This window comes from Podarcis raffonei, chromosome 15, assembly GCF_027172205.1.
Source record: "Podarcis raffonei isolate rPodRaf1 chromosome 15, rPodRaf1.pri, whole genome shotgun sequence".
Lineage (NCBI taxonomy): Eukaryota > Metazoa > Chordata > Lepidosauria > Squamata > Lacertidae > Podarcis > Podarcis raffonei.
This window is the reverse complement of record NC_070616.1, coordinates 34,301,705-34,426,021: the sequence shown is the minus strand read 5'-3', so window position 1 is coordinate 34,426,021 and position 124,317 is coordinate 34,301,705. Positions and strand designations below refer to the sequence as shown.

General features: G+C 42.7%; 3 protein-coding genes and 1 non-coding gene across 4 annotated transcripts; 2 read left to right on the top strand and 2 right to left on the bottom strand.

The window, feature by feature from the left end:
• Positions 1 to 5,573: 5,573 nt before the first annotated feature.
• Positions 5,574 to 76,318, top strand: TCF7L1 (transcription factor 7 like 1). Its single transcript, XM_053366766.1, has 12 exons — positions 5,574 to 6,175; positions 6,340 to 6,403; positions 8,684 to 8,814; positions 59,012 to 59,095; positions 65,773 to 65,905; positions 66,186 to 66,288; positions 69,064 to 69,147; positions 70,105 to 70,248; positions 71,586 to 71,745; positions 72,811 to 72,918; positions 73,870 to 73,930; positions 75,209 to 76,318. Exons 1-12 carry the CDS (start codon positions 5,948 to 5,950, stop codon positions 75,646 to 75,648), a joined length of 1,740 nt encoding a protein of 579 aa, XP_053222741.1. The 5' UTR covers positions 5,574 to 5,947; the 3' UTR covers positions 75,649 to 76,318.
• Positions 26,694 to 26,764, bottom strand: TRNAG-CCC (transfer RNA glycine (anticodon CCC)). The gene has a single exon. It is a non-coding gene; the product is annotated as a tRNA-Gly (tRNA).
• A 17,832-nt stretch (positions 76,319 to 94,150) lies between the features above and the next one.
• TGOLN2 (trans-golgi network protein 2) lies at positions 94,151 to 102,825 on the top strand. The gene is made up of 4 exons (XM_053366776.1): positions 94,151 to 94,308; positions 95,479 to 96,491; positions 98,920 to 99,003; positions 100,667 to 102,825. The coding sequence occupies exons 1-4, from the start codon at positions 94,194 to 94,196 to the stop codon at positions 100,670 to 100,672; spliced, it is 1,218 nt and encodes a 405-aa protein (XP_053222751.1). The 5' UTR covers positions 94,151 to 94,193; the 3' UTR covers positions 100,673 to 102,825.
• Positions 102,826 to 112,773: 9,948 nt separating this feature from the next.
• LOC128402563 (caspase-3-like) lies at positions 112,774 to 121,561 on the bottom strand. The gene is made up of 4 exons (XM_053366780.1): positions 121,323 to 121,561; positions 118,641 to 118,813; positions 115,590 to 115,719; positions 112,774 to 113,219 (listed from the first exon to the last, which is right to left on the bottom strand). Exons 1-4 carry the CDS (start codon positions 121,522 to 121,524, stop codon positions 112,942 to 112,944), a joined length of 783 nt encoding a protein of 260 aa, XP_053222755.1. The 5' UTR covers positions 121,525 to 121,561; the 3' UTR covers positions 112,774 to 112,941.
• Between the last annotated feature and the right edge of the window lie 2,756 nt (positions 121,562 to 124,317).

The following is a 124,317-nucleotide window of genomic DNA, read 5'->3' as shown; positions in this document are numbered from 1 at the left end:
TAGGACCTGAGCACAACTGCACTCTTTCCACTTGTGATTTCCAGCAACTAGCATTGAGTGGCATTCTGCCTCTGACAGTAGAGGTAGAACATAGACATCCCCCTCCTTAGTTTGTCTTATCCTCTTTTAAAGCTACCCAAGTTTGCACCCATCACCACTTATTGCAGCTGCATTGAAAAGGTACTTTATTCTGTCTAGCCAGATTTTCAAACATAAAAATAAAGCAATTAAACATAATTTCATGAGCATAATTCCAAACATTTAGACGCAGTGCCCTGCCCAGAACCTATTTTCATTTGAGTTTATACCTCATGCCTTTTATGAATATCTGTCTATCTAGCCCAATATTGTCTCCAGAGATGCAAACATTCACATCACCTAGGACCGAAATATATATGTAAGAAATCGAACCTATTTGCATGCACTGCATGTGCTCTGTTAAGATGTGATACCTCCCCAGCTCTTAACAGGCTCTAAAAGCGTTGAGTACTTTTCACTTTACTCTCCAGGTGAAGACAGACATGACTTCCAGAGTGTTGTGGAAATGGTTTAAAGACACATCAGACACTATAGAAATAATGTTTCAAGTAGCAGTCCTTCTTCCATATAAAGTAAAAGTTAAAATATTCAGTCATGGCCTAAGAGCCTGTACAACCTTGGGTCTGAGTGGGCACTCCTCACCCCAAATATTTCAGAGATGGGTTGAAAAGGCAAGGCTAGAACAAGCCTACTGCCAAAATGAAGTAAATGCATAGTCAGCTAATTCCTGCCATCATTATTCAGCAAATTGTTACACCTGGAGCATGATAAGCTGGGATACCATGTTTGCTTTCTTTTGCCAGTTGGAAAACTGTTTCACTATTTGTCTTGGACACTGTGCTGCAATTTCACACGTGGCAAAAAAACCAATAAATCTTTGTGGCTTCAGTGTTCTTTGCGCGTAAAAGGCAAAAGAAGAAGAAGAAAAGAGATTATTGTGTAACAACAACCTGTTGACACACCAAAGTAAACCTGTGACAAACTAGAAAAACTCTGAAATGTAATCTGGAGGAGTAAATGCATACAATTTAGCTCTAAATAGCAGCGAGGCTCATCTTTAGGCCTGAATCTTCAGTGAGAGCCATTTAAATGAGGCGGCTCAGAGGACCTACATGGGAATGCAAACAGGAGCGAGTGAAACAGCACAGACAATAAAGAGCAATCGAATTCCAAGGGGCTGTGTGAGCCTGCTCACCTAAACAGAAATTAGTTTTGGAATGGAGTGAATCCATGTGTATTATAGCTGGCCACATCCTGAGCGGCTTTTCGCAGGCCACTGCATGTACCCTGACAGGGCTGTCTTAAGCATATGCAGCGCCGGGGTGCAAAGATCTGCCCGGCGCTGCTCCCCCAGGTTGCCCAGTCCCAGGCACACAGGAGAGTGGAGCCGGCTGACCGCCTCAGCATCTCGCTGGCTCAGTCGCCCCCGAACTCACAGCGCAGAGCCGCCTGCAGCAGAAGAGCCCGCTTTGGTGCTCAAACCGATGGGCAGGCTCTTCCCCAAACTCAACTCCTGGGCCCCGGACTCTCAGCCTGCTGCCCCTGAGAGCCCGCGCCCGGGTGCCCCACATCCCTAGCGCTTATGGGTAAGATGGCCCTGTAGCCCGATCACTGTTCAACATGTGCTTGTGTAAGTAGTTAATGTCCACGCACCTCGTCACCAAATTCTGACACCAAATTCACATGATAAAAGTGCTCGTGTTGCTGCTTGCATAGATGGCTATGACGCAGGCTTAGATTTCCTGTGTGCAGGGGTAAAATATTTTGCTTGCGTGAAGTCAGGCCTCCCAAGCAGGACACCAAATGTTACCAACACGTGCACAAATCCAGATGGGTAGCAGATAACATGTGGAATTCACCTACATGTTGTGGTACATTAACAGATTTAATAGTTTTTCAATACGACTGCTTTTCCAAGGGGTTTATCTCAATGTCTGGCTTTTGAAGAAAAATAAATAGAAAAATAAAATGAATCTACTGTACTAAGGCTATAAATCTTAGGGAACTCTTAGGGAAAAGCTTCAGAGAACTAATCATGCATAGGTTTGGGTGGTACATCTTTTCTAAACGGCACAATCCTCAGAAAGCTTCAGATGCCTAAACACACCATTCCTCAACTTTGATGATTAAGCTGGAAAAGAAAGCTGTGATATTTTTAGTAGCTCAGTACTACAACACTTAAAATACCTGCGATTTTTCAATGTCTGCTGGACTTGCATGTTTTCAAGGGCTGGAGTGGTAGGCTGTGTCCATGTACACCTTTTCAGACCCCTTGTTTGCTTTCTAACTACTGCTCCTGTGAAACCTTAATTTTAAAAAAACCTTGCTTCTACACTGCCCATAGAGAGCAACACTGTACAGTACCTTTAAAGCACATTTGACACACGTTCTTTTCCTTAAAGAATTCTGGAAACTTTAGTTTACCCCTCAGTTATAATTCCCAGAAACCATTAAACTACAGTGCCCAGGATTATTGGAGGGCTTTGGGGGTTTTTTATGTGCTTTGGGTGTGCTTTAAAGGTACAGCGTATTCACAGCCTCCAGTGCACTTTTTGCTGAGAGCAAAGTGGCTGTTCCATAACTCCTGTAGTAGTGCTGGCCCCAGGTTTTGGGTGGGGGTGTGTGCTTTGAGCAAGATGCCTCCACCAATGTATTATTTGTTAACACTGCTTTTTAATTGCTAGTACTGTTACACACTGTCTGTCAGTTATATAATTCTGAATATATGATTGCACTGGAGATGTGTATCACATCTGATTATGGTTTATTTTAACTAGCTGATATCAGCTGATATGCTTTAATGACTATTCATTTTACAATGCATTTAAAATGTTATTATCTGTATCATCAAAATGAATTATCTATTTGGATTGTCAACTTCAAGTTTCGAAATGAATTAGAATGTTATTGTAATTGGATAGATAGAGAGGAAGGAACAATAGTTCTCCCTCAAAAGAGAAATGTGTTTTCAGCTAGTTTGGGCACATTTATGTGGGAAAGTGGCATGTGTGCATCCACACACATATATATAAGCTGCCCTCTTTTGGGGCAGAGCCCTTTACTCCTTGCTGCTGTCCCTGCTGCCCATTCACTTGGGCTGCATGAACTGCATACATTTCAAACTTCCTCAAACAATTCTGGGAACTGTAGCTGGGAATTATAGTTCTATGAGGGGTAAACTAGTTTCCAGAATTATTGGAGGGGTGCTATAAATGTATGGTGCAACCGCAGCCTTGCTCTCTTACTGTGGGCCCAGTCTTTGGGGAAGGACCATAGTTCAGTGGTACATAATGTGCCTTGTATGTGCAGAAGGTCTCACTCTTTGGGACCTCCAGGTATGGCCAGGAAAAAACCATGGCTGAAATCCTGGAGAGCGGCTACCAGTTAGTCAGGAGTGCCAAATTGAATAAAATATGGGGGAGGGCCCAGGTAAGTCCCGCCCTGCACAATCAATCACATGACATGGTGCACACACACTGTTTGAATGGCAATGCCCATCAACTTGGGGGGGAGCCCCTCAAATATTTTATTGGTGGGGGGCCTGAAGGGACCTTGGCCCCTAGGAGTTGGCTCCTATGCAGTCAGTGCAGACAACCCTGAGCTAGATGGATTAATGGTCTGACTTACCATAAGGCTAATACACATGGCTGTCAAGAGACCAAGAGGAGAGTGTCCATTGGCCATGTGTGCTGAGGCTGATGGGAGTTGTAGTTTAGCAACATCATGAGGGCCACAGGTTCCCCTTAACCACTGTAACGGAAGCAAGAAAGCTGAGGAAATCTAATTAAAATCATAGGTAACGGTAAAGGGATCCCTGACCATTAGGTCCAGTCGTGACTGACTCTGGGGTTGCGGCACTCATTTCACTTTATTGGCCGATGGAGCCGGCGTTTGTCCACAGACAGCTTCCGGGTCATGTGGCCAGCATGACTAAGCCGCTTCTGGTGAACCAGAGCAGCGCACGGAAACGCCGTTTACCTTCCCGCCGGAGCGGTACCTATTTATCTACTTGCACTTTGACGGGCTTTCGAACTGCTAGGTTGGCAGGAGCAGAGACCGAGCAACGGGAACTCACCCCGTCATCGCGGGGATTCAAACCGCCAACCTTCTGATCGGCAAGTCCTAGGCTCTGTGGTTTAACCCACAGCGCCACCCGCCTCCCATAAAATCATAGGTACTGGAGGTTTAAAGTTGGGGCGCCTCTCAATAATCAATGCAGGTGTGGCAGGAGGCAGTTGCTTGCACCAAACACACAAGTAGCCTTTAAGAGTCTGAAGAGATAAATCAAAGCAAGGGAAGAGATTTAAAAACAAATTATGCGAGCAATTTGGAGAGCAAGGAGAGGGAGACAACACTTGTGCATGCTCTAGGAAGAATCTCATGTTCTTGTATCTGTCACCTGTAAAACTCTGCCTGTTTTGACTTTGGGGAATGTCTTTTAAAAATCTGGTTTCCAGCACATACCCTGCAGCAGAATTATTCTAGTTAGTTTCAGCCCACTCCCTCAAGTCTCTAGAAGTAAAAGGTTGGATATATTTTCTTGATTCTAATGCACATGCAAGATGCACAAATGCCAGCAGACTGTGTCCCTACCACCTTTCCCTGTGAAGTGAGTAACGTGTTGGGGAATGTGTTTGAGAGTTTCAGGTATAAGTACAGTACTGCCAGATACATTGCAGGATTATGTCTGCAATTCAGAGCACATGTACTTGGCAAGGAAGCCTCACATTGAGACTTCAAGTCTTGTAGAAACATGCAGATGATCAGGCTGCCAAGCACCTATCCTATGCAAACTTAGCTCGGAGTAAGTCCCACTGAAAGCCACTGTGGGACTTGCAGAACAAAAGCCCCTCCCTTTACTGGGAAGCAGAGCTGCAAGCTTAACCCTTAATGACAAGGGAGTAAAATCCCATTTAATTCCATAGCATTTACTTCCGAGTAAGCGCTGCAAACCTCTCTAAACTAAACGGGAGTAATGCGTGTTTAGAATTGCGCCTTACTTCTGAAACCAACCGAGCCCAGCATGGGGCTGCAAACATTTTTTTTCCTTTTTAACTAAAGTCTTATGGCTCATTTAAATACTCAGCGGAGAAGAGCCTTCATCATTTTATTTTTTTTTGTAAGGGGGCGGCTTTTTCGCCCTGCGGGAAGAGGGGCGTTTAGAAAAACACAGGGGGCTCCAATTCCCTCCCCCCTTTTTTTGGAACCCCACTTTATTTTGCACGTCCCCTGAAACCCCCCTATAGTAGTTCAAAAACAAATCAAATAAAATTTTTGAGGGAAGGGAAGAAGGACATGCTTTCGTAGGAGTGGGTCAGGGTAACCCGAGTGAAGCCGAGCTGGGCGGTCCCTGGGCGAAAGTGATCGCGCGGGGGCGTGTGAAGCGGGTGGGTGGGTGGACTTGCCGTCACTTTGGGGGGGGCGTAACCCTCCCCCTCCTCCACCGCTGGCTGGGGGGGGTGTCAATTTGCAGCGGGAGCTCCTCCTCCCTCCCTTCCCCTTCCCCTCCTCCTCCCTCCCGGCCCCTCGCTCTCGCATTCCCGACCCTCCCCGGGTGGGCTAGGCAGGGGACCCCGCCAGCGGCTGCCTCGGAGCAACTCTCGGGATCCTTTTCCTTCCTCTCCTCTCTCCCCCCACGCCGCCTCCGGGGTGCCGCCTCCCCCTCGACCTCCTCCTTTTCCCGCCTATCCCGTTCCCTCGACTCCGAAAGAAGGAGAGAAAGAAAGAGAGAGGGAGGAGGAGGAGGAGAAGAGGAGCTCTTCGGCGCCTTCCTCTCTTCCGGAGAGTGTCAAAACTTTGTTCGGGCGGCGGCGGCGGCGGCGGCGGGACGGGGCTGCGTCGAGAGGCCGGGCTGAGGCAGGCGGGGTGCGGGGAGCGGCCCCCCGCCGCACCGGGACCCCGCCGCACCATGCCTCAGCTGCAACCGGCCGGCGGAGGAGGTGGCGGCGGCGGAGGCGGCGACGACCTGGGCGCCCCGGACGAGCTCATCCCTTTCCAGGATGAAGGCGACGAGCAGGACAAGGGCTCCGGGGGCCGCGGCTCGGCGCACGGCGACTTGGACGAGCTCAAGTCGTCGCTCGTGCACGAGTCCGAGAACCGCGGCGGCGGCGGCAGCGCCTCCGGCTCCGATTCTGAGGTAAAAAGTTGATGGCGGAGGGGGGGGGCGACAAAAGAGAGCGAATGTGGGGAGGGGGGGGAGAGGCTGCTGTTTTGAGGCGGGGGGAACGGGAGAGCGGGGGGGGCCTTCGTCCCGGGCAAACGCCTCAACCCGCCCCCCTTTGTGCCTTTTTCCCCCCACAGGCGGAGAGGCCGCCTCAGCAGCCCCGGGAAAGTTTCCAGAAGCCGCGGGACTCTGCAGCCGAAGGTAGAGGAACCCTCTTTAAATATCTATCTCTATATTATATATATATTTGCGCCCCCCTCCCCAACCTCGAAATGAGGGGGGGGAGGCAGCGTTGTTGGGCGGCGGCGGGGGTCGGAGGAGAAGGGGAGATGGCGCTCTCTCCTCAGAAGACGGAGGACCCGCGGCGACGACTCCTCGTTTCCCCCCCGCCTCGCCTTCACTTTTCTGGAATGAGGAGGAGGAGGAGCTTCCCTTGGCCGCGCCGTCCCGTCTCCTCGCTGGCTTTTGTTGCTGCCCCCTTTTGGCCCTGATCCTGTGTTGACTCGAAAGAGGCCCTGAATCGCGAGTCGAGATTTGAAATCAGGGCGACGCGCTTTTGTATGTGTGTCGCTGCTTTTCTCTCTCTCTCTCCCCCCGCAACCCCCGCCGTCCTGAAGTTCTCTTGCTCGCAAGTTGAGCTGCCATAAAATTTAACGAGGCATTCTCGGCGGGCCTTTGCGTTTGAGTAAACACGCCTATCATCTGACTGCGGAGCTGCGATCCTGTTTACGGGGGGGAGAGATTTCCAGTTACCGGGATTTACTTTGGATTCCACAGATAACAGCCGCTGAGTTGTATGGAGATGAGTCCGTAAAGGAAGTAGGTGCAAGATTGCACCAAGGGATATTTGAATTAATGGGATTATATGGGCCTGATCGGGTTTGGCATGCTGGTGTTGGGGCCACTGTTAGCCAGCATTAAGTGGCAGAACTTCCCTGGAGTTAGACCTGTTGAAGTCCTTGCCTTTGGGGAAACACACAAATAAAAGGTCTTGTGGTACTTCTCAAGATTATTGTGACGTATGTTATACCACAGGAGGACTCCAGTCCTATCAATACTTGCTGGGAATAAGCCCCGTTTATGTACAGTGGGGCTTACTTCCGAATAAACATATAGGAGTGTGTAGTAAGTCTATCATTCTTTGAGCTTCCTATAACAGATTAGCCAAATCTGTTGCTTTACTTCTGAATAAACAGATTTAGGGTTAGTGTGAGGTACAGCAGAACTTTATGCATGTTTATGCAGAAGTGAGCCCTACAGAATTCAAGTAAACATGGGATTGCAGGTTTCCATAGAAGTAAGCCCCTTTGGGTTTAGGAGGATATACTTCCATATAGATACAGAAACTCGAAGTTTTATGAAAGGAAAAAAAAGATTGGAGATATTGGATTGGGGCAGTAGGAATTTGTACACCAATATTTGTACTTACCAAATAACATTTTGGTTACTCAGCCTTTTTTAATAGTCACAACCCATAGACAATTTAAGATTGCAATCCAAAGCATATTTTTTTGGAAGCGTTATTCCACTGAAAACAATGGTTCTTACTTCTGAATAAGAAAACATAGATTGGGTTTTGACCAAAATTAAAAACCCAACCTAAGCATCTTTATTCAGAAATAAGTCCCATTTAATTCAGTGGGAATTACTCCCTTGTTGATTGTTGCCTTAAATCATTTTTGTTATGCTTTATATTCTTTCAGCCACCCTTTTGGGATGTCATCTCTCTTTGCTTCTTCCACTTTAGTTTAATTGCATACCTGTGAGTGCAGTAGAAGTTTTAATCCACATTAGTGTTTGCTTGTATCTAAGAAAACAGTTATTCTTGAAAGATTTAACCTGTAATGCAGTGGTGTAATTTTATCTACTTGATTGTACAGATTTTAAAAAATATTAACATTGACACATATCTTCCTGATTTCATTGTGACTTAATAATGTAAGTCAGCTTTGCAATTGTCTTCTAGTAACCTTTCGTACGCAGCAGGTTTTCAGTGCCCTGCATTCCATTTTAGTATTTTATGACCTAAAAATAAAACAGCAACAACCACCCTATTACTTTTTGTAATGCTTCCTTGCTTGGTCATCTGGAGGTCATGTTTACTAACCACAGAAACCCAGCTGTTACCAAGTATGAAGTAGGTGCCTAATATCACATGCAGAAGTATATGTATACTTTTGTTCTTACTTGGGAGTTTTGTTTTGCCCCCAAGTAAAAACAAAACTGTACATCAGTTGCATGGGCATAAATTCAGTTGCAGGTAAAATACTGTCAATTCAAGTAAGACCTGAGTGCTATATTGACTGCAAAATAGAGCACATACACATAAGATGCCTTAGTTGGTTTGTAAATCTCACATCTTATTTCTTTCTGTTCTATAATTCTAGTTAACCCTACCTTCCTTAATCCCCAGGGCTGCATTTTGAAACACTGTGTTTGCAGCCTTTACTCTGAGTAGCTAAGTGTCTTTTTCTTCCCTAGTAATCAGAAGACAGCAAGATGGAGGCTTCTTTAAAGGGACTCACTATCCAGGTTATCCCTTCTTGATGATCCCAGAGCTAGGAAGCCCCTACCTGCCCAGTGGAGCCTTGTCCCCAGGTGGTGCTCGCACAGTAAGTGCTTTGTTTTGGTTTGAGACATTGGTGTGATTAAAGTTTTCCTTCCTCTTCTATAAAGGTGAATTGTTATAGATGGTGTTCCTTTATGCCCCTTTGCCCCACTGAAGAGTTCTGCATTACTGCTGATATCACAGAATAATAAACATCATTTGAGGGGAACTCTTGTTGCATGGAATGTTAAAGATATCTCTTTTCCAGTGAGGAAGTTTGGAGATAGGCAATCTCCTGAATAATTTCTGCTCATTTTCAACTTAATGATTTACAGTGCTGAAGAGTTTTCATCTGTTTGAGTTGAAGATAAATTTTGTTTTAATGGATTTTATCCTTTCTCTCCCTACCCCACCCAATTTCACTGTTTAAATGAGTGTGTAGGCTGTTGCTAGAGAGAGTTGATAGGCTCAAGAAATGTGCGAATTTCATCATCTTTCTTCAATTTTTCTGTGGAGTTCATTTATTTGTGATCAGAGTTCTGGGGAGGGAAAGGAGTGGGCGTGTGTCCATTTAGAATTCAGTTGAAAGGATTAGATCTAAGAGAAGTTACCTTTGGCATTGTTGAAGTAAATAATATCAGCGAATGACATTTAAAGTCTATTTAGGTACTGATAGGCTTAGAGAGGAAGTTTGTTATTATTGGAGTGCAAATATGAGATGCTAATTTTATCTGCCATGAAATCAGCTAACTTAGAAGCATTATTCTATAGCATTCATTTTCAAACTGCATTCCAAAGAAACCTTATTTAGTTTAGGCATGCCATCTTGGGGAACATGCTATCACTGTGCATCACACACATTATGCACCAACAGAGGAGTTTTGCGTATGTTTTGGGATGCACTCTCGGTTCTTGCATCCTAACAGTGATTCTCAACAGACGTGTGTAAAATATGTGTGTTTCTTAGAACAAGCCATCTAGAATCCCCTGCTGTGTATCCAGGTGTTCTAAACTGGATGCATGGAGGTTCTTGTTTAGACTAGTTCATGGTGGGTGGCCAAAGATGCTTAATGAATATGATCTGCTGAGGTAGTGTCTGGAAGTGAGTACCTGCACTTGTTATATGATCACATAAAAACATTGAATGGCATAAGAATCTCTGATTGCTTTGCTGTTTATGACAACTTGGTTGCACAAGGGTAAAGGGTTTTTCAACATGTTTATATTTATTTAACAAAAATTATAGCTACTTTCTTAGTGAAACAATCTCTAGTTGTGCTTATTGGAGGTAAAGTTTCTCCAACAGGATTTAAAGGTCTGCCTATTGGGAGAAGTTTAAGAAGTGCCTTGTATAATTAAGCTTCAGTTCTCCTAATATCAATCAATAACAACTGTTATAACTACAGATAATGATGAGCAGGGTATTCTAAGGCTTTATGCAGATATAACTCTGCTGATCATTGATAGACCAAGAGTGAGCTGGTTTGCAAGTTCTTTTTAAAGCTAATCCTAGTCATTGTTATTATTATTACATTTATTACACTCTGTTCACCAGAAGGTCCTAGGGCGGGATACAGCATTTAAAACAGTTTAAAACAAATTAACTACAGATGTAATGCTACATCATGGTACATTCTGATAGATGGAAAATAGGAATTTGTATGCAAGAAAGGAAGTGACTTTACTATGTTTAAGATTAACTGTAACATCAGCCTTTTCAATCTGGCATCCTCCAAATGTTTTGGATTAAACTCCCATCAACCCCAGTTATCATGGTGAGAGTGTTAGGGTGATAGGAATTGTAGACCAAAGCATCTGGAGGGCAGCAAGTGAACAACTATCTGATCAATACAAGAAACCAAACGCTTATCAATTTCAATGTAATATTACCAATTCAAAATAAACAATCAAAGCACCAAAATCTAAGTGCTGCTTGAAACATAGCAATAGTCACACAAAGAGTAACGGTCAGTGTTCCAGAGGACTGTTTGGTCACTTTTGAGTAATAACTTTGATGATAAATAACTTTGAAGCATGTAGGATATTTCCTTGAAAGAACAGAAGTGAAATATTGCACTGATAGCCTTTATCAATTTTAATTAAAGTTGCAAGTCATTGATTCTGTGAATTTCAAAAGCTGTTTTCATTCCTTATATTTGAGTTTTAGTTTTTATATCATGCATATTTCATGTAAGACAAAATGAATCAATATAAATGCTTCAGAAATAGAAAAAGAATGGGCTATATTGTTGTAGAGCTTTATCTAGAGCTGTTCAGCAGTAGAATAAACTCCCATGAGAGGTAGTGGACTCCCCATCCTTGGAGGTTTTTAATCAGACGTTGGGTGGTCACCTGTCATTTATGACCTAGTTGAGATTCCTGCATTGCAGGGGGTTGGATTAGATGACCCTCAGGGATCCCTTCCAGCTCTACAGTTCTATGATTCTGTGGGTCATAAACTCATTATTAATTCTTTCTTCCTCTAAAAGAAGCTACTTTCCTTAAAGCTTGTGTTGCACACAGTTATAACTACAGTGTTCCACTGACGTTGATTTATATAGCAAATTTGCATATTTTTTGAACTTGATGCAATTACTGTTTTATTTATGTCCTGTAGAAACTTGCTTAACAAAAGGCCAAAAAATGAAACCAAGAAGCCCCATCAAAACAGCTCTGTAAGCATATCTTACAGAATTTTGGTTTCTATGGAAGCCGCCCAGAGTGGCTGGGGAGGCCCAGCCAGATGGGCGGGGTATAAATAATAAATTATTATTATTATTATTATTATTATTATTATTATTATTATTATTATTATTATCTTTAACAAAAACAACAAATAATTTTGTGGCATCTTAAAGAATAGTAAATTTATTATAATACTTTATAAGAATATATTATAAAGAATTTTATCCTTATTAAAGTGCCACATGACTTGACTGTTTTTGCTAAAAGATTTATTTAGTGAGTGGTTAAAAGAGAAAATCTCTGCCATATTTTGAATTGTCCCCTCCCTACTTTTGGCGGGGTAGGGAAGTAAGTTTTGCAATGACAACATTTGACTGTAAATTTTGATTGGAAAGGAACAAACAAAAGGATTACTACACAGTGGCAAATTTAACTGCAACCTTTCTTTTCTTGTTTGCACTGCTTTTCTCATTTAAGCAGGAGACTTAAGACTTTTAAAAGCTGTTAATGGGCTGACATTGTGTGTCCTCACCAACATTAAAAGAAGTGATTAAGGAAATTGACCAAGCGGTAGACAGCAAATTGAATCCCCCTAAGCACAAACCCAAATGTCCCAACTCCAGTTCCAAACTCTGCAAATGCCATAACCCTCAGGAGCTCATTGTGTATTATGGCCATTGGGGATTCCCTGCCTGCGTCCTTAAACAAAAACCTATTATTATTCTGAATTGTGCAATGAACACCTTATCTGTAATATGTTCTCCCATCAAAGATCACCAGCCTTACTGCTTCATTCTGAAGAGTAAGAAATTCCCTTTAGACTAATCCATAAATCTTAAGATGTTACAAGTATCTGAAGAAGTGTGCATGCACACGAAAGCTCATACCAATAACAAACTTAGTTGGTCTTTAAGGTGCTACAAGAAGGATTTTTTAAATTTTTTATTTTGTTTCTTGAGATGTTGGTAGTGCCAGAAAGTTTTAAAATAATAAGCCTGTCACTCAATTAAAGAAACCTCAGTAACTTAATCACGAGTATTAGTTGAATAAACGAGTTAATCAATTTTATTTGCATACATTTCTTATGGGTAGAAGCAGTAGCTCTGGGGCAAAAAGTATAGTGCCTAAGCCCGCAACGTATGTGCATTTAACTAGTACACATTCAGCTGAACACACATGGCAAATTGAAAAGAAAGAAAGAAAAGGGATGGTGTCCAGGAAAAAGACTTTGGCAGTTCCATCTGCAACTGAACCCAATGTGTTTTGACGACATGCAGTTTTGGGTTTAGGCGTGATCACTGGAATGTGACCCCCATGTATGTATGCATGTATGTATACTGTACTTTTCTTTGTTTCAATAAGATGTAGGCATGTGTTATAGCAAGCAATAATCCCAGAAGCATGCCCCTGTGTGTAAGAAAAGGGGGAATGCTTTTAAGATGGTGGCAGGTATCCACAGATTTTAAGTACAGTACTCATATTGAATATAACTTTTCAAAATATGCCCAAGTCATCTAGGAATTTTTTAGCTGATCGATTTGTTATAACACCTAATCAATTGAACTTTGTATCCCTAATAATCAACAGATGCTGGAAATCTATAGTAATTTTGCCAGCTTTGTATGAGAATTAGTGGGAAGCACTGTGTTAATTGGTAGCACTGTACTGCATTTTTACATAATTGTTAACGGCTAAATGGCTTGGGAGCAGGCCTACTCCCACAAGAACTTGCCCATATATTAATATATTGTACTTGGCTCTTGCCTAGTATTCTCCTGCCTTTCAGAGATAAGGCGGGTAGCCAGAGTGATTTGGGTCTTTTCTGTGGTGGCATGGCAGCCAGACTTTAAACTTCTTCCCCAGTTTCATGCATCAGATGCTACCACTATTTTTGTTCTTTTGTTTGCTGGTAGTTGATCATGATTTTATTTGTATAGTTATTGTAATTGTTTTAATGGAAATGTGTTAGCCTCCTGAGAGACACATCTCCATGTAGAACAATGGGATAAAAATATAATAAATGTGATAGAAGCTTGAAGATCAGGATACTTAGCAGGGATAAAAAAAGCCTTAGGCTTTCTTCCCTGGATGTTCCATTTTTGTGGATAAATTAAGTTTCGTGCCATATTTTAATGGAGATATTGGTGAAAATATGCAGGCAGTCTTATTTGATTGCTTACTGGGAAGTTATAAAATATACAGTATGCGAAAATCATGTCTATTCAGAAGTGAGTCATGTTAAGTTGTCTGGGGCTCATATTAGTAGGAAAGTGTGGTTAGGATTGCCATTTACATCACTTAAATACAGGTAGCCTAGTGTGTTTAATTATTCTTGCTGTTTTATGGTGGTTCTGCACTTCCTTCGTACACTGCAATGCAAAATTTGTTGCTGCAGGTCCAATAATATAAGATCAATTCTCTACAATTTTGGTAGCTCATGTTGGAAAGAAGTACCTGCTTTATTAGTCAAACGTCAAAGAAACCACTCTTCAGTACTGTAAGGCTTTGTTCCTGCTGTACCATAAAGTCTCTAAACTACCAACCTACCTGATTTTCTTAGTTGAAAGTTGGAGGAGGTCTGGCTGCCTTGATTGCCATAATGGAGTATGTCTGGTTAGCCTTGCTGATACAGTAGAGGCAGCTTCTACTGTCACTAACATGAGTGAATCTGCTGCCTCATGAATGTCCTGGTACCAGCATGTACAACCATTATATTCCCTGCATTAAAGAAATAAAGAAAACATTCATACCAAAACTTAAAATTCTGGTTTCATCTAGAAAAGGAAATAAAGGCAGGAGCATTGATTTTGAAGGGAATGAAACCGAGCAAGTTGTTGGGCAGTCACATTTGTGATCTAGCAGTCTCTAAAGCAGTGGTTCTCAAACATTTTTCTCTGGGCCACTTTCAAAATAAAAAAAATGCTCATGTCACACTGAATTTTTTATTGATAAGAAATACATTGTAAAATGAAAAGAAAAAACTTCTCATTGCAGATCAAACACATAGGCTGAGGAACGTTTTCATCTCCTGTCTATGTGAACCTGAGACTCAGATAGCTATATTGTCTACAATATAGCATATATAGCATATTGTCTACAAACTTTATTTTTGGGAGGTTTGTGTGGGCCTGCTACTGGTGTCAAATTAAACAAGTCTTCAGCTCTCTGTTTGAACAGTGATTCTGGATCACAACCAGGATTGCTGTCAGTATCACTTGATGATTTTCATCTCATTCTGAAAAGATATTTATCCATAGTCTGCAAACAAAAGAAATCATTTTGATACTGTAGTTTACTAAAATATACTACACTGATTTTTTTAAATGTTTCTTTGATTGCCCTTAAATCTTCCTGTCACACTTGCCACCCTATCCTGGCACACCAGTGTGAGAACCACTGCATCTAGTATTAAAGAAATTTCATGAGATTGGTTCTGATTGTGTCCGTTAACATTTAGACTTTTGGTTCTGCAAGTATTTGAGCATTATATGCCTTATGGACAAAACAAACAAAACTGTTGTATATGTTATAAATATTAAGGCTGCAATTGTGTTCAGTATGTAAAATATGTTAAACATAGCTTCATTTTCATAAAATTTATAATAATTTGGCATAGATTAGAGCCAGAAGCACATGACAAAAGACACTGAAGATGTTGGCTAGGGGTTGGGGAGCTATCCCTCAGTAGTTGGAAACTGCTTGACTAAAATTCCAGCTATGTAGGGACAAAGCTTGACAATCAGCATGGATCCCTCTATTTGTTTTGCTCCTGCTCTCATCTATGAATAGAAGTTAATGCCCAAACTGAGTGATCACATGTTTATTTGATTTTGCAATGTCCCTTACCTTCAATTAGAAGAAGAAACCTACTTTAAAGAAAATTACATTAAGCATGTAAGAGCTTTACCCCTCTGGCCATTGGAAGTTCTGCAGAGCCTTCCTGTGAGTTGAAAATCAAAATACAAAGATTTATAGGAAGTGCAATTTCAGCTGATTTACTTTACAAAAAATACATAAATCCCCAATATCCATAAAACCATATCAATATAACTAAGACTGGAGAAAACTACTCAGCAGCATGATACAAACTCTCAGCACACATAACACACACTATTAAAACAACCAATGAGGTGCACATAGCCCCTTCACTGAAATCTTTTCAAAGCCAGGTAAAAACATATCTTTCCTCAAAGCTTGCATTGGGCTGGCAAAGCTTCTTGTAACTGCTGTGAGGTGGGATTTTGTATATATTTTTATGAATCACATGTGTGTTGTTATGAATGTATCAATATAATCATGTTTTAAAATATGTTGTAAGTCGCTTGGAGAACTCTGAAGCAGACTAACAAGTCTAATGAAGAATAATCACTTGCACAGTGTCACACTCATTGGTCATTTACACAACCGCTACAACATTCATTGTCTTCTACAATAACTCTACCAGCCAAGCATTCATAGCAAAACTAGCCACACTGAACAATATTACAACCACATATACTTAAACTCATATCCTTCCTATATAGGATCACTGCCAAGCATAGGAGCCAAATCCCAGGGAGATTTGAGGGGGCCAGGACCTCCCCCCAGTTGATGGCATTGCCATCCAGATGGTGTGCGTGCACCGTGTCATATGCAGGGCGGGGCTTACCTGAGCTCCCCAATATTTAATCAAGTTGGCACCCCTGCTGCGAAGCCTACAAGAGTAGCAAAATGTACACATCTCTGAAACTCTAATGGCCTCATATTCTGCATCCACTGACCTATCCATTCATCCTGTTACAGGGTGCATGGACAGCAGTTGCTTCTGTAGGATTGGAAGGGCAGAATTCTGAGGATTTTCTCCCCAAAGATATGGGATAATGTTACCTTCAAAGAAAAACTTTTAGGATAGATGTAATGATAGTATGATGTGTGGCACTGATACGTAGCTGGAGCCCACTAGAATGTCATTTGCAAATGACAAAGTTGGTTTTTTTTTTTAGCAACTGTAATAGAAGAACTTGGAATTGATCCATGTTTTAAGTCCCTTGCTGTGCTTTGAGGAGCTGATTTTGCTGGCTGCTTTATTTTAATTTATTCTGCTCTTTTGAGTGCCTCGCGTTGGGAAAGGGTTTAGAAGGTTAGATAGAAGCCTAAGTGCTTTGTCTCCGGGGAAGCCTTCTCTTTTTTCCTGGTAAAAAGTCTGTTTCTTATTTAGAGTTATTGTTTTGTTACATTCTTATTCTTTCTGTAACTGCTTCAGGCATTAGATAAACCCCAAGTTCTGCGTAGCATTAAAAAAAAATTTTTTTGGGATGAGTTGCAGCTGCTTTCTTACCTAATAAATGCAGAATGAGGGTGCTCTGGGAAAGTTTTTCTGTTGTAACTTAAAACTCTGATTTGGATGCATGGATGTCGGTTTGTGTGGAAGGAACCTCTACTTCTGGTAAAGCAGATAGTTTAACATTGTTTCTAACAACTTTCTAAAAGGGTTCTGTATCAGTACCATAATGCTGGCTTACTACTCTTTTCTTTATACATATTTATTTGCAGCATAGCAATGCAAATTGTGCAATCAAAGCTTTCCACAATAATGTGGGATTTTGTGCTTTAGTGTTCTGGTTTCCTTTACGTCAAATAAATAAACCAGGTGCTCAAATTGTGAGGTGTGCTGCTTTGCGGAGATGCATGCTCATGAAGTCAGCACTTTCCTCACTAGCCAAGTCAAGCATGGTGCTAATCTTCTCCTTCCACAGACCCAATAACTAAAATAGGCACTGTGAACAAACAGGGCTGTGCTATATTAGGCTTCCTGAATATCATCCAGGCCATGTACTTGCTTCCTGCCAGCTGGGAGTGAGAGACACTTAAGCCTTCCTAAAGGGGATGATTATTTCACGGTATCAGTTGTGGAAAGTTGTGAGGGGATGCTGTCTGAATAGACTAATGGGGAGAGAAGTTCAGTCTGGGAGGAGCAGGAGGTGAACTCAAAAGAACTGGACAGTGTGTTAACTTTCTGTAGTCAAGTTAGCTGGAGAGGTCAGTAGAAGTAAATGTAGAAAGGTGTGGGAGAAGTCTGTACCCAACGTATGGGGCAGTAGTGTGGCACCTCCAAACTGCAGGCCTGACAGGGGCCCTAATTTGACTTGTAAGGCAATTCCCCCAAGCCATGCACACCCACCTCACACCTGATATCATCAGATACCGTATATGTCATGGATTATTACTACTACATCTACATCATTTATATTCCACCTTACCTCCAAGGAGCTAAAGGTGGCATACAATATACAGTGGATAAGGTAAATATATAGTTGCAAAGAAACATTCAGGAACTTTAAAATGAGCTCCTGATTGCTCCTCAGCAAATAGTGTTCCTGATTGTTCATTTCAAATTGGGTGCCAAATGTAAGCCCTGCTGGGATTGGTTCCACTTGGAAGCTTCTAAACTGAGCTTTTGAGTGGAGCAGTTCCCTTCCAAAAGCATTTCTTGAAGTCAGTGCTAGTCAATTCATTGGCACTGACTCAAAGCCCTACTTGGATCAGCTGATATTTTTCTTTGCAGTGTGGCCTGCAAAGGGGTAATGATTCACATGACACCAGGTGGTGTCAACATATTAGCTCCACCCACCTGTTAGAGTGGTTTGCCAGAACAACAAATGTTATGGGACTTGCAGAACCGAGAAGTGAAAATGGATTGACCTGTTATACTCATCATTTAGACAGTATTGAAAGATTGTGGACATTTGTCAGAGATGGCAGAATCAACTGATGAATTTCTCTGTGTTACTTCTTTCTTGACTACATAGCTCTTTTTATATAGCAGAAGGAAACATTGCTGGAATAACGTTCTTTGGAATGGCCTTAAATGCAAACAATCTGGTAGTTAAAATTATGTTCTCTGTTGGACAAGTGCTTGAAGGGGGGGTGAGGCACTGTTGGATGAACGTGAATATTTTATTCTGGGTTCAGATCTGGTTTGGGGATCAAAACTGCCTTGGTTGGTTTGCTGAACAATTTCACTGGGAAAGAGAAAACAATTGTGACTAGGGGTGCCATATGTCCGGAAGTGTAGATTTCCTTAAAAATAGCTCAAAAACTTCATTTTTTCTTTAGATTTTGCAAAAATAGCTCAACAACTTTTGTGTCAGGGTTGCCGTATTTCAAAAAGTGAAAATCCAAATTGTGACTTTTTAAAAAAATGTATTTTTATTAAAGATTTCTTGGTTTACAAAAGTACGTGCAATGTCTCTTTTTTGAAGTTACATTTTCTACAGATCAGTTTCATCCTAATTGTGACTCTTGACTGTGAGGGCAGTTCAAACAGCTTCTTCAACACTAGTTTGTGGGGGAGGAATTGGGTGTGTGGTGCCAACAGTATACTGATCACCTTTTCATTGTTATCAGAATTGGGAGAGTCTGTGCAGGTGCTGGACCAATTCATAAATGCAGTAGTGGGTTGGTTGGGTGAGGAAGGAAATGGTTCTTATTTACCTTTCTCTCTGTTCACAATTTGTTCTATTAATAGCAGTTTTAATAAATGCAGATGATTCTCACAGCTAGTAATATACTAGTAACTCTCCCCATCTTCTGAAACCTTAGTTCACATGTAGTTTTGTCAAGGGAGTTCAGTACATATTTTCCTGTAACTCAAATTGGGTGGTGGATGTGCATAGCCAATGGTAATAATAAACTACCGTATTTATTTTATTGTTTTCTACGACCCTCACGCAACCTCTTTGCTTCTGTAAACTTCACTGACATAGAATTATGACTAATCCCATATGGGCTATAGTTGGGAAAGCGTGTGGAGAGTTGCATATTGTTCAAAGTCATATTTGCAATCCTTTTCTGTACTACTCTACATAGGAACATGTAGCTGCCTTATTCCAAGTCAGATCATTGGTCCATCTAGCTCAGTATTGCTTACACTTGCTGGTAGTAGCTCTCTAGAATTTCCCAGCCCTACCTGGAAATGCTGGAGATTGAATTTGGAACCTTCTTCATGCGAAGCAAATGTTCTGCCACTGAGCTACAGTGGCTACAAGAGCATAGTTCTAGGAGATATTAAAAGGACCCTTGACCATTAGGTCCAGTCGTGGCCGACTCTGGGGTTGTGGCGCTCATCTCGCTTTACTGGCCGAGGGAGCCGGCGTACAGCTTCCGGGTCATGTGGCCAGCACGACTAAGCCGCTTCTTGTGAACCAGAGCAGCGCACGGAACGCCGTTTACCTTCCCACTGGAGCGGTACCTATTTATCTACTTGCACTTTGAGGTGCTTTCGAATTGCTAGGTTGGCAGGAGCAGGGACTGAGCAACGGGAGCTCACCCCATGGCGGGGATTCGAACCGCCAACCTTCTGATCAGCAAGTCCTAGGCTCTGTGGTTTAACCCACAGCGCCACCCGCGTCCCCTAGGAGATATTAGAATCTATATAATGGAAATGTTTTTCTAGTGCCATGTGTAAACCTGCCATGCAGAATAAGTCTGCAGAGGTTTTATGTCTACTTACTTACACATGCTTACACTAGTAATTTGTGGTATTATACATTGATAACTTAAAAGGTAAAAAACCCAACAAACTAGGTTACAGCTTAAAAACTTCCCTACTTGGTCACCTGGAAGTTTGTTTGTTTTTCACTTGCCACAGGAGATCTGAGAAATGGTGATTTACATAATGTGAAACCTGTGAGGGTTTGCAGGAATCAGGCTTTGGCTGTGCTTGCTTTATGGGAATCAGGTACAGGCCAGCAAGCGCAGTCAGGTGACGAGATGCGCTGCAGCTGGGAGCGAGCTCAGGAGGACTATATAAGGCCTGCATTTCCCCCTTGGCCTTTGCCATAGTGTGAACTCCAGGTCCAGGTCCTGCGGTCCAGTTATCCTGCATCCTGATCTCCTATTGTTCATGACCTCTGTTGGACTTGTTCCTGACCGTAGACCTGCCAGTTGGACTGCCTCTGCTACCAGCACCACTGCCCGTACCCTCGTTCTGCCGTACTGGCCCTGGACTGTTGCTGCTCACTCCCCGGATCATGACAATTTATAAGTCTGGTACAGATGCTAGGTGTTGTTTTTTTTTTGCTTATATGGCTTTCAGAGAGAATATCAGAATTCATTCTGAAGTTCTAAAGACTCTTAACATCATCAGTGGTCCAGTTAGCACATAACAGTCAGGGGTGGACTTTTGTCTTTCAAATTTCTGTGGCACTTTGTGTGAGGTCAAAATTCAGTGCCCCCTTGCCTCTTGCCTTCTGTTCTGCTCAATTCACTACGCCTTGGTTGCGGCGCCCTGTGGCGCCTCCCTAAGCTTGGTGCCCAATGCCCTAAATCAATCTCTGTAATGGTAAGCCATGGTCTAAAACCATGACTTCAACCAGCCCTGTGTATAGTTGATAGGGTCTGCTGTTGCTCATGGGACATGCCTCCATGCAATTATATTCCTGTTTGCCTGCCTGAACCATCACTTTGATTTGTGTATTCCTGGCCAAGAGACATGAATGTTAAAGCAACTCAGATAATTAAGTGTTGGTTTACTGCTCGTCTTCTCCAAGTCAGGGGAGGATATCTTCTGCTTGTTCACAGAGCTGTTTGACCTTGCTGATAGTCTTTGAGGTTTTTCAAAGCATCCCAAAAAGTACCAGAGTCACATTAACTGTATAAAAACTTATCTGACTGAAGACTAAAAACTAGCTAAACAAAAGACAAAAAACTAGCCCTGTGCTGGATCATGTTCCTTTATTGTACCTGCCCCTCTCTTTCCTGTGCTGCACTGAGAGTAAAGGAACGTGAACACTGGCTTAACTTTTCATTTCTTTTCAAGCAAACCACAAGTAGTAGTCAAGGTTTGTTCTTGGCTTGCCACTTGTGGTTTGTTTAGGGAGAAATGACAAGCACTGGTTTGCTTGTAATGCTAAGCTAGTGATCTGGTTTGTTTCCTCATGGCACAGGGAGAAAAGGGCTGAACGCAATAAAGGAGCTCGCATTAGCGCACTGCTTGTTCATGGGAAACCATGGTTTTGACTTGCCATTACATACAAACCAGGCCAGTGTTGCTTAAGAGTACAGTGGTACCATGGTGACTTTATAGACTGAAGAGCTAAATAGAAAAATCCTCCTTTGGGAATCATATATGAAAGCAGCATTTGTTGTTGATGGAGGGTTAGTGCGTGATGCTTAGGAGCTCAGGTGTTTGGCAGTGTGGAAATATTGTGTTACTCACACTATATTCTCCAAATCTCTCTCCATTGTTCTGGTATTTCCTTCTCTTGCAACTAAAGTAGATTAGCTTACTTATCTTGCAGCAGTGAGGTTAACAGAACAATCTCTCTTTTGGAATGAACATAGCTCTGCCAAGTGATGAATAACATGGGCATCACCTGTTATTATCTTAAGTTGAGAACAATATAGATCTGGCTTTCAGAGAACAGGTTGAGACTAGACAAGAGTAGCTGTTGGGGTAACTAGCCCTGAGTATGTGTTGTTAGTGGTGCATACCTTCCCCCCCTTCTGGCTGATCTTTTTCTGTTTAAGAGAACTTGAGAATATTGATGTTTAGAAACAAGGTTTTGGGGGAAGTAAAATATTATTTTGCTTTATATCCCACTTTTTGAGTAGAGTCCTCGGAAGTGGCTCACAACATTTATAAAACAAATACATTTAAAGCCATACAATTAAAAGAAAAAGCAGTCCAGTTGGAGCAGAAGCATGCTCATAGTTCTGTCTTTGCTTGTCTCCCTCTCCCTCCTGGAATCCTCATCATAGACAGAATCCGTCTTGTATTTGTCAAGACAGCTTGAGTAAGCTGGATGCTGTAACTATTAATGTACCAATTTGCAAGGTTAGCAAAACGCTATTGTTGTTCAACAGAAAACTATCAAAATAAGGTGAAGCAACTCTTTATCGTACTTGGAGCCAGCCATTTAAAATGTCACCTTTACATTCTGTCCCCATCAGACCATAAGATATCTTGCATTTCTTGTGGTGAATATTTTTGATAGAATGGTGCATCTTTTATAAGTTACAAAAAAAGTATTTAAAGTTCTTAAAACTTCTCTATACAAGACAATTTTCCTGTATGGTTTTCTCTTTCCCGTAGGAAATAGCATGAACATACCATCATGTTTGATTTTTCTAAATTTATTTTTATTGGCTTTTATTTGCAAATTATATGAACTTAGTTGCATAACGACATAACTTACAACAACAAACAGAGAAAAATTAAAATAAAACTAAATTCTCAAGTTTTGTAAACTGGATCATGAGAAAGTGTTGGTGCAGTTACAATATGATGTGCTGTAGCACATTTAGATTGGTGACCACAGGTAAGCAGTAGTTTAAGCCTTCAGTAATTTGGTTTTACATATTTTAATTTCCATCCTTTAATTGTCGACTGCACATAGTTGAACTAAACAGAAATAAAGAAGCGATAGAAAAAAAAGGAAAAGCAGGGAAGGGTAGGATCACTTATACATACCATCAAATATTATATACTGCAGGTAATGCCATGCCATATGCTTCATTGTTTACATAATTAATAAAATTGTATCAAACAGCATAGAAATTGTCAGGTTTCTTTTGTCCTTTTGCCACTTTTTGTTTTTGTGTCATAAGTTATTAGGGGTTTGAATGGGTAATCCCATCAGTACCTTATGCCTGTGAGTGCTGGGATGTTAATTTTAAGTTCACGTCTGTGTTGTAGCGTTCTTGCACAGAGCTCTTGGTGGAGGTTTATCACACTGAATTTTCTATGACTTTTTCTGTTATTCTGAACTTTAGAAATATGTCATTTTTAACTACCTTTTGAAATTATTGTAGAGAAGGTGAAAACTTCTGCTGATACTTTTTAGATGTTTCTTGCTATTTAACATTTGTTTGCTGTTACATTATGCTAGTTGGTTAAAAATTTACCTTGAACATTTGGCTAAAGAAGACCTACAAGATGTTTTTCCCCAATTCTATTTCAGCTTACAGCAACAAAGTGCTTCAGGCTGCCCTTCATTGTACCTCACTTTAAGCGGCCTCATTAGAGGAGTGTTGTGCATGTGTGTTGTTCTGTGCAGCTGGTTTAGATTATTTAACTCAGCCATTGTTTCTCTCCTGGCCTGACTTTGGTAGCAGGGAAAGAAGAACTGGAGAATACAATTACTCATTTTGGAACTCAAAAGAACCATTTATTGTTTCTGGAGTATCCTGAAACAAGTGTATAAAATGGACTAATCATTCCAGCAGTCCAGAAATGAGAATTTGTCAGTCTCATCTTAAGAGAGAGGAATTATATTGGGGTGTAAAAGGAGTTCTCTGCCATCTTCTAGGCTTCTCTTAATACCCTGGTGGCAAGGGAAGATATGACATTCCAGTAGATCCCTCATTGCCAAGATAACTTTCAGGTCAGTTAATGGAACTGATCAGTGATTAATAAATCACTACTGTGGGCTAGTCAGTCCTTAAAAGCCTAACATAATTAGTGTGAAAGAGGCTCACTTGTCACATCTAGGTGAATTTGCAATAATAACTTGCCTACATAGTATTGTGATACTGTGTACTGTTTGGGTGGTTCCTGCCTTTTCCATAGGTCTTTCTTGAATCTTTACCACTTTTGACTTCTTGCTTTACCTTGAGAACAGCACAGCTTTTGCAAAAGGCTCTGAGAGTCTTCTAAATAAAAATAGTAGTTATAAGCTGGGAACACAATGAGGCAGTTATGTGACTTCTTCACCCATTGACCCACGCTTCTGGGTCCCACTCAATGCACATTCTCAAAATGCCAGTTGATCAAGTGATTTGGGTGCTGGTTGAGGGTTTTACTTCAGTTTTGTATCCGAATCCTGCTAGTAGAATATCAACAGAGTAGCATGAAAATTGTTTATAGGGCTTGGAAACCAGATCAGTAGGTTTCAATCCTATGCCCTTTTAAAATGTGTTTCTTTGGGGGGGGCGGTTATTGGGTTGCTGTTTTTATTTTGATTATATATTTTGTGGTTTTATATTCTGATTTTGTTCTGTGAACTGCCCTGAGATCTTCAGGTATAGGACATTATATGAATTCAATCAACAAACAAACAAACAAACAAACTTCATATGAAATAGCAGGCAGGTTTTCTACTAAGAACAGAAATCTATCTATTCATAAATAGAAATCCACAGCGAAAAGCTAGACCACCTTCAATATAACTTATTTGTTCTTATAACTGAAGGCTGTGGTTGGGGAAGATACCCCCATGCTATTTCTGTCTCTGTTAATAATGAAAATGGTATGAATTTTACAAAATATATTCCTGTAATTATTTTAAGGTGGCTACCAACAGAATCTAAGTCAGGATAAAAATATGAATCTTCATTCTTCCAACTCCTTGTCCAGCACTCTTTCTGCTAAACCACAGTGATGCAGCTCTTTCTCATAAGAGTATGTTGTAGAAGGGAAATAAGAGTTGAGAACTAAATATTGTGAGAAATAAACAGAATCATATAATTGTAGAGTTGGAAGGGAGCCTGAGGATCATCTAATTCAAACCCCTGCAATACAGGAATATGCAGCTGTCCCATACGGGGAGTGATCTTGCAACCTTGGCGTTATCAGCACCACATTCTAACCAACTGAGCTAGCCCGTGAATTCTGTATGTCAAATGCTGATGGACGAGATTGGATGGAATTACTGATCCAAGAAACATTTCTGTTTATAGTGATGGAAAGTCTTTTATCGTTCTGAGGGGGGGAGGAGAGAACCCTTTAAGCCTAATATCTCTCACAAATGCACCAGTTAAAATTGAATTATTCTGTATTTTTATATCTAAAAAGTAATAGGGAGGGATTGTATGTGAGTGAAAGATAACAAAACTTCACTTCAGCACTTGCTGGAGTGGAGGCATAATCACAATGCTCTAATATAGCCTTATACAGGTGGTTTTACTCAGCTGCCAGGTTGAGCACACACCTTATTGCTGTCTTTAGAGTGAAGGGATATTTTTCTTAATAATTTCTACTTTCTTTGATACAGAATTCTTAAAGAGCTATTACATGATTTGTAAACTGTTTATGGTTCCACATGTTCATTCCCTGTCACTTCCTTTTGGTTTATCTAACAAACTGAAGACAGAGTAACAATCCTGGACTCCTGAAGGCATTTTTGGCTGGTGGGATTTCCATTTGCTGGACAAGGCTCTTCCAACTGATTGTATCTAGTTTGGCTTGGATAGTGACAATGTCTGAATAGGCATGAATAGAGCCATTCAAGTTGATGGACAAGAGCTGAAAGCTGCACACAAAAGCCACTGGGCAGTCACTAGAACTAGCAGCTTCAGCATTAGGCCTTAGCAAGGCAAGGATGATAAACAACAAAGAACAGTGAACAAGCTTTACTGGGGCTTTGAGTTGATGCCATTTCCCCACACCCAGAAAAGGCAATGGACATGGCAGGTAGCTGATGATGTAATCAGTTGTGGATGCAGAAGCTGAGAGGTGTGTGTTTGTGTGTGTGCGCGCGCACACAGTACGCGGAGTGGGACAGAATGGGCAAACTTGATGTCTTGTAAAGTGGCTGATAATATTTAATAAAAGCAGCTGCCAGTAGCATTCTGTGGCTAATGCTGATTAGTGTTTGCCTGACATATCACTAAAAAGTGATTTTAAAGAGATTTGATTTTCAATGAGAGATGATTCTCACATGCCTGAAAGTCTAAATGTGGACTTGTCTGAGTGTACAAATAACTCTAAAATTTGTACCCTCTCACAAGGCTGCACAGTTTAAGTATGATAGTATATAGTTGCTTGTTTTGCTGTCTGTGGCTGTCTCACCATCTGACATTCCTTAATCTGTTTTCTGTAGTTTGCAGGAATGAAGCTATTTATAATCTGCCTCCCTGAGGAAAGGGAGTTGAAGTCTCTCTCCGCCCCCCCCCCGCCATAATATTTTACTGAGTTTTCAGAACGTAATTATGCTGTAACAATTTATTCAAGATAGAAGATCGCTTGTTCTTACTTGTCAAGCATGTTACTACAGAAAGGAACAAAATTCTTCATTGGACATGCAAAATTGACACTGTTGCCCAGTTCATACAAGAATAATCCATGTATCTGGATGCTTCCATCTCTTCATTCCTTCCCTTCCTTGCTTGTACATCCAGCTTTGGTTGAGATTTCCTAAGCTATACTTTCTTGTAAAAGCCAAATTGAGAAACTGTTGTTTAAATTTCCCTCCAAATCAGAATTTGATTGTTTGGATGTCATTAGAAACTGCAGTTTAACTTTGATTAGTTTTTTTTCTTGAAACATAAAATGCTTTTCGCGCTGCCCGGGAATTGAACCCAGGTCACAAGAATGGGAATCTTGCATGATCCCACTACACCAGCAGCGCTGATGGAAACTGCAGTTTAAAAAGTCAGGACATCTTTGCCAAAACCAGGCACAGAGGCAGAGAAGAGAAGGGACAGAGCAAATGGAGATCCAACAAGCACATGACTTGCTCCTAATAAAACTCTTTTTTTAGGCCAAGGCTGTTGCAGTTGAAGCAGGTGTTTGTGCCCTTATTACTTTGTTCTTCTTGTTCTATATATTTATCTGAATTACATTAGTTTGCCAGTCACAATGTGTGAGGAGGGAAAAGAAAACCACACTATATGCCTGTATTTCAGCCTGATGTTCAACCTGGTATGTTTGCACATACAGTGGTACCTTGGGTTACATACGCTTCAGGTTACAGACTCCACTAAACCAGAAATAGTACCTCGGGTTAAGAACTCTGCTTCAGGATAAGAACAGAAGTTGTACTCCGGCAACACGACAGCAGCAGGAGGCCCCATTGGCTAAATTGGTGCTTCAGATTAAGAACAGACCTCTGGAACGAATTAAGTACTTAACCCAAGATACCATTGTACTATAGTTCAAAGTTGCTGAACATTTTTCAGCGGACAGTGGCAATAGTAGGTGGACCAACAGATGTAACTTTTGTACAATAAACTACATAACAACTATGCAAAAGTCAAGTACCCCACTGTGTGTGTGTGTGTGTGAAGCAAGAAGTGTTAACACTGTTCAAAAATGCATTCCACTGAGCAAAAGGCACTCAATGAAGGTGTAGAGTGAGGGCGAGTAAGAGATGTGGTCTATGGAAAGTCCACAGAGATGCCTGGAGGGCTGCATTTGGCCCTCTAGATTTGATGTTTCCTAACCCTGCCATAGTTTCCATAAGTATGCAGAAGAAAACCATTTTAGTCCTCCCCTAGTGCTGATGAGAGCAACAAACAGCAATCCCTGGTTTGAACACAATACTAAGCTATGGTTTGTGGTTTGCTGATCCTGTTAATTCTGGGATAGGAGCAAACTAGGAGTGATCTCCATGTTTATTGTTGTTGTTTAGTCGTTTAGTCGTGTTGGACTCTTGGTGACCCCATGGACCAGAGCACGCCAGGCACTTCTGTCTTCCACTGCCTCTCGCATGCCTCCCGCATGCCTCCTCCATGTTTATGGAAAGCCATTAATTATGGGTTGGTTACTGACTGAGATGTACAAACTGGGCAATAGGTGAACTCAGGTAGACATTCTTGAAGGAGTTCATATATTAGTTCCTTGTTATCAACATCAAAATTAACATTTGAAATTTAATGCTCTGAGTAAATGTTTGAGTTTTACCTTTTCTTTTTTAACTGAAAAACTTGCATGTATCAGCCAATGTAACCTTGCATGTAACCTTCAGTAATTCTGCAACAGAAGCACCTTTCAAGCTTCTGTAGAACCTGTTGGTGGAAGTCCTTAAAACCTATTTCTCTGCCCACACTGATGGAATGCAAGGCTTTTCTTCAAAGAAATATGAAACGGGTGCTTGAATATGTAGGTGGGTGCTTGAAAAAAATGTAGGTTTCATACTAACAGTTATTTCACATTTTTTTCTCATACTCTGTACTATTACTTCAGCAAATGTTTAAATGTCTGGATTTCCCTGAAACACGGGAACACAGTTCCGATCATTTTCGGATTGCTACAACCCTATTTATGTAGGGAAGCACAGCAACTTGCAATTTACATGTGTATGTATATCTGAAGTAAATTATGGATTAGCTGCCTTGCGTCTGCTGCATGCCTGTGAGTCCTTTTAGCTTTTAGATGGTAAACAGATTCTCTAAATCTACAGTACTGCCTGCGAGCCAAAGGAAATTGTTGATGTAAATTCTTGAGGAAGCAGGAGCAAAGGATTATTTCACTATATGACAAGATACCATTGTCTCATTTTTCCTTGAGATAGGATCACACTGGAGCAGCTTCCCTGTCACCAGAGAGGAGTTTTACCAAATACAGTGGTACCTCGGGTTACATACGCTTCAGGTTACATACGCTTCAGGTTACACACGCTTCAGGTTACACACTCCGCTAACCCAGAAATAGTACCTCGGGTTAATAATAATAATAATAATAATAATTTATTATTTGTACCCCGCCCATCTGGCTGGGTTTCCCCAGCCACTCTGGGCGGCTTCCATAGAAACCAAAAATACACTAAAATATCACAGATTAAAAACTTCCCTGAACAGGGCTGCCTTAAGATGCCTTCTGAATGTCAGGTAGTTATTTATCGCTTTGACATCTGATGGGAGGGCGTTCCACAGGGCAGGCGCCACTACCGAGAAGGCCCTCTGCCTGGTTCCCTGTAGCTTTGCTTCTCGCAATGAGGGAACCGCCAGAAGGCCCTCGGCGCTGGACCTCAGCATCCGGGCAGAACGATGGGGGTGGAGACGCTCCTTCAGGTATACTGGGCCGAGGCCGTTTAGGGCTTTAAAGGTCAACACCAGCACTTTGAATTGTGCTCGGAAACGTACTGGGAGCCAATGTAGGTCTTTCAAGACCGGTGTTATATGGTCTCGGCGGCCGCCCCCAGTCACCAGTCTAGCTGCCGCATTCTGGATTAGTTGTAGTTTCCGAGTCACCTTCAAAGGTAGCCCCACGTAGAGCGCATTGCAGTAGTCCAAGCGGGAGATAACCAGAGCATGCACCACTCTGGCGAGACAGTCCGCGGGCAGGTAGGGTCTCAGCCTGCGTACCAGGTGGAGTTGGTAGACAGCTGCCCTGGACACAGAATTGACCTGCGCCTCCATGGACAGCTGTGAGTCCAAAATGACTCCCAGGCTGCGCACCTGGTCCTTCAGGGGCACAGTTACCCCATTCAGGACCAGGGAGTCCTCCACACCAGCCCGCCCCCTGTCCCCCAAAAACAGTACTTCTGTCTTGTCAGGATTCAACCTCAATCCATTAGCCGCCATCCATCCTCCAACTGCCTCCAGGCACTCACACAGGACCTTCACCGCCTTCACTGGTTCTGATTTGAAAGAGAGGTAGAGCTGGGTATCATCTGCATATTGATGGACACCCAGTCCAAACCCCCTGATGATCTCTCCCAGTGGCTTCATATAGATGTTAAAAAGCATGGGGGAGAGGACGGAACCCTGAGGCACCCCGCAAGTGAGGGCCCAGGGGTCTGAACACTCATCCCCCACCTTTGCTTCAGGATGAGAATAGAAATCGTGCTTTGGTGGTGCGGCAGCAGCAGGAGGCCCCATTAGCTAAAGTGGTGCTTCAGGTTAAAAACAGTTTCAGGTTAAGAACGGACCTCCGGAACGAATTAAGTACTTAACCCGAGGTACCACTGTACATTGTAAGTTAGCAGCTATGAGCTCCAGTCTCAAGGTTGATGCTTGTTTGGAGACCTTGAACATTCTTGCATTCTTGCCTATTCTCTTTTCCTGCCCCAATCTGTACCTCCAAGTGTAGCATCTTCAGTTTGGGTGTAATTTAAAAATAAAGTACTATGAAAGAGAAAGAAGAGTGAGGGGGCAGAGGAGGCTTCAAACTAGGAAAATAGCAAGTACAAGAAAGGAAGAACAGCAGAGCATAGATTGACCCTGGACCCAGACTGCTTCCTTATCAATTAGGAGTTTCCTTTCACATCACACACAAGCAGTGAATTTCTTTCTAATCATAGCTGAGCCTTTCCCATTGTGTTTTGGCAAAGAGAGACAGTGGATTGTGAATGGCTATGGATTTCTTATGCACCTGATTGTGAGAGACCAATGAGACTTACCTACTTAATTCATTTTTTATTTTGCTAATTGGTCAGTCTTAAAGTAGTTTAGATCTCCCAAAATGTAATATTGTGCAAATTCAAGATTGAGTGTCACACAACTTTCCCCAAAAATTACTTTAGAACATTGGATGAACTGTAGCTTATATTTTAGACTATGTGTGAGATCAGCTTTTTCTGGGCTAAGGGTGATAACCCTCCAAGAGCTGAATGTAAAAGTGGGTGTGGCTGGAGTGTAAAAGTAAGTATGCCAATATTAATCTTTTGAATCACAGTGGGATACCTATGAGAGCAGTACGTTTTTTTAAAAAGTAAAAATTTGGGGGGTCAGGTAGCAAGCTATAGAAAGCCTCTTGAGAAGCCTTTTATATAGCTATATCCAGCAGTTATCTTTTATATTTTCAGAAAGAGAAACAGCTTGTTTTGAGTGCAAAATAGATTATATATTGCACTATGGAGGTATGCAACCTATTAAGGACAGGGTTACATTCCTTCTAAAGAACCAAGTATGCAGTTTGGGGATTCTCCTGGATCTTGCCCAGGGGTCAGCAACCTTTTTCAGCCGTGGGCCAGTCCACCATCCCTCAGACCAGGGGGGGCGGACGGACTATATATATTTTTTGGGGGGGAATGAACGAATTCCTATGCCCCACAAATGACCCAAGAGATGCATTTTAAATAAAAGGACACATTCTACTCATGTAAAAACACCAGGCAGGCCCCACAAATAACCCAGAGATGCATTTTAAATAAAAGGACACATTCTACGCATGTAAAAACATGCTGATTCCCGGACCATCCATAGGCCAGATTGAGAAGGCTGTATCCGGCCCATGGGCCTTAGTTTGCCTACCCCTGGCCTAAGCCAATACCACTCACATTCTGCAACCAATAAAGTTGTGGCCTTTTTCACCCATTAACCTAAAATACGGTTTCATGTGTCTTTATTCCACTTCCCACCCCTGATCTTGCCCATCTCTGGATGCACAGGTGCCAGAGCCTCTTACCAGCTTTGACTTCAAACCATGGATTGTGAAGTTGTCTTGTTTCAACGAACCGTAGCTAAGATCAAGCTCATTTTAGGGTTGGGGTGCCCTGATAAAATGAAGACAATCTTAAATGGAAGTGGAAGCTTATGGTTTTCATTATTATGGCCATGCTGGGATGTGGAAAGAGAAGAACATGAACACCTAAGGGTTCTTGTGGCTTATCCTCATAATGCTTAAACTTGATTTAATGCACAGACACAACCTATTAGATATGTGGTGAATAAAGAAGAAATAGACTGTAGTATATGAAGGCCTCTAAACAGACTCTGAATGAGCCTGTGAAAATCCAGTAGCTTTCCTGGATTTGGGGTCACTTTTCTCCCACAGTGTTCTTCCACTAGGTTGCAATCAGTCATTTTATAAGTGGAAGAGGCTTTTGTTAGTGGAAGGGTACTTGGGTCTTATTTATTTACATTACTATTTGTACCCCACACCTTCAGTCAAAAATAAATAAAACCCAGGAATAATAATAATGCAATAGTCAAATAACAAACAAAGACATTTAATAGGATCATCAGTTTCAGTAAATTTAAATCCCAGTTTTTCTTGTCACCCTGATAGTATTAAAACAAATGTGTACAGTTAATGAACACATTTTGCCATTTAAATATTTCAGTGAAGTTCATTATTGCAATACAATTGGACATAAACACATTACAGCACAATTAGTTCCATAGATGTTAGTGGAATTACACAGATATTTTTGGGACCACTTGTGATATTTTGAATGTGACCTGTGATTTCTTTTTTTTTCTGATGTTAGGGATTTATGTACTGTACATGTTTTCAAACTTCATAACTGTTCTAGTAAGTAAATTAATTCACCTACCAGATTTTTAAAATGATATTACCGTTTGTTTTTGTGTTTTTTTTAATAAAAACTGTAGTATAGTAGTCTTAAAGGTGTTTTTCTCTGTGTGCCTAGACTCAACTTGCCTATTCTATAAATATGTCAGCTCTTTAATGACTCAGTTATATGGTGTAAAAAGTTATGTTTGGAATGTACTTAGTAGTGTGAGATTGAGAGCAGTTTGAAGTGCCAAAAGCTGACATTCTGATAAATTGAGGCCCTGATAATTTGAGGCAATTAAAATATTCTATTGAGCCAAATTTTATATCTGTGCAATCTACTATCTCTACAAGTTAAAGTCTGCTTCACCTGGACACAGTGGCATAATTTCCTCATTGCATTCAGTGTAACAGTTACATTATTGATGTTGTAAAACAGTCATTTGCTAGTAATTTTTGTTTAAATGGTTGCCACTGTAGCAAGAGCTGTCTTGACAGTAGAACACTGCTTGGTGGGTTGATAGGGCTTTGCTTCACTAGAGGCATTGTAGTAGAGACTGGAGCACTATATGTGAGGGATGCTGTACATACATCTTCCACTGAAAACGGTAGTTGGACTAGAGGACCTCTGTGATACTGTCAGCTGTGATTCTTCAAAATATTTGGTTACTTTATATTGGTGCCTATTTTTTGTATAGACTTTAACTGTATAAAATGTGGATTTCACATCTATGTAAATAGTTTTATTGCTAGAGAATATGCAACTATGTGAAATGATAGACAAACTCTCAATGAAAGAAAATATAAAATACATGTCCCACTTAATCCAGTTTGCAAGTGTATTTAGTGTAAGTTACCTGATACTCAGGAAGCAGAGACAATATATTCAGCAAAAGCCTTGCATTTAAGGTGCAGATGTTGTTGTTTTTGAAATGCAAATTGCATCACCTTGGGGGGGGCAGCAACTGATAATTCACTGGATCAGAGGAGTCATGGAGATGGAAAGTAGGCTTGGATAGGAAATTTAACTCTTTGTCTTATGAGACCTAACTTTCTGGCCAAGCTACACATTAGTGCAAGTTTCCTTCCAATGCAAATACTAGCTTCAGAATAGGGTTTTCAATCTTTTCAGAAGATTTTCAGTCTTGATATAAGAATGATATGTAATGGGGATTTTTTTTTAAAAAAAGCAATCAATGTTTGTTTATTTGGAGCCATTTATGTTTTGCTTTATTTATAGTCTGTTCCATAGTTCATTTTATTGGCATTTCTGTTGGTAAGGTACATGTTGTCTGAATTTTAATTTGCTTTTAATGTGATTATTTAAAACATAATATTGGTATATTAAAATGGTAAATACTTTGACTGTCCCTTTCCACTGCTTTATTGAAATCATGAGAGAGTGTATAGCTTTATGAGCAAAGCTTGGACAAATCTTTGTACTATAATTTAAATTGTTTTCTTTATTATACCCCTGAGGAAAAACAACTGTTAAAAATGCATTGGGCTTTCAATAAATAAACCTTTCTCCTGTCCTCCTGAAGGCTTCTCCTATCCTTTCTTTCCCTGCGGTTGTTGCCTCCTCTCTTTTTTCTTTAGCCCCCCATCATCAGGTGTATAAGAAATTCATAGATATTCAGCCTCCATCATTTGGGTTTGCCAAAACTCATTGGAGACAAGGGCCTCGGCTAGAATTAGAAAGGAATTCATTGCTTCTGACTGATAGGAAAAGAATATCCTGATGTTTAAGAAAGTAGTCTAAGGTCAATATCTAGCTCTGCCATTAAATCTGATACTGGGAGAACAGAGCCCATAATTGTGACTGCTCACAATAACCCTCTTTCTGGCCTCCTTCTGTTCGCCTCATTCATATACTCTATGCTGTTCTTCATTTCACAGGCCCAATACCTCCTCTGCCCACTCCCCCCAGCCTCAATGTATCTGGCTTCAAGTTTTGTCCCTTGAATCCCATTCACATGCACCATCTTCCTGCTTTGTCAGGAAGGAGAGTATGGAATGAAACAATCACATGTACAAGGCTAATAATGCAAAAAAATTTCTACCCAGTTGTGGTTAATTGCACAGCTGCTGAGTGGGAAAGACCCACTTCATTGACACTGCACACATGGTTGCTACCCCACCCCAGAAAGCACCCCCCCCATACGTGTCATGTATTGTTGTTGTTTAGTCGTTTAGTCGTGTCCGACTCTTCGTGACCCCATGGACCAGAGCACGCCAGGCACCTCTGTCCTCCACTACCTCCCGCAGTTTGGTCAGACTCATGTTTGTGGCTTCGAGAACACTATCCAACCATCTCATCCTCTGTCGCCCCCTTCTCCTTGTGCCCTCCATCTTTCCCAGCATCAGTGTCTTCTCCAGGGAGTCTTCTCTTCTCATGAGGTGGCCAAAGTACTGGAGCCTCAGCTTCACGATCTGTCCTTCCAGTGAGCACTCAGGGCTGATTTCCTTAAGAATGGATGCGTTTGATCTTCTTGCAGTCCATGGGACTCTCAAGAGTCTTCTCCAGCACCATAATTCAAAAGCATCAATTCTTCGGCGATCAGCCTTCTTTATGGTCCAGCTCTCACTTCCATACATCACTACTGGGAAAACCATGGCTTTAACTATACGGACCTTTGTTGGCAAGGTGACGTCTCTACTTCTCAAGATGCTGTCTAGGCCTGTCATTGCCCTTCTCCCAAGAAGCAGGCGTCTTTTAATTTCGTGGCTGCTGTCACCATCTTCAGTGATCATGGAGCCCAAGAAAGTAAAATCTCTCACTGCCTCCATTTCTTCCCCTTCTATTTGCCAGGAGGTGATGGGACCAGTGGCCATGATCTTCGTTTTTTTGATGTTGAGCCTCAGACCATATTTTGCGCTCTCCTCTTTCACCCTCATTAAAAGGTTCTTTAATTCCTCCTCACTTTCTGCCATCAAGGTTGTGTCATCTGCATATCTGAGGTTGTTGATATTTCTTCCGGCAATCTTAATTCCAGCTTGGGATTCATCCAGCTCAGCCTTTCGCATGATGTATTCTGCGTATAAATTAAATAAGCAGGGAGACAAAATACAGCCTTGTCGTACGCCTTTCCCAATTTTGAACCAATCAGTTGTTCCATATCCAGTTCTAACTGTAGCTTCTTGTCCCACATAGAGATTTCTCAGGAGACAGATGAGGTGATCAGGCACTCCCATTTCATGTCATGTATTAATGGTGTGTTAAAAGTGTCTCTGGGTTCCCCAACCCCAAGTTTCTTTCTCACTTTGCCCACCCACTGTAAGAAGTTCCCCTTTTAATACAAAAAGTTGTCTTAAGGAAGTCATTTAAAGTGCTGTATTAACTACAACACCCCACATCTTGTTTCTCCCCCCAAAAAAACTATGCCAAAGTTTTGAGCTGGTTTTTCTGCTTCAAGCCTCTGGTTTTGTGCCACAACAAACAAGTGTGTAGAGACAGATCAAATTGAGGCTTGTAATTAATGCAATCCCCCAAAACAACACTGTCAAATTGCCTCCAAATCTGTGCTCACGTTTTGTGCTAGTTTTGAGCCACAACCCGCAGGTTTCTGACAGCACTCACAACCATGCAACAAACATACCTTGCGCTGCCTCCAAAACCCCCAACCTTGTCATATCTTCCAAACCTTTGGACGTTTTGTGCTGTAAATATTGGGTATATGGTGGTATTAAAGGTAAAGGGACCCCTGACCATTAGGTCCAGTCGTGTCCGACTCTGGGGTTGCGGTGCTCATCTCGCTTTATTGGCCAAGGGAGCTGGCATACAGCTTCCGCGTCATGTGGCCAGCATGACTAAGCCGCTTTGGCGAACCAGAGCAGTGCATGGAAACGCCATTTACCTTCCTGCCGGAGCGGTACCTATTTATCTACTTGCACTTTGACGTGCTTTCGAACTGCTAGGTTGGCAGAAGCAGGGACCGAGCAACGGGACCGAGCAACAGGAACTCACCGCCGACCTTCTGATCAGCAAGTCCTAGGCTCTGTGGTTTAACCCATAAATCAATGATTCCAAAACACCTCCGGCTTTGTTCCATAAATTCCTCTCCAGGTCCCCCTTACATTATAAAAAGGATTATTCAGAGTAGCAGTTTGCACGATCCTCCAAGGAAGATAATAAAACAATAAAATTCAAAACAGTTACAATTAATTGCACATTTATCAAATTAAAACTAATTAGCTTAATTAAGTCAACAAAAATTATGAACTTGATCTGGTGATACCAGCTTTTCAAAGGGATAGCCATTTACATTTCCAGTGATCCTTGCCACTTCCTTGCCTCTTAGCACCACCCAAGTTAATCCTGATGCCCCTCAGGGGGTGGTACCACTCACTTTGAGAATTATTGAGTTAAGTGAACAAAGGAGTAGCAAATGGTTAACTTTTATATTATTATTATTATTATTATTATTATTATTATTATTAGCAGGAGGAGGAGCACCATCAATTTTACTTTTACGGCCAGGGAGGAGGAAATTTGTGGTATTATTTAATGGTGCTTATTGGAAGCACTCATTGCTTTGCGGGTGTTAGTGTTTTGATAATACTTTACTACCTGATAACACCTTAAGGGCAGCTTTTTAGTTGTTGGTTGCAGAATTAGTGAAATTTTAAGTATCTAGCTGAGAGACTGACAGGACATGCTGACTAAGTGCAAACTATTGAATGACTAAAGACTAAAGTTCATTTGGAATTAGGTGGTGTTTAGGACCTTTGTGTTAATGGACTAGCTTGAGCAATAAAGGGATTGACTATAGGCAGATACTTGCATATGCTGTGATTTTACAGAAACAGGAAAAAATGCAGAATGTGATACTGGGTCCAGAGTTTACCTTTTGGAGCATCAATTGTTCTTTTTTAACTGCTTTTAATGTTTTTTAAAGAAAATACTGTTTTTTAAAAAAATTGTTTTAACATCTTGATGTTTGCTGCCCTCTGCTCCTTTGAGAGGAAGGGTAGGATAGAAATGTAATTATTATAATTAAAAGAACCTCATAAATGTAATTATTATAATTAAAAGAACCTCATAAATGCAATTATTATAATTAAAAGAACCTCATAAATTTATACACCGCTTGTAGAAAACCTCAAAGCAGTTTACAAAAAGAATAAAACACTAAGATCATTAGTTGGAACAATTAAAACATTCATATAAAATTAAAACTAGCAATACATCAGCATTCTAAATATCTGAGTAGGCTTGTCCAAACAACAGTGTTTTCAGGAGGTGCCAAAGAGTGCAATGAAGGTGCCTCCCTGCAGTGGCGGAGCAAGTCGATCGGGCGCCTGGGGCTGCGCGCAGGGCCAGCCGTCCACGGGGATGGGGCCAGCTGAGGCAGGACACTCCGCGGGGCGTCTGAGGAGTCTGCCTGCCTCCTCCCACTCAACCGCCCTACAGCTAAGGGGAGGGCAGCGGGTGGACCGTTTGGGGCATCATGGAGCCTGCGGGCACCCAAGTTACGACGTCACTCCCAGGAGAGACATGTGGCTCGGGCACGCTGCAGGCTCCATGGTGAGTGCCGCCTGGTGTTTTGTCACCCCCCTCAGTGGTGACACCCAGGGCTGCCTGCCCCCACCGAACCCCTCTTCATCCGCCTCTGCCTCCCTGATGTCAGTAGACAGGGAGTTCCAAAGTGTTGGTGCCACCACACTAAAACATTGACTTTTTATAAATGCAAAACGGATATTTTGTGGCACTTGTAACAGTGTCAGTTCTGTAGATTGACGCACTCAAGAGGGTATTTATGGATGAGGTAAGGTGATCTTGCAGGTAGACTGGAAAGGGGTTACAGAATAAGATCCCCAGTGTCTGGGAATGTGGCTTCAGTGTGCTACATATTCTTACTGCTTCTCATGACTAGCAAAATCAGAAGAAATGTGCAAAATGAATCAAGAAATTAGTAAGAAATTGCTTGCATAAATTGCTACAAAATTCTGATTTCTTGCGTCACAAATCGGATTTCTAGATTCAGATTTTTATTTTTAAAAAAGCCCTGGTTTTTTTAGAGCCCTGGTTGTATCCATTGATTGAAGGATTAGCACAATTGAATAGTTTTTGAAGAGGCTATAGGAGCATTCTTTACAGCAGGGACTAGTTACATTATGTTACTTGAGAATGGAAAACATAACTAAGTTTCCTTTCCGCCATGCTGATAAGTATTCGATCATCGCCACATGTTGTAGCTGATGACTTCAGGCTTAGAAAACCTTGTCTCCTTATATGAAGCTCTTGTGCTTCAGTCCTTGACATTTTACAGAGAAAATCAGTCTTACTGATTAACAATATACCACACATTTAGACAGCTGTAGCTAAACATCTGGATGAGATTATTTGGTTTGGGAAGGAGTGGGGGGACTGAGGCAGTGATTTATAGAATGTTTCTTTGGCTGTAAATCCCAGCTGTAATTGGGACTTCTCGGTCCTTAATTGTTTGCAGCAAAGAGTGAAACTCAATGGTTCCCAATTCATAGCAGGGTCCAGAAACCCAGCCGGTAGGGAGCAGGCTCAAGCTTGTTGCTAGGTTACTGTTGCCTTTTGTTTTGGTCCCAGCTCAATCGTGTATTTAAGGCCATGTATACATTTCTCTGCATTGTTAATGTAATTTGTTCAGGCAGTAAACCGCCAAGTGCAGTTGAAGGAATCTGATATTCAGAAACACCAGAGGCCAGGTTTTTGTGGGCAGGTTGTGGTTTGAGGCCTAGAAAAGGATGAAAGATTTGAGGTAGGTCATTGTGATCATATGCTATATATATCAGCAAGCAGGCCTCCATACATTGTGATGGTGTCTCAGTTATTGTGAAACTCGGCAAAATGGTTTGGCAACCTTGATGTATTGTTTTGGCCTTGGAAGGATTTCAGACCTGCTCTGGGGGCTATAATGCAGGCTTTTCTTACTAGGAGAGAAAATATTTTCTCTGTATTAAAAAGGGTGGAACTTCAATAAAAGTTCTGCACTGATTCTTACAAATGCTGAAGTTGTACAAATTTTTTTTTGGAAATTCTGGTCTGGTCTGAGCTGTTTCTTTCTTAGTGCAAAAACACTTGGAATATTCCTTGGAATATTCAGAAGTTTTTTAAATAAAATTGTAGGCTCTGAAGGGAAGTTATTAAACACAACCCACTTCTTAGTGCAGGAATGCATAAGGCTATCCATCCTCTGCTTATAGCCATGTTTTCTTTTAATTTATAAACAAACATGCTGCTTCTTTCTTAGGGAGTCCCCAGAGTATTAAAAAACAATTAACTTGTTTCTAGATGGCACCATTTTGATAGGCACAGGATCATCCAAATTTGCATTTCTAGGTAATAATTGTGCTATCTAGATGCTGTTAATCAGATTGATCAAGTTTTCCTCTGTGGTAAGTGAAGCACAGAGAGTTAGTCCAGTAAAAATAATGTTAAATTTAAATAAAATTGCAGAAGAAAATGTTTTTGAAATACCAACCAGAATTGCAAAAGAATCTGCCTATTAAAAGTTGTAATATACAGCTTGATGCATTCACCTGAGTTCTTTTTGGAAATAATTGAAAAGTAAGACATGGCATTGGCCTGGTTTGTGCTTTACTTTTATGTCACAGTTAAACTAAATTGTGATCCAGTGTGCTGCATAAAATTATACAGTGGTACCTCTGGTTATGAATGCTTCGAGTTACATTTTTTTGGGGGGTTACGAATGTTTTTAACCTGGAAGTGTGTGTTCCGAGCTCTCAGAGGCCTTGCCGCTGACCAGAGCCAAGCCCGGACATCCGCAGGGCCTATGGAGGCTCCGCAACTGGGCTCCAGCAGTGGGAGCACTCAGAGGCCTCCGCGAATGCCGGGAGCCAGGCCCCGACATCTGCAGGATGCCCAGCAGGTCGCATCCCAGCCCCAAAGTTAGGTAAGGAACACTTACCTAACGAAGACCAAGAGCAGTGAAGCTGTTAAGAAAACAAAGATGAGCCTGGGCCGAAAAGCCCTTTACTAACCCTTGCCTCACCCCCAGCTGTAGCAAGATGGGTGGCACCTAGCTAGGTGAGCCCACCTAATAATAATAATAATAATAATAATAATAATAATAATAATGATGATGATGATAATAAATTTTATTTATATCCCGCCCTCCCCAGCCGAAGCCGGCCTCAGGGCGGCTAACAACAATAAAATAATTCAACATTATCCCTGTGGGAGGGTGTGTGTGGAAAATTTTGGGATTCTGCAGGGGATTTGGGGATTTGTTTATGTGAGTCTGCCCTGTGTCTTTGTCTCTGCTTTGCTCCTTCGTTTGGGGAACTTCTGGGGGACTCTGCCTTCTGCCATTGTTTTGGGGATCGTGTGGAGCTCAGTTCAGCTTCTGGTTGATCGTGTGACTGCAGAAATGGATAAAAGCCCCCCATCCAAACAATGACTATCACCTGTGCATGTAAGAAAAAAAATGTTAATTTTTTTCATCTACAATACTGTCTTATTTATTTTATAGTAAAGTACATTGATTATTGCCTTCATTTTATGGATCAGTGGTCTTGTTAGACAGTAAAATTCGTGTTAAATTGCTGTTTTAGGGGTATTTTTCATTGTCTGGAACGGATCAATCCAGTTTTCTATTACTTTCAATGGGAAAGTACGCTTCAGGTTAAGAACAGACTTCCGGAACCAATTAAGTACTTAACCTGAGGTACCACTCTACAATGTGTGGTGAAAGCAGATAGAGAGAAGCTTTTCTCTCTCTCAGTCATCCAGTGAAGCTGAATGTGAAAAGGTTCAGAACAGACAAAAGTACTTTTTCACAGTGCGTGGCTAAATCATAGAATTCCCTATCACAAGATGTAGCATTGGCTACCAATGTGGATAGTTTTAGATGGGACTTAGACAAATTAATGGAGGATGAGGCTATCAGTGACTTCTAGTTACTATGGCTGTGAACTACCTGCAGTAGGATGCCTCAGTATACCAGTTGTTGATGTACATCAGTAGGGACAGTGCTGTTGTGCTCAAGACCTGTGTGCTGCCTCCCCATTGGCATTTGGTTGACTGCTATGAGAACAGGATGCTGAAGTAGAGGGCCTTTTGTCTGATCCAGCAGGGCTTATGTTCTTAGAACAGGCTGCAAGGGAGTCCATTTTGATAGCATCTTTACAATGATAACAACACATTGATAATTGGATGCCACCCATAGATCTGTCCATTTCTGCTAGAATAATAGCCCTTTTAGATTTGGTTATTAGTGCAATAGATTGTGGGTCTACTATGGAGTATCTTGCTTTTAGAAAAACATTTTACAGGGTTATATGTTTTATACTTTCAGATGGATTCACATATGGCTGGAAAACCATGTTCAAATAGTGCTCATCACTGGTTTCTCGTTAAACAGGAGAGGTGGTTTTTTTTAATCGGCGTGATTCAGGACTCTCTATTAGCAGTTTAGACCAAGAGTGGGAAAACTTTTTTCGGCCCAGGAGGCCACATTCCTTCATAGGCACCCTTCCAGGAACTATATACCTATGGAGAGTGGGTCCAGAGGCAAAAGTGGGTGGAGAAATGGAAGATATGCTTATCTTTGTAAAGTAGGCCACATTCCAGCTACACAAAAGTCAGATTTCTCCATTCTCCACCCAGACAAGCAAGAGGCATTATAATTCACCCATTTAAGCTACTGAAGGAGGTTGTGGAACAGAGCTGGTGAGGGGTGTGGCCTAGGGAGAGTCCCAAGGGTCAGTTAGATTTTGTTCCTGGGCCTGTGGTTCCCCACCACAGGTTAGATCAGAGAATAAAGGGAATCCTTAGCACATTTTCAAATAACACAAAACTAGGAGGGATAGCTAGAAGTAAGTAGAAGTAAGGAATATTAGAAGTAAGTAATAACATTCAAAATGAACTTGATAGAATGGACTACTGTGCAGAAACTAATAAAACAGAATTCAGCTGAGATAAATGTGAAGTTCTGCATTTTAGTGCAGGTGGCAGGGAGAAGCACTGCTATAAGATGGAGAATACCTGGCTTATTATATTTTTTGCTATGCCTAATAAAGGATAGCTATTATATTTATATTTATACCCTGCCATTTCCTCTGACTGGACTAAATGCAGCTTACAGATAAAAACAAGAATCTCTAAAAACATAGAAAAAACTATAACTAAAAACAATTAAACATTAATAGAATCAAAACTATATACATATGTAATGTCTGTTTAATCTGTTTAGTTGTAAAGATTCTAGTTGATCATAAGCTGAGTATGATTCAGTAGTGCGATGTGGCTGAAAAAAAGGCTAATGCAACAACAGCAACAACAATTTATTAATACCCCGCCCATCTGGCTGGGTTTCCCCAGCCACTCTGGGTGGCTTATAGCATATATAAAAACATAATTTTAGGCTAAAGGCTGCCTTCATAGAACCACATTTTCCATGCCATGAGACGCAACCTTTCCATTTCATTCTGCACTACTTAAACCTAATGTGGAATACTGTCAAAACAAAATAAAAAAATTCCTTCCAGTAGCACCTTGGAGACCAACTAAGTTTGTTACTGGTATGAGCTTTTGTGTGCATGCACACTTCTTCAGATACACTGAAACAGAAGTCACCAGACCCTTATACTGTGTTTTGTTTTGGGTGCTGTGCTTTAAGAATGAAAATTTGGAAAGGGTTTAGGTGGGGAAGGCAACGGTGGTCAGCAATATTGAAAACAAATCTTATTAAAAAATGATTAAAGGAGCTAGATATGTATGATTAGTCTGAATAAGAAAATACAGAGGTGAGATGTGGTGCCATTCTTCAAGTACACAAAGGGCTGTCACATAAAGAAGGCAAAGACTTGTTCTCTGCTGTTCCAGGGGACAGGGCTTGATCTAATGGGCTTTAGGGAGAAATGTCTTCATGGTAAAAGCAGCACAGCAATGAAATCAATTAGCTGGAGGCAGACAGACCCTTTTGGGAGGTCCTGAAGTAGAGGACAACTCTCTCTTGGAGATATTCTAGCTCTGGATTTTAAGGGGTTAGGGCTCAATGGCCTGCAAGACCCCTTCCAACTCTGGTTGATTCTGTGATCTGGCTGCAAAAATATTTTATGTAAAACTGAAATAACTTTACTTGGATTAAATAATGTTACCCTTCAAGATGGGGAACCATCAATAGCTAAAGAAACTTAGAACATGATTTTGTGGCATTAGTGTTCACATAAACGAAACATTGATTTGTGTTCTTATCTTCCTATATAGATAAAAATGTAAAATGTCATGCTACAGCTCATGTCGCCACCAATAGGTGTCCATGCCAACTGCAGCTTGAGGAACATCAGGACAGCCCATCCAAGTTGTTTAATGGAGGGGTTGTAAAGCACCCCCTCTTCTTTTAAATGTGTCTGCAGCAAGGTTCAAGGAAGGGTGAAGAGTCCAGCAGTTTAGAAAGTTGTTGTATGAAACACCTCCCCTCCTGTTAAACGCTGCTGCAGGAAGGTTTAACTGGGCAGGGGAAACAGCTTAGCAAGCTGTTCTGTGAAGCTTACCCCCCCCCAAACATTGCTGCAGCCAAGTTTAATGGAATAAGGAGAGGTGAGGTGTTAATGGAGTGCGGGTTGGTCATATTTTTGGGGAGTAATACACCCACTCACCACATCCACACCCCTACAGCTCTCTAGTTCTGAGAAAAAGCAGCTTTTCAAGAAAGTGGCAAGCTGTCAAGAGCTGCCTGTACTTGAATATGGAACTTATAGATGTGTATCCTAATGCCCTGTGTAGTCAGCCACTACATAGGTTGAATAGTTCTTGTGGGGTGAAGTGGTTTTATAGCAGAGGTGGCTAACCTATGGCTTTCCAGATGTTGCTGAACTACAACTCCCACAGGGCCCAGCCAGCATGGCCTGTGGTCAGATCATGGGTTTTGTAGTTCAAAAACAATCAACCCTGTTTTCTAAGGTCTGCAGTGCGTCTCCCCTGACCTGGAAGAAATGCAAAGGCTTCCAAGGAGCCTGGGTCTTCACATGTGCAAAATAATACCTACGGTGCCTGGTTCCTGGCTCTTACCTAGCTGCTGCCTAAGGCCCAGCAGTGGTATGTATTTATTTCTGCTTGTGTACCATGATGCCTTTTCTTCATAAAACAAAAGGGAATCATGCAAAACGCAGTCATTTTCCCTCTTTATGTGAATGACATTTCCCCAGGCTTTGAATGAGGAGGTGGGGCAATCTATATCTTGGATGGGAGGGGTGTACTCTCATTGTCCCCTTATCTCAGGAGGATCTTGTGACTGGAATGGCAAGAATCCTAGTGCCTAAAACAGACTACAGGATTGGAAATGGTGGTTTATTGAAGCTGCCCACAGTTCTGCACATTCTCTCAGCTGGGGTGAGGTGGAGGGAGGCTCTTTCTGTTGCTCCTGTTTCACTGGTAGTAAATGTCATTTGCTTTTCAAGGAAGAGAGGTTGCAGAGAGCTTAACAGTGTCATGGGATCATGAAGTCTTACTGGGTCTATGATACTGGCATGAATGTTTCTCTGCAAAATCCTCTGAAAGGAAATAATAGAGTTTCCCTACTGCCGGTGCTGTCTGTGAAATTGTGAATTTCACAGACAACTACAAGCTCTCCTCTTTTGAGTAGAGAGGATAAGGATTATTAAAGGCTTTGGAAGGGGGGCAATGTAGACATATGTATGGTCTAAAATAGGGAAGAGGGGGAGATAGGTAAAGGACATGAAGGGGGGGTAAATTTTAATTGCCGCTTACGATTTGTTTCCTGATTAATCAAGAAAAGTGACAGCTTTGCTAAAGTCTAGCAAATATTTTAGGACTTGGCACTTCTAAAGAGCTTTGTATTTTGCAGGCTGCAAAGGCATACTAGGTAAACATGCACCAGTAGCTTGTTAAAGTATATGTTATGTATTTTTCAGAAGCCTTAAACCCTTTCATTGGGTTTTACAGTATATGTGTGTGTGTTTAATTTTAATTGTTTTAATGTCTTAAATACAAACATATGATTAAAAACGTGATCCGTGGTCCCTGGGAGAAAGCTTTGTGTAAGATTAAAAAATGCTGACATTTGAAGCTTCGGACCTAATCTCTGGAGTACTGTAGTCTCTTGAATATCTGCATGAAACCTGAACTGAAATTGCTGCTTTTTGGAAGTCTCATCCAAAAATCCAGAGTGCTATCTTTAATGGCTCAAATCAAGGGTAGGAAACATGTGGCCTTCTAAATGTTGCTGGGCTACAACTCCCAACATCCCTGGTTGTTGGGCAAGCAGTCTGAGGGTGATGGCCATCCGTGGGCCACTGCTTCCCCATCCCTAGGTGATACGGGCCCAGGCTATTAAAAGGAATATATGATTTCATATAGGTTCTTCCCCTACCCCTCTGCAGGAGACATGTTTTGCGTGCAATCACTGTTTGGAGTTGAAGAACTCGGTATGGCATCAGTGGACACCACAGAGTTCTCAGACATTCTTCATGGCATGTGCCAAAGCACCCTCCCCTTCCCAATTAATTTTTTTAAAAATTGAGGCTTTTGCTTTGACATTGAATGTGGGCTTCCTGGTTTTCTTTTGGTTTGGGGGTTTGCCTGCTCTCTCTTTTTGTCTGTTTTACTTCCTTTGGTGTGTATGTGTAGGTATTCTGCCTGTTGTGTGTGTGTGTGTTGGGGCTGTTCTTAGTATCACCAGTTTTTCTTCTGTGAAATAGGTATTTTGTGGTGCCCGCAAGCATTTCTTAGATTTCTTAGAACTAAGATTCTTTTTGTTTCAATATGAACTAAAATGTTGGAAATGTTTTGGTATTGTATATTAGAATCAATATTTTATCACTCTTCATACTTCCTTTGTGAGATGCTTTAGATATTTGTAAAACAGCCTGAAAATTTAAATAATTTTTTTTCTCGTTTTTAAAAAAGCTTTTCTCAAGGTGCGAAAAATGCTTTCTACCAGGGTCCCACAAGCACTTATTGCTATTGATGATACCTGGTTTGGTTTTAACACATAACATGGATGACATGCAGGTAATATCATACCAGAGTAAAATCTTCAGATTATTCCGTCCACGCTACACTGGCATTCTCCTATGATGAGACAATTCTGACAGTGTCTCTGTAGTTCTCTAGGACTAGTTCAGTGCTAATTCTCTGCTTTAATTGACTCCATTAAACTTTACCATCTAATGTGCTGTGCTACCAAGATGAGGCCTGCAGAGCTTGGAGTAGTAGCTCAATTGTGTGTAAGTGGCTGTGAAGAGCCCTCTGTGCACTGTATGAATAGGCCACATATCCATGGAAACCAGAGCAGGCTGGCTGGTTGACCTTTGACCCACTTGTTGCCACCATCCTGTTCAACCTTGGTATGCCTGGATTTGAAGCTCCAGTGTTCTGCCTCTTCCCTTTTCCCATGGGTTGAGAGGCCCCGTTGCCTTTCAGAGGCTTCCTGCAGCTCTGCCTATGGCCACAACATCAGTTTTTTCAGTCCTTCCCCCAGTGAGTGTATCTTCTCCACATAGGTCATACAGCCCTTTCATTGCACATAAGAGACAAGCTTTTCACTTCACCCAGCAGATTTGATATTAAATTTAATAGCTGACCTAATTTTGACATGCAGCAGGGATAGTTGCTGTGAAACCTTGGGAGGGTTTTTTGTTTTGACTTAGAAGTTAACAGTAATTTGCAGGGAGGGCAAACATTTTCTCCCATTTGAGGCAAGTGCAATTATGCATGCTATACTGTCTTGTGAGTTGGGGAGGAAAATCTAAAAACAAGGGCCTATGCTGTCCATAATGGAAAACTGAGGGAGAAGTGCACACATCTCTTTTCTTCAGGGTCTAAATATGAACAACCACAGAAGCCCAAAGATTCTGTCTATTTGCTGTTGTTAAGGAATGTAAGCGACTCTGCGGGTTTATAACCTGGAATTTTGCATTTCCTCACACATAACCCAATTTGGAAAAGTTTTTCTTTTGTTGTTATGCTTTTGGAATTCACAGCTCTAAAACATTTTCATTCCTAGGGTTAATAGTCCCGAGGCAGAGTGTCCTGCTAGAACTCTTGCAGCTGTTAGGATGCAGACCTGTGATCTGTCACGTTACATCAACAAACAAACTGCAGTTTAAACTTTAGCTTGTATCCCTCAAGGAGCAAATATGCTCTGCTGAATTACGCCACCCTCTCCAAATGCTTTATTTAATTGTTAAGGGTGGGGGTGAAAACCTGGTGACCCAGCAGCTAATACTGTAGCTATGTAAACAGGCAAAGAAAGTGCCTCTTGTGGGTGTGGGGGGTTGGGTAGTGTAAAGGCACTGAGGACACGTTTTAGGCTAGCTGCTTAAAAACATAATAGCTTAATTTGCAAAGCTATTGAATTCCTAATCGCTTCTTTGTCCCTACTAGTGCACTGGAAATTTATAGGAATTTGGTTGCAAAATTATGGCTGTCATTTTAGAAAATAGTGTACCACCTTGGCTTTTTCTGAAACTGTTTGTGTACTATTGCTTGTATCCAGCTAACTTACATTTGTGGTAGACCCATTGAAATTAATAGACCCAAGTTAGACACATCTATTAATGTCAGCAGATCTATTGACCGTTGTGTGACCATTGTTGAATACAACCCAGTATCTTTTGCCATGTCTTGATAGTACTGTTGATTTGCATTTGTCCTTTGTTTTTGGTGTTTTTGAAACCATACTGTTTTATTGCAATGTGCTCTATGTAGACCATCTAAAAACTTCTATCAGAGCAGAATGATGCTGTGAAAATATAGACTGGTGCCAAGCATTGTGATCATGTGACCCATTTATTATTATATCAGCCGTACTGGCTGCCTGTTCATTTTCAAGTGCAATTCAAAGTTCTACTTAACAACCTTTTAAAGTACTTAACAACCTAGAACCAGGCTACTTGAAGGACCACTTCCTTCTATGTGAACATGGCCACCTTCGTAAGATTGATGAGGATGACATCATGTGCTTGCCACTGCCTTCCAAGGCATAGTTGGTGGCATTGCAAAAAAGGGCTTTCACTGTGGTAGCACCTCATATGTAAAACACCTTGACTTTTCTCTTTGTGTTCTGCTGGCATTTGAAGACATTTCTTTTCCAGTTCAGTTCAAGTTTATTGTTGTTTAATTTTGATGTATTTATTTACTTAGCTCTGGTTTTCTGGGTTTATATTAAAAATCATTTTTCGGTGCGAGTGCATGCATTTGTATTTCAATTGACTGGATTTACTCTTTATATGTTGTGTTTTTAGCTGTTTTGAATGCTCCATTTGGAGAAGAAAATGCTGGTTATAAATTTTATTATAAAGAGTGTTAATCCCCACTATTTCTGCTGTTGACTTGTTAAAGACACGGGTGCTTCTACACAATACTTTTGGCATGGAATTGCCAAGGTTTGTTCACTCATTTTTAATGGGGCATCCACATAACACCACCATCCAGTCATTGTCCTTCTGTGTTTCCTGTGGTTTTCCCATCTTTTCTTGGACTGCATAAAGTCTGGGTTTTTGTTTAGAAGACTGGAAGCTAGCGTGATTTCTCTTGGTGTCTATAGCCTTAGTGTGATTTTGTTTAATTGTTATAAAGGGATGGGATTTCAACATATGTATTTGACATTATCAAGAAATGAACCTATTGCCACTCAGCACATCTTCACACTTACTGGTTCTTAGTTTGAAAGAGTTAGCTTTCCTGTTGGTGCCATGTCATCAGCAAGTAATTTTTACCAATTTTTTAAAATTACATGCTTCCCTGGCAATATTTAAAATATATTGAAACATTTATGTAACACTCCTTGAAAGAGTGTGTTAGTGCTAATTTGAAAGATGATTTTAAAAAACCATTTGCAGTGGTGAATCTCTTTCCTCTGCCCGGTCAAATAAATAGAAACCATGATGTATAGAAAGGATGTATCCGTAAACGAATGGTGAGGCTAAAACGCCAAGGACATTTGGACAAGTGATAGGCCTTTCTCCCCAACAGCCATTTTTGGAGATGTAACCTCCCCCCCACCCCAATTCATCCCCCCAGCAACCAATTGAGATATTTTAGCAACCAGTGATGTTGTTTTCTCTAGTGAATTAAACCAGTCCTATCTACACTTCTGATTTGAGGGCAGTTCTCACAGAATACCTTGCTTGGTGAAACTTGTTATATTAACTTCCACTGAATTGGTTTTCAGCCCTTTCCTCTAAACAATTACATCTGGAAAAGTGATTCCACATTTCACTCATGTACAGGGATGTTGGGCAACTAAATCAAACAAATCTGGCAAGAATTTGGGCAGATGAATTTAGTATTCCTGAAAAAAAAGCTCAGCTTCTTCCAAAGTCTTCAAGCATTATTGTTGCTGTTTGTTTTTTCATACAGCGCTTCATAGATGTGCATCTAAGTTAGGATTTGTAATCTAGATTTGATTTGGACAAGGGGGACAGTGGGGGGAGGGGGTAAACAGAGAAACCTAATGTAATTATTTATATTATACATACATATTTCTTAGATTATATCAGCCAGGTTACATCACTTGATCTTACTCTGCAGCAAAAATGGCTATTATAATTTAGAATAGCACTAAAAATAGATGAGGCGTGGAAACTGGGAAGACCCAGCAAGACCCCATAGGAACTGCCACCATCTTCACTCACTAAGGGGAGTCAGTAGCAATTTAGTAATCCAGTTATCCTCATCAGCCAACATTCAGAATACTGTAAGCCCCAGGCACATTTTATCCTGGAAACAGTGTAATTGAGTACATGTTTCTTTCAGGAGACTGCCAGTGCAGGGTTTTGCCCTGCTTTCTAAATATTTCATTGTTCCCTCTACTTCCAAACAGAACACTGTCTTTAGGCCCTGGAGAGCCTGTAAGTATCACTCGTGATATACAGGAAACCGTATTTGGGATGGGAATGCGGGAAAACAATGATAAACTATCTGAAATAGTTTGCCCCCCTGTGCAACTCCCTGCAGTTAACCTGAAGGATGCACAATCCTCTTCCCCAGTGATTTTTGTTGAAGCTGCCAGTAGGAGGAGGTTTTTCTCTGCCCCCACTACTCAAGTGAAGTACATTTATTTTCACAGAGAACAGGCTTTTATAGAGAGTTTTTTTTTCAACAATTCCAAAATCTATAGTATTGCCCAACTGTGAAGACAGATATAAGAGAAAGATTAAAATTGTTTGCAAAAAATAATAATACTAAATGTCATACAATATGAGATGTGTGAATGGTGCTTGTGGTCAACACAGAGAGGAACATATATACCGTATTTTTCGCACTATTGGACGCACCGGTCCATAGGACGCACCTAGATTGGGGGGGGGGAAATAAAGGGGGGAAAATTTATTTCCCCCCCCCCGCCAGGCGCGGGGCTGGGGAAGCCCGAGCTTCTCCCTCCCCCAGAACGGGACCCAGAGCCATGCCGAAGCTGCGCGCAGCTTTGGCATCGCTCTGGGAGCTTGCGGGGCTGGGGGAGGAGGAAGCCCTCCGCCAGTCTCCAAACCATGTCGGGAGACAGTGGGATGGCGCGCTGCGCCTCTCCCGCTGTCCCCCGAGTTTGCGGGGCTGGCGACGGGGAGGAGCAGGCTTCTCCCCCCTGCCAGCCTTCTAGCCAAGTTGGGGGACAGCGGGATGGCGCGCTGCGCCTCTCCCGCTGTCCCCCGAGTTTGCGGGGCTGGCGAGGGGAGGAGCAGGCTTCTCCCCCCCCCCGCCAGCCTTCTAGCCAAGTCGGGGGACAGCGGGATGGTGCGCTGCGCCTCTCCCGCTGTCTCCCGAGTTTGAGGGCTGGCGAGGGGAGGAGCAGGCTTCTCCCCCCCCCCCGCCAGCCTTCTAGCCAAGTCGGGGGACAGCGGGAAGGGCGCGCTGCGCCTCTCCCGCTGTCTCCCGAGTCTGCGGGGCTGGCGAGGGGAGGAGCAGGCTTCTCCCCCCCGCCAGCCTTCTAGCCAAGTCGGGGGACAGGGGGATGGCGCGCTGCGCCTCTCCCGCTGTCTCCCGAGTTTGCAGGGCTGGCGACGGGGAGGAGCAGGCTTCTCCCCCCGCCAGCCTTCTAACCAAGTCGGGGGACAGCGGGATGGCGGCGTTCCGCCTCCCCGCTGTCCCCCGAGCTTGTGGGGCTGGCGGTGGGGCTCTCCTGAAGCCTGGAGAGCGAGAGGGGTCGGTGCGCACCGACTCCTCTCGCTCTCCAGGCTTCAGCGAAAGCCTGCATTCGCACCATAGGACGCACACACATTTCCCCTTCATTTTTGGAGGGGGAAAAGTGCGTCCTATAGTGCGAAAAATACGGTAATCAGATCCGAATACCCTAGATTAGGGTGTTTAAAACTAGAGTAAAATTTGCTCATGTCCAGATAACATCTACGCCATGTGTGTAGCAAGGGCAGGAAATCTGGTCATTAACGTTTGTAATTGGTTGTAGCAACTCTTCTTTTGTTTTTCCTTTCCTCCGCCTCCTGGTTTGCTGCAGGCTTCTTCTCCAAGAGAAGAGACTGCTGACATGCAGTGACTACAGCAGTCCCGGGCAAGCCAAGGCCTGTTGTCTGCACCCCATTGTTCCTGCCTAGGATTGCAGGACCACTGGATTGTTGTTTGAATTGATGAATGTTAATCCCCAGCTGAGGGGAAGCTATTTGGCAAATGGCAGGTTAATGTGCAGACAGCAGGGTGCATTGTACTGTGTGTGTGGCACAACAGCATGTGGGAGAGAAATGGTTAAAATCCTTTTCATTCCCCCACTTGCAGAGGAGGAGGGAAGGTAACAAGCAACCAGGGCTTGTTCTAATCTCTCTGGAATGTAACCATTTTGAAACTTTTATAGCTTCAATATGCCATTAACTCTTCTCTTTTTTTTAATACACACATGGCTGTACAGTGAACGTCTGTTTGAGGCACAGTCTTGCACTTAGAGGGGTGCTCAGTTTTCCACACTGCCCCTGTACCATTAGCTTAGTCTCTTTCCTTGTATATTTTTCAGAGTGTTTCCCCACCCCCACATGCTGCCCTCTTAAATTGTTTAAAATGAGAAGGAGCCTTTATACAACCTTCATAGAGGCACCCCCGCCTCATTCGCCAGCAGCTTCTCTGCTTACCAAATGGATTAGAAAGCCCCCTTTGTGACCAAGAGTGTTGAAGGGTGGAGCATAAAATAAACCAGCTGGAAAACGACAACACAGAGAACTTTTAATTGGGTAGAACTTTCTGCACGTCTTCTGTGGGTATTTTGGGTTTCATGGCTTCTCAGCTCTTGCCAGTGCTTCCTAGAAAGCTGACTCACCAAATGGGGTGGTGCACACTGTGTCCTAGCAGTTACGGGTGGTGTGAGTGTCTTTGAAAATGACTCTGCAGTAAACGGCAAGTGAGCTCACATCACCACTCAATGTTTGGAAACAGATTGGAGCTGTACAGCAGCCAGATCCAGGGACTTCCCCAATCTAACCAGATGCTTTGATCTTCGGGTTTGGAGAGCAGATCAAAGGCAGTCATTTAGGAAACTACTTCTACTGTACTCAGAGCCCAGAGTGTACTGTAGGTCATTGCGCTAGCTAGTTGGGGGTCATGGGGCCAGCTGCATACCAAACATACTCCTTGTACAGATGACAGCCCTGGCTCCCTGCCTTTTCCACAATTGGCTGTTATAGGAGCCTTGAAGAATAAGATCTGATTACAGATCCTCAGCCCAGTTTTATGTAAAGGGCAAGAATTCAGCACTAGCTATATGAATCTCGCAGTAACATTTTATCATTACAGTATTCCAGTGAGCAAATGCATCGTTCTCTCACTTCATTGTCCTCCTAATGCAGGAGTGGGGAACTTGACTCTCCAGATGTAGCTGGACTTCAGCTCACATCAGCCCCAGCTGGCACGGCCGTGGCCAGGGATAATGGGAATTTTAGTCCAGCAAACATATGTAGGGCTACGGATTCTCCACTCTGTCATAAAGTAATGGCCTAAAGTATTGCTCCTTTCATTCTGCCTGTTATGGACTGTACTCTCTTTTTAAAAAGATCATTAAGGTGATTTAACAATAGACAAAAATGCAATAAAAGCATATAAATCAAACTTAAACAATTGAAAAACCATTTCCAGAAATACCAAATTAGTAGTAGGAGAAGGGCAACTTGGAAAATATACTCGGTAATACTAACAAGAATAGTATGTGATTTGAGCTACCGTGTGTTGAGAACTTTCTTTAACCACACACACCTTGAGGTAGGGATTTGGTTACATGGATACATTCCACAGTTTGTGCTTTTTTGTGCAGAGAATTATATATATACAAAAACTCCTCGAACAACTGGGTTAAAGCATAAGATGTACAAGTAGTGTCTGTGCCCATGTTGAATTTCCATACTCTACATGGGAATGTATGTAGGATTAAAATTGAGTTATGGTTTAACATTCACAATATACCTTCTTAAGGCGAGTGAGTGAGTAAACAGCACATAGCAAGTAAGCTTTTGAAGGACTATGGGATAATATTTGGAGGCTGCCAGATTATATGTATTTACTTTTTATGATTGTACAGCCAGACATCTAGCTTCTGTAAATCATCTAGCTTCTGTAAATCACTGCAGTGAGTGAATTAGGAGAACACACATACAGTTGTGGAGACTATCTCCTTAAACCAGAGCTTTCCAAATTTTCACGTTGGTGACACACTTTTTAGACATGCATCATTTCGCGACACAGTAATTTAGTTTTACCAGCAAACCGGAGATTAAACTAACCCCTTTTCAGCCCAAGAGGAGTGAGGGGAGCGTTGGAGCGTTCACGCAACACACCTACACACTGCAGCCGACACACTAATGTGTCGCGACACACAATTTGGAAAGCTCTGCTTTAAACTTTTGCAAACCAGTGCTTACAAGTGTCAATGGTGCCAATTTTATATGAATAAGGTATAATTAATGCAGTAGCCTGCATTGTCTTTTTCCTGAGGGAAGACAGGTTTTGTAAAATGTGAACAGTACTCTTTAAATATTTTCCAGAGTTTTCTGTCTCTGGAAACGTTCCTCTTGGCTCACAGGTGGCAGCGGCTGCTGTTACAGTTGTCTTTTCCTTCTCTCAGGGCAAGGGCCCTCACTTGTATGTTTCATTCACTTGTGCTATGGAGTTGTTAGTTTTGGCAATATTCTGCTTTGAGTTTGGAGGCTCAGTTTTACAGTTTAAATGTAAAAGGTTGAAGGGAAACAGTTCTGCATTGTGGGCAAGACTGGTCTGTCACAGTGGACTGTTTGTATGTTTTATAGGAATGAGATAAGCTCTCTTCCTGTTCCATGTCAAACGTACACAAATCCTGCTTCCTTTGTCCAAAGGTGCTTGGTATATTGGTTGCCTTCCAATTTTTTGTTCTCAATCTCCAAAGCAAGGGGGGGGGGAATCCAGAATCTTCTGTGTTCGGAAACCTTTGGCAATTGCTCTTTATTTTAAAATGTTTGCTCTGTTCCTGCAGAGGAATGTGAATCTGGCCTGGATATGGTGCAAATGTTAGCAAATAAAGCAGCCTTCCATAGGAGCTCAACACTGCTGTGGAGGTGTTAACTATATCTTTACTACATCTCAGAAGTACAGAGAGGTCTTTGTCCACTACAAACCTTAGAAAAGCCCAATATTCACCTTTCTGGTAGGCTGCGTTAAATCAGAAAAACAGGAAGTTCCAACACATCATGCCTCCTATTAATCAGTCAGCGTAGCTGTACCATTCTTTTCACGCTCAAGCACCATAACAGTCATCAAGCTTCTCAGTACACATAATAGCATTTATGGAGTAATATTGGTTGTATAATTTTGCTTGGGCTGGAGTTGAACATTGTGCATGTTCTCTCTTGATGTTATGTCATAGCCAGATCATTGCCTGAAGATGGCAGGGATGGATGCATCGTAAGGACAATGTCAGGAGCATTCATATGTCTCATGCGCTATAACTCAACCCAAACCAGATGTTTTTGTCAAACTCCATGGCATGTGTAATGTTGTTTGGGTCTTGGGAACATTTCACAGCCATGCATATTTGGCCTTGGACTCGCTTCCTTTTTGCAGAGGAAAATGCATATTTCTGCATCTTCTTCCAAATTTCAGATTACAGGAACAGGGTGTATGGATAAATATTTCACCCTGCAATGTTTTTCAGCGTTTCCCCTTCTACTAAGTAATAGACATCACAGAATACAGTAGAAGAAAAGAAGAGTTTGGATTTGATATCCCGCTTTATCACTACCCGAAGGAGTCTCAAAGCAGCTAACATTCTCCTTTCCCTTCCTCCCCCACAACAAACACTCTGTGAGGTGAGTGGGGCTGAGAGACTTCAAAGAAGTATGACTAGCCCAAGGTCACCCAGCAGCTGCATGTGGAGGAGCGGAGACTTGAACCCGGTTCACCAGATTACGAGTCTACCACTCTTAACCACTACACCACACTGGCTGAGTGATGTAAAGAACAAATGGAGAGTGTATCACCTTCTCTCTGGTGACCCTAATCAGAGTGTAAAGGAATGGGTTCCCTTTGTCTGTATCAGTTGCAAAATAATCATCCTCCCATTGCTTTCAGTAGATGGCCGTTTAATACAGGAGATCCACTTTGACATAATTGAACTTCCACTTGCCCTCCTTAATATCAGATCACTTGGGGTCTGAAGTTTGAAGCTCCACTCAAGCCTGTACCTAGCTGACCTTTGCTCCCAGGGAAGCCACATTTGTCCCTCTCCCAGTCTAGGCCGCTTCATTCTTCATGGTACATTTTGGAGTTTTATTTTGGGTTAAGGTAAGTGGAATAAGAATATATGGGGGAAATATTGAGAAATAACTAGAAACACACCTAGGCTACAATTAAAACTTCTCCCATCTGATTGTGGAGAGATGGAACGTCTGTTACAGCCTCTTCCATCTATGCCCTGTGCTGATTCAAGATGGGAAGCCCTTGCTTCAACTCCCAGATAATCTCCTGCCCAGCCACCTGATTTTCTGGACTTTTTTCATGGGTCAGCCCAAAGGTTATTTGTTCACCCTTTCAGTAAGTTTCTGCTTCTAGGCTTGTTGCATCATTACAACTCTTGACTTTTTCCTGCTTTTGTCCCAATACACAGAGCGAAACCAGATGGATCATTAGCTTTGCCTCTGGACTTTTCATGCCTTTCCTGGCACAGTGCAGTGCGTGGAGGGTTCTTGCAAGAGGGTGAAACTATTTTTTTTGTTTTTTGAGTGCTAGGTATCCTTTGTATAACCCTAGATGTCTCCTAAAGCATTGTGCATATACACATAGTTTCTTGCATGAAGGTGGGTACTGTTAGGAAAGAGGGGTTCAAAAGGGGTCAGAGCCACATCAGAAATTTGCTCTACCTCATTTTTCTTCTGCTAGAAAGGCCTGTGTATTTTTAATTAATTAAAAGCATTGATAAAAGGCTTAATATTTCAAAAATCTCTAAGCAGTGTATAGCCTAAAACTCAATAAAGCAGCAGTATAAAACACATAAAAGCAACTAAAGCAAATTCAGAGGAATAGTCTAGGGTGAGCTGCAGTGGTGGTGGGTGGCATTGGCACAATAGCAGTGATTCCTTTACTGCATTTTTGGTTGTGTCTCCACAACCAAAAAAAATAACTTGTACAGATTGTAAAATATTGCTGTTATTAATTCAACTTCTTGTTACTTGTTTCATTTCCTTTTTTATCTCATGAGCCAAGCATCTCAATGGAATAAATTATTTTATTGGAGGAAACTAGATCTAGTTCCCCATACCTGGCCTATTTAGTCCATCCTCCTGCTCTCATTGTGGCCAGATTCCTATGGGAAACCTGCAAGCAGGACACAAACACATTAGCATTCTCTCCACTTATGATTCCCAGCAACTGATACTGAAAGGCATACGGTCTCTGGCACTACAAAAGTCAGCATATATTACAAGCGCAATTTGTTGTACAGGAGCACTATAAGGTATGATGAAGAAGAAGATGAAGATGAAGTTCTCAGGGCAGTTCACATCATAAAACCCCTATTCCTCATAGAGCTAGAATTTCAGAGTGGTTTAACAGTCCTTTCACAGGATACTCTGGGAACTGTATCCCTATGAGGGGAATATTGGTCTACGCACAACTCTCAGTGCCCTTAACTATCTACAGCTTCTATGTGTATGTGGGGCAAGCCCTGACTGCTTAAAATGATATAGCAATTTAAATGTATAGTGCAAGTGTGAATGGGCTAGGTGGCAGGAGAAATGCAGCCCAACTGATGAAGCAAAACAGCTTTTGCTTCTCTTGTACTGTTCTGTGATTGTCAAACTTAAGCTTTTCAGAAGATAGTGGCCGTCTTAGGATTGAATCTGTTCCGATGGCCTGTTGTAACAGATCAGCACTTATTCATCACGTTCTACTTGCAACAGATAGTAGAAATATATGTTGGAGGAAATGTGAAGGTTTGTTTTAAGTTGAAGGGTTAATCTTCCATTTAAATTATTGGTTGTTCTGCCTCTAAATAGAGCATGCTGGGATTTCCTTCCAGCTGTTTTACATCATGAAGATTTGTGTGCTAGGGAAATTCCAGAGCACAGCTGCAACTCATCCACTCCACATTCCCAAATCTCCACATTTCACAGGACATACTGCGTTCAGCTATAGGGCATGGAATAATTTTCTTCCTCTGCTAAAAACACGAAATACCTAGTAATTCTAAGATGCATTATGTCTTACAGTTAGAGGAACTGATTGTGTGAGAGATCCAACAGTGCAAGTTAATTTAAATTGCTTTAGTATTCTTGCTAGCAAAGTTTCGGGAAAATAAAATAAAAATTCCATGTTAGCACTACATTGAAACTGGTCTAAATTAAATTTAGTGCCATGCTGTATTAAATGCCAGTGTTTTAAAAAACAAAACTGGCAGATTGTTTTACATAGTTGGTGTTAAAAAATAATCAACTAAATACTTTCTGGAAAATCACGTTTATTGTCTTTGAGATACGGATTTCCCTAATCTTAAATTCTGTGGAAGCTCCAACATACACAAGAATTTGCTGGATCATTGTGTTACACTGAAAATACTTGTGCACATTCACAAGACACTATGCCTGTACTCAGAAGCCCCATTGAGTTAAATGGGACGGTATTATTCTCAAGTTAGTGGCAGTAGCTCATCTACACCAATATTGCTAGGAATAAGTTTGGTTATATGCTCCCCCCTCTTTCTTCCTTTACATTTCCATCCTTATCTTGCAAATCTCTCTGTGTGTATTTGTATGTGTGTGTTAGTCAGCATTGCTGATCAATAAATCACAGATGAGCAAGAAGGTAAAAAAACAAACAAACATCAGCAGCATTTTAATTGTGAAATTGCCTTAATGTCATAGCATGTAGATTACATATTTTACACAGTGTATCTGCAACATTTTAGATGTTCTTAATATATAGAGTTGGGCCAGTCACAGTTTTTCTTTCCAATCCAGTGTCCGTAGCTTGTGTTGGAAGAAAAAACCATATGATCTGAGCTTCCATATGCTACCAAGGTGATCTGGGAGGCAACCATAAGAGATTTCCCGTTACTATGATGCCATCTTTGTGACCTGTGAGATGGACTAAAAGTGCATCATAATTAGTGAGGAGGTTTTTGATATGAAAAACATAATCCTGCGCTTCAAGCCTTTTTGTATCTGAACAATGCTGAAAGTTGCATTTGTTTGGTTTCTTGGGCCATGAAGTTATTGTGAAATCTGTTGTCAATTTGATTTTTTGTGGCTTTATCTTCTTTATTTCAATATCTTTCAGTATCTGCAGGTAAAGTGGCCACTTCTAGATGTACCAGCTGGAGCTACACTAAAGGATGCAAGGTCGCCCTCTCCTGCACACTTGGTAAGTGTTTGTTGCTTGGTTTTGTGTTAACCCTTCCTGGTCAGACAGTATCTATAGGAATACTCTTAATGTAAACTAAAAAAAGTTGGAGTTTCTGCCTAAAGGAGTGAAAAAGAAGACTGTTGAAAATCAGAAGGTTTGTCAGATTAGAATCGCTATTGTTGTTGGATCTTGACAGTATTAGGAGCTTGCACAAAGATACAGTTGTCAGGGAAAAGTTAGAGTTAGAAGTTTTCCAACAGATAGAACAGAAAAGCTGAAAACACTCTTCTTCAGCATTTACTTTTGTTGAGGGAGCACCCAAATCTTGATTCTTTAGGCATAAAAGAGAAGGACTGTCAGTCTATAGAAGAGCTATTTTAAATTAAATTGTTAAGTTCTGCCACCAAATAATAATTCAAGAAATTAGAAGAAACAGAAAAGTTGTTGTTGAACTAGACATTTGGGTGAATATTCAGGATTCTTTTGCAGTCTTTAGCTGTTTTTTCAAGAGCCTGTATAGTACAAGGTACCAATGCTTAGTAAAAGTCCTTGAAAACTTATAATAAGTTGCTAAGCATTCAGGTTCCTCTTTTGTGATAATCATTTCAGTCTCTCTCTCTCTCCCCCGCCCCCCGCACTTGCCACAGAGTAAGGTAGAATAGACAGAACCTGAGTTTCCCATGTGAAAATAATTGATGACCATTTCTCAGCAATAGTTAACTTCATGTGCACAAGTATTCAAAAAGAGTGAAAACTGAGGCACTTCATTCCCAAGCCATGATACCTTGACTTAGGCTTCGGGAATTCATGAGGCAAAAACATTACTGGAAGCTTTGTTTGAATGAACGATAAAAGCCACCCCTCTATTCTCAATATAAGTGATATAAAGTACCTTTTAGTTCTCCCGCAGCCCTCTTGTGCCAATCCTCACAGACATTATTTGCTTGCTTGTATCCACTACAGTTGCAAACCTGTTGACAAATGCAGTCCATGCATTTATGTTGAGAGAGGTGTTCCCAGCTGTAGTCCATTGCCAATTAATCTAAAATCAATATAAAAAATGAAGCAAAACTTTTTGACAAAATTGATATTACTGATGTTTTACTGTGTAGAAAGAATGGGTACAAAACTTTCAAATTCTACCTTTAAAAAGAGGGGTTTGAAAAGTTGATGGCTTGATCCAACCAAAACAACATCAACACCCTTCTTGAAGGGTGAAAAGAGGCATACTCCCCATTCAGGCCATAAGCTTCGCTAGTGAAGCAGTTTATTTCAAAATTCTCCAAGTCCACATTCATTGGCCTGAGTTTGTCTTGAAAGACTACTTTATCATCTTCTGCATAAATGCAATTTATATTGCAACCTGTGCCTATGTGCTATCCTCCTCCTGATCCAATAAATGATATAGATGGGGAGGCATGCAACTACTTGCTTGGTTGATTTTTTTTATCAGCTGTTTCCCTTTTCGCTTTTTCTGGGAAAGTGGGATTGAACCATTTTCAGACCTTCAACTCCCTATTTACTTCAAAATGTTGTATTTGTTTTATGCACACATGTCTACCACCACTGCAGCAGACAGAACCAATAATTAGTTAGTTAATTAATTAATTAATTAATATTGTATACCGCCCTTCATCCGAGGATCACAAGGCAGTTTACAATATGAAAACACAAAAATTACATACTATAGTAACAAACAAAAACAATGCCTCCCCCCCAATACAATTTTTAAAGCCATAGGAAATAGTGTGTGGTGGGCCCAAGTGTTCAAACCATCAAATGGCTTCTGTACTTGTAATGGGCATCTGAAGCACAGGCAATGAAGATAGGCTTACTCAGGTCACCTTACAATCCCTTTTTAGTGTCAAGTGGTGGCAGGTATTGTGAGCAAGACAACCACAGCAGACTGATGACAAGAAGGTACATGAATGTAATGCAATATCAATAATTTCCTTATAAATAAGCTGATTAGATCAAAGTTTTCATTCATACCATTTAAATTTATTCTTTGTATCATGGAAATCTAAACATGCTTTTTGCTGACAAGCTGACCTTCCTCTTTATGAGTACATATGTGGATCTGTTCGGTAGCTATGAACTTCATATATTCTGTTAATGGGGTCTCCAATATTCTTGGTTCTAATTCTACTTTTATATTCACACTGATTTGTAATCCTAGTGCTCTGCTCATTTGTTCTACCACAAGGAGCAAGGGCACAGAATCTCATATTTTACATTAATGGATTGGCACGTGGTGAAATTTCTAAGTGTAAAGACCTTTCCATTTGTAGAATTGTGGATTGTTTTAGTTACTGAAATTGTGCACAGCCGGAACATTTCCCACACCTAAAATCACCACTTGTAATAGGTCTAATCCCGCCATGAACTAAATCTTAATGTAAAGTTTTACCTTTTACATTGGGTGATCTGCGATAGCCTGTGATAGGTAAAGCTTGAGAAATGTGGAACCATGTTGGCTGAGTGGGTTTCAAAAAGAGAGTTCAGAGTGGGAGTGGAGGAAGAGGAGTGTTTGTATGAAGGGGGAGAACATGTAAGTATGAAAGTTCAATGTGTATGAAAACAGAAATGTTTTCAGGAGGTTTATTCCTTGTGCCTGGCGTCCATGGGGTCACGAAGAGTCGGACACGACTAAACGACTAAACAACAAATTCCTTGATCGTATAATGGCATATCACTGGCAGTTTGTGGATAAGGTGGCTTGCTTTCTTGAGTGATTTGGTCTGAAAGGGCTTTGAGGTTTTTGCTGTGGGTTTGCGTTATTGGCTCACTCCCTTGAGGGTTCTACTTTGCATTGGTTTTGAGGTTTCTGCTATGCCAGTGGTTTTCAACCAGTGTGCCGTGGCACCTTGGGTTGCCTTGAATGGTCGTCAGGGGTGCTGCAGGGCAACACTGGCCTCTATGCCTCTTTCCTTCCCTCCCTCCTCTTTTGCCCTCTTGCGTCTCTGCCTTCCAAAGGCTTGCACAGCTGTTTGTTGCAACAGCCCTGGCTACATGCTCCCCAGGTGAATGGTGCCTCTGGTGTTGGCCAAGGGGTGCTGGTTGCCAGGAGCTGAGGTGGCCTTTGGAGCAAGCAAGCAGATGAGTGAGGGAGCCCAGCCAGCCTGCCAACCCTTGCTGTTGGTAATGGACAAACAAGTCCCAGGCCCTGTGGGGCAGTGTGAGGAGGCACCTCTCTTTGGGACAGGTTGCATCTCGAGAGACCAGGGGCGGCAGCTGTGGCTGCCCAGAGGACTCCCAAGGAGATGGAAGAGGAGGCTGATGAAACACTCCCAAAGGGAGGGTGTTCGAAAAAGGGTGAGAGGCTGCAAGCGAGCGATGACATAATGGGGCTCCTGAGCCCCACAGGGGTGCCGCAGAAAAATGTAGTTGATTAAGGGAGCTGTGGACTCAAAAAGGTTGAAAACCTCTGTGCTATGCAGTTAACAGATTGTCTTTTGAACTAGGCACGCTCAACTAGACACTTTCCCATCTTCAAAACTGGTAACTTGTTGACCCAGTATCATGAATCCATGTTTGCTTGGTGATAGGAAAGTTGGAAGCATATAGATAAATGCCACATGGCATATATGCGTGGACAAACTATTTTCATTGGCTTTACCATTACTGTCATATAGGGATTGTTTGTCTCCTTGAAAATCATATGTTGCCTTATGCAACCTTCTTGAGAAAGCACAAGTATTGACTACATTGTATTGAAACTGAAATTGCACAAATTCATGCTGCATACTTGCACTTGTTGTTGTTGGCATCTGTCTGTCTTGAGACAGCGGAGTGTGCCTCTGGGTGTGAAGTCAAACCACTGTGTTAGCAGCACCAAAGTGACCTCTCTGGGGGGCAAGCCTGGGCAGGGTGTATGGAGGTCCTGGGCTGCCCAGATGACAATACCCCACTTTCAGCCTTGCTGATGTGGTCCAAAGGAAAGCAGAGCAATATGTTTGGCACCAGCTTGGCTGCAGGAGTTGCTAGAAGGAGGCATACAAGGTGCCATCTAGCTGTCTTAGGGACTTCACTCCAGATTTTTATAGGGTTTACTCCTTAGCCTTTTCTTCTCCTGAAGATGTCACACAAGGTAGCAGGTGCAGATTTTTCCTCAGGGTTCCTGAAGGCTTTTTCATGAATGAGTAATAGCTGCAAGGCAGCAGAAGTTTTCCTTCTACCAGATGGGCTACCTTCCCAGGTTGATGAGCCCAATCTGCCCCTCATTTTTCACTACAGCATGTGCAGTTACCTCCTTCTTGACCGTTGGGCCCACTATTGGTCTTGTCTGCTCAATCCACTGGAGCCTGTCTTCGCATACAGGGGAAGTCCCTAACTCACCAAGGGTTTGAGACCCACTGGCTACCCTCACCTGGTTTAGTAGGCCAGTCAAAGATGTTTCCCAGGGTGTGGCTGCTGTTGCAGGCTGACAGTTTCTAGGAGACACAGGTGAGAGCTGAGTGCAGGGTGGGGACCAAAGATGGACAAACTACTCCGGAAGGAGCACAGTGTGCCCCCTAACAGAGGTACTACCCCTCCCCTAAAACCCTTTGCACCCTTTGTCATTAGTAAAGTTGTAATAATAAAATAATCATTAGGAAATTTGTAATAGTATGGAGAAACCCCCATCACAGGGAGATTTCGCAGTAGTTGTTACAGTCATGGCAGTCACCTTGAGCGGCACAATTCTGGAGTTGTGCATGTCTTTTGGCATGGATCCCGTTTCCAAGTACTGCAAGAGAATAGTTACTGAGGGATATTCATTTTGTTTTATTACAATTACTTGATTAGATTACCCTCTCTTCACTCAAAGAGCTTTAGAAACAGCTTTTAAAAATTAAAATGATAATAAACAATGTCAGTAAAATGATTGAAATCATTAAAACAAAACAAACGAAACCTACTGCATAAAAGAAAAGTGAAACTAAATATTTAAAAACATTTGCAAATAAAAGGGCCTTTACTCAGCATTGTAAGGGCATTGTACCAGGACTGTCTTCCTGGACAGAAGCTTCCAAATCAAGATACCACCACTGAAAAGGTCCTAACTTTGGTCACCACCTGCCTTGCCTCCAAAGACAGATGAATATGGTACAGAGTCTGCAAAAACCATCTCAAAACCTAGGCATGTTCATGCAGTAGAAGGTGTCTTTTAAAGTCCTGAGCTACTTTGGATTTTGAGAACCAGTACTGAACTGTGCTCAGAAATGGAGAGAGTTGTTTCAAGACTGGTATATTGTGTGCTGTTCAACCAGTTTTACAGTGTGCTAGTAACTGGAAAGCAAAAGTTCTTCCATCATATTCTATACAGTTTTTGTCAAATGACCCAAATTTTACCAGGAGCAGGTTGATTTAAAGAGAATGAGTATTGCGGGTTATGATCCTCATTTTCTTTTGTAGGTGGAACATTAAAAAAAATATACTTCAGTTCATCTCCAGTTATAAGGAACCTGTATAAAGTTCTTCCCAATTTTTTGTGTCTGGTTTCATGATTTTCTCATGAAATGATTTTAAGGTCTCATTTTGAGTTCTACTCCTGGATTGTGCAGGAGAATTAGGGGATAATCTCCAGAGCAGGCCTGGTACAGATTAGGAAAGGTATGGACAAGTTCAAGAGAATGCCAGTGAGACTCATGAGCAAACTAGAGGAGACACTGAAAGCCAAGAAGGCTTGCACCTTTAAAAAGTGGAAGTCTTGTCCAAGCAAGGAGAATAAACAGGAACACAAACTATGGCAAAGTAAATTTGAATTAATAAGACAAGTGGAAAAAGAATGTATGCAGTTGAACCACTAGATGACAAAAGACTTGCCAGAGGAGACTAGCCAACATAACAAATTTTAAAAGGGAGTTGGGGGAAGCCAGGATATTACAGACTAGTGAGCATAATGTCTGCTTGAAGTACATTGTTGGAAAACATTACAACTAGAATTATTAAGCACACAGGAAGACAAATGTTACTGTGGAAGAATCAGCATGACTTCTACAAAATCCGGTTCATCAAACTTTTGGAATTCTTTGAGAGTATGAACCAAATAAATAGGGCTGATCCAGGATCTGGTAGATGTTATATATTTTGACTTCCAAAAAGTTTTATGACTGTGTCCCTTGCCAAAGCTCCTGAATAAATTTAGCAGTCATGGGATAATGGATTTGTAATTGGCTAAACAGGAAGCAGAGGACAGGAGTAAATGGACAGCTCTCACAATGGAGGGAAGTAAGCAGTGGAGTTCTCCAAGGATATATGTGGGGACTGGTAGTATTTAACTTGTTCATAGATTATCTGGAGTTGGTGGCAAGATTCAGGATTGTGAAAACCTTAGTGGATTGCAAGAGGTCCAGAAGGATCTCTCCAAACTGGGTAATTTTGTCCTTTAGAAAAGAATTAGATTACTGATTTTAGCTGAATAAAACCATTCTTTGCCATTTTGAAAACTTAAACGAAAACTTAAACATTTACTTTATATTTAATACATGACAAAATACTTTGAAATGATGTAGCCCATTTTAGTAGTACACACATCCCTGCCAAGGCTGATAATGGACATTCTACCTGAGAAAAGTTCTTGGATATTATTACAGGAAGTCTGGTATGAATAAAAGTTACTTATTTCTCTTCTCAGCTGACTTTCTCTAAGGTAACAGAAGATTTTGAAACGCAACTAAATTGTGCATTAAAGTCCTGCTTTTCTCTTGTAGTCAAACAAAGTTCCTGTAGTGCAGCATCCACATCATATGCACCCGCTGACGCCACTCATCACCTACAGTAATGACCACTTCTCGCCTGGTTCACCACCTTCCCATCTTTCCCCTGAAATTGACCCTAAGACAGGTGAGTTTTAAGAACGTGTGGAAACACCTGCCCCGGAAAACCCCCACCCAGCATGTGGTAAATTGCCAGATAATTGTTAACTAGATAGTTATGAGAATTGAAGCAGAACAAAGTCAAAAGACGCATGCAAGTTTATTGAACAGTACCGTGTGAAATTCCTGGGGGAAAACATGTTTATATTTTCTAAATTCAGGTAAGGTAGGATTCCAGTTAGAAACTGAAAGTTGGACTGGGGGCATCACAACTGTGTTAACATCCATTGGTTTTTTTCCATCACCAGGAATTCCACGACCACCTCACCCTTCAGAGCTGTCTCCGTATTACCCATTGTCTCCTGGTGCCATTGGGCAAATTCCTCATCCCTTGGGGTGGCTCGTACCACAGTAAGAACCACCAGTTTAAATCTATTCATTTCTTGCTCCCCTGCCCAGTAGGAACGGTTCCTCTCTGGTCTTGTGGAAATCCCCCCCCCCCTTTTTTTAAATAATCAGCGAGCATCTGAAATAAGTTTCTGTTGCAGTTCCATCAAACCACAATCTCTGGTTTTTAGCTCTTCATCTGCTCAAGGGACATCTGTGGTTTTTGCTTTGTTAGGATGAGTCACACGCATAAGGTACTAAACCTTATAGATTAATATGATGAGCTAGATTTTATTTATTTACTTATCACATTTGTATCCTATGCTTTCTTCACCCAGTTGAGTAATTGAGGATTTGAAGGTTCCAAAATTCCCTAGAGCTTTGGAAAAGCACAGACTGGGCCAGCCCAGTCCCTTATTCATGGGGAAAAATGATTTCTGACCATCAAGAGCATTTAGAGACAAAGACTACTTTGCTAAATTTTCACATGGCTAGTGGTCTTTCTATTGCCTTCTACAGGTGTTAATTTTCAAATTACTTATCTGTCAAGAAAGTCATTATTTTCCTGTCAAAAAAAATGTCAGAAGTTGATGTTGGGTGAGGAGGAAGTCACTAGTTTTGTTGAATTAGAATATAATTGTTGAGTAACAAATGTAATTTTCTATATGGAAAAAAGAATAAAATATTATTATAAAAATGTTAGAAGTGACCATTAAGTGGTGTGGTTTTTTAAAAAAATAATAATGGTAAGTTTTGAGTCTGTTGCATCATTTCTTCTATTTTCGATTCAAGCTTTCCCGTGCTCATCCACATGTAACAAAAATGGTACTACTCATGCAGAAGAGGGGGGTATTGGCAGACTCAGGGTTACTCTGAGGTTTGCAGGAATATTAATAAAAAATCTTCAGTGAGGAAAAAATAATCAAGGGAAGGACTCATTGGCCATGGAATATTAACTGACTAAAAGGGAAACAACCTGAAAGCTTGGGGACCAGGGAGAAGGTGGAATTAAATGGAATGGAGTAACTAGAAAGGGAGAAAGAGGCATAGCTTTATGTAAAAGGACAGAATAAACAATTTAGTATGGATATTTCCTCGTTCACAGTGAGAAACTATTTTTAAATGCCCCCAAGAAAGGATATGAGACATGTTCACTTTAAATCAGTGGAGTAATCCAGTATTTTGATGTAGCTGTAACTGAGCGTGTTGCTCAATGGGGAGACACCATAAAGTGTTAAAAGACAGTGCCCTTATTCAGAGTTCCATGAGTATTCTATGCATGTATTCCTTTGCATGTAGGGAACGACCCCCTTCACTGAAGTGAATAGAGTATGTATCTGTGGAAGCTCTGTATGTGTATTGGGCTTCTCATATATTCAAGGAGTCCTTGGCTGGAGGTGATAGTTGCTTTAGCAAGTGTGTTTGGAATAAATTACGTAAGTGTATATATGTGTCAATGTATATGTTCACTTACTTGGTATAATAAGTTTTGTTTGCAAAATTCAGGTTTTCACTTAACTTGTCATTTCGGCCATGGAATGTGGTTGTGGAGAGGATTGAAGTTGAGGTGGGAGGCAAGATGTGTGGTTTGGAGTCTGATGATGAATAGGATCAGCAACACTAACTATATTGAGTATATGGAGAGCTATTTATTTTATTTTATTTTATTAAATTTATTAGTCACTGTTTTACCCAAGTAACTCTAAGCAACTTACAATATATAAACAAACAGCTAATGTATATAAAAGGGACGCGGGTGGCGCTGTGGGTAAAAGCCTCAGCGCCTAGGGCTTGCCGATCGAAAGGTCGGCAGTTCGAATCCCCGCGGCGGGGTGCGCTCCCGTTGTTCGGTCCCAGAGCCTGCCAACCTAGCAGTTCGAAAGCACCCCCGGGTGCAAGTAGATAAATAGGGACCGCTTACCAGCGGAAAGGTAAACGGCGTTTCCGTGTGTGGCTCTGGCTCGCCAGATGCAGCTTGTCACGCTGGCCACGTGACCCGGAAGTGTCTCCGGACAGCGCTGGCCCCCGGCCTCTTAAGTGAGATGGGCGCACAACCCTAGAGTCTGGCAAGACTGGCCTGTACGGGCAGGGGTACCTTTACCTTTTAATGTATATAAAAGCCTTCCCTGGCCATTAATACCATACTTTCCAAGTCAAAACAACTGCCACATTATTTGCAAAAATTATATTTTTAAAAACATTGAAAGCTGTGATTCTCAATAAGAAAAACTGTTGCCTGATAGGAGATTCCATGCATATTCAGTGATTCCATGGCTGAGTAGAATCTTGACAGGCCTCTTGGGCTTCCTGATCAGAAGGTCAGCGGTTCAAATCCCCGCGACGGGGTGAGCTCCCGTTGCTCGGTCCCAGCTCCTGCCAACCTAGCAGTTTGAAAGCACGCCAAAAAGTACAAGTAGATTAATAGGTACCGCTCCGGTGGGAAGGTAAATGGCGTTTCCGTGCGCTGCTCTGGTTTCCAGAGGTGGCTTAGTCATGCTGGCCACATAACCCAGAAAAACTGTCTGCGGACAAACGCTGGCTCCCTCGGCCTGTAAAGCAAGATGAGCACCGCAACCCCAGAGTCGTCTACGACTGGACTTAACTGTCAGGGGTCCTTTACCTTTACCTTTTTAATCTTCTTTTAACACACAAACATTTTCTAGATTGATACTTAAATTCATAGACAGTGATAAAAAATTGTAATTTTGGGTAGTTTTGGATTATAAATGTATTTGGATCTGTGGCTGGCAATTGCATTGAAGAACCTGCTCTTGAATTCATTTTTCTTGTTTGTTTTAGGCAAGGACAGCCAGTGTATTCCATTCCTCCAGGTGGGTTCAGACATCCATACCCTGCCTTGGCTATGAATGCCTCAATGTCCAGGTGGGTTCAAGTAGGAGAAAGAGGCCTAATTCTCACCGAGGTGGTGAACTTATGTCTGGCACCTACCACTTTAGTTGGCAGGGAAGAGCTCACATGGGGACATGCTTTCTCATGAAAAAGAGTTCAGCACATAGAAAAACTGTGTGTCTCTTGCCTTGCATCTTGTTTTCTCTGTGAAGGGTTCCCCCCCCCCCATGGAGGAGCATTCAGACATGTGAGCTCCCACCTACAGAAATGGTTACTGTTCCATGTGTGTGTAAATCATCCATTTTCTCCAGTAGATGCTACTGTCTGTTAGATTGCATGGGGTTGTCATGTCAGCAAAAGGACTGCATACTGAATGGGAAATAAAGCCACAGGGCATAGAGAAACTGGAACACTTTTCAGCCCATGATCCTGTGTTTATACTCAATGGCAATTTTGTACTTGTGGCATGCTGAGCACTGCATGCATTTACAGATAGATGTCTTGACTAACAGTGAGTGAGGCTTGTAAAGGAAAATGAACACATTTTTCTAATAATGAACAGAGATCAACAGAACAGAAATAAATTAGCATTCAAATATATTCAGTATGAGAAGTGTATGGAGTTGCTTCAGAATAAAGGCAAAAAGATAGAATGTACAGGTGTATATTCATTCCCTCCCCCCTTGTAGTTCAAGTGTTAGCTCTGATGACTGTTACATGTGATTCAGTAGGGGCAGTAATAAGTTGATTGTTTATAGTATTGCCTCCTATTTCTGCCGTTGACCTTCTGCATAATCCTTGGGTCATCTGCTTCACTGTTCTCTAGTAGCTTGGCAAGGTACCAAAGAGAGATAGGAAATGTTTAGGACACTCAATATTTTTGGAAAGCAGGGCATGAGGAAATAGGAGCATGAGGATGATGTTTAGAGTCTGAAATGGTTAAGCTTAGAGGTATTTGCTTTCAGCATCTCACTTGCAATTGTGCTCCAGTTTGATGTCTAGCAGGTTTTCTCCTCATATGGTTCCTCCTCCTGGTCATGGACTTCATCCCTCAGGAATCCCACATCCCACCATTGTGTCACCCATTGTAAAACAAGAGCCTACACAACCCAGCTTGAGTCCTGAAGGAAGCTCGTAAGTAATAGTCTAGCCAGGTGCTGCCTGGATACTTTATTTTGTCAGGAGATATAATGGGAAAGGGGCCACTATCACTGTAGTGTAATTATTATTTCTCAATGTACCTTATTTTTTTGAATTTCCACCCCTTCTCATAAGGTCACTACAACTTAGTCTAGCTGTGGAAGTCTGCTACCACTGCCATTTTTTATGCTACACTGTGGGTTTTTCCTCAAAAAAATAATATAATAATTCAGTAGTAACAGGGTCAAATTGTACGGGTCAGGGAAAGCCAGGGCAAAAAAGATCTGTCTATACAAGATGTTTGAAGCAACTGACACATGGCCGAGGCATTCACATTCCAGAACACATATCCTCTTTGGAGGCCCTAATCAAGCAAAGTGGGGTGGGTGACTTGTAAAGAGAGGGCCTTTTGGTGATTGCACCCCAGTCATGGAATAGCCTCCCTAGAGGCTTGCCTCCTCTCTGTTATTTTTGGCAGTAGGTGAAGAGATTTTTGTTCATCCAGGCTGCTGGTTCAGTTAGTTTATATCACAGGATAGCAACCAGCAGGGTTTTGGTCTACATATGTTGCAAGAAGGAGTGTGCATGAACTGGAGCACAAGTTACTCTTCCCATGGAGGTATTGCAAAAGAACTGCATCCTTGTGACAAGTTCTGCCCACATGCACAACCTCTCTGCCCAACTCCAGCTGTAACACTTATTAAATCTTACATATGATTACAGCCATTATGCAGCATGTATTTTTCTTTTGCACCCAAGAGCAAGAATTCTCAAAACATGACTGCTATACTTCACACAGCTAGAGCTCCTAAATGTTACACTTGAGGGATAGGCGACTTGCTGCAAGGGTGCCATTTCCATTGCTAGCGTGCTGTCTTAATTCACAGATATGGAATAAATGGAAAGAGCATTACAATATGCATGTGATCTAACCAACTGACTGGTTTTTAGTAGAGGTATAATCATACCTCTTGTTACGTTCGGTTCAGGTTACGTCTTTTCAGGTTGTGTCGTGCAGCGACCCAGAAGTACTGGAAAAGGTTACTTCCGGGTTTCGCCGCTCGCACATGCGCAGATGCGCAAAATGATGTCATGCACAGAAGTGGCAAATCGCGACCCACAGATGCAGTTTGCATTCTGCTTATGTTGCAAATGGGGCTCCGGAACGGATCCTGTTCGCAACCAGAGGTACCACTGTACTTTGCCTGTTAGAAAGAGCATTCTTCACTCCGAACATCTTATTCTTTGTTGCCTGCACATGGTTGGTAGGAGAGAGCCTGTGGGTTATGACTGGGACTATGGGACAGTAATGAAAGATATTATTATTGCAGAAAAACACCTGTTATTGTGAAGAAGGAGGAGGAGAAGAAACCCCATATAAAAAAACCATTGAATGCATTCATGTTGTACATGAAGGAGATGCGGGCCAAGGTGGTGGCAGAGTGTACACTGAAAGAGAGTGCAGCTATCAACCAGATTCTAGGAAGAAGGGTACAAAACAAATTATTGGCTTCTTCACTCGACAGCTAGGCTACTAGGCTGCATGCGCAGAGTTGGCTTGTAGTTTCATCCATATTCTATTGTTCTTGTGACAATGGATTCTCACGTACCAATTTGCTGAGCTCCTGTAATGGTTTAGGATGTCCAGGAACTGTTCAGGGAACCAAGCTGTTAGAATGTTTGAAGTCCAGCTTCTTGTGGGGAAAGGCAGATTTTTGTCAGTTTGGCCGAGATGAAGACTTTGCATATAAGCCTTAGAGGTTTTGTGGAACAGGCCAGGACAGAGTCCCCAGGGGCAGGGAATCCATTGCAAGATGACTGAAGGAAGGGTGTGGAGGAGGCAGTGGACCAAAGAGAGAACCCGAAGGAAAACTAGGTGTGTGGGGGGCGGGGAGAAACCTGAAGAAAATGGCAGAGGATGCTTGGAACTGGGGCAAATGGAAGCTCTGGAGAAACTTCGCAGTATGGAAAGTCTAGAGGTCCTGTAGGCTATGGGTGGAGGGATAGGGGTGCTGTGGAAAACGTTGTAAGATGGGACAATGCAGGCAGGATTCTGAAAAGTAGGGACCTGTTACAGAGACTGCATCGAAGAAAAGAGAGATCAAAGAGAATATATGACTGAAGCAATATTTCACAGAGGCCCTAGAGGCATGAGGTTTGCATTGTCAGCAGGAAATATGTGGACAAACTAGGAAGGCTGGGCACTGTGTTCCATATATCTTCTGAAGGGCTCCTGTACCTTTAAGAGTTGCACAGAGCAGTCATTCTACCAGTTGTTGCTGCACTGTTGTGATCTGATGATCCTGATGGGAAAGGGAACAAAAAAGCAGGGCGGGGGATGGCTTTCGTATATATATATTTTGGCTACAAGCTTCTAGTTAAAGATGGTTGCGCATATGTAGGCCTTGAGCCAAACATAGCATATTGTTTCAAACTGTGTAGCTATGTAGAAAGGAAAGGAAAGTTTTCAGTCATGTTTTTAGAGAGGGGAGGTGGCACCCCAAATTTCATTAGATGACTTTCTACAGTATCTTTTCTGCTAACCTCATACTTTAGTGGCATTCGCTGTCCCGCGAGGAGCAAGCCAAGTACTATGAGCTAGCCCGGAAGGAGCGACAACTTCATTCTCAACTCTACCCAACTTGGTCTGCACGAGATAACTATGTAAGTTTATAATCAGGGATGTATGTAATCTGTTACATAAAATAAATAATTGGCTCCAGGAAATCTATGCCTATCCCTTTGTGATCATACAAATTAAGCTGCATTTCATGGATTTTGTTGTTGTTGTTGTTAAGTTGCATTTCATGGATTTTGTCACTGTTGTTGTTGCTGCTGCTGTTATTTGAGAGATTTTAAAAAATGGGGAGAGAGAAGTGGAACAAGGAGAAAGCAGAAGAATGATGACAATGTTAAAATAAGGAAATGAAGTATGGGATTAGGTGGCCAATTATGGGATGGAGTAGTTGCAGAGGGGGAAGATAACCCTTGTAGCCAGTGCTATTTTTCTAGAAAAAGAGGTGGCGGAACTCACCACGAACGACTCCCTTGTCCTCTTATAATGGCCGGAACTGAGATCCAGTGAGTTCCAGCTGGAAACAAAACCTTGCTGGTAGCCATCACCTGACCTCTAAGTGTTTACTGAACACTTGCACATACGTTTCCAAGGGTTTTTGTAGAGGGATTAAGCTAACTGCTTTCTAAGCATTTGTTTAATGCTTCCTTGGAACTCCACATTGAAGACTGCTATGACAAAGAACCACTATCCAACTGGCAGCATGCATCTTGAAGAAATTGTCCTTGTGAAGAGACATTTTCTTCAAGATGCATGCTGCGAGTTGGATGGCGGTTCTTTGTCATAGCAGTCTTCTTCCTATTTAAGCAAAAAACAGCTGGATTTCCAAGCATAATTATAACCAAAATAAACATAGTTATGATAGTATGTAAACCTTCTTAATGGCCTAGTATTTCTCTCTGCTGTCTTCCTTTACCTATACTTCACAGTTGTTGTTGTTTTCATTCAAGTTTACAACTCAGAGAAACTCGGTAGTAGTCTTATATTCTTGACTTCCTTTCCTTTCCTTTCACAATTTTTTGTAAATTTATCCCTTTCAGGGTAAGAAAAAGAAGAGAAAAAGAGAGAAACAACCTCAGCAACAAATCCAAGAAACAGGGAGTAAGTACCAATGTCTTGCCCTTCTGTAGTCTGGCCCCAGTCCGTAATGGGCATGGCAGTTCTAATTTTTCCCTCACTGTGAAGGGAAACTGAGAGTCTGGAATTCCTAATATTTGCTGCTTCTTGTCAGTCCCCTCTCCAATCCTTCTAAAATAGAAAGTGAAGTGTAAATTACTCCCATCCTAGGACAAACACTTAAGAACAAGCATTATATAGCTTCCTTCTACACACAGGGATAGCAAAATGCCAACTAGGATTATTAGAGAAGCAGATGGAGGAGGCAGGTGGAGAGGAGAAAAGAGTTAGCCACTGATCAAGTCCCCCCCCCACTTGAATAATGAACAAGATATGCACTTAATATCAAATGGCTACATTTGAACTTTTGAACAGTTGCTCTCAATTTTATCAGTAAGGGCTGCCACTTCCAAATAACTGAGAATCCAAAGAAACCAGATTTGAATGTGGTGCAGAAGCCGGTAATTCCAAACCTTTTAGAGTTCGTGCAAGAACTTCCAGGATCTGTACATTTTAAATTGTAGACCAGTTTTAGCTTTTGTGAGAGCAAAAACTTGTGGCGCAAGCTTGTTTTCTCCTGCTCCAGAAGGTAGAACCCAAATCAATAAGTTACAAGAAAGGAGCTTCCGACTAAACATTGGGAAGAACTCTCTGACTTTACGAGCTGCTCAACAGTGGAATGGACTCCCTCGGAAAGTGGTGGATTCTCCTTCCTTGGAGATATTTAAACAGAGGATGGATGGCCATCTGTCATGGATGCTTTAACTGAGATTACTTCATTGCAGGGGGTTGGACTTGATGACCCTGACGGATCGCTTCCAACTCTACAATTCTATGAGATAAAGCTAAGGAAACTCACAAAATCCCCAAAACTGTCTAGCATCCTTGAAGTTGAATTCAAGGGGCTTTCAGAGTGGCCTTCTAGAGAGTCTTCCAGAGAATAATATTTCTGGTGTTGTGGAAAGACTGCTCTGATGCAAGCCAGTCCCTACACCGGCTTGCAACACTGCCTGGGTATACCTTCTTTCAAATACAGGCGAAATAGGCTTCTGTAGCAGGAACTCCCTCATCTAACCATTTGGCTACTTTTACTACCTGGCCATGGAAGTGGCATTTATCTGCCGCTTAATCTAGCATTGTCAACACAGTAATGCATTTGGAATTGAACAGCCATATGTCACTCATGGGGCAGCCATGAGCAAGTCACTGGGCGTGTAGGATAGAAATTAACCGATTAATAACTTTCTTTTTTGTCACTAACAGATTCTGTGGTGTCAAAGAGCAAGAAGCCTTGTGTGCCATACCTGCCAGCTGACAAATCCTGTGACAGCCCTGCTTCCTCTCATGGCAGCATGTTGGATTCTCCAGCCACTCCCTCCACAGCCTTGGCATCACCTGCAGCTCCTGCTGCCACCCATTCTGAACAGGCTCAGCCTCTCTCCCTGACTACCAAGCCTGAAGCCAGAGCCCAGCTGTCTCTGCACTCTGCTTCTTTCCTGTCAAGCAAGGCTGCCTCCTCCTCTTCCTCCTCTAGCCTGACAAGCCAATCGTCACTCCTCTCGAGGCCCCTTCCATTTGCCTCCATGCCCCACACCGCCCTCCTGACATCGCCTCCTTCCTTTGCAGCCATTCCATCTCCTCAAGCTGCCTTGGCTATGTTGCAGGCCCAGCCGCTCTCGTTGGTAACCAAACCGGCTGAATGAGGAAGAACTTCCATCCCGCCTCCCTGCTGAAGCCACAATTGAGATTACAAAGCAGACAAGCCATTATTGGTCAATATTTGACCCTTTCTGAACTCTTCCAGAAGGTGACTCTTGAGGAAGAAAGTGCTCTACTCTCAGAGTTGTTTTCAGTAGTCTATCTAAAGACCATTTTTTTATTTTTATAAAAAACAGAAACAAAAAAACCCCACAATTTTTTTTTATGAAACCCTGAACAGGATGAAAAAGAAAGAAAGCCAAGCCTTATGTTCCTGTCAGAGCCCCCTGGGCACATGGACTTGTACAGATGGATCATCTCTCAACGGTGTTTGCATGTTTTGTTATATTGCTTTTACTATTCCCCGTTCCCTTGGCCAGGCGAAGTGTTGATTTTACCTACTTGCTCCAGCCATCCTGCAGTGCCATCATTTCTATAAAAGACTTCCAACATTTACTAGAAGACACAATACCAGATAAATACAGCGCCTCGCTGTCATGTTGAGATCTGCCCAGCCTTGGGGAGGCCCCTATATTTTTCTGGAGTGATCCATGAAAATGGCAGGACAATCCACCCTGTTTCCTTACAGAATTATTTTGTGTAGCAGGAAGTAGGGGAAAAGGCTTTGGGGAATCGCCTGTTATTTTAACGAAGGAAAATAAATCTGCATCTTAATTTGCTGTGTGCGAGTGTTCAATGAGAGAGTGACATGAACTTGGAAGAGTGTCCATCCTGTACTCCATTTGCATTCTAGGTGTAGCCTTGATTATTTTTATCCTGTGGACCACTGGCCTTTTTCCTTCTTATTTGCTCTTCCTCTTCTAATATTCCACAACAGTTTTCTCTTCAGCATCTGCATGTCGTAGAGAGATAATGGGTATTTGTCATATCCCTTTCCAGAAGTGATGAACCCCTTCCCCCTCATTCTCAAGAACCACAACTAGGTTACATCCTTCTCCCTGTTTGCTTTGGGCACCACTGTAAATCTCTCTTTCAAAGGCTACATGAAAGGAGAAAGAATTAGTAGAGAATAGGTGCAGTACCCAGGCATGTTTTGGAAAGGTTAGGCTTACCCTCCTCAAGGGTCACTGAATAGATTTTGCCTCCTGGTATTCCTGCAGGTTTTTTTTTAGGAAGCACTAATGAGCCATAAAAAAAAACCAGCTACAGCCAGGTTTGAACCAGTATGAACAGCACTAATAGGTATTTGCATTAGTTTACATTTTATTTATGTAAATAGGAAGATAATGAGCCTGAGCGGTCACCAAGCATTTGAAAGATAATGAGGCTCCAGTAACTACCTGGCAAGGCAGCCTTCTACTGCAAAGCCATAATAGTTTACCATATATGAACTATAACTAAGCCTTAAATAATATGTGCCACATTAGGGAATTTCTCATTTCACCCCGTTTTGCTTTAACTTGCATTATGTCACACAGATTAGTTACCCCTTAACATTCTTTAGACAACATCTTTCATCATACAGACTTGAGTATTAAGCACAAAAAAGAGGATTTCCCTCATGCACACATATGCTGTTTTACATGCTGTTTCATTGGGTATTGGTAGATGTGCTTTATTCTAGATTGTGACTACTCTTTTATTTTATTAATCACTAAATATGGTTACTCAGTTTATGTAATGTAAAACTGTTCTCTTTAAAGAAAGAAAAAATGACTTCAATTTGAATTCCCACTCTTCTTCAACCCTAATAGTATGATCAAGTGAGTAATATATTGCATGTAAGTGCCCCTTAGTAAAATGACACATACACACCCCAGAGCCTAAAATTTATCTCAGTTGACTACAGAAAGTGTGGGTAATTGCATCTAGCCTGGAACTGGCCCAGTTTCTGCAGGCCCTTTTGACAAGCACCTATCCATTAATTACCATTCAAAGTTCGATCCATGGAAGTCTGCAAAGGCTTATCTCTGATCTTAACAATGTAGTCCCGCAACTGCAGTGCTGTAGTCTCACAACTGGACAATAATTACTTGAATTATTTAAATTAAAAAGTCATGTAGCTTGGTAGCAAATATGAATATAATTGATTGACTAGCATATAATAGCTTGTTTGCTTTAAAAGCTAGGCTGGGTTAGTTCAGTGTAGCTCTCTCTTTCTCCTTTCAGCAATGTCAAGAAGTGCTTTCTGCGAGGTTCCCAGTTGCCTTCCATCCCAATACTCATCTGGTCCGCAGCTGCTTAACTGGAGGGCTAAAAGAAGGCTAGAATGCTTGAGAAATGAAACTTAAGATTTGGATTCAGTCTGCACAGCATTTTAATTGCAGGCTGGGCCATGAAGAATTGCAAACCAGGAGTATTTCATATGCTGTGACTTCCTTGTGCAGAAAGCACTTCTGTTTAGAAACAGCATGTGGAAAATGTATGTAGATTGCAACATGGGGTGACTGCACATGTGTCTTTTGCAGAGTTATTGTACATGGGAAAATTGTAATTGGTCTTAGTCTGTGACACCTTTGTTGTTGTTTAGTCGTTTAGTCGTGTCCGACTCTTCGTGACCGCATGGACCAGAGCACGCCAGGCACTCCTGTCTTCCACTGCCTCCTGCAGTTTGGACAAACTCATGCTGGTAGCTTCGAGAACACTATCCAACCACCTCGTCCTCTGTTGTCCCCTTCTCCTTGTGCCCTCCATCTTTCCCAACATCAGGGTCTTTTCCAGGGAGTCTTCTCTTCTCATGAGGTGGCCAAAGTATTGGAGTCTCAGCTTCAGGATCTGTCCTTCCAGTGAGCACTCAGGGCTGATTTCCTTAAGAATGGATAGGGTCTTGAAATAGGGAGTCTGATAAGCAGACTCCAGTGCCTTGTTCTGCCATCAGAAGGCAAAGCTATGAGCCAGCTATCCATTTACACCTGGGCATCACCAGTGCAGTTGGCCAGGTGACAGTGCTTCTACAGAGAGTGTTTGCCCAGTGGAAATCTACCTCATAGACTCTGTTTTGGCTCCTTTAAGCATGAAAGCAAACTGCTATCAGAACGTTCAAGACTGCTTACCCACTCTTCATACTCAGTACTTGCTGCATTCCGCTACCCTCAATCTGTCTCTCCAGTAACGATCCACTCTTGGACCATCAGGTAACACATAGCTCCTTGCTGTATTTGTATGTAGCAAAATATGTGTGCTTGTTATGCATGGGGAATCTGCTGACATAGTACTAGAAAGTTGTACTAGAAAGCGCTTTCCATTTAGAAAATGTGCAATGTTTTTGAAGGCTGTAGCAAGGTGAAAATCTACGATTGTGACACCCGGTAGTAAAGTATCACCTCTTCTACAGGTATTCCTGGCTAAAAGTGAGTAGAGGTTTTGCGGGGAAGGGAGTAACCTTGTGGTCATTTTGCTCAAGTTTGCCTGTTGTGCGTGGGAGATTTGCAGTCCTCATGGCAGTTTTAACCCTCTGAAAATGAGCCTCACTTTTCACAACAGCCAGTTTCCTACTTGTCTACTGTGTGTGTCCCAGTAGATCCCTGTTACCTAGATAGAGGGCACATGCTGGACGCACATGAGACCTGATTGGCCATGGCATGAGTCCCTCCCATGTTTTTCAGGTATGGTTCCACTTCTTTAATGTTACAAGATTTTGCAGGATTGCATTCTTGGCCATGTCGGGTGAATTGGCCTTACCACTTTTAATGAAATACTTTATTAGCCTGGCACTTTGGAAGGGCTGCAAATGGGCAAATATGATACTATAGCTACTTCTTTTATAAGGATATTTTTCCAAATTGCATTTCAGTGGCTTCTGCCAAGAATTTCGGTGTGCAAGCTTATGGCTGCGAGACTTTGAAACTCATTCTGTGCCAAAAGAAAGCCACTCCTGAAAGCTCTTCATGCTCCTAGAGCAAGATGAGACTTACCCAAGCCAGGATTTTGAGGTTGAAAAAGATGAGTGCTCATTGCCAGTTCAGTTACACCAGGGGGAGAAAGCAGAGAGCACACTTGCATGTCAGGGCTTGCGATTTATTGCCTCAGAAAAGTACCTGATAGAAGAAAGAGCTGAAAGAGCGAGAGAAGGAAGCAGAATAACTTCGTATATCAGTAACTTGATCTTCAGTAAAAGAAGAAGAAACAAGCCAGGTCCAGAGGCAAAAGAAAAAATTATCTGAATTTTCTACAGTGTCTCGGGATGCAGCTTTAAGAAGGAATCAAAACCTTGGCAGGAAGATCATCCAGCAAGCGCTACTGAAACTGTGTGTGTGTGTCTCCATCATTTTTATTTTTCCACAGAAAACAGGATTCGAGGGTTCCGTGTTGTTAACCGTTCAACAATGGCCTTTTTTTCTGAGAATCACAAGTTGATTTTTATAAAGAAAAGAAAAGAAGAAGTCTTGTCTCAAGAAAACATTGGCTGTTTGGCAAGGAGCACCTGGGTCATGTGCAACCTCGCTCTGAGAACCCCAAGAGCTGCCTGCAGACAAGCAGCCTCTTGAATCAGATTTCATGGAAAATTAAGGGCATGAAGCGACCTGTCAGAATAATTAAAGTCTGACCCAGGGCCAGACAGCTTCAAACAGATGTTGGGCTTCAGCAGGAGAATATTTCTTTGTTTTACACTGCATTTTCCCATACGGAAAAGAACATCTGTTTGGATGATTTTTGCACAGCCCCTCTGCTCTCTTGGGTCTGGATTCTCCACCAGCTAAAGGGGTGCAACGGGCAAAATAGCCCCACAGCCCTGCTTTGTGCTAAGGAGCACATTGTCTGCTTCCGGAGCGGCTGGAGTAGGAAGCATAGCATGAAGTCACTTAGTTGTTAAGTTTCTCTAGTCTCACACCCTCAGAAAAGCTGCTTGGCCCACAGAGTCCCGGCATTCTTCCTCTCTTTGCTCCTCGCACTTAGAGCAGCCTGATGCTCCACCTTTGGACTGGTATTTTTCCTTCAGAAGAGGAAGTGGAAGAAAACAAATTTCCAGTCTACCAGGTACAAATGTCTTTGGGTGCGTGTCCACGTATCAGATTTCCATCCAGTGCATCAGTAATAAAACATCTTTTAATTGCCCCAGTTAATTTAAGAAGATAGTCAGGCTCGTGTTTGTCACTCCAAAATATCTGGAGGACAGCAGATTGGGGGAAACTGTTCTAGGCACTCCCTTGCCTTTAAGCTGATCACCACAGTGGCATAGTATGGTTGCCATTTTTTTCAACCAGGCAGCCCAAACAAGTCTGTCTTACTATTTAGTAAGCTGGAAACCTAAGAGATGAATACTGGCAGGCTGGTTATTTTTCAAAAGCTCAGAACCAGCATCTCAATCTTAGCAGTACTGCACTTTTCTCATCATGTTAATTCTATGAATCCTGGATTTTTCCTGATGATGCTGTCCACAGGTCTCATTGGAAAGAGCATCTGTAGAGTTTAACTGCAACCTAACTGGTTACCATTTGATGACAAGTTCTGGATACTTTTTTCACACCACATCCCAAGCAGGGAGCGTCCTGACCCCTCCCCATGAAGACAAATTAAGATCTACCTAGATCCTTTGCTATTTCTCTGCAGCTTCTGATATCCCAATTGTTGCTGAATAACAAGATTTCATTCATGACTGGCTTTGCATCTTGGGCACTGCCCCTATGAGAGTAGTCCTTCAGGCACTTTCCTTATGTTTCTGAACTGAATAGAATTCAATTCTCAGGTGAGTTGCGAGGAAACACAACACTTCATTGTTTTCATAGAGGACGAAAAAAACCAGCCAGAGCTCTGATGTCACAGCTCAGGAAGTGAATTACTAGCCAGATCCAACACACAGTAAGGAGCCTGTCTCAGCAGCAGCAACCAAGAGAGAGAGAGGCCTGCGGGCCCCAGAAAACTAGTAGCAGCTGTAGCAGCCGCACATAAAATGTTCTCTTGCAAAGCCTCCTCCAAGAAGCGTCTGCTAATCTCCAACAAGGGTTTTCTAAAGCTCATACCATTTGTGTGTTTTGGTGATAACAGTCCTGTGTTCTTGCTTTTGGAATGATTGTTCTCATTAGCTTGTATTATTTATCTGACGCCCATTGCTTTTAGTATTCCTGCATTCTGCTTGTGTGTAGAACAGCCTTTGTCAGCCTGGTGCCCTCCAGATATTTCAGACTGCAACTCCCATTAGTCCCAGCCAGGGTTGGCTTGGGCTGTTTGGAGTTGTAGTCCAAGACATCAGGAGGGCACCTGATTAGTGAAAGCTGGTGCAGAACCTCAGCGTGTGTCTGTATGTACACTAGGGACTGTTTGTGTGTGATATCTCCATGAAAGCAAATTAGGCAGGTTATGTGGCATTGAAGAGGCATCCCGGATGAAGCTGTAGGATACACTTCCTGGTGAACCACTTAGGAAACTGCCTTGTATTGAGTCAGACCATTGGGACATCTAGCTTTGTATCGTCTACACTTGACTGCCATCAGCTCTCCAGGTTTTCAGGTAGGGGACTGATGGGGACTGAGCCTGGGACTTTCTCTACAGACCTATGGCTCTTCTTCAGCATTTAATGGCATTGATGGGGGGAAAGACAGCACACAATGGTTTTAGACTTGTAACGTTTGTGAAACTGGCCCTGAAATTTAGGCTGACTCTCTTAATATGTTTACCATAGGCAACATTGTCTCTTGGCATCATAGGTTGTGTCTGTTGGCTTTCTAACAGCACAGTCCTATGTGCATGGGAACTCATAAGCATGTCCCATTGACTTCAGTAGGATCTACTCATTAGTAAAAGTGCACAGGATTGCTGCCTAAAGCTCCCAGAAGTTTGCTATTCTCTTAGGCATGCTAAAACATCGAGAGCAGATTAACAACATTAGTCCTCCCAACAGGGAACCTGTGGCCCTGATTGTGCTATTTATAGCATTTGAGAAGTGTGAACTACCAACCCAGTGTTTGTGAACTTGTTCATGCAGTGGATGGGATGGATTAAAAAAGAAAAGAAAAAGAGTGTACCCCTCTGCATACAGAAGGTGCTTCCTGGTTGTGGAAGGCCTGTTTTTACACCTTGCACTACATAAGAATTGCTCAAAGAAAAAGTGAAACTAAATTCTAGGATGTCCTTTGATAGTACAGATTCTTGCCTGTCAAATGCTCGCACAAGTGGATGTGTAAGAAATACCATTACAACATTGAGTATATGTTTGTGAAAATTCTTGCTCAGGCGTTTGCAGCACATTTCTGGGGCTGCGTCCTTTCTGAAAACTGTTCTTTAGATCCATCCCATTGGCTCAGTTCAGTTGTAACGATCCTGGTCTGAAACGTCATGGTTAATTCAGCCCAGGAACGACCCTCTTAGTTTTGTAAGCCACTGTTTCCCATGAACCAGGAAACTGTGGTTTAAGGGCTCCCTCAAAACCAGGGCATGGTTTTCCAGAATTCCCTATGAAGAGGGCTTGATTGTTAAACCGCTCTGGGAATTGTAGCTCTGGGAGGGGAATAGAGATCACCGATCAACACCCTTAACAAACTACAGCTCCCAGAATTGTTGGGGGGGGGGAGCCAAGACTGTTTAAAGTGACATCACAGTGCTTTCAACGTATGCTGTGAATGTGACCTTTGTTTGGCAATTGGGGGAGTACAAGATTGTCCCTATTTTCACCCGTGAAATGCGTATATAACTATTTGCTCTTCCTGCTCTCCATCCGACCCCCCCCCCCGAAATAAGCCTCTAAAAGCACTGGTCAGTTATGCAGGTTATGGCAGGTAATGTCTGCATCCTTCTGTTGGTACCGCCAGTGCCGGTCTGCTTCTTGTTGGTATCTTTGTGGTTTGCCTGTCTCTGGTAGCCCCAAGTGGCATCAATGCTGGCAAGAGCAGGGGCGAGGGCTGGAGCATTAGGCCAACACAGCAATTTGGAGGAACAGTCTGCTGGAGCTGGGGGGTGGGGAATAAGAAGAAACTGAAATGGTAAATCTCTAGCTTACCTCCAGCAGCTGTGCAGACATAACAGAAGAGGTAGTTCTCAAGTTACTTCCCCAAGCCTCTCCTAGAAACCCAATGGACTTCCCTTGGGAGTTTAATAGTCTTAGTCTGGGCTGTCAAAAGGCGCACAGGCCTGCGTGGCAGTTTACTGCTCTTCTCTTTCACCCTCTCCAAGCCTTTGTTTGCGGGGTGGGGGGAGTTGTTTTGTTTCCCTCCCTACCCCCCTTTCCCCTGCCATAATGAGCTTGTGTAGGCAGGTCCTAAAACTATTATTGTACCTCTTTGGGGATCTACTGGACATCTCATTAAGCGGCTGAGGGTAGGTGAAGCACTTTTTCAAGAGCTTGTTATCAGCCCTCTTGAGTGTGGGTAGCATCTGTGGTTCGTGCTCCTAGCTTTGTGCATCTTTCTTTTGGAACAGAGGTTTGCTTCTGCCACTTTTGCTTGCATAACTAATTGTGGTCAGTGCCGGAGATGCGCCCACCCACCTCCTAAGTCTCTCTTCAAATCAAACTCTTTCTCTCTCCCCCCCTCCTCCAATGCTTAATGAGGTCCCAGGGGGACCCTGCAGAGAGAGAACTAATTAGGGACTTGGATGCAAAACCATCGAACGGCACAAGACGAAACGAGGGCTTCCTTGAACCCACCTTTTGTGACAGACCATGGGGGAGGAATGCCAGATGTCCTCCTTCCTAGTTCTGCCTCCCCCCAGCCTCCGCTGGCCTGCCCAAGCAGCTGGTGCAGAGGCAGAGGCTACGCTTAATACATTTTAATTAGCATCATTAAACTCTTTCAATTTGCTAATTGTTTCTCCTTTTGATCTTCTCTTCTGACCAAATTAACCCTCCAGGGAAGGAAAGGGATGATATGTGTGTGCTTTAGAACCGTTTCCAGCCAGGTGAAGACTTCATTATCCATTGTGATGGAGACTCCTATGGGCAAAGCTGGCTGCCAAGATGGGGTGGGGTGGGGAAATGACCATGGCGGAGGATGCAATCTGAGAGGTAGACCGCAAGATGCTTTGCACTGTTGCAGGGACACTGGGGCACACCTCGGATTGGACATGGTAGCCACTGGAGGCAACAAAGCGAATATGCTGTGCTTGTATGATGCTGCAGAATAGATTTTTCCTCCTTGATAGGTCTAGCTAAGATGACTTAATGTTACTTGCATCTAGCTCGGTTGGTTAGAGCACCGTGATGATAACGCCAAGGTTGCAGGTTCAAACCCTGTATGGGGCAGCTGCATATTCTTGAATTGCAGGCGGTTGCACTAGATCAGCATTTCCCAAACTTTTTAATGTCTAATGTTTTACAGTTTTTTAGGTGTTGTAAGCAGCCCAGAGTGGCTGGGGCAGGGGTCGGCAACCCGCGGCTCCGGAGCCGCATGTGGCTCTTTTACACCTTTGCCGCGACTCCGGGGCGGATACTAGCGAGGGGAGGAGGCGCATTGTGCGCCCCGACACTCCCCACTGTGGCGGGCGCTGTACTGGCTGTGACGTCGCATGGGGGCGGTGCGTGCGTTAGTCACGCACCGTCCCGATGTCACCTTCCCGCCCGCCCGCTACATTGTAAGGGGCATGTACGCTGGTCACTGCATTGAAAGGGGGCATGTACGCTGGTCACTGTTTTGAAGGGGAGTGAAGAACACACACACAAAAAGGTAACTTGTTAATTTAACGTTTATTTATTTCTATGAGGAGGAGTAATTCTGAGGGGTCAAACAAAGAAATAATTAAAAAAGTGACAAAAAAGTTATTTTTATAATGACGAGTTTTGTGGCTCCCACTTTTTTTTCCCTTTGGAAACGGGTCCAAGTGGCTCTTTTTGTCTTAAAGGTTGCAGACCCCTGGGCTGGGGAAACCCAGCCAGATGGGTGGGGTATTATTGTTATTATCATTATCATTATTAACAGGAATGGAGGTATATTTAACTAGTGCAGCATTCACATGGGACTGCATCTCTCTCCTAGCCTTTAAAAAAAGTCATTTAAACTAGTTCATGAACTTCCTGCCGTGGTGGCCTCCCAGAGTAGTTTGAGACTGGAATGCCTGTATGAATGGGTTCCGCAGGAGGAACCAATTAATTCAGCTTCCCTGGGCAGAAATTTATAGCTTAAAGAGCTTCCAATTGTAGTCACATGGCTGCCAGGGCAGCAGGAGGAGAGGAATCTGCAAGAGGATATAGGACGGCTTCCTTGTATTCAGTGTAGTTATGGAGAAAAGCAAGAGGAAGCCAGGACAAATCAGTTCTATATAAGGAATGCATGCAGCCCTGCAGTTTGCTGCCGAAATTAGTTATGAGAGTTGGTTCAGCACATGCTAGTTAAACATGGGCGGGGGGGGGATCATGTGAATCAGTGCTATTTTTCTAGAAAAAGAGGTGCTGGAACTCGCCACGAACGTCTCCCTTGTTCTCTTGTGATGGCAATGGCGCGCACCTGAGAGGTGTGCTGGAACTGGGTGTCAGTGAGTTCCGGCTCCCCAAAAGCTCTGATGTGAATCCATCCACTAAAGCACTCATATTTGTTTGGCAGGTGTCAAATTGCCATGCTTCCTTGACTTATTTTCCTCCCCTGGGACATCCACTCAAGGCCATCATCCAATTATTGAGATCCTGGTTTTTCCCCAGTCTGCAGAAACTTATATGTACACGTGCGCACACACACACACACACACAGCAGCCGGCAACATTCTGCAAACCCTCCCACCCCTGGCAGAAGCACCAAAGAGTCAGCTTGCTGCTTAAAAATAGCGGAGGTCATATCCGTTACGTACATGTGAGTTTTGTACATGCATATGTGAGTTTTGTAGAATAAACTACTGTACTAAATTCATTGTTTGTTTCAATTAATTTGCACAAGGGTGTGTGTGTGTGTGTGTGTATGTGTGTGTGTGTGTGTGTGTGTGTGTATATGTATATGTGTGTGTATGTGTATGTATATATATATGTATGTGTGTATATGTGTGTGTGTATATATATATATATATATATATGTATATGTATATGTATATATGTGTATGTGTGTGTGTGTATGTATATGTATATGTATGTGTGTGTGTGTGTATATATATATATATATGTATCTGTATGTATATGTATATATGTATGTTTCTAGTGAAATTGAGTATAGCACTATAACATCATTCCATAACTTTTTCTCTTTTTTTACAAATTAGGTTTTAAACCATTTCTGGTTGCTACCATTAACCATGTTTCTAAAATGTTGGTGACTGGCAAGTATTTATTTCTTTTTTAAAAATAAAACAAAATAGCACTTTGGGATTGTACTGCTCCAGCACCCACCCACAGCATCTATGCCATGCCCACTGGTGTGGACAGAATATTGTGGGGTAATGCTACATACAATTTGGAAGCTAACTGCCACAAGAGTTCCACATGTGTTAAGACCTATCATTCCTGCTGGGAAACAGATTGTGCCTGCTGTTGCATTGTTAGTCTTTATTTTATGATGGCCTAGAGAGAGAAAAAGAAAGTTGTCGGCAACTAAATCTCTGTCTCTCTACACACTCTGATTTCAAAGCACCTTCAAAGCACCTTCTTTCCCTCAAAGAATGCTGGGCGCTATAGTTAGCTAAGAATCATAATTCTGTGGGTGGTAACCCACAGTGCCCATAACTCTTCTAGGTGCTTTCAAAGAAGGTGCTTTCAAGATGCTTTTTTAAAGGCGCCGTGAGTGCACAGCCTGGTTTTTGTGTTGGTTAGACCTTAAATTGTTTCCTGGGAGGGCAGCTTTGCTGTAGCATTTGTGTGAGCATTGCGGTGCTAGCAGAGATAAAAATGAGCTTGTGTGTTTATTTTTCTGACTGCTCAGGACAATTTACCGTACTTTTCTGTGTATAAGACTAGGTTTTCTTTTTTACTAAAAAAATATGTTAAAAAAGGGGGGTAGTCTTATACATGGGGGCACTCCCCCCCCATTTTCTTAATGTTGAGTCCCCCAATATAGAGGCAGCTAGACTGGTGACTGGGAGCGGCCGCAGAGACCACATAACACCGGTCTTGAAAGACCTACATTGGCTCCCAGTACGTTTCCGAGCACAATTCAAAGTGTTGGTGCTGACCTTTAAAGCCCTAAACGGCCTTGGTCCAGTATATCTGAAGGAATGTCTCCACCCCCATCATTCTACCCGGACACTGAGGTCCAGCACCGAGGGCCTTCTGGCGGTTCCCTCACTGCGAGAAGCCAAGTTACGGGGAACCAGGCAGAGGGCCTTCTCGGTAGTGGCGCCTTCCCTGTGGAACACCCTCGCACCAGATGTCAAAGAGAACAACTACTAGGCTTTTAGAAGACATCTGAAGGCAGCCCTGTTTCGGGAAGCTTTTAATGTTTGATGTATTATAGTATTTTAATATTCTTTTGGAAGCTGCCCAGAGTGGCTGGGGAAGCCCAGCCAGATGGGCGGGGTATAAATAATAATAATAATAATAATAATAATAATAATAATAATAATTATTATTATTATTATTATTATTATTATTATAATACATGGGGGCGTCTTATAGGCGGAAAAATACGGTACATAAGCAGCGCATAGGGGTATGTATTTCTTCTCCCCCGAAAAGCCAGCCTCCTCACTGCTGAGCGGCTTCTAACAGTTACAGAAAAGTTAAAATCTTATTCATGCTAAGAGTTAGCACACTCAGAGCTACATTATTGTATAAATCTTAAGGATAAGGTAAAGGTAAAGGGACCCCTGACCATTAGGTCCAGTCGTGACCGAATCTAGGGTTGCGGTGCTCATCTCGCTTTATTGCCGCGGGAGCCGGCATACAGCTTCCGGGTCATGTGGCCAGCATGACTAAGCCGCTTCTGGCGAACCAGAGCAGTGCACGGAAATGCCGTTCACTTTCCCGCCAGAGTGGTACCTATTTATCTATTTGCACTTTGATGTGCTTTCGAACTGCTGGGTTGGCAGGAGCAGGGACCGAACAACGGGAGCTCACCCAGTTGCGGGGATTCGAACCGCCGACCTTCTGATTGAAAAGTCCTAGGCTCTGTGGTTTAACCCACAGCACCACCTGCGTCCCTAAATTCTTGTATAAATGCCCAAATAAAGAGAAACTGAGGAGCAAGGGGATTCCGAGGATTTCTGAAACATTTACTTAGAGCCATGGGTGCCCCAAGGATTTTCAGGTTTCTATTTTGAAGGCATCCCGCCCACCCAGACCACTGATTTACAAAGCAGACCTTGCAAAAAGTTGCTGCTCCTAAGTTTACAACATGATGATGATGATGATGATGATGATGCCTGGGACCCTTATAAGAAAGAGCAGCTGCCCAGGTGTTCTTGTTTTTTAAGTTTTGCTCTCTCTCAACACTTTTGTGGGGAATGCTTTTTGCCCTTTTTTCAGGCACAGGAATGTACATTTTTAAGGTACTTTTTCAATACCTTAAAAATGTTAAATACATTGTTTTTGAATTTTTATCCTTTACATTTGTGTGTTTATCAGTCATGCATGCTTTAGTTGAGATTCCTGCATTGGGCGGGGGGGGGGGTTGGACTAGATGGTCCTTCGCACTCTTACAGTTATGTTTCTCTATTCTTTGTGAGCTGCCTTGAGGGGCAATTTTGGCTGAAAGGCAGCATTTAAATAAATGATAAGATCTTAAGAAGATAGGATATAAGATAATGGATTGTTAATCCTGCCTCCGCCTAGGCTCTTGACAATTGCCTATACAGTCATACCTCGGGTTACAGACTTTGGGTTGGGGCCGAAACCCGGAAATACCGGAATGCGTTACTTCCGGGTTTTGGCAGTCGCGCATGCACAGAAGCGCTGAATCGCTCTTTGCGCATGCGCAGAAGTGCTGAATCGCAACCCGCGTGTGCGCAGACGTGCTGCTGTGGGTTGTGGACGTGCATCCTGCATGGATCACGTTCGCAACCCGAGCGTCCACTGTACTGACATTGGCAAGACTATGGCTCAGCCGCACAAGCATCAATGGCTCATATCATTTAATGTAATATCAGTCATGCCGCCTGAGCTTACATGTATATATACTCTTGAAACAGCTGTTTCCTTGTTCACCTATTCCTGGTAAAGTCTGCATGGGATCACAATCATGCAATGTAATTCTATATTTATGCAGAAGTTAAGGGTTCAGGGGGGCTTACTTCCTGGTAAGTGTGCACAGGATTCAAGCATTAATAGTTCGTGATGTGTTTCTCTTACTGGTGCTGGTGGACCAAGGAAAACAACAACTGATTCTTGGTAGTTCAGCATAAACCTCTAGATGAGTCATTCAGTGTCCTAGATTGTGGTTTACAACATCGTGCACGGTAGCCGAACAAATTGAAACTCAGCAGCGCCAAATTAGCTCCCTCTGGCTAACCAATTTCTTTCCTACAGTATAAACTCACCTGCTCTGGCTCAGTTTTCTCTATGTGGGAGCATATTCAGCAGTGTTTGCATGGAGGGGACTATTCCAAGCTCTTCATCTTTTCTGGATGAGTTCATTAGGCGCAGCTGCAAAATAAAACATAATGCTAATTCTCTACATTTTATTTCCAGATGAAAAAACGGTCTCCCTTGCACACACAAAAGGAACGTGCTGATCGTAAACGAAGAGCTAGCTTCGAAAAGAGTGTGCCCATAGCCCATAGCCACGTTCACGGAAATGAATATTTTGGGTAACCGGTTGCGGCAAACCCATTTAACAAGCGTGGCGAAACCAAAGACAAGGCCATTTAGGTTTCATTTGTAGGGCTGTTGGAGCCGTCCCATCCCGGCTGCTGCTCCGTGCAGAAAAATCTTGGCAAAGGTTTCGGTTTGGGGGAAATCAGGATTCGCATAGCAGGCTTTAAAATCCCTGGCTGTTCAGAGAGTTAGCAGAGACCGTGACATTTCACAAAACCACAAAGTCATGAGTGAAATCTTAGCAGTCTCCTGTGGCTCAAATAAGACGCAGTGGTGATTCTTTCCCTCCCTCCCTCCCTTTCGCCCCCAACTCATGTGGGTATGTCCTCCAAAGTATGGGAAGAGCTCCAGACGTTCATTTCTAAAGATTAAAAATGCCAAGGCTCCAATTCTGGCCAGTGCCTTTAAATCAAGCAAGGCAACCCACAATCCAAAGGAGTAACATTCAGCCTAATTTCATGTGTGTATCATGTATGAGTGAGGTGGGGGTGGCAGAAAGAGAAAGGAAAGGCAGCCTGCTAACTTTTGGCTCTGCCAGCTGCTGACTTTGGCCATGAACTCCAGTGGTGTACATCTTGCCAACATATTACCCGCAAGGAAACAGGCCCTCAATGGGGAAAAAATGGTTCTGCATTCCTGTTACAAATGTTCTGCGGCAGCAAGAAAAGCTACATACCCCAGTCATGGTGACAGCTTCCTTTTTTCTCCCCCTTTCACTCAGAAAATGCAACTTTCCCAATTTAATAGAATATCTCTGTGATTCCACAGTTGAAGGTGACCCAACCTGTCACTAGGTTATGACCTATATTAAACGTCTCAACCATTTTCTAGGTTGCATTTGAGCCATTTCCTGCTCTCTAGGAATCCACTCGTAAGTCTTACCTATCCGGGAAAAGGCATTGCCTTCATGCTGAATTTGTGTGTGTGTCCTGACATTAAATTGTAGCTTGAGTGTGGAGTAATCGTGATCCAAAGTAAATTGGGGGGGGGGGATATTTAAACTTCTCATCACAAACTGTGGTCCCAAAGCAGATCACCCTGATTCCAACATTTGGGGCTCACTAGACTACACATTGTTAGACATTTTGCAACAGAGTTGCTATTCTCTTTCCATCTTAAAGCCATGATGTGGTGCTGCTAAAATGTCCACGTCTGGAAGCACCCCAAAGTTTGGGCCATAATTTTATGTGTTGAATTGGCCTTAATCCATGAAGAAAGGGCAAAAATGTGTGTGTGTGAATCATATAAACATGTTTTTATTATTATGACACACTACACCAGCTGTAATAATTGTTAAATTGAGACAAAGTATAAATATGCCCACATTTATATTGATTATTTGTAATTAAGATAGTATATGAGAGGATTAACAACATCTGGAGGGTTATGGTCTCCCCTCCCATTCCCAGCATTATTCACTCAAACAAAGGCTCAGGAGACTACATTGTTTCATCTTAGTACAATGATGCTAGTATTTAATGACTCTCCGTCTAGTTATTTTCCCTTCTCTATTTTCCGCCTTAGAATAAAACCGTGAGCCTTTACTATAACCAAAGAAGGGTAAATGTCCGATCCAAATGAGTTTGCAATTATTATTTTTGAATCCACTTTTATAAACCATGTAATGTGAATTGTCTCTCCTCTTTTTAAGTTGATATCTTGTGTTAATTCCCCGCCCCCACCCCGCAATACCATAGAGTTGGGGGAGGGGACATGAGGACAAACTTCTCAAAGATCTGACAACTCAGTGTCTCAAAAAAAGAACCCCGCCAGTTTATGGTAAAATCTAAGCTTTTCACTCATTCCCTGATTTTTAAGAACTCAGGAAGCATATAGGCCACAAGATGGCGCTCCATTACCATTGTCAGAGTAATTTTTTAGACCTAAAAGCTTTGATGTACATATAGCAGACGTGTATGTGCTTTAAATCTGGTGCCTTCCCCGATGACTGCAGTGGACTCCAGTTGGCAAAAGCTTACACCAACAGAAACCTGTTAAGTCTTAAAAGGTCTTCTTCACATGCGTTGCTGTAAGAGATTATCAGCACATTTACCCCTTTGGAAGAGCTTCTCTAAGCCCCTTGATCCATAGTAAAGGTAAAGGGACCTCTGACCATAAGTCCAGTCGTGACCGACTCTGGGGTTGCGGCACTCATCTCGCTTTATTGGCCGAGGGAGCCGGTAAACAGCTTCTGGGTCATGTGGCCAGCATGACTAAGCCGCTTCTGGCGAACTAGCGCAGCGCACGAAAACGCCGTTCACCTTCCCGCCAGAGTGGTACCTATTTATCTACTTGCACTTTGATGTGCTTTTGAGCTGCTAGGTTGGCAGGAGCAGGGACCGAGCAATGGGAGCTCACCCCGTCGCGGGGATTCGCTGACCTGATTAGCAAGTCCTAGGCTCTGTGGTTTAACCCACAGCACCACCCGCGTCCCCTTTGATCCATAGTACTGTACAGTTAACTGCTCCTTTCAACACTGAGGATGCTAAAAAGCACACACTGCGATTTAGCCCATTCAGGGGCAGCCAACATGGTGCCCTCCATTATGTTGCGAACGAGAACTTCCATCACCCCGACCATTGGCCACGCTTGTCGCTTCCACTTTGTCCAGGTATCCAACTTCGTCTAAAAAAAATTGCTTCCATTCATCTTTTCAGTAGGAACCTATTCAATGGTGTTAGTATACCTTTTGGTTCTCGGGAGAGAACTACCTATTTCATTTGGAGCAAAATTTCCAATAGCTCAGCCAGGAATTTGTAGTTACACCATCAGGATTGTCCCTCACATATCATATTCCAAGGGGGGTTGAGTTTGCAGCACTGCATCTATACACTTAAAAGATCCTCTGGTAGCTCTCTTCTTAGCTATAAATTTTGGAGAAACAGCTTGGGGGCAAAAGGTTTGATTCGCCATTGGCCATGCTAGCTTGGGGTTGATGGAAGTACATCACACTGCGTTAGCCTTTTAACAAATTTCCACGCTGCGATCTTTTTTTGATCGACATCCGTCATCCCTCTCTAAGTGGAGGCAAGGGAAAAAGCACTGCTGCCACAAAAAAGCACTGCAGCCATTCAGACCATATAATAGAGCAAATGTCGGGGGGGGGGGAGGGTGCTCATCAGACAAGAAGCCATCGCTTGTGTTCTTTAAATGACAGCATGCCCTGAAAATTTTTACGGATTTTCATGGTACATGGTCATGCATTGCAAGCAGCCCATTTTAATTTCCTGAAACCAAATTCATTGCAAGTTGTAGAAGCTGACTCCGCTCCATTCTCCACATCCTCGCGCTTCGCTTGCCCTAGGCCAAGGGTTGGCAACCTAAGGCCCGGGGGCTGGATCTGGCCCAATCGCCTTCTAAATCCGGCCTGCGGGCGGTCCGGGAATCAGCATCTTTTTACATGAGTAGAATGTGTCCTTTTATTTAAAATGCATCTCTGAGTTATTTGTGGGGCCTGCCTGGTGTTTTTACATGAGCAGAATGTGTGCTTTTATTTAAAATGCATCTCTGAGTTATTTGTGGGGCATAGGAATTAGTTCATTTTTTAATTTTTTTTCCAAAATATAGTCCGGCCCCCCACAAGGTCTGTGGGACAGTGGACTGGCCCCCTGCTGAAAAAGTTTGCTGACCCCTGCCCTAGGCACTGCTTTGGAAAAAGGCCAAGGCCAACAACTGCTGGGGGATCCCACACGCTCGCCCTCCCCTTTCCAATCCTTTTCAAGGGCAGCTTTTGAGGGGGTTTTTGTTTTTAATTCAAAAAATCCATGCTGCGTGTCACTCTACACTTTTTTCTTTCCGTTGCTCTACTATCGGCCCGCTCTTCGCTCCTCCTCCTCCTCCCAAGCGTTCGCGGCGGAGAGTCGGGGCCCCGCCCCGCCCTGATCTCGCGAGAGCAGCGGCTTCAGGAACGCGGACAATGGGGGGAGGGCGCACCGGAAGTAGACGTCTCGCTTCCGTTTCCTTGACCAGAAGCGGAAGGAACCCTTTCAGGCCGGCATGGCGGCGGCGTGGCTGGGCTTCCTGCTCCTATGCGGCCTGGTTGCCTTCGGCGCTTCGGCGCCGGTAGGCACAGAGAAGGATGGCTCGGAGAAGGAACGGATTCCTGACCCAGGTCGGTGGGGAGTTTGTTTCCCGCAACCGTCTCTCCCTTTCGAGGGGCGTTGAGGGAGAGCCGCGCTCTGCACGCGCTCTTGGGCGCTCTTAACCGAGTTATTTTGTCTCCCGCGTTTGACGGTATTCCCACCTCTTCCCCCTCCGCCCCATTGGCCATTCCGTGGGGAATAGGTCCAGGGTCTGAGCTCTGAACCCGCATTTGCCTGCAATTAAGTCCAAGTGAAGGTGTTATTGGTGTGTGGGGGGGCGTTACTGGTTGAGGAGGCGGCGGCGTAGTATGGTCAGAGCAGGCCTTTTGCAGGGTGGGAGCAGTGCCGGATTTACGTATAACCTAAACAAGCTATAGCTTAGGGCCCCCAAAAAACTAAAGAAAAAAACCGGATGTACATTTCCAAAATATAAGATGAAACACAAATAAAATAAAACCTACGTACAGCAACAGTGTTTTGTGTTGTGTAGGCTCCTATTTGTTATGTGCAAATGGCTTTAGATACCTGTTAGGTCCATAAATTACCATATAGCATATATTCAACACAAAAAACAGGGACAATTTGTTGTTGACAAAGGACAGCTGGACATACAAAGGGCCCCATTACCTTCAGTAGCTTAGGGCCCCATCAAATCTAAATCCGGCCCGGGGTGGGGGTAGAAGTAGGGCCAAAACAGCAGGAGGCCCCTGACCACAGCAGAGCTCTCCAACCATGTTTAGGGACAAGCGAGGCCATCCAGGGTCAGCCATGAAGTCCATTGCCTAAAATTGCTTGTTAGTCAGTAGTTACTCCTTAAGGCCTGGTGATGCCTCCCCCCCCCCCCAAAGTTGGATACCTGGATCCTCTCTGGGAAAGTGGCTCCTTTCATTTGGGAAGATGGTGAGGTGCAAGTCGCTTAATGGGAGACACAGGGCATATTAGCGATGGGGGATAATGGGCGCTGTGAAGATGAGATGGGCTTTGATGAATGCACAATTGCACTGCAATATAGAACGCTGCACTGCTCGTTTTTGTTGTAGATATGCTTCAAAACACGCAGAATGGAAAAAGACAGCAGAAGCACACCTTCATAGATTTAGAAAGTGGAGGTTTGAGCACCAGGTGGCATACCAGTGCAAACAAATGTAAATATACTGCTGGTATGACATACTAAATGTTCTTTCTTTTTTTCATTTCAGGGACTCGCACTGACATTGCACTTCCTGGGCACCCCCAAGGTGATGAGCCTCATGCACAGTCTTCTCCCGAAAAGCCAAAAGCTGATGATACCGATCAATCTCCCCAACAGGCAGCTGCCCCTGGAAGCTCCAAAGGTGATGAGTCTCATGCACAGTCTTCTCACGATAAGCCAAAAGCTGATGATACCGATCAATCTCCCCAACAGGCAGCTGCCCCTGGAAGCTCCCACGGTGTTGAGTCTCATGCACAGTCTTCTCCCAATAAGCCAAAAGCTGATGATACCGATCGACCTCCCCACCAGGCAGGTGCCTCTGGAAGCTCCCACGGTGTTGAGTCTCATGCACAGTCTTCTCCTGATAAACCAAAAGCTGATGATTCCGATCAGTCTCCCCAACAGGCAGCTGCCTCTGGAAGCTCCAAAGGTGATGAGTCTCATGCACAGTCTTCTCCCGATAAGCCAGAAGCTGTTGATTCCGATCGACCTCCCCAACAGGCAGGTGTCCCTGGAAGCTCCAAAGGTGATGAATCTCATGCAGAGTCTTCTCCCGATAAGCCAAAAGCTGTTGATTCCGATCAGTCTCCCCAACAGGCAGGTGTCCCTGGAAGCTCCAAAGGTGATGAATCTCATGCACAGTCTTCTCCTGATAAGCCAAAAGCTGTTGATTCCGATCAGTCTCCCCAACAGGCAGGTGTCCCTGGAAGCTCCAAAGGTGATGAATCTCATGCACAGTCTTTTCCCGATAAGCCAAAAGCTGTTGATTCAGATCAACCTCCCCAAGAGCCAGATGCCCCTGGAAACTTTCAAGATGATCAGTCTGAAGAAGATCAAGAGGACGACAAAGAAGGTGGAGAGGGGACTCTTGAAGACACCCAGCCTAAGCATGATATGGGGAACTCCCGGGCTAGTCCAACGCCCAAGAATGGACCTGAAAACAGCCACTTCTTTGCCTATTTGGTGACCACAGCCATTGTTGTTGCTGCCTTATATATTGCTTACCACAATAAACGAAAGGTGGGTGTTTTAACTTTTGTGAGTGTGAGCCAGTCTTGGTGCTTGGCAGAATATGTGCAGTAGTGACAGAAGTTTGGCTAGACATAATAGTGCTGTGGTCATTAAAAGAAGGATCATTATATTTTTCAGTCAAAGTTACCGTATTTTTTGCCCCATAGAACGCACTTGTTCCCCTCCAAAAATGAAGGGGAAATCCGTGTGCGTCCTATGGGGCGAATGCAGGCTTTCGCTGAAGCTTGGAGAGCGAGAGGGGTCGGTGCTCACTCGCCAGGCTTCAGGAAGCAATCAGCAAGCCTGGGGAGCCCGTGGGAGTGTCCACAAGCCTTGTGGAGAGCAGCCTGTTCTGGGGTCGGGGGAAGCTCGGGCTTCCCCCGCCCCAGCCCCGTGGCTGGGGGGGGGGGGAATAAATTTTTTAAAAAATCATTCCCCCCCAAAAAGGGGGGTGCGTCCTATAGGGCAAAAAATACGGTATTTTTAAGTGAAGGCTGGGACAAGAAGCATTCATTGACATTAGTGTGATAAGTGGGCTTTTCTAATTATAGCACATTTAATCTACCCCCCTGCTATCTGTGCAGGATTATGCTCCTTGGTCTGACTTTCTCCCATCTTCCTGAGTGGTGCAGAATATAAGAGTTTCCATTAAATTAGTGGGATGTGTAGGGATGGATTGCCTTCTCTTACTTTGTTTTAGAATTTGTAGCTCGTTGCGCATTTCCAGGGAGGTCCTTTGGAGATGTGTTTCCGTATACTAAACTTAGCCATCACCAGTCCCAATATGCATCATGGGTGTGTAGTGGGACCAATTTCTCGGACCAATCAGAGGTGTGCTTTAGGCCTGCATGATACATCGGCGAGGACCAAGGCCAGGATACATTGGTTTGTGTATCAGCACTGTACCTTGAGTGAAACTGCCAGTGTTAGAAAGGGGATAGAAAAGCTAGAAGCCAAATGGCTCCGGGGACCTGGGTTGTGGGTGCCAAAACAGAATGTCTAGTTGCCACTGAGGGTGTGTGTGTGTGTGTGTCAGCAACACTTTTTATTTATTATTTTGATAACACCACACTTTTAGCAGAAATTGTTAATACATGTTGAATTGGTGTTTACAATAAAAATACTGGCACTACAGTTTTCAAAACACTAAGCTTTCTTGTTAAACTCCTTAACATATTGTCCATCTTTAACATATACAGTGGTACCTCAGGTTACAGACGCTTCAGGTTACAGACTCCGCTAACCCAGAAATAGTACCTCGGGTTAAGAACTTTGCGTCAGGATGAGAACAGAAATTGTTCAGTGGCGGCAGCGGGAAGCCCCATTAGCTAAAGCGGTACCTCAGGTTAAGAACAGTTCTTAACCCGAGGTACCACTGTACTTGGAGGCTTCAGTCATCCTTGTTTCAGTCATTCTTGAGTGTCACCCAGGCGAAAAAAATGACACTCAGACTTTTTGAGGTGCTTGTAAATGGAGTATCTTTAGGCGCAAAATGTGTCTGGTTTTCCTGCTAATTTCAAACCCTGGAAACCACTGCTGCTTTTTGTTGAAACTTTGATTCAGATACTGTGTAGTGGTATAATTGCATCAATTCATATGATTTCCTGAGGTTTGTGTAATGCAGTTCCTCTTACTTTGAGCAACAAGCACCTTGCAGTCCTCTTGTTCCAGCTACATGCTTGTAATGTTTAAGAAAAGTCACAGGAAATTTTGAGGGGCCTAGTAAAGTCAAGTGTAAGCAGGAGTGTGTTTTGAAGTGAAACCAGAAGAATGCTTAATGTTTCTAACTTTCTGGGGTTGCTTTGTAACTTCAAATGAGATTTTTTTTTTGTCAGGGATATTGAAGTCTGGAAAAAATAAAAGGGAATGAAGTGGGAAGAGAGGGAAACCATTATGAAAGCCATATGCAGTCATAAATGTGTAGAGTGGTACCTCAGGTTAAGTACTTAATTTGTTCCAGAGGTCCCTTCTTAACCTGAAACTGTTCTTAACCTGAAGCACCACTTTAGCTAATGGGGCCTCCTGCTGCTGCCGCACCACCGGAGCCCGATTTCTGTTCTTATCCTGAAGCAAAGTTCTTAACCTGAAGCACTATTTCTGGGTTAGCGGAGTCTGTAACCTGAAGCGTATGTAACCCGAGGTACCACTGTACTAGGGAGTAAGCCTGAATGTTGTTGGACTGTATTTCTCATATCTCTGTTGGCCTTACTGGCTTGGAATGATTGGAATTTTTGTCCAAGAACACCCAGAGGACATCCCATTGGCTTTCCCTGCTTTTGGCCTTCTTCTGACCTTTTTCCTTTTCATCTTGTTATATGCTGTGTTTTCTGTTTTAATTGTAGGTCTGCACATTTTAATGAAACATTGGAATATAAATGTTGATAAATCAACTCTAGCTGCTGTCAATTTATCTACTTGTTTGTTCTTCCACCCATAGATTATTGCCTTTGCTCTCGAAGGGAAAAAATCGAAGCTAACCCGAAGACCCAAATCCAGTGACTATCAGCTACTGGAACCAAAGGTATGTTCTTGCCCTGTAGCTTCTTAAGCAACTCAACTGAAGTTATTGACCAGATTGGATTTGATTGTGTCTCTGAGCAACTGCAGTTAAAATCTGTACAAAGGTACAATATAAGCCAGGGATGGGGAGCCTCAGACTTGGGGGTCACATGCAGCCCCAGGCCACACCCCTCATTGGCTTGGCTTTGCACCATCTTTGAGTATTTTTGCCTGGCTGGAGTGTTTCCTTGAACTCTGATAATGCCTCTTCTTTGCCTGAATATAGGCTAGACTGGTGTGTGAACAAAGCTAAAATCCCCAGTTTTTGCTCTGTCCTTATTTGCCTCTGGCCTCACCCACCACTGACATCTGACTCCTGAAAGCTTGCTCAGATGGGAATGCAACCCTTGGGCTGAAAAAGGTTGCCCATCCCTGATACAAGCCAGACTTTTCTCTCCAAAGACAGCTGCAGGTGAATTTAAGGGTAAAGGAGCCAACTTATTAAAAATCTGTAGTCTCCTTTTGTTCTCTCTGTTCTTAAATAGCATGTCTCTTTTACTGATTACCAACTGAGAATCATAGGCACATGTATATAGTTGCATGAGATACATATTGTGTTTGTGCAATAAGTCCTAATCAACACTGAAAGGACCAAACCAGAGGCAGGAGCTTGTCAGCATCGCCCTTGAGCCAGTGCCACCAACTGGACTCATCCACTTCAGCCCCGACTGGGCTAGGCGAGCTGGGTAGCACTTCCAGAGACCACCTTCTGCACAGGAACAGGTCAAAGTGCTGTGGACTCACAGCTTAGAGTTGTGAGCACCGGATTCACTTCCACAAGAAGACAGTCGTCGCACAGCAGAGTATAGCAGAGCATAAACGACTCGGAGAGCAGCTCTGTAGAATATCTTCTTTATTCTATCTACAACTATAATATACAACTATATACAGAGCTAAATGAGGTCTAAGCATAAATGAATGCTGAACTGCACTGAGTGTCTGCAGCTGCTCTTAGCAGCAACCTTATCTATACACACAATCTCTAACACTTAGTCTCTCTCTCTCTCCGACACACTGACTGACTAACTGATGTTAGGCTGGAGCGGAATAAGTAGAGAGCAGAACACCGCCCCTCCTTTCTGGAAAATCACCAGACTCATCAGCAGATTCTTGGATATGGGAGGGGCGAAATCTCCAAACCAGAGGCAGGAGCTGAATGCTTATTGTGCAAGTTTGGCGAAAGCTTTATGGTGGAAGCATAGAACTGCACTTCGGCTAGAGTGGGAAGAAGTCTGGTCTTGGAATAAAGGATATGCCAGGTCAAAGCATTCCATATTGAGTAAATTACAACAAATGCAGCAGGCCAAAAAAGATGCTGCATTAATCTGTAGCTTATTAAGAGTTACAAGTTTATCCTTGTTCATAGATGAATGAGTCGTTTGTGCTGTAATGTTAATGTGTTTAACAACCTGTGGAGGGTTGCAGGTTAGCCATCCCAGGTCTTCAGGGCATTCCTTCAAACTTGTAAGAAATTTGTTAACCTAACTTTACATACTCAACATTGTGTAAGATTAAATCTCTCTCTCTTTCTCTCTTTAATCTGGTGTAAAGTACCATCAGTACATTTGTAAGTTGATTTAAATCTGTTTTTTCTTTCTTTCCCCCTCCCCTTTCTCTCTGTGCAGATCTAGAGCAAACCCAGAAATTCTTACGTGATGCTGTGTTGAATAAAAAAAACCTTGTTCCCAGTATGGGCACACACAAAACATGGAGGAAGTCTTGCCTTCCGTCATGAATGAGTACAGCCCTGAAGCCTATCAGCTCTGCTGTTGTGCCCCGGGGGAGGGAGGAGCAAGAAGTGCTTTTTCTTGTGCACGTGCACTTTGGAAATGATTATGCCTCAGTCTTTCTATCCTGTGTTTGTACACCTTTTGGCTACTTGAAGTTGAACTGTGTCCCCCCATACTGCAACAGAAGAGCCCAAAGGGGATAGTGTGTGTGTGTGTGTGTACATCTCTCCAAATGATGTGGTATATGATTTCTACTGTGTCAAAGGGCTGGATTTAGGAGGCACTGTGTCTATTGAATGCACAGCTTGACTTCCTCGCCTCCTGGCTTCCTGGCATTTTCATAATAATTGACCTGGTGAGTTTGTAGTTGACTTTGATGAAGGCTGTCGACTGCTGTCCATGGTATTGAACCAGAAGTTCCCTTTGTGCTCCATTGAGGTAGCTGAGGCATGTTTTGCCACACAGACCATTTGGACGTCTTCTGTTGGTAGATGGCAATTTTGAGAAATAATTATTCAACAACAAAACTGCTTGAGATGTCAGAATACGTGAAAAGGCAGGATCATCATGCTCAGCTTGTACTTCCTAATTCTTGATTGATTTGGCATATTTCTGATTCACTAGAGACTAAACGTCAAATGATCAGGAAGCTACTGGTATAAAAGACTTTGGTTTGGGGGTGTTTGAATCCCTTTCCTCCCCTCACTCTGTGCCAAACTTCTTAGAGAAGAATCTTGATTGATTGGTAAATCGATAGTGCCATATCCCCATTCTAAAATGTCACAGGAGGATGGCAGTTGTGTCCGGGGCTGTTCCAATCACCGAAGGCCACAAATAATTTAAAGATTATATACCCTTGGCTGATCATTTTCAAGGAAAATAAAACTGTAAATATTTTCTGTTTGTTGTGACAAATGCACTGTCTTAGCACTTAAGAGACCCTCGCTTCTAAAAACCAAGAATTTAATTGCTTGTTACATAAGTCTAAAAGTGTTTCTTCACTTCAGAAACCTAATTTGAGGCACTGCTTCTTAATTGGGAAGAGCACTTGTGTAAAATAGATCACCAATGCACCACTGAAAATAGTAGTTCATGAGTGTGTGTATGTGTAATTGCATAGCAGTGCTGTTTTCTTTCCTAAATCTGAATTTCTGGTAATTCCACAGAGCAGGTTGTAATGCACAACAGCCTGTTCTACATAATGTGAGTTTAGGTTTGGTGGCTTTCACCACACTGCAAGTATTCTTTTAGGCTGATTTTATTTTTATTCACCACGAGGAAGTGGAAATGAAATGTGAATGAGAAAGTAATTTTGATGTTTACCTGAGGTTGCATTTTGTCTTGTGTATTTCCGGTCAAAATCCTTTGCTTTCTCAAATGGAATGAAACCTGTTCAGCCACAAGTTGTCATTAAACCTCTCCGAAGGACAGTGGTGGCCCCCATCCTTTCTGCAGTTCCTTTCAACCGATTCTGCCTGCTGAAATGAAGCCAGTTCGTGGCATGGAGTGCACTTCAGATGGAGCTATTGCATTTTTGAATGCTCTTCTGCGGGAAACTTGCTTATCTGGTTGTCTACTGCGCAGTTATAAATTTGCAGGCCATTATGAGCACAGGGGAACCTTCAAACCCGATTCTCTCCTTGCAACCCCCCAGCAGCCTGATGTGGTGCAGTTCAATTCCACCACATCATTCTGCCGCATGGGTAGACCAGACCCAAGCCACTTTGCCCTGAATCTTTGCTATCTCATGGAAGTCCATGGGCCAGCTGTAGACCATTTGGTTTTTAAGTAGATAAGAAACACGCAACAAATGGAGAGGACGGGTATTGCATGTCCCCACCGCCAACTGGCCAGTAAATGACCTCTTGGTTTGCAACCAGCAGATGAAGTTCCTCTTCTGGCACATAGTGTAAATTTCTGGAGTGCAGTAGGATTTCTTGCTCCGAGCTGTTGGTGAATAAGGACTGGTGGGTGGATTCTGTCATTGTGCTTGTTTCTATAATTCTAAAAGAAAACTGGGAATGTTCCCACCCCCCTTCATATATTTTGTGGTATTTTTACCTCAGGCAAAAGGCTAAAGTTTTAAGCAAGTAAAAGCTTGCCTGCTATTTCTGCGTTCAATTTTTTGAAAAGCTGAACATCACTTGAATCGAGTTCCGTTGCTGGATCACATTCCTGTCAAGTGGGGGTGGGTGGGGTGGGAGAGGGGCTTTCTCTCTCTCTTTTTTTAGGTCACCTCCATTCCCTATTTGATCCCGTAAGTGTGCTTCTGGTTTTTGCAGCTTTAAAAAAAAGACACTTTAGGAAAAAAAAGTTCAGGCTTGTTTTTAATCAGTTTGTATTTTCCCCCCTGTGTGGTGAATTAAATAAAAATTCATGAAACATGAAACCTTTTGTTTTCTTGAAACATCAATTTCTAAACTGTCATAGCTAGGTAGAGAGATTATAATGAGATCTTTCCTCCAGGCCTCTGCACTCTGTTCCAACTATCCAATTTCCCCTTCCTTTTATTCTAAACTGGAAAGCCCTGGGTGTTGTAACCCTTTTTCACAGGAGAGTTGCTCCAGCCCTGTGATTAATTTGGTTGCAAGGTTACAAGATCTAAGCGTCTTTGTTCTGAAAACACATCTCACACTCCTAAGTCACACCACCTCAAACCATCCCTATGGAACCATATAATGCTATTTACTTTTAGTCATGTGAATGCAATCTCCATTAACTTTGTAGGGTGGAGAAAGCAGTTTCCTTGACAGGTGGTTCATTGGTTTGGCTTTCACCTGTTAACAAACACAAAAGCAAATGTACAACAAAGCGAAAGCTGCTGACTTCCTGGTGCCATTTAGCGCATTGACACTGTGTTCATATTAGTTGTCAGGATCTTAGCTTCCTGGAGGGAGATCAATCTGATAATGGTCTGGAACAGGTGTAGGTTACATGGTGCTCTCCAGATATTTTGGACTACAATCCCCATTACCCCTAGTCCGTGTGGCTAATAGGGATGATGGGAATTGTAGTCTGCAATGTCTGGCAGGCACTTGGTTTGCTTCTGCTACTCTAGGGCATACAGCCAGGCCACAGCAGGTCTAGATTCCACTGTAAGGAATGAATTTGGCACCTTCTGCATTCAGAGCTTGTGCTTGCTCGCTCCCCTAAGGGAAGTCCTGGTTTGTTGTTCCACGCCGTCAGTGGAAAGTCCGATGATGAGGTGGATCTCACATGGCCCAAGTGATAGAGGTTATGTTAGCTTTCAGTCAACAAGAGTACAGTCATTGCAACCCAGTTGGGTCCTGGGAAATTCCACAACAACCTAGGAAATCACATGCAGGATGAGGAGTGGTCAAGGCCCCTGCTCCAAACAGCTAGGATCCTTTGATTTTTTTATTTTAAAATAAAATAGTTCCAGTGCTGCCTCATAAAGGGGGGGTAGGGTAGAATCAAAATTGTAGTGTTGGGACCCTGAGGGTCATCCAGTCCAACCCCCTGCAATATAGGAATTCTGCTCACAGCCATCCCTGGGTGGGTTTGAACCACCCACCACCTGGTTAGCAGCCAGACACACTGACTCCTTGCGCCACAGTAGGGCTGTCACTTGGCAAGAAGGAGTTCAGCTGGCCTAGGATGCCTAGCCCTCAAAGTTGGTATGGATGTCCTGTATGTTCACCTCAAACGGATTTTCAGCTTTCAAGGTGTCTAGGGGCACAGAAAGAGGCCGCCTGCAACAGAAATTTGAGATAACGGATAATGGTCACTGACTGCATTGCCTGGCCAGTTTGGGCCATTCTTTTGAGATGATAAATACCTTGGTTAATTGAAGCCAGGTCACAGGCCTACCCTGTTCATACACAAAATAATGCCCTTAAGATTGGATCTGAAAGATTTGTAAGTCAAAAGAACCATTGGGAGAGGTTTCCCCAAGATATTTCCTTTGGCAGAGGAAATTTTTGGGTCATTAAGAGTCAAGATTGCTTCAGGATTGCTCTCCTGTACTATTTCAGACATGTGGTTTATGTACTTATTTATGTGTGCTTATCTTGTGCACTAAGGGACGCAGGTGGTGAACCCTGTTCATACACAAAATAATGCCCTTAAGATTGGATCTGAAAGATTTGTAAGTCAAAAGAACCATTGGGAAAGGTTTCCCCAAGATATTTCCTTTGGCAGAGGAAATTTTTGGGTCAATAAGAGTCAAGATTCCTTCAGGATTGCTCTCCTGTACTATTTCAGACATGTGGTTTATGTACTTATTTATGTGTGCTTACCTTGTGCACTAAGGGACGCAGGTGGTGCTGTGGGTTAAACCACAGAGCCTAGGGCTTGCTGATCAGAAGGTTGGCGGTTTGAATCCCCTCGACGGGGTGAGCTCCCGTTGCTTGGTCCCTGCTCCTGCCAACCTAGCAGTTCGAAATCACGTCAGTGTGCAAGTAGATAAATAGGTACCACTCTGGCAGGAAGGTAAATGGCATTTCCGTGCGCTGCTCTGGTTTCCAGAAGCGGCTTAGTCATGCTGGCCACATGACCCTGAAGCTGTCTGCGGACAAACGCTGGCTCCCTCGGCCTATAGAGCAAGATGAATGTGCAACCCCAGAGTCGGTCACGACTGGACCTAATGGTCAGGGATCCCTTTACCTTACCTTGTGCGCTTAGGAGCTTTCATTTTATTTATGGCACCTTATAATTCTTGTCACACAGGTCTTCTGCCCATTTCAAATCTTTCTAGCCATTTTATTTTAAGGGTGTTAGCTTTGGTTTGGCCTAGTGCTTTCTCTGCTGTTCCCATTATGTGTGCATTTTCTTATTCATCCTTGTTAATGTTCCTTCTGTTGAAGCAAAGCGGAGCCTTCCATGCTCCGAATAAACCTGTCCTTAAATGCTTAATTTCTGCTGCCTTTTGCAGTGCAAGATCTGAGGGGACTGACAGACTCTCTGCCACTTCCCCACCCTCTGCTATTGTGAGTCTTGCCCTTTGCTCCAGAGCTGCCTGCAACGTGAAATGGATAAAAGATGCTACTTGTGCTTTTATTTTTTAAATAATCTTTATTAATTTAAATTACACACATATACAAAGAATTTACAATCTCATACTACAAAAAGAAAATCAAAGAAAAAACAATTAAGAACAATGAAAAGAAAACACAGAAAGAAGAAAAAGCAGATTTATGTGCATAAAAACAACTTAATCTTCCTAATTAATACTTAAATAAACACTGAAATAAAAAAGACTTCTGACAAAACGAGTCTTCCAATCATTCTCATTGTACTGTTTATACTGTTGTTGTTTTCCCTGAACAGTTTTATATTCTTTAATATTGTTCCCATCTACTCCACAAACGGTATTTGTTGTGTTTACAAGTATCACTCAAGTTCTGCTAATATGGTGTGGTTGGTACAATATGATTTTATATAATCCTTAAATATTCTCCATTCTCCAAATATTTTCTGGTTCAATACTCCTCTAACTCTTCCCGTCAGTTTTGCTAGTTGTCATAGCTGTCAACTTTCAGATTTGAAAATAAGGGATCAGCAGCCTCGAAAATAAGGGATCAGGAGCCTCACATGTCCCGGAGATAGTGTACGGGATATCTAACAATCCGGGATAGCAGCGGGAAACGTCGCTGGAATAAGGGGTTTTCCTGCAAAAAAAGGGAAGGTTGACAGCTATGCTAGTTGTAAATATTCTAACATGAGTATCTGCCAATCCGTGATTGTCGGTATTCTTTCGTTTTTCCACTTCCTCACCACAAGAATTCTTGCTGCTGTGGTGGCATACATGAACAGTGGTCTTATGTCTTTTTTAATTTCTAATGGTAAAATTACCACTGCTACTTGTGCTTTTAATTGACTTATGTTTCTTTCTCTCTAATCTCGATCAATGTCAGCCAGATAACTTTTCACTACTGCTTCTGCTGAACTTTGGCTTATTTTGGAAAGAAAAATAGCTTTAAATAACTTCCAGAGGGCTCTCAGGGCAAGCAGTCATCTTGATTCAGCATTGCTCCACTTCTCAAACGGCACCGGTTCCTCACCCCTATTTTAGGCCTGTGCCAACATCACCGACTTGCCATCGTGCAATTTGTTTTAAAGCACAGTTTCACTTTAAACGAAGAGCCAGGGCCCATTTTATCAACTTGCTTGAAGATAAGCAAACCAGGCCACCCGCAGGTTGATCTGATTAGCTGGAGCCGATTAGCAAAGCTCAGACAGACTTTGTTAGGAGGGTGCAAAGTTTAGGGCACTAAAACCTGGGTGACACCGGTGCCTGCCTCCTGTTATTGGTATAGTGGCACCATCACCTAGATGTTATTCCTGGAAACACAAGGCAGAGCAGGAAACGGCAGCTTTAGTTGCCAACTGCTGGTTTTATTTTCCCCGTAAATAGCAGGGAGAGGAAATTTGTTCTTGTAATTGTTTATGGCAACCTTACAGAATGAAGTCTGTAGTGGATTGCAGGCATCTAGCGTTTGGAGCCCAGATAATTCTTGGATAATTTCAGCATGATCCTAGCTAGAAGCGTGGTGTCTTGACCTGATCACTGCAGAAGCTTTATAACTGCAAAAAAAAAAGGGGAAGAGCCTTTCCTACCATAGGCTTAAAGGACATTTAGGTAGCAGCAGCTCTCTTGACTCGTAGCATCGAAAACAAGCCTTGACAACTACTGCAATTAAGGGCTGGCTGAACGTGTGGTGTGGGGAAAGGAGATATTGGGGGCATGAGGCATAGTTTGTGCCTTGTGTCCAAAGTGTGCACAAGTTGTATGTGCGTAAGATCTCTCCATGTTCTCTGAGACACTGCAGAATCTTTAGGAATTTTTAGGAGAGCCAAGATGGCTTTTGGATTGCTCTCCTGTACTATTTTAGGTCCGTATAGTTAAAGCTATGGTTTTCCCAGTAGTGATGTATGGAAGTGAGAACTGGACCATAAAGAAGGCTGATCGCTGAAGAATTGATGCTTTTGAATTATGGTGCTGAGGAAACTCTTGAGAGTCCCATGGACTGCAAGAAGATCAAACCTCTCCATTCTTAAGGAAATCAGCCCTGATAATAATAATAATAATAATAATAATAATAATAATAATAATAATAATAATAATATAATAATATAATAATAATAATGATAATTTATTATTTATACCCCGCCCATCTGGCTGGGTTTCCCCCAACCACTCTGGGCGGTTTCCAACAAAACACTAAAATACAATAACCTAGTAAACATTAAAAGCTTCCCTAAAAAGGACTGCTTTCAGATGTCTTCTAAAAGTTTGGTAGTTATTTTTCTCTTTGACATCTGATGGGAGGGCGTTCCGCAGGGCGGGTGCCACTACTAAGAAGGCCCTCTGCCTGGTTCCCTGTAACTGAGTGCTCACTGGAAGGACAGATCGTGAAGCTGAGGCTCCAATACTTTGGCCACCTCATGAGAAGAGAAGACTCCCTGGAAAAGACCCTGATGTTGGGAAAGATGGAGGGCACAAGGAGAAGGGGACGACAGAGGACGAGATGGTTGGACAGTGTTCTCGAAGCTACCAGCATGAGTCTGACCAAACTGTGGGAGGCAGTGGAAGACAGAAGTGCCTGGCGTGCTCTGGTCCATGGGGTCACAAAGAGTCGGACATGACTAAACAACAACAACAACAATTTTAGACATGTGGTCTATATACTCATGTATGTGTGTTTACCTTGCACAGTTAGCAACATTTATTCTGTATTTGAGACTTTAGAATTACTATAACAAGCATCTGGATGACCAGCCATGAAATTCACTGGCTGACCTTAGGACATTTCACTGTCACTCAGGTGAAGAATAAGATAACCAGGTACACAGTGCTATTTTTCTAGAAAAAGAGATGCCAGAACTCACCATGAACGCCTCCCTTGTTCTCTTATAAAAGCAGTGGCGCCCACCTGAGAGGTGCCAGAACTGGCTTAAAAAAAGCCCTGCACATATTCTTCCTTGAAGGAAAGTTAGAATATAAACAAACAAACAAAAAATGCAGTTATTTTCTTAAAAAACAAAAATCCTTTTCTACATTGAAATAAGGATGTAGAAACTGGAGGTCCCTCTCTGTCACCATCACTAACTCTTGCTATTTTTAAAAATGCTATTGTTTTTACTGTAAACTGTTTTGAGCTCAACATCGCTGTTGGAAAGGTGGAATACAAATATTATCGAATCACATTATCAAATCAAATCACAAGCTTTGAACTTCATCCTGGTTGCAAAAGGGGCTAGTGAATTTGAGAGCATCGTTCGAAACTCCCGTTGTTCTGGGCGCGTTTTGCGACAGGGAATTCCATTAATGCGAGCTGTTTCTGAGCCTAAGATTACAGATTAAAACTGCCACTGCTGGAGGAAAAGGATGACCTTTTTCTGACTCCCCACTTCCAGCCACTCTCTGAAGACTGGAGAAGGGATCTTCACAACAATATTAGGGGGGCGGGCAGGGGAAGTGGGGGTTTGTGTTTTGCAGTCTTCAGATGACGCTCCATTGTGGCGCCCGTAACCTAGGTTTAAGGTGCCATTTAGCTCCCACCTTTCATATCCCAGTTTCTGACACTGCTTGAGAGATTATTAGCTACCCTTCGTGAATTTTGCCTATCTTCCCAGAGAGGGCTACCTGGTGCCTACTCTATTTATCCATCAGGCAAAAACTGTTTTTATTTTACCAAGCCTTTAGGTTTTCTAGATCTCAGCCTGTTATTTCCATAAGGGGTTTTATGCTATTATATTTTATTGTTTTATTGATTTGTGTGTGTAAAACACCCTTGGAATTGTTTGTGATGAAGGGTAGCATAGAAATAGACTCATTCACTCTCCAATCCATCCATCTCACTCATTTTTTATCTATGGAAGATCGATAGACACGGCTCTTTATAAGCAAAACCCAAGTCTTTATCCTAAGGAGTTTATATTAAAATTTAGATTTGGATACGCCAAGCCAGGGTAGCAAAAGTGATGAATATGAACACATCCATTCCTGCAATGCTCTTGTTGTGGCTCAAGAACATTATGTATCCTGCATTTTAGAATAATCAATTATCCATTTCCATCTCACTTCACCCCAAGGGCTTGGGCAGGTTGTAGCAGTTTAAAATATACAACACAATAAAACCAGCTTACGATAATGCTCCACACCCAATAAAACCACACTCGGACTGTTCTCTTAGTAAGCACATGACAAGTCTTTTAATTTTCTTGGCTGGTGGCAGAGAGCCGAGTGTGATTCAGAATCTAATTACTAGGGCAACTAGCCAGGGGAGCTGAATTTTCTTTCTGGTAGAGAGAGGGACAAGGATGCAAGCTCCCTGCAACTGCCCCTTCCCTTGGTGGTGGCTGAGGTCAGGATCATTTCCCCCTTGCTGTAATGTTCTTCCTGGAAGGCTGGAGTGCAACCTTACTGTTTCCAGTAAGTAAGTATAGTATAGTATAGTATAGTATAGTATAGTATAGTATAGTATAGTATAGTATAGTATAGTTAGTTTAGTTCCCTGGTGGATGGTTTTATGGTTTTTTTTGGAAATCGTTTTTATTTGATTTTACAAATATAAATTTAGAACTTTCCAAATGCATATCCATATATAGAGATTACTCTGAATCTCAAGACTTCTCCCCATTCCATCCATAGGTCCTATTGTCAATGTTTACAACTGCATATTATTCCATATTCTATATTTTTCAATCCATATCATCCATAGTATTACATTGCAAGTGGGTTTCAAATCCTGCTAATCTTTCCATCTGCTTGCAGTAGTCTCCTAGATGAATCTTCCCCATTCTTTTTAGAAGTTTTTGATGTCTTGGTTCCTGAGTTTTCCCGTCAGCTTTGCCATTTCAGCGTAGTCCATCGGCTTAACTTGCCATTCTTCTCTGGTACAGACTCTGTCTTCTTTCCATGGCGGATGGTTAAAGATTTATTGAAAAACCAAAAATCTCCTCCCATGGCTTATTACCAACTGTTGGAAATGAACATCACCCTTCATTACATGCTAAACAGAAGGCTGTGCCTGGAGTCCTAGTGCTCATGCACACACACAGCCCACATTAAGCAGGTGCGGGAAACTGGGGGTCTTCCAGATGTTGCTGAATTTCAACTCCCATCAGCCCTGACCACTGGGCTGTGCCTGCTAGGGCTGATGGGAGTTGTAGTCCATCAACATCTGGAGGACCAACAGTTCCTTACAGCTGCATTAGAGACATGCAGTAACCCAGACTGGGCGCCTAGTGTGGCTACCCCTGTTCTGTAGAATAGCATTCCTTTCAAGATACAACAGGTGCTCACTATCTGCTTTCTGGAAACAATTGGAGACATTTTTGTTCTGACGGGCTTCCCCAACTGGATAAAATGGGTGTTTATCACAAGTATCTACCATATTTTTCCATCTATAAGATGCCCCCATGTATAAGACGCCCCATATTTTTGGGGGATTCAGATTTAAGAAAATGGGGGGAGATGTACCCATGTATGAAACACCCCCTAATTTTGGACATTTATTTCTTAGGGAAAAAACCTAGTCTTATACAGGGAAAAATACGGTACTTTGCTATGGTTTCAGTCTTGCTTAAAATATATTTGCTGCTATTGCATCTTAACTGGTTTTAATCATTTCATGTGCAAATTGCCTCAGGAGGGTTGTTCAGAAGGCAATAATAAATCAATGATTATTAAGAGGCGTCCATCTCTCTCCTCTTTGGAGACTGTGCAGAAGAAGCTGAACCCTGAAGAACGACAGTCGCGGCAACATGATTTTAACAAGGCGTCTCCAAAGGGAAAAACAGGGACGAGAATAGGAAACAGCTGGACGAGAATAGAAGCTTCCCCTGGCAAACAGGATAAGTTGAGGCCAGGTGAGCTGTACACCTGCTCAGTCTGCTGTCCAGGTACTCATTGTTGATGGACAACTTCAAGGTTCACTCCTGATCTCTGTTCTTACACTTCTCTTTAAACCAGACTGGGACTGGACAGCCTTTCCGGCAGAGGACTGTCCCATGGCAATATTTCATGGACAGAATTGTCTCAGTAGCACATGGGGCCACCTTGTTCTATACACTGACCATGAAGCTTTTTCCAAGAGTGGATCTTTTAAGTATGCAACATAGCAGCCTAGTAGGGTGGTATCAATACGGCAGAGGGAAATAGATACTGCTGAGATATATTTTCTTTTTCTAGCAGAAGCCCCAGAGGTAGGGAACCTCAAAGCAGCCCAGTGATAGCTATACATGCTCAGAAGGCGTGGAGTGTAGAATGTAATGGAGTAGCCTTGAAGAAGGCATGGAACCCTGAACAGGACCACCCCATGCTGTAATGTTTTGCTGCAGGATCCACAGGTCTTCATTGAAGCAGAGGGAGCAGGAATACCCTTTTCTTAGGTCTGGGACAAGTTGGGTGTTTAGGCCACCTCAGATGTTAGGCAACAGGTTCGCTAAATTAGATTTTGAAAACTGAGGGAAGAGCAGAAGGCACACATAATAATAATATAATAATAATAATAATTTATTATTTATACCCTGCCCATCTGGCTGAGTTTCCCCAGCCACTCTGGGCGGCTCCCAATCAAGTATTAAAAACAATACAGTGTTAAATATTAAAAACTTCCCTGAACAGGGCTGCCTTCAGATGTCTTTTAAAGATAGGATTGCTACTTATTTCCTTCACATCTGATGGGAGGGTGTTCCACAGGGTGGGCGCCACTACCGAGAAGGCCCTCTGTCTGGTTCCCTGTAACCTTACTTCTCGCAATGAGGGAACCGCCAGAAGGCCCTCAGCGCTGGATCTCAGGGTCTGGGCTGAACGATGGGGGTGGAGACGCTCCTTCAGGTATACAGGACCGAGGCCGTTTAGGGCTTTAAAGGTCAGCACCAAAACTTTGAATTGTGCTCGGAAACGTACTGGGAGCCAATGCAGATCTCTCAGATCTGGTGTTATGTGGTCCTGGTGGCCACTCCCAGTCACCAGTCTAGCTGCCGCATTCTGGATTAATTGCAGTTTCTGGGTCACCTTCAAAGGTAGCCCCACGTACTATAAACCTCCATCCTATCAGATGTGCTTGAGTTATTCACCCTTCATTGGAGAGCAAAAAGGCCATTATTGCCCAGTTTGCAACAATCACACGTTTCTCATGGTGGAGCTGCTTCCTGGCTTCACAGGAGTCCTTGTCCAGACAAGGAATGCGGCTGATTCCTTACACTTCGTTGCTGCTACACTCCCTGGTGGAACTGGAGAGATCACCTGGGGCCTGTCTTCCTTGTGAGAAGGGGTACACCTCTCTCACCATCTTGGTGACGAAGCAGGGCATTTCTTTACCTCCTCTGTATTTCCCTTTCGCTTCCTGCAAGGCGACTGTCCCGCTAATTCGGGTCATCAAACTGGCAACTTCAAGATGGCATTCCTCTCCTTCTAGCAGGTCCAGCAAGGCCTTGAGGAACATGGATTCCCACCGATTGATGAACGAAGCGTAGCCTGAAAACACCAGGAAAAAAGAACTTGAAGAGCACTGGTCTCCTTCAGCAAGGTGGTGCCTTGAAAACAAATTTCTTGGCAGCAATCATGCTTCTTCTATTAGAGCTACTCTAGTACATTTCAGCCACAACCCCACAAATCTACCCATACATATGCACACTTCAAAATCGGAAGAATCTTTATTTGCATCGGCCACTAGCCATAGCAATGAAATAAAATGTGCTGAAGATAGAGGTAAAAACTTAACTATAGAAAATCCATTCCGGGGTTTTGCATCAATAATCAAATTGTAGATCTTATTCTAATTGCCCCCGCTAAAAACCTTGCAGTTTTTGCTGTCACCTGATCATCTTGATCTGCTAAAAGAAAGGACACAGTAGCAATGGTTGAGCGACCCGGCATGGACAATAAAAGAGGGGTAAGGTAAAGAACCCCTAGACGGTTACGTCCAGTCAAAGGCAACTATGGGGTTGCGGAGCTCATCTCGCTTTCAGCCTGAGGGAGCCAGCGTTTGTTCACAGACAGCTTTCCGGGTCATGTGGCCAGTATGACTAAACTGCTTCTGATGCAATGGGACACTGTGACAGAAACCAGAGCACACGGGAATGCTGTTTACCTTCCCGCCGCAATGGTACCTATTTATCTACTTGCACTGGTGTGCTTTAGAACTGCTAGGTTGGCAGGAGCTGGGACAAAGCAACGGGAGCTCACCCCATCACAGGGATTTGAACTGCTGACCTTCTGACTGGCAAGCCCAAGAGGCTCAGTGGTTTAGACCACAACGCCACCCACGTTAGAGGAGTAATAGAGGGGTAGTAACCTCACTCCTCCAATCTTTATAAAGAGTGCACACTTACTTGGGCATACTTGGGTGAAATTTGCTTCGATCTTGTACAGGGCTGGGTTGCTAGGCATACATAAAGAAGAGTCCTGCTGGGTCAAGCCAGTCCAGCATTCTGTACTCACAGCGGCCAATCAGATGCCTTTGGGACGCTCTCAGCAGGACCTGAGTGCAACAGCCCTCTCCATAGCTCAGTCGGTAGAGCATGAGACTCTTCATCACAGGGTCTTGGGTTCGAGCCCCATGTTGGGCAAAAGATTCCTGCATTGCAAGGGGTTGGAATAGTTGACCCTCACGGTCCCTTCCAACTCTACAACTCTGTGATCCCAGCAGTTTGGTATCCTGAGGCATACCTTTAAAGGCCTATGCGGCCTAGGACCCACATACCTACAGGACCGCCTCTCCTGGTATGCCCCGCGGAGGACCTTAAGGTCCATAAACAGCAACACTCTAGAGGTCCTGGGCCCTAAGGAAGTCAGATTAGCCTCAACCAGAACCAGGGCCTTTTCAATACTGGCTCTGGCCTGGTGGAACGCTCTGTCACAAGAGACTTGGGCCCTGCGGGATCTGATTTCTTTCCGCAGGGCCTGCAAGACAGAGCTGTTCCACCTGGCCTCTGGTTTGGACTCAGTCTGACCCTTATGTTTCCCTCCCTTTATGTGATCTATGGGTTACTTTTAAAATGAGGCTGCATTTTAAATTGCACTTTAACCTGCATTTTAAATAGGGTTCCCCTCCTATTATGTTTTCACTAATTTTTACTGGTGTTAGCCGCCCTGAACCTGGCTCTGGCCGGGGAGGGCGGGGTATAAATTATTATTATTATTATTATTGTTATTATTATTATTCCCCCTCCGACACTGCAGGCAGATGAGAAACTAGGTTTTATTTCACCCGCGTCAAAGACCCAGTTTGGCACACCTCCCAACATGCATTTGCATATGGGGGGCGAGCCTCAATGGTGCCCCTTTGACGGTTTCATCAGGGGCAAAGAAACCCAGCTACCCCCCCCCCCAATAGCTAGGGTTGGAGCTTTGAAGCTAGTAGCAACAGACAGCCTTCCCGTCCCCCTATTTTTTCCTCTCTTTTTTTTAGTTTTTTATTGTTATTTTTCAATGTTATACATTTCATTAGTTTGACAATGCATTTAACATTTCGAAATTTGACTTCCCCCTCTTTCTGCGGTTCCTTACATTTATTTTTTAAAATAATCTTATGCATACCCAAATTCATTTAACTTGCTCAATTAATTATCGACTGTAAATATATACTCTTATAAAACTGCAGGTTATTACAATAAGCTTGCTAATGAGCAATGGACAGCCTTAATCTACCTGAACATGTCTAATAACTCTTTAAAGTCGTTGAGGTTGATGGTCATCCTGACGTATTGTGGGAATGAATTTCATAGCTTATGTGTGGTGAAAAGGAATTGTTTCTTTTGCCTGTCCCAAGCCTTAGTATTATATGAGAGAGAGAGAGAGAGAGAGAGAGAGAGAGAGAGAGAGAGAGAGAGAGGACCTACATACCTGGACTGCAAGAATACATCACTGCAGTGTCTTGAGGAATGGAGAGATAGTGTGAGAAACACTCAGTCTGTGCTTCACCGCTGTCTGTCTGCAGCCAAACACCTTGATCAATTTCCACTCCACGGCAGGCCTAGAAAGCACAGCAAATGCAACCGCTATATGGCTGGAAACATGAACAGGAGTTTTCTATGCTGCGACATTTTGTTGCAGCAGGTCCAACATCCTAGCTAGCGCTTAACAAACAATACTGGACAATCTGTTATTGATAAAAAAAAAATACAACAAGCAATGGAGCTTTTTGCAATGTGTGTCATTTTGGGTGTGTGCCCTGGGTGGTGGTAAGAGAACTGGGGTCCGTGAATATGCCCCTATTTTCATTTCTGAAATGTTTATGGCTGTGCTTTCCCCACCAGAGTTATATTTCTAGTCAGTGTTTCTGTGTGTGCTTCTAAAAGCATCCTTCTTGTCCCATGTGCCTAACCCAGAGAATAAAGCCTAGATCCTCTGTATTTTGCCTTCATCTGTTGCTTTGAGGTTTTTTTCCTGTCCCAGAACACATTTATCAGAATCATGATCCCTTTGCTGTGCAATTTTGCTGCCTACCCATTTGTTTCCAGGCTCAGTTCAGGGCTCAAACTACAAATGCCTTTGAGATGTGCTGCTTCATTTAACATGCAGGTTTTTGTTTTTTTAAAGTGCAAATAGCATCACTCAGGAGGGGATAATTATTGGGAGAAGGGGAAATGTAACTCTTTCCTCCCTGCTGTGGTCTTGAGAAGGACGCCTCTTCTGAAGCTGGTACAGTGGTACCTTGGTTCCCAAACTTAATCCGTTCTGGAAGTCTGTTCCAAAACCAAAGTGTTATAAAAGCAAGCCATGCTTTCCCATAGAAAGTAATGCAAAATGGATTAATTTGTTCCAGACTTTTAAAAACAACCCCTAAAACAGCAATTTAGCATGGATTTTACTATCTAACAAGACCATTGATCCATAAAATGAAAGCAATAATCAATGTACTGTACTATAAAATAAATAAGACAGAATTGTAGGTGATAAAAATTAAAATTATTATTTTTTCTTATGTGCACTGATGATAGTCATTGCTTGGTTGGGGGGCTTTTATCCATTTCTGCAGTCACACAATCAATCAATCAATCAGTAGCTGAACTGGGTTCCACACAGTCACAAAAACAAGTCACAAAAATGAAGTCACAAACCACAGTCACAAGTCAGCCCCATAAAACAAAGAACAAGTCACAGTCAAAAAAATGAAAAAGCCACACAAACAAAAATGCAAAAAAAATAGCAAAAACAAAAGCACCAAATATCACCTCCGTGTTGCGTAGGTGCTCAGGACTCAACAGCTGACAGACTCAACAGGAAGCCTCTGAATAGCAGCTGGGATTTACCGTATTTTTTGCTCTATAAGACTCACTTTTTCCCTCCTAAAAAGTAAGGGGAAATGTGTGTGCGTCTTATGGAGCGAATGCAGGCTGCGCAGCTATCCCAGAAGCCAGAACAGCAAGAGGGATCGCTGCTTTCGCTGCGCAGAGATCCCTCTTGCTGTTCTGGCTTCTGAGATTCATAATATTTTTTTTCTTGTTTTCCTCCTCCAAAAACTAGGTGCGTCTTGTGGTCTGGTGCATCTTATAGAGCGAAAAATACAGTAATTTAAAAATGGAACACACTCAACAGGAAGCGGAACATGTTCAGCTTCCAAAGCAAAGTTCACAAAGACCTACTTCCTGGTTTGCAGCATTCTGTTTCCAAGTTCTTCATAAACTAAGCTGTTCTAAAACCAAGGTACCACTGTATTTGCCTTTAGGAGGAAATCCCCCATGTTGACACCAGCCACGATGAGTCAAACATCCGGGAAGGTTCAGAGAATATAGGTTACACTGATACGATGAGTCCAGGAAATGCAGTAAAGTTAATGCAGATGATTCCTTGATGAACAAAATGAGTTAGTCCCTGATGACAAATGGGCAAGAAAATAAACCTTTTCCTCTTCCTTTTGGCATTTGAGTCATACACTCTAGAACTGAAACCAAGCACAGTCTGAGTAGCCGTTTTTCCAGAACGCAAGGTTTTACATGGGTTAAGCACGCATTTCATGTATTTTTTCAATGTGTCTCGATATACAGTGGTACCTCGGGTTAAGTACTTAATTCGTTCTGGAGGTCTGTTCTTAACCTGAAACTGTTCTTAACCTGAAGCACCACTTTAGCTAATGGGGCCTCCTGCTGCGCCACCGGAGCACAACTTCTGTTCTCATCCTGAAGCAAAGTTCTTAACCTAAAGCACTATTTCTGGGTTAGCGGAGTCTGTAACCTGAAGCGTATGTAACCTGAGGTACCATTGTAAGTGGAAAACACTGCTTTGCTGGAAGTGAGTGCATGGAAAGGGTGGAAAACCAAGGAAGGAGAGGAGGAACAGAATGGAGTGGCTGGAAACCTGAACAAGAGCCTTGAACACCGCAACATTTTGCTGTAGCAGGTCCAACATCCTAGCTAGCTTATGGTTGCTAAAACGAATACAACAGTCAGTAGAGCTTTTAGCAACATGTGCCATTTTTGTGTGTGTGCCCCAGGCAGTGATTTTTGGTAAGAGATCTGGGGTTTATGAATATGTCCCTAGCAGTGGCGTAGCGTGGGTTGTCAGCACCCGGGGCAAGGCAAGTAATTTGCACCCCCTAACCCGTGGATTTTAGCAGGGGGCAGAGAGCTGCGAGTGCGAGCGCGCCCCCCCAGATGTTGCGCCCGGTGCGGCCGGCCCCCCTGCACCCCCCACGCTACGCCACTGGTCCCTAGTTTCATTTTTAAAAGGTTGAAGACTGTGCTTTCCCCACCACCGTTATGTTTCGATACACCATGCTGCGGAAAAGCTGGCATGCTTACGGGACAGAGAAGCCTTTCCCCGTGCTCATAATTATTGTGACCGTTTAAACAGTGAAGTCACAAGCTTGCAGCTACAGAGATTGTCTGAATTTCCCCATCATCCTCACAGACGGGTTTACACACAAGTCAACAAGCTTGCAGCTCCAGATGTTACCTGAATGAAGAAGATTTTGGGTTTCCCAGCCAGTTTGTGACACCTCTCAGGTTCTAATATCTGGAAAATACGCTTGAGCTGAACTGGCTGTCCTTCGCAGTCATAGATAATCCCTTCTTCTCCGTGACTGGACAGAATGCTTACAAAAAACTCCCCGTGATCTGCGTGACATTCTGCAAAAGATACAGCACAGAGTAATACACTGCCACCATTCATATTATCTTATGATGCAAACTGATACCCCACCTTTCCAGGCTAATAATAATAATAATAATAATAATTGTTAAGTTATGGGTGAACATATCAGACAACCCAGCAATTCTTCAAACAGCTCTTGTTTATTCACAGGCCAGAACAGAACTGAACTGAAGGGTTCAGCCAGCCTGCTTATATAGAGCTCCACTAGAACGCAACAGTAACCATTTTCTGTAACTAGCCAATCACTGAACGTCACTTTCGATCCCCTATTTGCATATGTGGACCTGAACTATCTACAGTATCCCCCTGCTGGCCCAGGGTGAGAACTTCAGTACATAACAACAACAACAACAACAACAACAACAACAACAACAACAACAATTTATTTATACCCTGCCTTCCCCAGCCAGAACCAGGCTCAGGGCGGCTAACACCAATAAAATTACAATAAAACATAATAGGGGGGGAAAAACCAGTTAATTAAAATATGGGTTAAAATACAATTTAAAATGCAGCCTCATTTTAGTAGTAGCCCATAAATCATGAGTGCTGCAACTCCATAGTCACCTTTGGACTTAACCGTCCAGGGGTCCTTTACCTATTTACCTTTACTATGGGGTCATGCATTTATATTAAAGGGTCTCTAAACCAGCTGGATAACTATTAAATTTTCATTTTCAGTACAAAATTCATGTACGGTAATAAAAGACCTGCTCTCACTCTCTTTTTAAAAAATCATCGGTTTACATAATGTTTTCCCTTCATGCAAAAGTTACCGACCCTTTGCAACTACGCATTATTTACATTCACATGGGCAGGCGAAGCAGGGTGGCTGGTTATGCCCACGATTTTGGCAGCTTTTGCACACAGCTCAGCTATTGACGCCGGATGAAAAGGTAAGAGGTGGGGCATCATGTGTGAAGCGAAGCAGGGATCCAAAGTTCAAACTGATCTGCTTGACGACGAGTCTCGTATGAAGTTCTAAGTGCAAAAGGGGTTTTGTGCACAGACAGGCGATGGGGAGGGGCTTAATCTTTACTATTGTCAATGACTAGCGATTCTTTTAGTTGTTTTAGATATTTGTAATCCACCCTTCACCAAAAAGGTCCCAGGGGGGCAGACATTAAAATTAAAACCATCATTAACCACAAGTAAAATTGAAAGTATCAAAGTTGGCCCACGATCCAGATTAAAACACACAGTAGTTTAAAACAAGAAATTCAAAAGATGGGTCTTGCTATCTTGCCGATCTGCATTTGTGACAAACCTCTCAGATGTGTTGTTCGCAAAGATTAGCAATTGGCACACAAATATATTTTTGCTGAATCTGGCAGACCAGGAAGCAGATCCTGTATTGGCATGCTCTTCTATTTCCCAAACACAATACTGTATAGACTACACACTCTGCATCGGTGTGCACCCATTGCTGGTTTAGGAAGTGCTGTATCGAAGACATTAGTCGCAATCCACTGTCTATCCTGTTGTGTCTTATGAAATACTGTGTTTTGATGCCTCCCCTCCCACCCCCAAACTGGCTTCAATCTGAATTGAGGAAAAGGCTTGACGTAGCTGCATAATAAGCTGGTAATGCGTGCACAGCCATAGAATCACAGCACTGGAAAGGGGATCCCTGACCCCTGCAAGATCTGCAATGCAAGGTGTAACTTCCGCACCCCTGATAGGTAACCCTGAAGCCTGTGCTTCAATACATGCAGCAAAAGAAGAGCCTGCCATCTCCCAAGGCTGCTGAACAGCACTTGCTGTTAGGACGTTTCTCCTAAAGTGAAACCTTGCTCCACTCATTTATTCCAGCTCTGGAACCGCAGAGGATAAAATCTGCTGTGTATTCTGAATGACAGCCCTTCAGATATTTGAAGACCACTATTACATCTTCCCAAAATTGTCACTTCTTCAGAGTAAACATACCCAGCTCCAAGAACCCAAGAAAAGCCTTGCTGCATGAGGTCAGTGACCCATCAGATCAGACCTCCAAGTGTCCCTGTTTTTCAGAATTCTGGATTTACAGAAGCCATCCCGGTTTCTGTTTTGATCCCGGAATGTCCTTAGGGCATCTCTATTTTCATTGGAGAAATGTTGGAGAGTATAGAGTTATCCAACCCCCCAAGCCACCTGAAGGCAGCCCTGAATAGGGAAGTTTTAAAAAAATGTTTAGTGTTTTTATATATGCTGGAAGCCGGTCAGAGTGGCTGGGGCAACCCAGACAGATGGGTGGGGTACAAAGAGTACAATTATTCATATAATTATGATGAAATAGGACGTCACTATTGGAGAAATGTTGGAGGGTATGCCATTAGGTCCGGCACCCTGTTCTTACACCAGCCAACCAGATACCTATGGGAAGCTCATAATCAAGACCCAAGTGCAAGAGCTTTTTCCCCTCCTGTGGTTTCCAGAAACTGAAGCCTTCTTATTTGGACATGTTCCAGGCTGTCAAACACAACAGAAGCCAAGCCGTACACATACCTTCCTCATAAAGTTCTTCTATTTTTTTAGCTGTCAAGTCAAGGTGAATTTTCACGGCATAATGGCACTTGGATAATGCTTTGAAAATCCTGTCTGCTTCCCTCCTGGCTCCCGGTCTTGAGGTGAGTTTGCTTTCTGCATTTCTTCCGTGGAAATTGTAATTGACAATGATCAGAGCCCTGTTCTTCGTTTGGCTCGCCATCCTAGGAATCACCTCCGCTGTCACCAAACAGAAAGTGTGCACACCTGTAGATATATAGGGTATATATAATCTTTGTTCCGCTGAGCTGTGCTATGACTCAGCTTGAGGGTGGGGCTATGAAAGAAAAACCACAATGAGTTTGATTAGGCAGGCTTGGTTGCATGATATGAAGTGCTAATTAGACACATAAGGACATATGAACACAGGCCACAAATGCATTGTACATTTAAAACAGTCACATGTCACTTTAAACTGCCAGTGGTTTCCCCCAAAGAATCCTGGGAGCTCTAATGTGCTCTAATATAGCAGAGGTGACTGGCGTCTTTTGGCCTGAGGGCTGCATTGTCAACCTTCCCTCCAAGGGCTACATGCCAGCGGTGGGCAATGCCCAATATGCATGTGTGGGCACGCCTATTGGCCACACTTGCGCATTCATGCACACAGAGCACACCCATTTGCCAGACATGCAAGGGCACAGCCCTCTCTTCCTCTCTTTGCCTCAGACTGGAAAATAAATCAGGCAGAGTGGGCAGGGGCACCTGCTGGCAGGTGAGATTTAACCTACAGCCCACAAGTCAACTCCCTTTCGCAGTACAATCACAGAATGGCACTGTGGGAAGGCAGCTTGGAAGAGGTTGTGTTTGCTGCTTCCAGGCCCCAGTCTGAAGTTTGGCTTCTCCAATATAATAATAATAATAATAATAATAATAATAATAATAATAATAATAAATTTTATTTATATCCCGCCCTCCCCAGCCGAAGCCAGGCTCAGGGCGGCTAACAACAATCATATAATCCAACATTCTAAAAACATTTCATTATAAAAATTAATTAAATCAAATTGATGGCAACCGTTCAGCAAAATTCTGTGCAGATTGCCAGAGGAGGTAGTCAGGCTGCGCCCCGACCAAAGGCCTGGTGGAACAGCTCTGTCTTGCAGGCCCTGCGGAAAGATGTCAAGTCCCGCAGGGCCCTAGTCTCTTGTGACAGAGTGTTCCACCAGATTGGAGCCACAGCCGAAAAAGCCCTGGCTCTGGTTGAGGCCAGCCTAACCTCTCTGTGGCCTGGGACCTTCAGGATGTTTTTATTTACCTTTTCTATTGTTTCCTTTTAAAATCTAGTACATCCACTGCGTACTGAATACATCACCACCAAAGAAGACTGTGCAGACAATTGCTTAGGAAGTAGAATCGGTGTCTGATTTCTCTTGCTTTTATTTTTATTGTTTCCAATTCCCTTCCTCTTTTGTAACATGGGCATTAGACTGAGAGCCTGTGGGCAGAGACTTAGCTGTTTTTTTATTTTTTAATATGATTTTTTAATTAAATTTTCTGTTTTACAATTTCAGATAAACATTTTACATACTTAAGATATCAGTGACTTCCCTTCTTCTCTTTTCATGGTTCATTTTACGTATTTTATAACCCTGCACATTTTACGAAAACTATACCAATCGGTTTTCCATTATTACATCCACCGAAACTTATTTACAGGTGAAACTCGGAAAATTAGAATATCGTGGAAAAGTTCATTTATTTCAGTAATTCAATTTAAAAGGTGAAACTAATATATGAGATACTCATGACATGCAAAGTGAAATATGTCAAGCCTTTATTTGTTATAATTGTGATGATCATGGTGTACAGCTGATGAAAACCCCAAATTAACAATCTCAGAAAATTAGAATATTAAATGAGACTGAGCAATACAGAAGAGCTGAAGGCTGCTGTTGAAGCTTCCTGGTCTTCCATAACACCTCAGCAGTGCCACAGGCTGATAGCATCCATGCCACGCCGCATTGAGGCAGTAATTGATGCAAAAGGGGCCCAAACCAAGTACTGAGTACATGTGCATGCTTCTACTTCTCAGAAGTCCAATATTGCTCTATTTGCAATCCTTGTTTTGCTGATTTCATTTAATATTCTAATTTTCTGAGATTGTTAATTTGGGGTTTTCATCAGCTGTACGCCATAACCATCACAATTATAACAAATAAAGGCTTGACATACATCGAGTCTATCTCATATATTAGTGTCACCTTTTCAGTTGAATTACTGAAATAAATGAACTATATTCTAATTTTCTGAGTTTCACCTGTACACTCTCAAAGAGTTATGGGCATTGTAGTTTGTTAAGGGTTGCTGGGAACTATAACTCTGTGAGGGGCAAACTGCAGCAACCAGAATTCTTTGAGAGGGGAAAATGCGCTTTGACTGTGGTTTAAAGGTGCATACTCTGTCTCAGACCTTTTTCCAGGTATGCGCAAGTTCTTCCTTTAGGTGCAGCCACACGGCTCTTCAGCATTGCTGCTAAGACCCCCTTAGATTTATTTGCTGAATTTATACTCCAACAGAACTCAAAGCAGCACAGACAGAGTTCCCAGGCCAGTGTTCCATCCAGGCTCTGATGGCTGCTTGGCGTCAGCGAGGTTGCTGCCCTAGGGCTGTATGCCTATTTAGGATCTTGCCAGGAACTCCTAAGATGCTTTAGTCCAGCATTCATCAACAATTCAGTCCAGAGCTATTTCTACAGTGTGCCACACCACCCAAGACTCCATTTGTGACACAGGCCATTGGAAGAGGAGACTCTTGCTAACTTTCTGAATTGGGGACTATTAAGAGGCCACGACTGCTGCGAAGGGGTGAAATCCTAAGGTGGAAGGAGTGGAGTAAATCCAAAGAAGGTTTGGATAGAAGAAACAAGTCTCTTACAGACACAATAAGTTCAGCAACTCTTGTGTAAATACTTACATGTGCCCAGCTTAGCTAAAGATGTTATTTTAAACCAATTTAG

Coding starts and splice junctions, on each gene's coding strand:
- TCF7L1 (XM_053366766.1), top strand. CDS start 5,948: ATGCCTCAGCTGCAACCGGCCGGCGGAGGAGGTGGCGGCGGCGGAGGC. Junction 65,906..66,185: donor TGAAATTGACCCTAAGACAG/GTGAGTTTTAAG, acceptor TTCCATCACCAG/GAATTCCACGACCACCTCAC. Junction 66,289..69,063: donor TTGGGGTGGCTCGTACCACA/GTAAGAACCACC, acceptor TGTTTGTTTTAG/GCAAGGACAGCCAGTGTATT.
- TGOLN2 (XM_053366776.1), top strand. CDS start 94,194: ATGGCGGCGGCGTGGCTGGGCTTCCTGCTCCTATGCGGCCTGGTTGCC. Junction 94,309..95,478: donor GGAACGGATTCCTGACCCAG/GTCGGTGGGGAG, acceptor TTTTCATTTCAG/GGACTCGCACTGACATTGCA. Junction 96,492..98,919: donor CTTACCACAATAAACGAAAG/GTGGGTGTTTTA, acceptor TTCCACCCATAG/ATTATTGCCTTTGCTCTCGA.
- LOC128402563 (XM_053366780.1), bottom strand. CDS start 121,524: ATGGCGAGCCAAACGAAGAACAGGGCTCTGATCATTGTCAATTACAAT. Junction 118,814..121,322: donor AGAAGAACTTTATGAGGAAG/GTATGTGTACGG, acceptor TATCTTTTGCAG/AATGTCACGCAGATCACGGG. Junction 115,720..118,640: donor CCAAAATCTTCTTCATTCAG/GTAACATCTGGA, acceptor TGTGCTTTCTAG/GCCTGCCGTGGAGTGGAAAT.